The 144179-nt window shown below is 38.7% G+C and overlaps 4 protein-coding genes, 3 long non-coding RNA genes and 1 pseudogene across 7 annotated transcripts; 5 read left to right on the top strand and 3 right to left on the bottom strand.

The window, feature by feature from the left end:
• Positions 1-2664: 2664 nt before the first annotated feature.
• Positions 2665-3747, top strand: LOC113305624 (translation initiation factor IF-2-like). The gene is made up of 4 exons (XM_026554816.1): positions 2665-2728; positions 2827-2869; positions 2975-3258; positions 3371-3747. The coding sequence occupies exons 1-4, from the start codon at positions 2665-2667 to the stop codon at positions 3745-3747; spliced, it is 768 nt and encodes a 255-aa protein (XP_026410601.1).
• A 2264-nt stretch (positions 3748-6011) lies between these two features.
• On the top strand, positions 6012-9826 carry LOC113278682 (alcohol dehydrogenase class-3). The gene is made up of 9 exons (XM_026527452.1): positions 6012-6190; positions 6292-6428; positions 7397-7443; positions 7534-7859; positions 8436-8518; positions 8618-8693; positions 8924-9081; positions 9180-9341; positions 9443-9826. The coding sequence occupies exons 1-9, from the start codon at positions 6157-6159 to the stop codon at positions 9557-9559; spliced, it is 1140 nt and encodes a 379-aa protein (XP_026383237.1). The 5' UTR covers positions 6012-6156; the 3' UTR covers positions 9560-9826.
• Positions 9827-49044: 39218 nt separating this feature from the next.
• On the top strand, positions 49045-55208 carry LOC113278668 (annotated as a pseudogene).
• LOC113303282 (pentatricopeptide repeat-containing protein At5g08510-like) lies at positions 54969-57161 on the bottom strand. The gene is made up of 4 exons (XM_026552596.1): positions 57084-57161; positions 56655-56705; positions 55502-55978; positions 54969-55376 (listed from the first exon to the last, which is right to left on the bottom strand). The coding sequence occupies exons 1-4, from the start codon at positions 57159-57161 to the stop codon at positions 54969-54971; spliced, it is 1014 nt and encodes a 337-aa protein (XP_026408381.1).
• Positions 57162-57216: 55 nt separating this feature from the next.
• Positions 57217-59168, bottom strand: LOC113278675. Its single transcript, XR_003325615.1, has 4 exons — positions 58779-59168; positions 58413-58505; positions 58059-58261; positions 57217-57775 (listed from the first exon to the last, which is right to left on the bottom strand). It is a non-coding gene; the product is annotated as an uncharacterized LOC113278675 (long non-coding RNA).
• A 39838-nt stretch (positions 59169-99006) lies between these two features.
• On the bottom strand, positions 99007-102142 carry LOC113278662. The gene is made up of 3 exons (XR_003325614.1): positions 100456-102142; positions 99670-99756; positions 99007-99165 (listed from the first exon to the last, which is right to left on the bottom strand). It is a non-coding gene; the product is annotated as an uncharacterized LOC113278662 (long non-coding RNA).
• Positions 102143-103837: 1695 nt separating this feature from the next.
• Positions 103838-104794, top strand: LOC113302474. The gene has a single exon (XM_026551679.1). It carries the CDS (start codon positions 103838-103840, stop codon positions 104792-104794), a length of 957 nt encoding a protein of 318 aa, XP_026407464.1.
• Positions 104795-141610: 36816 nt separating this feature from the next.
• LOC113325309 lies at positions 141611-143028 on the top strand. Its single transcript, XR_003347997.1, has 2 exons — positions 141611-141796; positions 142729-143028. It is a non-coding gene; the product is annotated as an uncharacterized LOC113325309 (long non-coding RNA).
• Positions 143029-144179: the final 1151 nt, after the last annotated feature.

The raw sequence follows: 144179 nt of genomic DNA, 5'->3' as shown, positions 1-144179 counted from the left end.
TAGTGCATACATGTAAGATTAAGTACTTGTGGAGACAATTTATTCACAGAACCATTGACTTTTATTGGATACAATTTTTTTCTCTTGTTGTTGGTAAGTAGTGTATTGCTAGCTATAAATCTAGTTTATAAAAATAATCAAACCATTGCAAGATTACGATGTACATGATTAACAACCGGGAATAATCTAAAGTTTAACGTTCGTCGCCTAATCTGGCTATTAGTTTTAACACCTGACATGTTAATCAGCAGTAGTATCAAATCTGTTAAGTGTTCTCGATTTCCAAGATGTTGGTGAAATTTCTAAGAACTTAAATAACTAAGTTGACAAATTTTAAGTCATTTCATTAGCAAACAAGTTGAAAAACAGTCTTTCAGAGAAGCATAAAGAACCTAAACGAGTTGATATATAAGAATGGTTCCTGAAAAAGACTCAACGAACTCACCATTAATGAAAAGCTTAGTGAACTTGATTTTTGGATTTCCATGCATCTTTCACCATTTGTCATCGTATCCATCTCTCTGTTTCTCTTAAAGTAATTGAGTTCATTGTATATATAACCAATTTTGATAAGAGAAAGAAGTTATAAATATAACTGTTATGGTATATATATATATATATGCAGCTGAAAGATCATTTGACATGGGTGAAATGTCCAAACCTATATTCCTAACAAATATATTTAACTTGATAGTCACTAAATCATTCATGTATAAATTAAGACATATGATTAATGTATCGTAATTCAATATTTCGATTATCTAGTTGAATTCAATGGTTACAAGGTGGTAGGAAATTTTATGTACCTATGTTGAAAGGAAGTCCAAATAAGACACTGGAGTTTCCATTGTTTTCTTTTTATACTTTTGGTGTCTATAAAAATTCTCCAATCTCTTTTTTCTCGTCATATTAAATTTACACAGAATATTGCTATTTGAGTTCCACTTGAAAAATAAATTAATTAGATATAAAAATCAACAAAACACACCACTGAAAAAAATAATCAAGGATCTCAATCACATACAGTCGAACCTCGATAAACGAATGTTCGATAAATGAATAACCTTGCTAAATGAATAATTTTTTCTGGTCCCGACTTGGGCCAAGGGGATAAATGAATAACCTCGCTTAATACATTAATGAATAAAAAAAATTGAATCCTTAAAGGCTCTGTAGAAATATAAACGAATAATCACTGAATTTCATATAATAAAAATATATATGAGAATAAACCAATATACATAATTAATAAGTTTTACATAAAAATATATGTAGAAATAAACTAAAATGTGAAGTTAATTCTTCATTTATGGTTGATTGTTTTTTTCTTCCACCAAAACCAAAATGCACTGCATCCTTAATTTTATGTAATGCTTGCATAATTTCTGGAATATGTTGCTCATGTTGTAGCAAGTAATTTTTTAAGGTGATCATCGCTTGAAAGGCATCTTTGAATTACATATTTGGTACGATGCTACTATATCATTTGGTTCAGGATCATTCACGTCATATATTACTGACTCAATAATTTCTTCGTCTGTTGGAGATTCAATAATTGCATTATTTTCGTTAGGATAGTTTAAAAGATGTTCGACGTCCATCACATTTCTATAACGTAAATTAAAAATGACACCAATTAATCCTTGGTTACCTTTCTTCTACGACCATTGAATTATTAGTAAGAATTTTGACCAATACTCTCCAGGTAAATTAGTACATCGATCTTCTCTTATACATTTTAACTTCTTAATTAGAATAATACCGTCTAAATAAATAAATATACATTTATCGATAAATAAATAACCCCGCCAAATGAAATTTTTTGTTGGTCCCGATGGCATTCATTTATCGAGGTTTAACTGTATAAGAATTACATTCCCTAATAATCGAATTACGCTTAAAAAAAATTAATAATAATAATAATAAGGGTTTGGGTTATTTGGTTTTTGGTACTTATATTTTGACCAACATTAGTGTTTGGTCTAACTTTTGTCCAAGTTAGTGCTTGGTACTTGGAAATGACGTTGACGCGCGCTGACTAAACAATTTGATGACGTGGTTCTTTTTCCGTGAATTAAATAGTTAATTACCAAAAATTAAATAACTTTACCAACAATGACAAACCATGTCCTTAACAGAGTTTCCCATCTAACACGTGTACGTGCAATAGCAGTCTCTACTCGATGAATGTCTAAGATTGAATCTACCTGATCGATATAAACGAAAAAGATGTTTGCCCTAATTTCATTAGTGAGTTTTTTTACCAGCCACCATCAGAGTTAAGAGCGAAGAAAATGTTAGGAGAGATTCAGATCGTGGTTGAATCTAGGTTAATCAAGTATTATTGTTAGGTTTTATTACTCTCTTTTAGTTATTGAAGACATATTTGGAAGATTTTGGTGAAAAGAACTTCTTGTGTACCTGTGCAATCGATTACAGTGGTAAGTGTTATGATTTGTGTACGATTTTGTATGTTTTATGCATTAGATTCATTATTTTTGATATGATTCGATCCTATTAGAGTAATTTAAGTGTCAAGTTTTGTCTGATTTCTTTCCATTTTCGATTTCATAAAGTTAGGGTTTTTTTTAATTTGGGGATTTTTGGAATTGGGTGCTTTTTAAGACTTTAAAGGGGAAATAGAACGTGGGGTTTGTTTGTTTAATGGTTACTTTGTCGGATTTTTTGTTGGTTTCCACACAGAGAAGTGGTTCTTTGCCAAAGCAAGGTAATTGTGTTTACAAATGTTGTTTAACTTATGATTTTGTATGTTCAACATTACTTTAGGTATCTAATGTGTGTGGAAAGAGTAAGCTATTTCAACAGAAATCAATGCTTCATTTTTCAAAAGAAATGCTGACTGGAAAGAGTAAGTTGTTTCATGTTTGTCTTTAATTATTTTTTTTTATGAAATTTTATGTTTAACAACTTTATCTATAATCAATATTGTTGTTGTTTTCTTCTTGTTTTGCAGGTATGTTGATGAATATCATCATGTGGACAAGTACAAAACCACATATGCTGGAATGGTTGGTCCAGTGGAAAATATATGTAAATGGAAGTCATTAGATGAAATTCAACATAAAGTAAAACCTCCACCATATGAGAGGCAGAAAGGCAGACCAAGAACTGAAAGGAGAAGAGATGCAGATGAAGCTAGAGCTGGAAATAGACAGAGAAAGCAGTGTAAATTATGTTTGGAATTTGGGAACAACAAGAGGGGTTGTCCTAGAAAGGCTGACTTTGAAGCTGCCCAAGGTGGTGAACTTTTATATTTTTTTGTGTTTATCTTTGTCTTTATCTTTTTGGAAATCTTTATCTTTATCTTTGTCTTGTTTTGACTAACTTTAATGATATTCTTTGTTTGCAGGTGGTGAACCACAAGTGATGAGGAATCCAACTACGGATTTTGTAGAGTATCTAAATGAACAACAGAATAGTGGAAGAGGAGGTGGGAGTGGAGGTGGCAGGACAGGTGGGAGAGGAGGTGGCATAAGAGGTGGAAGGACAGATGGCAGAGGAGGTGGAAGGACAGTTGGCAGAGGAGGTGGAAGAGGAGGTGGAATGACAGGTGGTAGAGGAGGTGGCAGGACAGTTGGTAGAGGAGCTGAATACTTGATCTTTGGGGATGTAACTGAACCAACTGCACCAGCACCAGCACCAACTGCACCATCAACAACTGCACCATCTGCACTAGCACCAGCACCAACTGCACCATCAACAACTGCACCAGCTGCACCAGTTTAAGTCCCTCCTGGAAGATCTTTCGGAAGAGGTGGTTGGACTCCAGGTACTAGAGGTGGGGGTATAGGTGGAAGGAGGGGTTCGCCGTTTGGTGTTCATAAAAAGAGAGGGCGCATATTTGGTATAGGTTTTCTATGTGAGGATGCAGTTCCAAGGACCCGAAGGGCTCAGGTAATCCCTGCAAATTGACACCATACTTCTATTTTTCAAGTGTTAGGTTAGTTAATCCCTTCAAGTGTTAATCCCTGCAAACTTTCTGGTATTTTCTTATTAGACTGCACCATCTGCTACTGTGCCACAAAAACCCATTCCTGATGCTTTGCAAGAACCAATTCATTTTGATGTGCAACATCCATATGTGTAGCTGCAATGCCTACTGGAGGTTTAGATGGTTGTTTTATGACAGGAAATTTTGGTGGTAGTAGTGCTAGAGGTTGTGGTGTTAGAACCATAGGTGGTGGTGCTGGAACCAGAGGTGGTGGTGCACAACAGAAAAGGAGAAGACTAACTCATGTGCCCGTGCTGCCTGAGCCACCACTACCTGAACCAGAACCTGAGTCAGAGCATGAGGCTGAACCTGTATTGCCTTCACCACCAAGAAGGAGTAGAAGGATCCAAAGGGTTATAGGTAATGCCCTCAATGGAATCACAATTGATTTTACTGAAGAATGATCATTTATGCTTTAAGTCCACATTTTCACTATTTTGAACAACATATGCAGTTGCTTGCTTTATGAACTACTACTATATGACGGTATCTAGGTTTTCATCTTTATGAACAATTAGACCTAAGTTTCTGAACTTGTTTGGAACCTCAACTATTATTGCTTAATGAACATACTGTTAACAGTTTCAAAGTTTTTATCTTTATAAACTATGTGTGTATGAATGGATTTTTGTTGTATAAGTTAGTGTTGCTTGTTAGTTTAGGAACAATATAGAACAAATTACTTAGAAAAGGTGCTTTTATAGGTAATGACCAAACGGTCATATTTTTTGAAAAAATAAAAATCAGGCCGTTAGACCTAGGGAATCTGGACCATCCAATAAAACTGTAGTCATGTGACTTTTTAAGAAAATCACGTGTTGACGGCGCTGTTAACGACGTTAAGTAATTATTATTATTATTTTAAAAATAAAAATATATACTAAACAGAAGTCAAGATTTTAGTTAGTCCGCGCGGGTCAACGTCATTTCCAAGTACCAAGCACTAACTTGGACAAAAATTAGACCAAACACTAATGTTGGTCAAAATGTAAGTGCCAAAAACCAAATAACCCTAATAATAATAACAATAGAAAAATCAAAGTTTTATAAAAATCAAAAAACCTAAAACAAAACAAAATCAAATTGAAATAATTCAAAAAACAATTGAATCATCAAGACACAAAAACAATAAATGTATTGATTAAATAAATTGAAAGTAGTGACAGGAGGTCGAATAGATTTTTGATTATTCAGAAAAGTCAACATGCGAAACCGATAAAACTCGAACACAAAATGAAATTGAATAAAAGATTAATGGATAAATAGTAATCAAAGTAGTTCAAATACTAACCTGAAGCTAATTGATCAAACGAATCTTGATTCTCACATGAAGAAGCTCCAAATCTCCTCCTTTTTATCTGGTATGTACATAAACCTCACCGCTGATCGATTTCGATAGTTTCAGAGACAAACTACAACAAGAACAAAAGATTGAAACAAAAATCTTTGTATTTGAAATGAGTAACAAACTTGATTCTCGTTGCAAAGCTCTGCTGATTGAGAACAACGAAGTGAAGAAATGGCTTGTTAATAAATGAATATACGATTTTTATTCGAGGATCATTTTGAGCATGAGAAACAGAGTTTTAAGCTGAATTGTTGATTAAAAAAAAAACTAACTCGTTTTTCATTGTGTAAATTTGGACCTCTTAGTACTAGACTTGGCAGGACCGTACTGGAGTGTCTAAAGCCCAACAATAATGCACTATAATATTAATTCCTATTCACCATTTTATATGCCTAGGGGTGTGCAACGGACGGACGGATGCGGATTAGGAGTCACCCACATCCAATCCATCAAAATTGCGGATTTGGAAAATCCAACTGTGTCCGGCCCAATCACCCACGTATTTGACATCCGCGGATCAACGGGTGATACAGACGGGATGCGCCGATTAAGTGCGAATTTAGTAAAAATAAATAAATAGAAAAAAAACCTAATTCTACAGAATAGGAAAACGGTTCAGAAACGAAGGACTAGGTGGAGCCTAACATCCATCAGTCTTTTGTTGTTTGTTTGTTTCTAATACCGACTCCAACCAGCAGTCTCTCTCTTGTTTTAGTCTCACATTTTCCACTTCTCTATCTCTACAAACCTTTAGGTGTGATTAAGGATCCGAGAGTTGAATCATCATTCTGTATTCATGGCTACTCAAGGTCAAGTCATCACCTGCAAAGGTAATCTCTGTTTCTCTCTCTCATTGGGTATATATAAATACGCGATTTGGGGGTTTTGATTATGATTATATGTTGCGTTTGGTTGTATTGGAAATGTGAAGCTGCGGTGGCCTGGGAACCCAACAAGCCATTAGTGATTGAAGATGTTCAGGTAGCTCCACCACAAGCTGGTGAAGTTCGAATCAAGATATTATATACTGCTCTTTGTCACACTGATGCTTATACATGGAGTGGCAAGGTATAACTTCCTATTCAATTTCAATATGGCGCAATGCGTTTAAGCTTATTATTTTAATTTCTTGAAATTTTGTTGGATTTCATAGGATTTAAAGCAACTTAATTTTATTATTATGATGAGAATCAGTCAACCCCTTTCTTATAAAATCTAACCGGAAGATTCAAACAGATCCAGATGGTTTTTTGTAATATAATCTAAGTTGGGTTTTATAATTACCAAAAATTGCATCCTTGACTTAATTGAGCCACCTTAGGAGGAAATTTTCATATGATGTATCTGTGCTATCGTTTCTTTAAGTGTAATTGGATTTGAGGTTTGGTAGGTAGGGAAGTGGTTTGCACTAGTCTTCGCTGAAATTCGCAGTTTCTTAAAATGCTTTATGAGCATACTGTGGTTTGGTAAGTTACTAATGGTTTATTTTATTTTGAAGCATACTGTGGGTTTATGGTGTGTCGCCTTCGGCTTTTAACCTAATGATTTCATATGATTGTTCTGCATAACAACCACAAGGGCCAACATAGAAGCCCTTGATTTTGTATTTTGCCCATATGCTTGATTAAGTTCTTGCCGCATTTACGAGCTACGACGTATGTCTTGGTGGCGTGTGGTTATACAGTTTGTGTTTTCTTTTTTCTTTCTTATCATTAATAGTTCACCACTCAAAGCAAAATCAGAATATGGCAAGAATCACAGTGCAATGGTATTATCTGTTGGCACAAATGAGTGCCGCGGGCATATTACGAGATGAGTGTTTCCAGGATCTATGCATAAATTTAGAATTATTTGGAATATCACTGGTTTTCAAACATGAGTAGTTCCTTATAGCTAGCTGGTGAACTTCAACCATGTGAAGAATGATAGTTCTATATTAGTAAGGATTATCATAAAATACCATACACTGTAAATGAAGTTTGTAAACATTTTGTCTTTGTCACTATGTGTATTGACTCCAATAAATATGCACGCAGGATCCTGAGGGACTCTTCCCTTGCATTCTTGGTCATGAGGCCGCTGGGTACGTGTCTTATATATGATATCTACAATCTTATACTGAGACTAAAATTACTTACCGGAACTTGTGTGTGTAAAAAATTTACATGGACAGGGTTGTTGAGAGTGTTGGTGAAGGAGTTACTGAAGTTCAACCTGGGGACCATGTTATCCCTTGTTACCAAGCAGAATGCAAGGAATGCAAGTTCTGTAAATCAGGAAAGACAAATCTCTGTGGCAAAGTCCGGTCTGCTACTGGAGTTGGCGTTATGATGAGTGATCGCCAGAGTCGTTTCTCAGTGAATGGAAAACCCATCTATCATTTTATGGGAACCTCAACATTTAGTCAGTACACTGTTGTACATGATGTCAGTGTTGCAAAGATTGACCCAAGTGCACCTTTAGATAAAGTATGTCTGCTAGGTTGTGGTGTTCCCACTGGTGAGTCTTATGAGCCTGATATACATGCGCAAATTATAGAAAGTCATGTATCTGTATGTAGCTTTGTCAGCTGTTAGTTGAATGCCACTTTCTGTACATGGTAGGTCTATATTGAAACTGTCGTGATGCTAATGCTTGTAGTTCTAAATATGAATCCTTTACATCCTTTTAAGTTTTAATTGATATTTTCTACTACCATATATTATGCTTGAGCTTAAACAGCAAGTGGCTCTCTTCAATGTTGGATAGTGGATGAAGGTGATCATGAGAAAATTGTCAACTACGTTATAATCTTCATATTTTGTTTCACTGAATAAGCATATTTTTGATTTCTGTTTGCTTCAGTAATTACTAGACTCATCAATCTTTAGTCCTAACACACGATTGGTTTTCTCTTTTTACCTTGTGGTTATAGGTTCCATAATCCAGTTTATAGAATTATAATGTTGTCACCTTGAAACATCTAAAACCCAATATGTATTTGTATTTCTGAGTTTAATCTACTACTTCCCTCAGTTCTTAGTAGTCTACCTTGATTATTTTTTTTTTCCATTTCTAAGTCAATTTTTATTTCAGGTCTTGGGGCAGTTTGGAATACAGCTAAAGTTGAGGCAGGTTCAAATGTTGCTGTCTTTGGTCTTGGGACAGTTGGCCTAGCTGTACTTGCTGAACTTAAACACCTAATAGTTTGGAATGGTAGATAGCGTAAGGGGAGAGCTCACTGACGTGTATCTACTTTCTTGTTTATTACTCAATAGGTTGCAGAGGGCGCAAAAGCAGCTGGTGCATCACGTATAATTGGCGTTGACATTGACAGCAAAAAGTTTGAAACAGGTACAGTACTGGATACACTATTGTTAGTGTAGCTATTATACTTGCCGATTATCAACTTTTTTTGAAGTTTATATTTGCTTTTCATCATTGTTATGTCCGCCAATTTTGTGGTTGTCTTATCTTTATACCAAAAATGCAATGTTCCAATGTATTATCACGAAGTGAGTTTATCTCTAGAAATAGCGAATGAATTGTGTATGAGGTGTGTTTTTCAACTGTGAGGTTTGCAGCAAAGAATTTTGGGGTTTCAGAATTTGTGAACCCAAAGGACCATGATAAACCTATTCAGCAAGTCCTTGTTGACATGACGGATGGTGGAGTTGACTACAGTTTCGAGTGCATAGGTAACGTGTCCGTGATGAGAGCTGCTCTGGAGTGTTGTCATAAGGTATAGGTCCAGCTCTGAGTTCTCAGTGGCCCCATCACACCAACTTAGTGCAGGCAACTATACGAGACTGACACTTTCTGTTTGGCTTAAACTTTTAGGGTTGGGGGACATCAGTTATCGTGGGTGTTGCGGCATCAGGTCAAGAGATATCTACTCGCCCTTTTCAGTTAGTCACTGGACGTGTTTGGAAGGGAACTGCCTTTGGTGGATTCAAGAGTCGTTCTCAAGTACCATGGCTTGTTGAAAAGTACATGAAGAAGGTACTAAATTCCAAAATTTCAAAAGTAATGATGTACATCCTGCTTTGGTGCTAAAAAAATAGGATTTTAATATGATTAAAGTTGATTATAATTTGTTACAGGAAATCAAGGTTGATGAGTACATAACTCACAGTCTGACCCTTGGTGAGATCAATAAGGCCTTCGACCTGATGCATGAAGGAGGTTGTCTTCGATGTGTACTTGAAGTGCACCCTTGAGGTGATTCAGATGTTTCTGATCCCTAATCATGCCTTATATGTAAAAGCAAAACTCTAGTGTCAGTCTCTTCTGTCTGTTTCTCATTTCAAGCTTAAAGTCTAATGTCTAAGGTTATCAACTTACTCTACAAACAACCAACTGTGTTTTCTTTCATGTCGACCTTTTTGTGTTGGGCTTGGATCCTATTTCGTCTTGAGACTATACAGTGTACCTGGGAACGATTTTTTGGGGACCAGCCTTTTTTATGAGGGGACCATGTTTTATAAGGCCATCCACCCTATACTTATAAGGGATGTCCTAAAGTGTAGACATTACTAATCATCTCCCTAACCCTAATTTTTTGAGATTATAACTAAACTAATAACTACCAAAATATAAAAAAACTTAATTTAATCTATTAACAAAAACCAAAATCAGACTACCCTACTGCCGCCCAAAGAAAAAAAATAAAATCTTCTTCTTCCTCCTTTTAACATCGTCTTTATCGATTAATCGTCGATTCATAAAATTTTCATCGTCGGTTAATCAGTCGAGTATAAGAATGGTTCGTCGAAAGAAAACCAGTCGACTCCCAGGAACAGGTCCCCCATTAGGACATCTAGCAAATCAGCCAAGTGATTTTGAGATTCGTAAAGAAGTGGAACCGGAAAATGAAGTCATAATCGGCTACAATAGACGCCCGAAGAACCCTGAAACTGCCATGGCAAAGATCCGCAGGTATTTTTATGTAACCCATTACTTTTAATTTGATTTTGATTCGTTTAATTGTATAGAAATCATCAAAATAGGGTTCAAATGAAAGTTACAGTGTGTTGTTCGGTTAGAACGAGTTTCAAAAAAAACCTTGTTGTCTAACCGAACTTCCTGATATGAAGAACACGAAGAACAGTTCGGTTTCATGAAATTTAGATATAGATTACCGAACTCGTAGTTCGGTTGTTTGGCAAAAAATGTTAAAACTGTTTGCAACCGAACTTCACCTTTATTACTCAAAATATGTTTGTTGAAATTTTGTAACCGAACTCTGCTTGTTTCCGTGCTATGTTGAGTTACGATACAACCGAACTTTGTCCATTATGTTCGGTTAGTTCGCATAATTTTTTAAATCTATGTAGTTACCGAACTCTACCCATATTAAAAAAAAAATAAAAAAAAATCCAATGTAACCGAACTGTGTTATTTTCGCCCCTTTGTTGAGTTCTCGTGTAACCAAACTTGTCCATCTCTCTTCAGTTGATTCACAAACAATTTTTAAAACTACAAAGAAACCGAACTTTACCCATATTACAAAAAAAATCCAGTGTAACCGAACTATGTTATTTTTCCCTGTATGTTGAGTTATGATTTAACCGAACTTTGCCCACTCTGTTCGGTTGGTTCGCAAAAATTCTTGACAAACCGAACTCCTAACTAATTGCATAAATGTGGAGTTCGGTTTGTTCGTAAATTTACTTTACTAACTGAACTTTTCTCTGGAAACCATATGTTAGCTAATATCTTTTATTTACTTGATTAGTGGCAAAGGAAAAAAAATCCAACCAATGATTAGTGGAAGATATGAGAACTCCCACGCCTCGAGGCAGATTACACTTAGGTGCCGATAAGCGTGGAACCCAAAATACTAAGTCTGGAGGTGGTTCTTTACCGGTTGTTTTTATCAATCATGTCAATATAGATAATGTTGACAATGTAATCAATCATGTTAATGAAGAGATTATGGAAGAGATGGCTAATCAAGAACATAATCAAGGTGGAGGAGAGGAACCAACTGAAGAAGAAGGAGGAAATGAGGTTGATAATGATGACGGTGAAGATGATAGGGAAGATGGAGATAAGGATGGAGACAATGAAGATGACGAATCAGAGGAGGAGTCGGATGAAGAGGAACAAGTAGAAATTGTTCAAAAAAAAACTAAAAAGGCGCCTAAAAAGCCTTGTGCTAGATATGCATACATTCCTAAAGACAATTTGTATTTGACGCCAAAGAACCCAACTTATGGTACTCCAAGAGATTGAGGGGAGGTATTGCTTGGCTACAAAAACTCATGGGCTGCTAAGATCTTTGCGACAAAGGTATTGAATTTTAACCATCAATATTTTTCAGTCATTTTATTATATTTTGACATATATTTTTCTATATATATTAGTATATAAGATATGACTAACATATCTTCCTCTTGTGACTAACATCCGGATCTCCACTATTCTCACAAACCATTTCCAAACGAGTTTTTCTTTCTTTTCGATTCAAAACTAATATGCCCATGGATTTCTTGGAATGCTCTCTAGACCAATTATTCTCATCAATAGGTTCTTTAAATACTAAATCATAGTGATGGGATGTATCTTCGAACAAAATACCAACCGGAGAAGGTTGATCATCCATTAGTATAGGTGGGCATTCAGTCTACAAGAAATGAAACAACGGCAATGGCAATCACAAACAAGTTCGGTAACAAGAAAAATTTATCACGATAACCGAACTCAAGGTTCGATTTTCAAATCAAGTTGACATGTAACCGAAAAAATAACAAGTACAAAGTTCGGCTACCTTCCATTTTTAACTAGGTAACCGAATACACACTGTAAATTTTGATTTTTTTTTCCTAAGTTCGGTTAGTTATGATGTTGGGTTCAAGTTTGCAAACCAACCGAACTTTGTACACTTAATTCAAATCTTATTTTACGTTAAGTTCGGTTAGTTATTGGTTGCGAAGCAATCAAACTTTGTAAACTACGTTAAATCTAATTTTACGTAAAGTTCGGTTAGTTATTGGTTGCAAACCAACCGAACTTTGAGACCCTAAAGTTCGGTGACATTGCGTTTAGTGTAGCACAGAACAGGATTAAAAAGGGATGAAAAAACTTAATAGGAAATTGATTCAAAGATCAAGATTTTAAGTTTTGAAGATCGATAATCAAATTGATAATAATAATATTGATAATAAGATGTCCTCTTGTAAACAAGAGATCTATCATTTATATAGGCTTACAAGAAACGATTAAAGGAAAGAGTTCTACGTATACTATAAAAGGAAATACTTGTAAAACAAATAAACTAAAAAAAACATAATGGATCAACTGTTATAGTTTACACGTACGTAAGGGATCAACTGTTACAGTTGATATAGCATAAAAGATCAACAACCATTTTTGATACAACAGAAATGAATCAATAATCATTGTTGATACATCAGGAAGATGTACTACATCAGTCCACTCTTCTTGAAAGAAACTCGTCATCGAATTATTGAGTAGAAAGAACTTCATTCTATCCATGAAAAGTATAAATTTCTTACAAATTGAATATATTAGAGATGTTCCAATTTGAAGGAAGATCAATAACATATGCATTATCACTGATTTTCTTCAAAATCTTGAACGGTCCATATTTCTTCATCTTAGTCTTGTTGTAAGTACGAGTAGAAAACCTTTTTTTTCTGAGATGAATTAAAACCAATTCTCCTTCATCAAAAGTCTTAAGTCTTCTATGTTGATTTGCATCCTCTTTGTACTTGTGATTAGACTCTTCAATCTTGGACTTAACTTCTTGATGAATGAGTGAAGCTTTTTCAACAAAGTTATCTTCCTTAACATTTGATTTACATAGCCTGGGAAGTACCACTAAATCCAAAATATGATATGGGACTTTAGAATAAACAATCTCAAAAGGTGTCTTACCTATGGATCGATTGACTTAAGTGTTATAAGAAAATTCCATGTTGGGGAGAAAATTGTCCCATTGCATCTCTTTTCCGCCAATGACTTTTGCTCTAATCATATTTCCTAGAGATCGATTGACAACTTCAGTTTGTCCATCTGTTTGAGGATGAGTAGTTGTACTATACTGAAGTTTAGTTCCCAGACGCATCCATAAAGACTTCCAAAAGTAACTCAAAAATTTAGTGTCTCGATCAGAAGTAATTATCTTGGGAACTCCATGCAGACGTACTACTTCTTTGAAGAATAAATAAGCAACATTAGAGGCATTTGTGGTTTTCTTGCATGCTATGAAGTGAGCCATTTTTGAGTAACGATCAACAACCACCATAATAGAATCATTCTTTCTGGAAGTAAATGGTAAACCAAGCACAAAATCCATGTTGATATCCACCCAAGGTGCATCTGGAATTGATAGTGGAGTATACAATCTTGTGTTTTGAATATTCCCTTTAGAGTGCTGATAAACCATGCCTTTTTGTACGTACTTCTGAATGTCTCATTTAATCGAAGGCCAAAAATAACGTTCCTCAATCAAAGCAATGGTTTTATCACGTCCAAAATGTCCTCCTAGACCAATTCCATGTAATTCTTGGATCAAATGAAGACGTAAAGAACACTGTGGTATACATAAACGATTTCTCTTAAAAAGAAAACCATCTTGAATAAGATAATCATCAACGCTGCTTGTTGAAGAACCACTTTATTCCCATAGATTCTTAAATTCTTTATCTTCACCATACAGATTCAAGAAATCAAAAGATAAACTCTCATGTTTGAGAGTGACAAGAAGATGAGCTCTTCTACTTAAAGCATCAGCCACCTGATTCAATTTTCCACTCTGGTGTTTAATTGAAAATGTGTACTGATTGATTGTAGATAACCACCTATCATGCATTCGAATGACTTTTGTAAAAGTTTTCAAAAACTTAAGAGCTTGATTATCAGTATTGACAACAAACTTACTGTGAATAAGATAAGGATGCCAATTCTTAAGAGCTTGAACAAGAGAAATTAATTCCAACTCATAAGTTGACCACTTCTTCCTTGTATCTGAACTCTTTTCACTATAATAAGCAATTGGATATCCTTCTTGAGATAACACGGCACCAATGCCAACAATAAAAGCATCACAATGAATCTCAAAAGTATTATCAAAGTTTGGCATAGCTAGAATAGGTGCAATGCACAATTTTTACTTAAGAATATTAAAGCTCTTATCTGCTGCTTCATTCCATTCAAAAGTATCACACTTTAAACAGTATGTCAAACCAGCTGCAATTGTACTAAAGTTTCTCAGAAATCTTCTGTAGAATGAAGCTAACCCATGAAAACTTCTTACTTCACGAATAGAAGTTGGAGTAGGCCATTCCACAATTTCCTTAACTTTAGAATCATCCACAGAAGTACCAATATCATAAACAACATAGCCTAAGAAAGTGACTTTGTTTGTAAAGAAGGTGCACTTCTTTAAGTTCACATCCAAAACATTGTCTTGAATTGCTTTAAAAACTTGAGATAAATGTGTAAGATGTTCTTCTTTACTGTTGCTAAAGATTAAGATGTCATCAAAATAAATAATGACAAATTTTCCAAGAAAAGGTTGCAAAACTTGATTCATGAGACGCATAAAAGTGCTAGGAGCATTAGATAAACCAAAAGGCATTACCAACCATTCATATAAACCTTTTTTTTTTGAATTTTTTCTTCTATTCATCACCTTCACGGGTTCGTATTTGATGATACCCACTATGCAAATCAAGCTTTGTAAACACTTTAGCACCAGGAAGCATATCAATCATGTCATCAATTCTTGGTATGGGAAACCAATGTGGTATAGTAACTGTTTAAATATCTACAGTCTATACACATACGATATCCACCATCCTTCTTGTGTACTCAAAAGGTTGGACTAGCTAGCACAAGGACTTTTGCTAAGTCTTATCAAACCTTTTTGTAATAAATCATCAACCTGACCTTGTAAAATCTCATGTTCTTTAGGACTTAACCTATAATGAGGTTGATTAGGAATAGAAGTTTCGGGTATAAAGTCTATCTGATGTTGTAGATCTCTTAATGGAGGCAAAACATTGGGTAACTCATTAGGAAATAAGTCACTAAAAGAAGACAATAAAGGTTGTACCTTGTATGGAATTTCCACCATTGGTTTATCAGCTTCATGAGAACTCAAAGAATGAGTTGGTTGTAAATAATGAACAATGGTAGCAACTAATGCAGCTGTCTTCTTATTTGTTGGTTCCTTGACTGAAGTAGAAGATTGTAAAGGCCATAGAACTTTAGTAAATCCTTCATGAACAAAGGTATAAGTATTCTCATAGAAGTTATGAACAGCACGAACATCATACTGCCATGGTCTTCCCAACAATAAACTTGCTGCAGTCATGTTAATAACATGCACAAAGCATAATCTGAATACCCAAGGAAAGAAAATTTAACCAAACATTGATGATTAATTTGCTGAGTGGAAGAGTTGTTTATCCAACTAACTGAATACGGTTTTGGATGAAGAGTAACAGGTAAACCAAGTTTCTCAACCCACTTTGCAGAAATATAGTTTTCTGTACTTCCACTGTCAATGATCATGGTGCAAAGATTCTCTTTAATGAAACAATGAGATATGAAAATATTATGTCTCTGAGTAGGACATGGTTCAGTGATTAAAATGGGGAGAATTACTCCAATAAAATATGCATCATAAGTCTCATGTTCTTGCAAATAATTAAACTCATCATCTCCTAATTTTTCATCTGCTTGTATGTATTCTTGAACTTCATTAATGTAAGCATGAAACTTTCGACAATCACTAGAAGTATGGCCAGGTTGGTTGCACTTGTTACATTTATCTCCTCTAAAATTTGAATACGGGTTAGAAGGTTTAGATAATGAAGGAAATTCTTGTGGAGATTGATTACCTCTAGTATTACGAACCAAATTTCATTGTGGATTATCCTGAGGTGACTTAGCAGATGATATATGCATTGTAGGAGCAGGTTCTGAAATAACAAAAGTAGTTTGTTGTTGTTGATATGGTTGGTTTGCACTTCTATCGTGTGGATCAACAAAGATAGTTGATCCCTGTGAAGATGGATCAACAACGACTATTGAACCTTTTTCACCCTGGTAACCATAAGAGTTATATGTTATGGCATATTTGTAAAAATGTTGATAACGAGCCTGTCTTGGAGTTGTTTGGCGAGAAGTACTGAGCACACGTCTTTCAACCTTAAGAGCCTGTTGTATTGCTTCAACCATTGTAAAGGCCGATTGTGCCATATCTTGTTGAATTAAATTGTTCAACCCATCTATAAAGCGTGCAACCAATTTTTCTTCAGTTTCTTTCAATTGGTTACGAGAAACTAAACCATATAACTCAGTTACATATTCTTCAACCAATTTTGCTCCTTGTCGATAGTTTTGAAGCTTGATAAACAGTTGTTGCTTATAATATTTTGGTAAAAACTTGTCCCGTAATAATTCTCTCATTCTTTTCCAAGTATGTATAGGAGGTTTATCATATTTATCCCGATCTTCACATAGTGTTTCCCACCAAGCTGCAGCTCTACCTTTCAATTTATAGGCGACCAGTTTTTCTTTAGAAGAGCCAAGGACTTCCATGAATTTGAAAAAAGATTCGACTTCATAAAACCAATCCAGTAAACCTTCAATCTGCAAACCACCATGAAAACTAGGTTTCAACTTTTAACTTGTATTCTGGTATATTTCCATAAGAATTCATAGGAGAGTTTAATCTTTTTTCATCCGTCCACTTTTGAACTTCTTGTTCTTAGACTTTATCTTCGTCATCAAGGTTGATAGTCACATGAACTTGTTTTTTTTAGTGTTAAGAAAACCTTCCACCGGCTCTGTATGTTGGATGGTATGCGAAACGTGGCCAGGAATAGAGGTGCTTTGAACAAAAGAAGTCTCCTTAAATTTCTTTGTTTCTACAGCCTTATTTTCATCTACTGTTTCTCCAGCCTTCTTTTCATCTTTAGTTTCCCCATCCTTCTTTTCTCTTTCGTGTGTATCATCAGTTAAATCAGGCATGCCGTTTTCTTTTAATCCAGTGTGTACCAATAATTTGTTTCAAGCTTGTTTGTTACGTCAGTTTTATTGGTATCAAACTTGGTTCCCAGAGAGGTAATGGAGGTTTGAATAGAGGTAACAGAGGTCTGAAGAGAGGTAACAGAGGTTTGAAGAGAGGTAACAGCGGTTTGAATAGTTGTTAAAATTGCTACGATTTCATCTAGATTAGGATTTTTATCTGCCATTGAAAAGCAATTTAGGGTTCTAAGTGTTGTTAAGGAAGCTGTGAAGGATCTGTTTCTAGATAGAAATCTAAAAACTCTGTCTCTGATACCAACTAGTGTATCACAGAATAGGATTGAAAGGGATAATTAAGTTTCTTCATAAACTTAATAAAAAATTGATTCGATGATCAAGATTCTAAGGTTTATATATTGATAATAAAATTGATAATAATAATATTGATAATAAGATGTCCTCTTGTAAACAAGAAACCTAGCCTTTATATAGGCTTACAAGAAACGATTAAATGAAAGAGTTCTACGTAAACTACAAAAGGAAAGACTTGTAAAACAAATAAACTAAAAAAAACGTAATGGATCAACTGTTATAGTTGACATGTACGTAAGGTATCAACTGTTACAGTTGATACCACATAAATGGATCAACATTCATTGTTGATACAACAGAAAGATGTACTACATTAGCGCCCCCACCAAACTTTACTATTAAATCCTATGAATAAAGTTCGGTAACATGTTTGTTAACCTAACGACTAAAAACTTCCATTAAATATCGAGTTTGGTAACCTGCGTGTTTGGAAAAAGTAACCGAACTACTCTTTCAAATGAGTTAGGTTACCTGTTATTCACATAAGGTAACCGAACAAGCAAAAATCTACCATCAAAATTTACATTTTTTGAAAATTTGGATCAATTCAACCAACATTATCTAAGTTTGAAGCATACCTGGGTACTCAAATACTCTTCCTCCGATTGTGGTTGGTAAAATCCATCGTTTTCCTCTTGAGATTGAGTTTGGGGGGAAATACAATCACTATCTAAGAAATAACTCATATTTGGATCATTATGAAGATTAAAAAATATTCTAGGAGAGGAAGGAGATGAAGATTCAAATGAGTTATCATAAATTGAATCATCACTTGAATACTCAAGATTAGTGAACTAAAAAAAAATTATTTTCAATGTATTTCTTCTTCATCTTCTCTAACTTTACTCTCTCAATAATTTTACTTCTTCTTAAAAAAAAAAATCTGATTTTTTAATCTCACTAATTATCTTTAACTTAATCATTTCACTAATCATTACACTAAATTTTATTAACTAAAACTAATCATTACCCAAAATTAATCAAGAGGGTAACTTAGGTATTAATAAAAATATCTAGATAAAGGTGACTTATAATTACTTCTAATGTCTTACTGTTGATGGTGTTTTTTTAGCTCAGGGTTAAAACCGTAAAACCTTATACCTGGCATGACGTCACTATCGCCACTGACACATTTATTGAAACATTTAACACGCATACGTAAAATTTACCGGGGTACCTATTTTAATACTAAATTAGGGTTTCGATGTACCAAACCCTAATTCTAACAACACCGTGCCAATGGAAAACCATGCCAGCCACGTCTCCGCGCCAAGGCATGCCAATCATGTTAGCCGCACCACTGTGCCAATGGAAAACCATGCCAGCCACGTCTTCGCGCCAAGGCGTGCCAATAATTCCAGCCGCACCACCATGCCAATGGTAAGCCATGCCATCCACGTCTCCGCGCCAAGGCATGCCAATCATGCCAGCATCACCACCGTGCCTAGAGCTGGCAAACAAGTTGAAACCCGCGGGTTAACCCGTGCCCGGACCGGCTGGTTTCTAAACAAGCCGGGTTAGGGTTGGAGAAATGGTGACCCGTCAAAAAACGGGTTAACCCGGACCGGACCGTACAATCACGGGTTAACCCGTTAACCCGTACTTCGTTTTTGCCGGGTGTCACTATACGTGTCTCGCTCATCTGCCATGCAGCCATGGTATAAAAACAAAAAACCCTACTTCGTCTTTTCTTCTCTTTTTTTCTCCGTCCGCAGCACTTCCCAGCGGCAAAGTTCACAGACAAAGTTAAAAGTTCTTTCGTCTTCTCCGTCTGCTACTACTTCGATCTTGAAGGATTTGAGTCATTTGGCTCTTGAGTATTCTCTGTGTAAGCAAGCAGGACTGTGGGTGTGGGAGAAAGTCTGAAAGTGAAAGAGGGAAACCCCTTCTCTCATACCCTATTTCTCTTCGTATCTTCAAAACCCTATTTTTGATTTCAATTCTCATCACTCATCAGGTAATGTTATGGTTTTCGTAAGTTAATTTCTTTTTGTTTTGTTTTCAATTTTTTGGATGTTAGGGTTTGAATTTAATTTTTTTTTTTTTGAATGTAGAAGTCCTTCAGGTGCAAATTAATCTTCAGGTAATTTGAATTTCTCCATCACTTTGATTCTATTTGAATTGTTAGAGGTTAATTTCTTGATAGATTGTCCAGTAACTCCTGTCTTCAATTTCTCTGTTAAGGTTTCAATTGAAGTTCCCTTCTTTTTAGTATTGTGTGGAAGACCTCCAGCCTCCAGGTGCAGTAATTTCTCAAAGATCTTCAGGTATAACATCTTGATTAAAGATTGGTTTGAATTTAATATTTTCTATGGTTTTATTAGGGATTTGCTTATGTATGTGAATATGTGATTGTGCATTTGTTTTATTAGGAATCTTGGATGGATGTTTTTATTAGCTCAAAGCCTCAAAGGCTCAAACTATGTGGTTTTAATTAGGGATTTGCTTATGTATGTGAATATGTGATTGTGCATATTTTATTTTAATTAGAGCATGGATACAGTGTGTTACAGACACAATTACAGTTGGTTCTTTCTTTACATTTTCATTCATCTCAATTCTCCATTCTCCAATGATTGTATTTGTATATTTGTAATTTTGTATGCTATGTTTGGAAAGACCTAGTGAGTAGTGAGTAGTGACTACTGACTACTGACTAGTGCTAGTGTGCTACCTCCTACCTTTAAAGAACAAAGTGGGGGTTTATTATGTGAACTTCCTTGCTTGATGTTTCTTTGTTGAGTATCCAACATTCCAAGTCCATGACTGGGTTTTGGTTGTTAAAGATGGATATCATCTTATTCAAGATAATAATGTGTATGGTATTATGCTCTCCATTTGTGTGTAAAACTGTGAATTGTGATAAACTGATAATGTTACTATGAGTCTGTGACTGTCAATTGTGCTATTGTTTTTAGGTTACTCTCTCTGATGTGTCCAGTATGTCAAGTGTACAAGAACAAGAGTTACAAGACCATTATAATGATGTTATGAGTAGTGATGGTGAGGATGATGATGTTGAGATGCTAGATTCTGTGAATGAGGATCCAACTGTTGGTTGTGCACCTTCCTGTCCTGCACCAGTTTCACGTGGAAAGAAAAATAAACTTAGATCCCAAGTTTGGGAATTTTTTAAACTTGTTAAATATAAAGATGGAACAAAGAATGGAGTGTGCAAGGCTTGTAATGAAGGATATAAATATGAAAGCCAAAAAGGTGGAACCTCAGCCATGAAAAGGCATACGTTCCCTAACCGTCAGTCTATGGACGTATGGCAGATGATATTATCTACAAACAATGGCCAGTTGTCTACCCGCGTACGCAAAGTTGATCAGATGAAATTACGAGATCTGTTTTCAGCATTACTCATTGCAAGAAATGTTCCATTTGCTTTGGTGGAGTGGAAAGAATTTAGGGATATATATACTTATTTAAATGAGGATGCTAAACCAATATCAAGGAATACTGGGAAAGCCGATGTAGTAAAGAAACATAAAGCACAAAAAGAAGTTATTCGCAACAGACTGAAACTTGCTCCAGGTATGATTCAAAGTTTCAAATCCTAATGACCCATATGTTTTGTTTATACTTTTATGTATGAGTAATTGATTAATATGATGTGCTAATGTGTATGACTCACCCTTACAGGTAGGATATGTCTAACATCAGACATGTGGACTTCTGTAACAACTACTGGATATATAAGCTTAACTGCACACTATCTTGATCAAGATTGGGTGTTGCAAAAGAAGCTTCTGAATTTTTGTCCTCTTCCACCACCTCATACAGGTAAAGCACTTACTGTTATTTCTTTATCTTATTATTAAATATAAATTCATGATAACTTTTCTCCTTTCTACTACCTCAAAACAGGTAAACACCTTTCTGCTAAGTTATTTGCTATGATAGAAAATTGGGGAATTGAAAACAAGGTATCCAACATCACCTTGGATAATGCTGCAAATAACGGAGCTTGTGCTGGAATTATGAAGAGTATGCTTGTTGCAAAGAAGATCTTGTTGAACGATGGAAAATTCTTTCATGTGCGTTGTTGTGCTCATATCTTATCTCTTATTGTAAAAGAAGGACTTAAGAAGATTGATCCATCCATGCTTAAGATAAGAGCGTCAGTGAAGTCCCTTAAAAAGTCCCAAGTAAGAAAACAAAAGTTCTTGGACATTGTTAATACTTTAGGAATGTCTGGAATGAAAAGGGGTATTCGTCAAGACGTAAAGGCAAGGTGGGATTCCACTTCTATTCTGTTATAACTTATAAAGTTAGGTAATTGTATTAATGTTTATTATATACTCACTGAATGTTTGTTTTACGCAGGTGGAATTCAACTTATCTTATGTTAGATAGTTGTATCCTGTATAAGCCAGTTTTCTCTCATTTGAAGTTGGTAGATTCAGACTATGAAGACTGTCCAACTGATGAAGAATGCGAACAAATTGAAGTAGTCACAAAGTTTCTCAAGGTGTTTCATGATCTCACAAAGATATTTTCTGGTAGTAAGTATCCTACTTCCAATCTGTATTTTGAAAGAATTTGTCAAGTTCAGGTGTTACTAAAGAAAGAAAGTAGAAATGATATTGAATTCATTAGGAACATGGTAAAAGAGATGCAAGCAAAATTTGATAGTTATTGGAAGGAGTTGAGTCCTATATTGTCTATGGAAGTTGTGTTAGATCCTAGTGATAGACGCATTTATGTGTCTAATATATCTCAATTGTATATAGTGTTAGTGCTCGATTCTATACTTATTTGGTTATTTTATTTATTTGTAGGTGTTTTTGGAGAAATAAGCTTTTACGACGAAATTGGCTAAAAAATGGTTTTTGCGCTCGTGGGAGAAAACTACTATACGGACTCTCACATTGGATAAGGGGCAACCTAATTAATAAGGGGTGACCCATTTCCAGGCATCTGTTAAAGGGAGACCGGGACTGGTTAGGGGGACATCCTTCTCAAATTCAAATGTTGAATTTTGGCGGGAAAAAGAAGTGTTACGTCTGGCACTTTTTGTGTTCGATTTCAAGCGAGTTTTAAGGAGATTAATGCCCGGATTTTCACTGGACTTGACTTCCTAGACTATAACAAGATCAGTACAACAAATTAGACCCAGCCAATTGGGCTGGAAAAGTCGGAAGAATCAACCAAAGTTCAACAGGACACGAACTCTCTGTTTAGGGTTCAAATATTTTTGAGAGATTTGTGGAAGACTTCTACGCGTGGAAAAGGAATATATATCCTCTGGAATTACTATACGCTAAATTGGAGATATTTTAGGAAGGTTTGGACTGCTGAATATTGCGTAAGAGAGTTTGGCAGAGAAATAAACACGGAACTTGCTGAGGAGATAAAAGAAAATATTGGGGAATATTTAATCGACTTATTGTGTATATAAAGGCTGTTTAAAGTCTTAGGAAGGGTTATCAAGAAGTTTGGGGAAGTTTAGAGACCACAGAGACGCAGCAGAGAGGCTGGAAGACGAAGAACAGGAAGCTGCAGGAAAGCTTCCTGCTGCTGCTCGAGGAGGAAGAAGAGACGAAGAACGGACCCTCCAGGACCGTCGTTCTTCAACAGTGCTAGCAGCAGCAGACTTGCGTCGTTATTCAACAGCAGAATACCAGCGTCGCTAATCAACAGCAGCGCTGAGGTATCGTTCTTTTCTGGACGCTTAAAGTGGGTCGTAGTTTCAGTGTATTATATTTTTCACTCTTTTTATCATATTTTGAGCATCAAGTTTGTATTTTGAGAACATGATTATTATGAGTATCTAAACCCCAATACTGGGATGATGGAGGAAACCATTCTTTATACATGAGTAATTTTATTTAATTCTTTAATGACTATTTGCACTATTATGAATGGTATTATGATTTTTATTGATTATTTGTGATTTTGTCTGATGATGTATGCTTAATCCATGAGATTCTTGATGCATCATGCTTATGATTTACATATAATACTTACAAAATCTATTTTTGGCAAAGTAAGAGTCGATATTTGTTATCAATATAAGCTTTAATTGTCTAGAATTAATAATTGAATCGCATGAGTATAAGAATTGGTGAAATCCTGAGTCCCAGTATCTCTTGATCCTGTGGCAATTTTTTATATATTTTTGTTTTTAAATCTATTCAAGTCCGAGCATCGAATCCGTATTTACCGCAATCTTAATATTACAACAAATGGCGCCGCTGCCGGGGACTTGTATATAGATTTGTTTTTAGGTTTATTATTTTATTTTATTTTTTTACTATTATTTGTTCCTTTTTACGTTTATTTTTGTGTCTTTGATTTACAGGTTCGAAGTGGAATACTAAGGACTTGGGAACAAAAAGCTTAAAGCTAAAAGCTAAAAGATAAAAGAGAAGAGAAAAAAGACATAATTTTTTTTTAGGATTTAATTTTTATTATTATTATTTTTTTTTTTGTATATAGCTTTTATATATTTTTTTAGAATTTGTAAATAGGCTTTATTTTTCATAATTTTTGTAATTTTGGACTTTTTATTTGGACTTTATTCTGGACTTTGGACATTATTTTTTTAAACCCTACGGAAGGGTATCCTTAAATACAAACTGTTTGCAGGGAAGGACGACGATTACGATATCGTCTCGGCCCCTCGGGTTCGTACATGACATAGGAGTCGTGGCCCGAGTCGACTTCAACGGTTCATCCCCCGTCTGGTACGGGAGGTAAGTCCATCGAAACACTCGCGAATCTCCTGTAAGCGAGTTACTGTATTCCTTAAGGTGATTCATTGATTGAGGACGAATTTGGACTGTTTTAATTTCCTAGTAAAGGGCAAGGCCTGGCCAAATCAAGATAAGGACTCGGATTTCATCACCGTTTCCTTCTTCCCCGCCTTAGGAAAACGAAACCAAACGCGAACCTAAGCCTAAAATTTTGAATAGAACGAGACCAATAGGGTAACGAGCTTAATAGGAAACTCGTTCGAAAAATATTGGTTGCTCTTTAAGCACATTTCAAAGTTCATGATGGTTTCTGTGAGTTGAATGCGTGACTGCGCCGCCTTGTGATAGCGGTGAGGCCTTGGGTATCAAAGCTCCACTGAGCTTCCCTCGCCTCGATTCAACTTACATTAGCTCGGATTGATTCCAGAGGGGTGTGCTCAAATTGTAACGAATTCCTTTTCGAAGGAATAGAAGCTGGTCTAGATAAAACAAGTGGAGCCATCATGCTTTTGTTTGCTAGATTCTATAGGTTTGATTTGGTCGAGTCGGACTTGTTTGTGATTGCGTAGAATTCCCCTGCAATTAAGAATGTCGAACTGGTATGATAGAAGCCAATACAATGAATATCGACCTGAATTTGAATATGGACATCATCAGTATTATGACCATAGTGAGAATAGTGACTGGGGACGCCAACCTTTTCAAGGTTATGGTTCATACCATGGTGAGCCCAATTACTATCCGCACGCGCATCAGTCATACGAGCAAGAAGATTATAATACTAGTTCTTCGTCTTTAGAGGATACAATCAAACTTTTGAAAAGTAGTCCTTATTATGATCCTTCAGTTCCTATTCCTTCTCTAGAAGAGACTCTCAGGAATTTAGCTAAGTCATCACGTCAGTTAGCTGAATCGACGTATAAATTAGATGAGGTGAATAATGTAGTTATGGACGAAAGAACTGCAACAACAACTGAATCTGTAGAAGATATCCTCAATAGATTAACTCAAAACTTAGATCCTACACTAAGGGAACTTTCTTTGGAAGAGACCCTTGAGAGGATAGCTGAGTCGACACGTAGACTTGAGTTAGAGACGAATGAAAGTATTGCTCGAAATAACTTGAATTGCCAATATAGTGTATCCAATAATACCCTTGAGAATGAAGATACTTTTTCACATAATCAAGATAACGAGGTTATAATTGGTAACACTACTTATTTAGATAAGGTTCAATCATCTTCGTACTATTATGATGATGAGGATAGTAGTGATGAAGAATCTGAAATATGTAGGCATAGTAATCAGGAATCTAGTAATCCAATTGAGCTTTATAGTGATTATATTATTTCTACTTCAAATCCAAATAATTTTTATGATTATTCACCTATTCAAAAGGACGAGGATTTGATTAGGGATACCACCGTTTTAGACGATGTAGTTTTTCCTTTTGATTACGAAGCCGATAGTGGTTTAGAGGAACGGGTTCATTTCGAAAATACTGTTTTAGAGTCTAGCGACTTAGAAACAATAGTCTTGGAAGAAGAAGATAGACCCGTAGAGATGAGTAAAGATGCACTACCTGATAATAACTTAGAAGAATCTCTTGAATATTTTAAGGACTCTGAAGATACGGAAATTCAAGAAATAATTAGAGGTCTATCTAGAGAAACTGAAAACTCTAAGTTTGGGGGTGATTATCACTTCCCTAGTGCCTTACCTTTAACTCTCAGAAAGTCCCCACACTTAGGACTTGACATCAATGCCTCAACCATTTTACAAGATTACTTTCATACTCGTTTTCCTGAACCTAGTGATGTCCATAAGGAAGTTCAGTTGTTAGAAACCCATCCTCTGGTTGATGAGGTTAGACCAGGCTATGATACTAAGATCGACTTTGTTTTCCCACCAAATATTTTTCAAACAATTGTGGGAACGTATAAATTTCAAATGTGTCAATTATTAAGTTCTGAGACTAAACCTAATTACTTTAGGATATTAGAATCGACACATTTTCTTAAGAATGACCACTACTCTCACTGTGGTCAATTATGTAAGTCAAACCTGATTGACTTAGAGGATCCTCAATTATTTAGGTTATTATTTTGTGCTTCTAAGTTCTTATTTAAGTACTTACAGACTCTAGGACCTAATAATTCGGATCTCAATTTTGAGGAGTTGCAGCCTAAAGAAATATATTTAGACCCTTTTATAGAACCTGAACCTGAACCACAATTAGATATAGATATCTTAATCAGGAAACTAGGTAAGGGCATGCTAGTCTTGTACATTTTCTTGGTTCACTGCAGTTTCCTTTTGTCAGCTCTTTTTGGTTTTAAAGACCCACAGTTATTCCGGCTACTGTTATACGGTTCGAGTTGACTAAACTTTTCTTAGTCTGGCTGAAGACTTTAAACTTAGCACTTCTTGGGAGGTAACCCAATCTCATGCAACCAGGTAATATCCTTCCGTACTCTTTCTTCAAATGGTAACAGTTTCTCCTTGTTCATGCTTTTAATTTCATCTTTAGAACATTGAGGACAATGTTAGGTTTAAGTTTGGGGGTATGGGAGAAACTTTTAGTTCAGTATGAATAAATAAACTCCAGAGCCTAGAAATTTATGCTATTAGGATGCACTAACAATCTAAGTGGATGGAAGCATTTTGATTGTAGGAGTTTGAGGAACCAATCTGATTAGATGGAAACATCTAAAGAGTCTATTCATAAAAGCACAGAGCTCAGGTGTTAGAAATAACATGATAGTTTCACCATATCTCGTTGAGTCCTTTTCACTTCTATTTTTATTTTATTTTGTTTTTAAACTATGTTTCTCTAAGTGATAGGTGGGGCCCACGATTCAAGTTGTTACCAATGCTAGGGTGAATTAGAGTGATTGAGATACCATGAAAAAAAAAAAGTTGAAAAAGAAAAAGAGATGAAAAAAAAAAATGGTAGTTACCAAAAAAAAAAAAAAATTGAGACCAGACCATTTGACCAAAAGGAATAAATTCAATAAAGTCGACCACTGGTACCCTTGTATATGCCAGTTGTGTTGACCTAGAGTTAGGTTATCGACCACTGGTACCCTTGTATATGCCAGTGTGTTGATATTAGTCAGACTAGTATCTCAATCCATTAGGATAGGTTCATTTTGGCGGAGGCCTTCAGACAGATATGGGAAACGCCGTTCACTTAGTAAACATCAAAACCATCATGTTTTCTATATCCATCTTCTTGATCTATCCATGTGATTAGTTTGACTCCGAATATGATGTCCATAGTGCAACTATCTGAGTAGAGCTCTGTCACTTTATATGAATTTTAGTATGCTTGAGTGCAAACTCGTGTACAGCAATTGGAATTTCGCATCAGGGTACTTCTTCCTGTAGTCAGTAAGTATGCCAACCAAGGAGATTCTTTAGTGCCTTCCAAGGTTCTGCGTAGATAGCTAAGGTCTGGAGTACAGGTTTTGTGGGTATATCTCTGGTAAGCCCTCCCGAGACTATAACTCGGCCACTAGGGCCACCTAGGGGTTTAAAGGCTTATTGCATACGCTAAATGCAATCGACGATGCCTGCGACAGTGAGTTAGGATTTTATTTTTTAGTTTTGATTTGCTCGGGACTAGCAAATAATACCTAGATCGAAAATGAATTTTGTGAAATTTACTTACTCCAAGTTGTATCCTGAGGTGAGAGAATTAGAACGTGAAGTTAATAAAGTGCGTAGTAATATGACAGCACTTTTTAATGAGTATTATACCTTGTCAAGTTCAAGAGCTTCCAATAGTTGTGCAACTCAGAATTTGGGTATTCAAAATGGTGGGAATTCTGCTGCCGAAGAAGGGAGTGATTTTTTTCAGGTAATTTTAAAGCTTACTTAACTGAACCATGTTGTCTTTTGAATTATTGCTTTTCATCTTAAAATATGTTGTCTTTTGAATTACTGTCAACTGTGGATGTAGTATGTGATGGTGTTAGCTTGTTTCTAAGACTTTTAAGACTCATATATTCATAGTTCACTCACTTCTAGGTTGTTTCATGCAGGAATATGTTGCAACACAGGAACGTGGTGGTGATGTATTTACTGACTTGTCAGAGTTAGATGAATATCTTGGCGAGTCGTATAGGGGTTGTCTAAATTCACCACTCGACATCCTAAACTATTGGAAGAACCATGAACAACGATTTCTGGTACTTTCAAGAATGGCAGGGGATATTTTTTCAATTCATATTTCAACTGTCGCTTCAGAATCTGCATTTAGCATTGGAGGAAGGGTAATTGATCGATTCCGCAGTTCCTTATTACCTGAAAATGTTGAGGCGTTGATAACAACTCGTGATTGGGAATATGGAATTGGTAAGCAAATCAGTAATTTTTTTTTTTAGTTGAATGTCTAAATCTTATATATAAGTTATAAGTTATAACATTGGTTGTTTTTATCCATGTAGGAAAAGAAGATATGGATGAGAAAAATGGGATTATTGAAGAAGATGTATTAGGATTTGAACCTGATGCAATGGAGGATGGGGCAGTGGAGGATGTGGAGGAAGTAAGTTCTTATGCGTCTAATTAGTATGCGTACTTCTTCAATATAAAACGGGGTAATTATGCGAATTCCATGTTTTTGACTCGAATCTTTTCTTTTTTTGGTTTATTTTTTCTTGAAATTACAGATTCATATTGAATAGTTGGAGCAACTCAAAGATAGACATGGAATATGAGAATGTTTTTTGGACAGACAGTTATTTATCACTTACCAGTGTCTCCAAATATTGCATAGAAAAGAGATTGGAGATGTTTTTTGGACAGTTAACACTTTTTTTGATTAACCACACAATATATATTTTGTGCAGGAAGTGGTTGTTAAAATCTTTATTGTCGCACTTGGTGATACAAATTACAAACAATGGTATTGCTACAGTCTCGGAGGATTTTTTTATTTGTTGAAAATATCATCATGACATGAACTGATGAAGTACTGTAACTAAAGTATTTAAACTACTAATGACTAGTATTTGTAATTTGTGTTCTTTTAATCCTTTAAATGCAAAATTAGTTTAGTTTTGCAATTTTGAGTTTTTGAATGTGGCCTGAATGTGGACGGAAGGCCCGGAAATAGCCCAGAAATCGATTTCTGGCGAGTTGACTCAACATAAACCAGCTAACCCGTGAGCTCCCGTGAACCCGCAAGCTTTACCCGGGATGGGCGCGGGTTGGAGAAATGACCACCCGTGAAGAATTTCAACCCGCAAGCTTAGGCTTGTATTAACCCGTAACCCGCGGGTTGGTCACAAGCCAGATCCGGCCCGCCCGTTTGCCAGCTCTAACCGTGCCAATGGCAAACCATGCCAGCCACATCTTCACGCCAAGGCATGCCAACCATGCCAGCCACACCACCGTGCCAATGGAAAACCATGTCAGCCACATCTCCGCGCCAAGACATGCCAACCATGCCAGCTGCATCACTGTGACAATGGCAAGCCGTGCCAACCACATATTCGCGCCAATGCATGCTTACCATGCCAGCCGCACCATTGTGCCAATGGAAAACCATGCCAGCCACGCCTCCGCGCCAAGGCATGCCAACCATGCCATCTGCACCACTTTGCCAATCGAAAACCATGCCAGCCACGTCTACCGCGCCAAGGCATGCCATCCACGCTAGCCGCACCATGCGCTAATGGCATGCCAAACCCTTGGCCCCACCATGCCAAGACAACCGCGCCTTTCCTTGGCCACAACCATGCTAGCCGCACCATGCTCCAATGGCATGCCAAACCCTTGGCCCGCCATGCCAAGCCAACCGCGCCTTTACTTGGGCCCAACCATGTTAGCCGCACCATGCATCAATGGCATGCCAAACCCTTGGCCCCGCCGTGCCAAGCCAACTGCGCCTTGACTTGGCCCCATCCATGCTAGTCACACCATGCGCCAATGGCATTCCAAACCCTTGGCCCCACCATGCCAAGCCAACTGCACCTTTCCTTGGCCCCACCATGCCAAGTCGCCCACACCAAACCCTTGGCCCCACTATGACAAGCCATCCGCGCCATTGGCCTTGGCCCCACCATGCCGGCCTTCCCTATGCGGCTACCAAAACGGAGGCGTGCGATGATCAAATTCCACCCTTCCGTCCTAGATGCAAATCCTAGTCGTCCAAGGTCTCCAATCAACGCATGGTAACCTTTGTCCAAATCCCCTAGTTTTGGCCACGCCAAGGCGTGCCATGTCACATGTGCCAATGGCATGCCAACCACCTTGCTGCGCCATACCATGCGGCCTTCCCTATGCGACTACCAAAATGAAGGCCTGCGACGATCAACGACAACCCTTCCATCCTAGATGCAAATCATATCCGCCTAAGGTCGCCAAACAACGCATGGTAACCTTTGGACCAAAATCCTAGTTTTGGCCACGCCAAACCGCGCTTAGGCATGCCATGCCACATGTGCCAATGGCATGCCAACCACCTTGCCGCGTCATACCATTCCGTCCTTCCCTATTTGGCTACCAAAACGAAGGCGTGCGCCGATCAACGACCACCTTTCCATCCTAGATGCAAATCCTAGACGTCCAAGGTCGCCAAACAACACATGGTAACCTTTGGCCCATAACCCTAGTATTGGCCACACCAAATCACGCCAAGACATGTCATGCTACATGTGCCAATGGCATGCCAACCACCTTGCCATGTCATAACCTGGCGGCCTTCCCTATGCGGCTACCAAAACTAAAGCGTGCGACGATTAACGACCACCCTTCCATCTTAGATGCAAATCCTAGTCGTCCAAGGTCTCCAAACAACGCATGGTAACCTTTGGCCAAATCCCCTAGTTTTGGCCACGCCAAGGCGTGCCATGCCACATGTGCCAATGGCATGCCAACCACCTTGCCGTGCCATACCATACGACCTTCCCTATGTGCCTACCAAAATGAAGGCCTGCGACGATCAACGACCACCCTTCCATCCTAGATGAAAATCCTAGCCGTCCAAGGTCGCCAAACAACGCATGGTAACCTTTGGCCCTAGTTTGGTCGCGTCTAAACAAAGCCAAAACCCTAACTTGCTTGTCAAGAGTAAAATCAGCAAAGACCACCATCAAGATCTGAGGGATATTTTCGGTGCCATGAGAAAGCACAGCATGAAAGTAAACCCGGCAAAATGTACATTCAGTGTCACATCGGGAAAATTTCTAGGATATCTGGTAACGAAGAGATGCATCGAAGTTGCTCCCACTAAGATCCAATCCATCGTGGATATGCCATCACCAAAGAATTTGAAGGAAGTCCAGAAACTAAACGGGTCACTAGCGGCACTTGAAGATTCATCGCCAGATCATCGGATAAGTGCAAGCACTTCTTCAATATCCTCAAAAAAGTAAGCAAATTTGCGTGGACTGCTGAATGCGAAGAAGCCTTACAGAAGATCAAGGAGTACCTAGCCATTATCCCCATCCTCCAGAAGCCTGATCCCGATGAAGTATTGGCCCTTTACATAGCCGCAACCGAAGACGCATTCAGCGCAATATTGGTCAAAACCAACACGGGGGTCGACCAACCCATCTACTACGTCAATAAGACTCTTAATTCCGCATAAAGAAATTATACGAAGATATAGCAACTCATACTAGTTCTAGCGTAGGCTACATAGAAGTTGAGAACCTACTTCCTGACCCATTATGTTTGTGTCCCATGTAAAGCACCGCTGGAAGCCGTTCTCAAAAACGCGGAAAAAATGTGAAGAATGTCAAAATGGAACACTCATCTTGATCAATTCAACATTATTCACGAGATCCAAACTGCACAGAAGTCCCAAGTCCTGGCAGATTTTCTAGCAGATCTCCCCTTGGACAACGATGAAGAAGTGGAGGACGTCCCAGAACCGGTAGACGATCTAAAAGACCCGATCGACATACTCGATCTATCAAGCCAACGACGATGGTAAGTCTTCGTGGATGGATCAAGGAACGGAGAAGGAGAAGGCATGGGAATCGTAATCACTACCCCAATCGAAGACAGAATTGTGCATGCGCTAAGATTAGAGTTCAAGGAGCATACAAAAAACATCGTGGAATACGAAGTTGTGGTACACGCTCTTCGGTTAATAATAGAAATGGGAATAACTGACGTGCACCTAACAAGTGATTCTCAGCTTGTCATTCGGAAAATAGAACTAGAATACAATGTTTACGATGACACCCTTTCCGTATACATGGTAATGGTTCAGACCTTGGCCTCTCAGATACCAAGCATCAAGTTCTGGCACCTGTGCAGAAAAGATCTCAGGCACGCCGACGCTCTGAAATACATATCATCTATGCTCAAATATGAAAGCATCGAATCTATCAAGATAACGAGAGTATACGAACCTTCAATTGATCCACAACTATCCTTCGCTACCAATCGTAAAGACGATGTAGGGGAGGATATAGAGGATGATGTGGGGGAAGATATCAACAATGATTTCGACGAAGAAGAAATCTTGTCAAGAGCAAATCAAGATGAGTACTTCACCAACGAAGAAGACTGGAAAATTGAAATCCACCAATTCCTTGAACAAGGAACACTGCCTGCAGACATGAAACAAGCTCTAAAGATACAGTAGAAGGCCGAGAGACATGACCTTCTGGGAGAAATCCTTTACAAGAAATCCTTCCTAGGACCACTATTACGGTGTCTGTCCAGAAAATAGGGCCATCGTATCCTAAATGACATCCATTACGTCGACGCAGGGAACCACAGCGGGATGAGGTCATTATCCGACAAAGTTAAGATGCAAGGATATTATTGGCCAACGATGATACGAGACGCATCCAGGATTTTGCATATATGTGAATAATGTAAGTGTTTTGCTAAGAGGATCCATGCCCCAGCAACGAAGCTAAATTCCTTAGATAGTCTGTGCCCTTTCTCGAAGTGGGGAATAGATATTGTTGGGCCCCTGATCGAAGGGTCAGGGAAAAGTCTATTTTTGATTGTTGCCACAAATTACTTCAGAAAGTGGGTAGAAGCTAAAGCCATAGACAGAATCATAGATGTATACGTATTCACATTCATTTTTCAAAACATCATCTGCAGGTTTGGGATTCACGCAGAAATCGTTTCTGATAACGGTAAACATCTACAAGGAAAGAACATAGACATGCTTTTTGATACCTTTAAGATCAGGAAGAATAAATAAACTCCCATCTACCCCCAAAGAAACGGGCAGGCTGAAGCAACGAACAGAACCCTGGCCCTCATCCTTAAGAAATCATTGGATGAACACAAGAGCAGGTGGTGCGAAAAACTGCATAATGTGTTATGGGCATATCGAACCACACGTAGATCCGCCATCGTAGAATATCCATTCCTCCTCACCTACGGAGCTGAAGCATTCATTCCTACGGAAATCATCATGCTGACCACAAAAACCGAAGCTTGAAAGAAGAACCTCACGACGGATATGATGCTGGAGAGGCTCGACGATCTGGAGGAACGAAGGGAGACAGCACTACAACGAACGGAGAACTATCAACGAAGGCTAGCTAGAGAATATAACAAGAAATTTAATCTTAGAAACTTTATAGAATGACAATATGTGCTAAGAACCATACCACAATATCAGTGGGAGAAAAAGTGGGGCAAGCTAGCGCCAACATGGGGAGGGTCATTCATAATACACGACATTGCAGAAAATGGGTCCTACTATTTGCGCAATCTAAAAGGAGAAGTCCTCAAACACCCGTGTAATGCTAAATGGCTCAATCCATATTATCCGTAAAAGCAATGCAGCTCTGCATCTGCGTAAAGAATACCAGAAGAAGAAGGCACCGTACCCGCTCGACATGTTTCTATCTCTGGACGAGGATTCGCAGGCCCCACTCTATCAATCAAACAAACATTTTGCAGAATTTATATTGGGGAAAGTTTTCATATACAATCTCCCCGGACTCCCCTATCAGCGACTATAAGTGTAAGACCATGGGGAAGGCATTTAGCAGAAAGAGATACCCAAACATTCAACAAAGTAGTGGTTCAGCGGAATGGGTGCATGTAAATATTTCAATAACGTACCACATATCCGGGGCGCTACATTAAACCCCACTGTTCAGTAATCCTCCGGCCAAGATTATATGGCGGGGTGACAGGTCCAAATTCAATGACGAAGGTGCATACCTTCAGCATTGTTATCAAACACTTTCTATTCATTTGCTTAGTTCATTTCTCAAGCACCGGGTTAATTTTTTTTCTAATAACAAAACTGAACTGATATTGCAGGAAAAAATCAAACTTGTACATATCCAAACAAACGATGATCTATTCCATAAAAGTTGATTACAAGTTCATGGAATTAAACAAGAAAAGCAAGATACAGCAAAAAACAGCCTGAAACCAAGTAATCAACAAAGATCAACTTTCTATAACATAAATAGCAATCTACTGTCCCTTTAAGGAGCCAACATGACCAGCGAGATTTTTCGGATGAGACGAAGGAACACTCCCCCCCCCCCCCCCGAGGAAGGATCAGAAGAATATGGCATAGGTTCGGGTACAGGACGACGAGGATACTTCTTGGTGATACCATAGTCCTTCAGAAGACCAAGCCCAATCTTAGTCAACGTCTTCTTGATCTCCTCAGCAAGCTGGCAACGAGCCTTATGTGCGATGACCGAAGCTTTGAGTTCAGACTTTGACAACGAAGACTACAACTGTGTTACCTCTTTGGCGGCTTCCTTGGCTGCTTCGTCTCGATATCCAGCCAATTCTTCATAATACTTAGTCTGACCTTACTGGTGCACTAAGTCAGATTGAGCCTTTTCAAGTTTTTCAGTTGCAAGTTGAAGTTGTACCTCGAGCTCTGAAAGGGGAAATACAAATAAGTTAGGAGGTCAGAGCACGGAAAATACTTAAGACCGAACAAACATATACCTTCGACATTAGCCGAAGCTATTTCATATTCATTTACTATGGAGTCCCAGGCATCGTCAAGGAAATCATACTCGTCAGAAATTTTCATATAGTCCAATCGCATATTGTGAGAGAAAATTGACACTCATCCAACTCTACCTGCTCAATGGAGTCTAAATGCCGAAGGTGGTTGACCTCATCGTTCAGCTTCTCTATCCCCTTGTTAAGTATGTACATAGTAATTTCAAGATTCTTTTCAGAATACACTAAACGAGCGACATCCGCCCGAGATCCAGTTAAAGCACTACTCAAGGCATGAGCCTCAGCCCTTGTCTCATCCCTCTCTCTTAGTGTATCCTCTCGAACGAATCGCGGTACATAGTCTCTAGCATAGGAACCATGATATGAACGAGCCTGACACATCTCCTCTTCCAAATCCACTACCTAAGTTTTTAAACGAGAAATACTCTCGTGAACTTCGTCCAGAATTTTTTGAGTCCTCCCTAAGGTCTCATTAAATCGCTAGAGGTCGGCCTTATATTGATCTTGCATACTGATGGAAAGCTGCCGTGTTTGGCGATAATGAGCCATGAATTTATTATGTACCTCTGATCGAGCATTCCACTTATCAGCTTCTCTTTTTATTTTATCCACTAATTCTTTAATCCGATAATCTTGACAAGTCTTTTCATTTCGAATACATGCCAACTCTCAAGGATATACCACTGACGATATGGCTGGGAGACTCAGACAGAACAATAAGGAGATAAGATAGACACGAAGGAAGAAACAAGATAAGGACGAACCTTTAGAAGACGAAGCATCCTTATGGGCCTTCTCCAACTCACCACGGACAAAAGCAAGTTCCGCACGAATGCTTTCTTCGTTAGCACCAAGATGCTCTTTCTCCTTTAAACGATCCTTGATCTCCAATATTTCTTTATCCTTGGCAACAATAAGAGCCTTAGCAGAAGTCAACTCCTCCTCCATATGACGCAACTTACCCTTCAACTTAAAGGCATTCGACTTGAATTATTGATACATAGTATGATTGCAGTACTCACTCCTCACCAGCTGCGAAAGAGATGATCACATAAGAATAAATAAAAAATGAATCCGAACATGACCCCTAAATCTGCGGTCACTTACCTCAAGCATGCGTTGCTGAGGATAACCATATTGATACTCGTCGTCCAGGGTCATCATATGAGTAATGGACGAAGGAGGATTCACTATGAGACTAGAAGAAGCGGCTCCTAAATTTTTCTCCCAAGCTTCAGCAACCTCGTCAGAAGAGGCCAGCTGTATTTTACGACGAGTAAAGGAGTCGGAATCTTTCTCACCAGGAATTACAGGGGCAAGGTTGGGCACAGACATCAAGCCCCTCTTCATCATCCATTCGCAAGTGGAATCCTCTCCATCACGCGCCACCACATCCTCAAAACTATCAGAGGATACACTAGCGGGAGCTTTATCACCGGTGACAACACCAGGATTAACGAGGTTCTCCCTAGCCTCGACCCCTTGAGAAGCATGAACATCGGCATCATCACCTTCATAACTTTCATTTTCACCAACTACCTTTCCTTCAGCTTCTCTTTCACAGTCTCCCCCCACAAGAACATCTCAGTGGTCGTCGGGAGACAACAAATAGAAATCCTCAGCCATCCCCATAGTCGCGGCCATATCAACGGGACCCCCATCGGAGCATATTTTGCCAAAGGAAAACTCTGGAACAGCTCCAACAGGAATAGATGATTGAATCTCGTCAACAGTAACATCTCTGTCATTTTGAACATTTCCCTCACCACCAGGGAAAATTTCCTCTTCATCAGCACCACCACCAATATTTCCATGATCTTCGTGATTTTGTGGAGATGTACCCGTACGCTCCTCGCTATCAGAAATATCCCCCTCTTCCTCATTATATTCATCATTCACTGGACTAGTAACTTCGTCAGGGACGTCAGCCTCCTCGACAGCAGGGGTAGAAGATTGAATCGGTCCTATCTTTTTTTTCTTCGTTATCTAAAATACAAAGTGGGGAGTCATAACGGAGGTCACCATCGTGACTCATACATTTAAAAAAAGAATAATTCTATTCATACTTTGATTAGAACAAACTAAGAAGATAAGGGGCAAGTATTTATAGCTATATAAAAAATTATACCTTGACATTAGCAGCATATTTTCGAGGAAAAGGAGCGTCGAAAATTTTTTATTCGTCCACGTTAGCGGCATCGAAGGAATAATCAAAGTTCATACAATCAAAGTTTAACTGCCAGGGGAAGAAGTTACCATAACGAGACGGAGGGCTACCACGAGGCTGACTACCAGCGACAGGGCGTCATCCATGAGGACCAGGTACCCAACCATAAGCCCAAGTACCAACAACCTCAATCACGTTGGCGTTCCATTCATAATCATGATCGCGCTTGATACGTTCACGAGCAGGAAAAAATTTCCGCTGAGAATACCCTTCGGTACCATGAACGAACCGGAGCTTCGAGTCACTCACTTCACTGAAGAGACGAACCTCATCCTGAGTGGAAGGGATGGTACGAAGACCCACACTCCACGGCTTACGATTCCTGCTATTAACATAATCACCGAATGAGGCATTGAAGTGTTCAGGAGTGTACCAATCTCTCTCTGCGGGATTAGGGGTATAGCAAGTCATCATCGTCTCCCTCTTACTCCAAAGGTAGCACTCCTTAAGTGACCAAATGTAATTCGCAGTAAACTGTACCACTGAACGGCAGTGAGTATGTGGAGTGGAGCCTTCGCGATAATCCAAAACATCGTAATAGAAGGAATCACCTGATTTATACAAAGGGAGCATGAGACCATCTTCGAAGGCCCCCACGTTTGTCAACAGATCAAATTCATCGTATTTATAATTCTTGATCAAGTCATAAGTAAGATCATCATCGGGGGCATAAAATTTAACATCAAAAGCTTCAAGCTCATGCTTTTCTTTAAAGGACTCAAGATCAATATGCTTAAAAACAACCTTTTTCTTACTAACCATGACACTTCATATGGCCAGGGAAGCATCAGAATCATCAGTTTTATCCAACGATAATCTCTTCGGGGGACTCATATCCGAAGCCTTCCTTTTTGATGATGGATTCCTTGAATCGGCTTTGGGCATTACCCCTTTGACACATTTCCTTTTCACTGGAGCAGCAGAAGGTAGAACCACAGATTTCTGAGAAGGATTAACGATGGGGGCAATGGAACGAAGAAGATGAATATGTAACGGTTCAGCATGATGAGTAGGGTGTGACACACTCGTCGGATCAGCATACTGAGAAGCAGGACGGTTAACCGCATGCCGAGAACCTTTCGGCGGATCCCCCTTCTGCGAAGACAAGACCCGCGGGTCAGACATTGACGATGTTATCTAAGCACGAGGATCCTGCTGAGAAGACTTTGGAGGACCTCCCTTTGGCGGATACTGATTGGGAACTTTGGATGGAGGATATCTGTAAGGACTCGATGGAGGAGTCTGGTAGGGAACTTGATGACGATCACCCATATCTGCAATGGCGACGAAGATGACAAAGTTCAGAAAGCATAATCTGACCAAGAAAGTTCAGAAGGCATGAAATATCTAGAATAAGAACTACCCCAATACCCTAGTTTAATCGTGGCCATTAAAAAATAGTGACAATCAACATAAAAGGCACAGGTTTTGTGATCAAGAACAGGGTCAAGCATATATACTTTCGTGTTCTTTGTTCTTCATCACAAAACCTAGAAACAGTAATAGACAGAAGATTAATCAAAAGAGAACAGAAGCCATAATAATACCATACCAGAATCAGAAGTATTAACAAGGAGACGAATATGAACTAAAAACATCTGGCAAAGCGACGAAGATGGTGTTCTGCAAGAAAATCTGACCAAATCTTAGCAGTACCAGCAAAAGTAAAGAACTAAAGAACAAAAGAAGATGAAGAAGCTTAGAACTAAAGAGCTAGAGAACAAAAGAAGATGAGGAAGTTCAGATAATGTGAACTGACAAAAGGATGAAAGAGAATAAAATTCATTTCAATGACTCCATCTCTCTTATTTATAGGAAGAATGACAAAAACCGTCCCATGATTCAAGAAGAATTTATTGCAAGTAGTGGGGGACGTGCCCAAAAATCCATGAGGAGTTATTATGGAGAGATGGAGGAACTGTGAAGGCAGTTTTCCTCTAACCTAGACTAAAGATCTACGTCAGAAGAAAAGGGGCAAATTGTATACACATAATTCGTCATTTGACACGTATCAGGAAAGTTACACATGGAGGACGCAAAAGCATCGAGGCATGATGCCACGTCCCTACACCTAAGAAGTATTCACTACCTACACATGTCCAACATCAAGAAGATCTAATGGTCAAGAATCCGGGGGGATCGAAGCATCCAGCCACTGAGAAGTATTGAAGAGCACCCCGAGGCTTACTTTATCCATATCGAGGAGAGGTCGAAGATCAATGGTGGAGATTGAAGCACTGATACAGATGTGACAGGAGCCCAAAACATCTGTCTGACGCGTGCAGGTAGCCCAACTACCCGCATTAAATACCCAAGACATGTAGAGTATGTGTCAACTATTCCATGGAGAAGAAGAGAGGCGACCCTTCGGTAATGTATGTGACGGTTGAGAGGCCTCGTCAATAACGTACGTGTCAACTATTCTATGGAGAAGAAGAAAAGTGACCCATCGGTGACGTATATGACCGACGAGATGCATCGTCGACTACGAAGATACCATCGAGATCGGCACAGAATACAAGAAGATAAGACTGTCATTGTCTCTCACTGTTGACCCCATGTATCCACTCTATAAATACCTCTCTTCACTAAGAGAGAGGGTACGACAAGACTTAGGTAAAAAATATGAGTTCTTAGGAGAGAGATAAATAAGAAGTATAGGTGTGAATTCTGTTTTCCCCTTGAGCTTCGTGATGAAAACGAAGCCATCTTCTTCCTTTGTAACGCCACCACACATAGTGAAACTCAACTCCCCGTGGACGTAGGAATTAACGCCGAACCACGTAAATCCGTGCCTCATTTACGATTCAGTGTTATATCTTATGTTTTGTTATTATATTTTGATCCCAAATATAGTTTACTTTTCTCGTTAATATCCAGACGAGGACGAGCCTGAAGGCTCAGAGTCTGTTAAGTCATCGAATTTATAGTATTGTATAGATTCCTTTGCTATTGATGAATTTATTTAATCATGCGAATATTGTTTGTGGACATGTCAATGGAATCGTAATTAATGTGTTCACAATCTATCATGTTCTTTGTTCTTCATCACAAAACCTAGAAACAGTAATAGACAGAAGATTAATCAGAAGAGAATCCAGAAGAATACCATACCAGAATCAGAAGTATCAACAAGGAGAAGAATACGAACTAAAAAATCCGGAAAAGGGACGACGATGGTGTACTGCAAGAAAATATGAACAAATCTTAGCAGTACCAGCAAAAGTAAAGAACTAAGGAACAAAAGAAGATGAAGAAGTTTAGAACTAAAGAGTTAGAGAACAAAAGAAGATGAGGAAGTTCAGAGAATGTGAACTGACAAAAGGATGAAAGAGAATAAAATTCATTTCAATGACTCCGCCTCTCTTATTTATAGCAAGAATGATAAAAACCGTCCCATGATTCAAGAAGAATCTATTGCAAGTAGTGGGGGACGTGCCCAAAAATCCATGAGGAGTTATTATGGAGAGATGGAGGAACTGTGAAGGAAGTTTTCTTTTAACCTAGACTAAAGACCCGCGTCAGAAGAAAAGGGGCAAATTCTATACACATATTTCGTCATTCGACACGTGTCAGGAAAGTTACACGTGGAGGACGCACAGGATGGAGCATCGGGGCACCATGCCACGTCCCTACACCCAAGAAGTATTCACTACCTACACATTTCCTACATCAAGAAGATCTAATGGTCAACCAGCCAGGGGCACCGAAGCAGCCATCCACTGAGAAGTACTGAAGAGCACCCCGAGGCTTACTTTATCCCATCTCGAGGAGAGGCCGAAGATCAAGGGTGGATATTGAAGCACTGACACAGATGTGACAGGAGCCCCAGATATCTGTCTGACGGGTGCAGGCATCCCAACTACCCGCATTAAACACCCTAGACATGTAGAGTACGTGTCCACCATTCCATGGAGAAGAAGAGAGGCGACCCTTAAGTAATGTATATGATCATTGAGAGGCATCGTCAATAACGTACGTGTCAACTATTTTATGGAGAAGAAGAAAGGCGACCCATCGGTGACGTATATGACCGACGAGATTCATCGTCGGCAACGAAGATACCAGCGGGATTGGCACAAAATACAAGAAGAGAAGACTGTCATTGTCTCTCACTGTGGACCCCATGTATCCACTCTATAAATACCTCTCTTCACTAAGAGAGAGGGGACGACAAGCCTTAGGTGAAAAATAGGAGATCTTAGGAGAGAGAGAAATAAGATGTATAAGTATGAATTCTGTTTTCTCCTTGAGCTTCATGATGAAAACGAAGCCATCTTCTTCCTTTGTAACACCCCCACACATAGTGAAACTCAAACCCCCATGGATGTAGGCATTAACGCCGAACCATGTAAATCCGTGCCTCATTTACGATTCAGTGTTTTATCTTATGTTTTGTTATTATATTTTGATCCCAAATATAGTTTACTTTTCTCGTTATTATCCATACGAGGACGAGCCCGAAGGCTCAGAGTTTGTTAAGTCATCGAATTTATAGTATTGTATAGATTCCTTTGCTATTGATGAATTTATTTAATCATGCTAATATTGTTTGTGGACATGTCAATGGCATCGTAATTAATGTGTTCACAATCATATTTGTGAAAAAATCAATTCTGGATGGACCTTCTAACGATTTATTGGAAATTCAGGTAACATGATAAGTTTTTGGGATAAAAATCTGCATCGGTGAATATACCATCTTTATTGCCAAAACAAAAAAGATGGACTATTTTTTTTCTTTTTTTTTATGTAGATTCTTGTAAATGTATATAGTTCCAGTCATCCTTTTTCTACAAATGTATATTGTTCTAATCTGCCTCATGAGGCCGGTTCCTATGGCGTATGCCAAAAGATTTCATTTTTCGTTATCATGGGAAAATTGTTCAACCTATATTTTCAATCGAGCGACAATACCTATATCACCAATGATAAAGACTGTATTACTAGTTTTATAATCAATATCGCTCGATGGAAAGTCTAGCACCGGCGGTTATTTCTCAGTTTCCTATAATAGGTGATTTTTACACCAAATTTTTTTTTCAAAATTTTTCTCTGTTTATCTTTTTGTCTCTAAAATTTTCTCAAAAATTTTCAAATGGCAAAGTTTCAACCAAACTTGAGTTTCAGGAGTATTAGTTGAAATTGTTGCTAGCAAGATATGTGATAGTTATAAAATAATATATAAAACGCAGTCTCCAAGTTTATGATGTTAACCAAGTCAAACATGCACCTAAGAAAAAGAAAATAAGAGTCCAAGGCAAGGAAAATTTTAAAGTTAGCCAAAGTACCAATACAAAAGCAAAGGAAACTTCGTTCATGAGCGTATTGATTGGAAGTTGCGTGAAATTAACAAGGAAAACAAAATAAAGAAGATTGTCCAAGATTTTTATTATCAAAGTCTTTATTATAAATTACTATTATCTAGTTTATATCATGTTAGATGGTGCATTTGTTAATGATTGATTCGAAGTTTTTATCTTGTAAAAAGCGCACTTGTTAATGAATTTGAAAATTTCACCTGCAAAAATTAAAGAAGTATTGTTGAAAAATAAGCTTATATTCTTAATTCAGTTTTATATTTTAATTAGAATTACATTTAATTATAACATACATTAGACCAATCGTTGATGGGTAAAAATGATTTACTGGTTAAAGTGTAAAGTGGTGGAGTAGGTAGACGCATGATCGAAAAAATCGTCTAAAACCTTTAACAAATGCACTGCATGGGAATGCTTTGAGTTCGAGAAATCAATCTGTAATACTTTGGCCTGAAGCGATAAAATGCCATACCAGATTCATTTCGATCACAATGAAGGATAAGGTTTGATTTGTAGGTAGGAAAGATGAGAATGTTTGAGATAAATGATAATCGATTGATTGTGAATGATGTATTAAACTGCTTTGAACATGATTTATCGGTGTTATTAGACCAAAAGAAAGCTTCAATGTGTAAATAATGGACTGTCATAAATTGTATTAGGTAGTTAGCATATTAATCTCACAGGTCGAGGAACTATTTGAAGTACAGGTGGTTAGCACATTAATCTCCAGAAAGTGGTGACGGCTGAAGAGGAGTGGAAGAGTAGGGAAATGGAAAATCGTGGTTGAGCTAATTTCACATTACAAGAGACACTTGGTTGATTTTCTATCCACTACTTCATTTACTCCTTCAACTGAAAACACCACCTACTCATATTTCTCATCGTGGATGTATTTCTGCATCGCACGTGTTGTTGGCCACCAGACCAAAAACCTAGTGAATATCCCCATGTGACATGATTTATGTCTCATATACGAAGGCTACTTTACAGACGAGTATTTGTTTGGTCAATAGTAGCTATACCGAGACTCTTAGCTTGATGAGTCGAGCATAATTTTGAATGATAAATGTGACATGCTCTGTAACTCATTATAATGAATTAAGCATAATATTCTACCGAGACAACAATTATGCTGAGACATTGAGTCTGGAAATAACTGGTGATTGTGACATATCATTGCGTAAGCTGATGCAGCAATGATACTCGAATGATTTGGATTAATGATCATAGGCCTAATGAAATTGCTGGATCGATCATGGACGAATGTATATTTTGATATATCAAGCGTTTGATATTAATAATGTTGAGTAACTATAAAATATTTTTCCTCGATCCACCATGTCATGAGTAGTCTGAATGACAAAGAAAAGATTAAATTATTCAGATATTGGTTGATGGACCAACAAAATATTGGATGATCGACCAATGTAATATTGGATGACCGAGCAATGAAATATTACTTCTCAGAGCAATTGAACATTGATTGTTGAATTAATAAAATATTGGTTCGCTGAGCAATTAAAATATTGGTAGCAAGACCAAACATTAAATATTTAATTAAAATATTGATAGATGGATCAATATATATATATATAAAGTATTGATGCTTAAACCTAATTAGAACTATGCTTTGCCGAGCATCAAGAAACCCTAGTTTCGCATGGATCACGGAGATGGATCGACCAATGGGTAGAGATGACCACTAGTATGAGAACAGGTGGAACAGGCTAGGCAGTATATGGATGATTATATAACTGGGTGCAAATAGGACGAACCAAATGGATGATTATTATGAATGAAGTGGGACCGATGGTGGTGGCAAAGGGGGACCGACCAGGACCATACATGGTAGTGCACCGTCCAACATGTCGATTGTCGATCATTCCTGAGAATTTTGGTATTTTTGGTAGTTGTTCGAGCATTATTTATGCTTTTATGAGGAAGTAGGATTTTACTCTAAAGACCAATATTTAAAAATATTAAAATATTAATATATTATATAGTATAAAAGTCTAGTGATTGTGGGACCACTTGCTTTGTAAATCATATGGTGAATGAAGCAATATCTGATAAGATATGGAGGTTGATTTAATGATTAAGTCATGGATTAAGGAAATAATAAAATAACCAAGAAATTTAAAGGTAAAAAACATGGGACCGTCCACGGCACCGGCTGCATGGACAGACCCGGCGTTCCCAGTCTCGCGCATCTCTTTATTATTACTATTTTATTTATTTTCTCTCTCCTTTATCATCCTTTGATGAATCTTCCATATATATCCTCATTCTTCCATGCTTTTGGGTGCTCATTTGAGCATCATCGCTAAATACGCCCATGCCATTTTCTCGGGGCTTACTCGGTGGTGGCAGTATGTCCGAAATGCGAATATTCATTACTAATCCATGGAATTCATACGAGAAAACCTGTGAATTGAAGTATATTATGTCGAAAATACAATATTTTCTAGGAATTCAATTAATGAATATGACATTAGACTTAATTAAGTAGTAGCACTATACTAGCAGGCAATCTGTCTAGGAGCATTATAAATTGATTCGAGAATCGATGAATGAGGTGGTAGAAGCATCATACTCGTTCTGATTATTTATTCTGTATATTCAGGGATTACCTAGAGGGGAATAATATGACCAACACAAGTGACATCCTGAAGACATTGTTGCTCTGAACTAACTAAGTGTTGTCCAATCATTCTCAATTATATGCAAAAGTGGATACTGAGTTGTACAATATATCGATAATGAAGTATGCAGAATATTGAAAGCTCATCAGAGAGACCCAAATATCGTCGTTGCATATTTATGCTCTGGATAGGTTACATGATCTGTCAGATATCATGATGACAGGAGATTTTATATCTAAATTACAAAATATGAATTTTTACTTCATATATGCGTCTGAATCCGGGTCAGAGATATACAAGGCTATGATTAATAATGTTGTCCCTTGTTAAAAATCCACCATCAACACTAATAAATTAAGATTTTTTTTTCGACTTACATAAGGACTTAAGTTGACAATTAAGAGTTTAAACCATAAGAAATGGTATTAAACTTCTTTGTTGGGGTAAGATTTACCAAGACCAAGATTATCGAAATAACCAGATCTAGGTATACTAACTATCGGACTCGGATACTGAAGAATACCACCAAATGATGGCTTTCCAATCTTATACGACGATTTAATCAATTGTCTATCAAATATAAACAAGATCTAGTTGGATCTCAGCCGATCAAGTTTGTCCACGAAGTTAAATTACAAAGATACGAAACCAATAAGAAATCTTCTTATCTTCAATTCTTCAATGTCTTCTTTTGTACCTGCACAAACAAACTTGATTCTATCTTATGATCGATCATGCACAAAATAGAGTCTTCTAATAATGGATGATCACAAGTCAACCTCAGAACTAAAGAAAAATCTGATCTACCGCTAATCTTGATTTAGTTTGAGTGGCCTTATGTCAGAAGAGAAGGCTCTCAAAAATAATCAAACTAGGTGCAATCAAGATTCAACAACCATTGGTTAATCAAATTAATAATCGAAAACTAAAATAGAAATGCAATCCTAGTTTCCCACCAACGTCCGGTACTATCTAGACGTTTCTTGATCCCAAAAAAGTATATAAATTAGCAGATGTAAGAGATTTCACCTTATTAAGTTACTCTCCTCTCCAAGATAGTATTACAAGTAATAATATTTTTCGGCTACATCAATGACAACAAAAAATTAAGTGTCTGCCTTAGGATAAATTTTTAACAAGAACAAAGTTCACCATTTATAAACCAAGGTAGTTTGGACACCAAGGAATTTCCAAAACCGACATTCAAAACATGTAAATAATGCGCTTATCAATCACCCCTAATTTTGATTCTGAAGCAGATGTAACTGAAGAAGTAGGGGCCGGTAATTTAAGGAGTGGAAACATCCTCGTCTTATGTATTTTTTTCCTGTATTAAAAAAAAAAGATAAACAACTTTGAAATCATCCCTTCACTTTTTTTTTCTAATGGATTTGTATCAGTGAGAAAGCAACCATTTATCCCCAAAAGATTCTCCATTCGTCTTTTCTAGGACTCATTTTGGAAGAAGTAGTTTTAGAGTTGTAATCAAGATGATCGGCCTATAATCGTTCTATGGTTACCAAGGTTTGAAAAACACTAGTTTTTTTTCCAGAAAAGCGCTCGTTAAATCGGTCACACTCATATACCGTGCCCGTGAGGGTCCCGATACCCATCTATGCGATGTGAAATGGAAACTAAGATTAATTTTTTATGTTCTTTTCTTTTACATAACATTTTAACGTGCGTTTTTAAGAATTGTTTTCATGTTTTCACACATATAACCGTGTAAGTAACTTCATTACAATTTTTTTTCAAACACACTTCAGTTCCTCTCTCGTCCAGATGGTGTGTTGGTTTTGGCTTAGTATCTTTATTGCAATCCTTTGGAATAATAGATACCCAGCGTCATAAGATAACCACCGGCTTAATACATGCCGATGGTAATGAAAATTGACCTTGCATCATTCACATATTTCCCTCCTAGAAAAAAATGTATAATTGTTACTAAAAATTCAAATTACCTAATTAAATATTTGGAGATAGTATTGTTTACTCTATATCTATAACACACATTTTGCTTGTTCTCGCGGGCTACTAACCAATTTTAATTCGACTTCACTAAAAAAATATTTGGGGCTCAGAAATTTCATAATTGACGAGATTGACTGATGGGTTGAAGATGCAATAGGGATTGAGAAAATACGTTGCGCCACAATATAGCAAGTGCATGAAACAAATAACTCATTGTGGGTTTGTCTGAATCTAAGAAACATACCATTTTCTATAAAGGGCTAGATATTATGCACATATTTTGACACGTGCTCCAAAACATCTCATTAGAAATAGTCGCATCTTTAATTTGGCCAGGTTTTCCCTCTACCAATTTCAAATTTATTTGTCAACAAACATGGTCTCGATGGCGTTACGTTCATTAATGATATTTTTGATTAGAATATAATTTGTTCCAAATTTTATTAAGCTAGGGTGTAATAGATTGCGTCAAGAAGCGAATCAATATGCATGTCATGGCCATTAATTAAAGATCATTTTCTGAATGTGTGCAGTTAAAAAACAAAAGCACAAAAAAAAAACAATACTTTTAGACATGTTATAACGTTTTTAAGTACATTAAAACCGTTAAATAGGAATTTCAAATTATTTTATTTATTTATTTTTTATTTAATTGTTGAAATGTATTTTTTTTCCCTAAATAACAACGCATTATGCTTCAAAAAAAACATATTTCTCGACCCGAAAAATGTCTATACCCGTCAAATCGCGTTATAACGATCATGTCATGCCGGTTTTCCCAACAAAAAAAAACATATTTCCCCTTAGCTAAACGGATTTGTAGCTTTTCATCAATTGTCCGTCAAAATTATGTCTTAGTGCACTCTCCTAACGTTTGCTCTTACCAACCCCGCCATCGGTAATCAATCACAATCAGACTATTATGAACCCCCAATTTGACATCATGCACGTACCTAGCACAATGAAATTGAACAATATCACAAAACAAATCGTGACAAGCATTTAGCACTATATATGGAACATTTTTTTTTTTGGCTAAGAAACAAACGTTTCATTCAATGTTTTCACAATATTTTCATCCCTGTCATAAGAGTTCATAAAAAGTGGAAGAGAATACCCCGAATCTTTAAGATACAACAGTCTGCCACAAGCCGATGAGCCACTGACGGACCTACAGCTGGGCTAAAGGGGGCTTTAGTCCGGGTAGTCCTCCCAGTCCACAAGCCAAAAAAAAAAAAAAGTTCTACTCCATCAAGGCTTCTAGCCCGGGCTTACAAGGAAATTTAGCCTTCCAGAATCCGTCCTAGCGATGAGCCAATATATGGAACATATTATAGTAGATTATGCTCTAGTTTACTCAACCAAAACATCATGGAAAGCAGAATTAGGTAATGTGATGATCTGGTACGGCTGGTCAACTTACCAAGGTTATTCCCTGTAAATAAAACTAAAAAGTCGAGGGTAAGAGCGTATTTCTCTTTGTTTTTAAGTTTTTGAAATAAATTTCTGTTTTCTTTTCCAGAGAGAGAAGAGAGGAAATAACAGAGAAAGTGAGAGTTAGAGAGACTTTTTACAAGAAAGAGGAAAAAAAACAAATCAAAAACAGACAGAATCCATTGAAAAATTCTGTTCTCATCTCAGTCTATAAGTAGAAATATCCCATTCAAGAAGAATTCCTCCTTCGCTTTGTCTTCAAGCCATCTCTTCTTTTTCTACATTCTTCTCATCAAGGGTATTTGACGAGTCTCTCTTATTCTATTTAATCTTAACTTCTCAAATTGTGGAAATCTCTACACAGGCTTTCTGTTGAACTTATGGGTTTGCGTCAATTTGTAGGTATGATACTCTCTTTTACTTGTTCAATTATGGTCTTTTACTTGTTCAATTATGTATCTATTACTTGTTCAATTATGTATCTATTACTTAATTTGAAATGTATTGTAAGTAAATTGAAAAGAAAAAGTGAACATCTTTAATTTAATCCTAAATATGGGTTGTATCTGATTCATGTCCTTTCGGCAATTGGTTCCTTTAGAAAACTGTTAGTTTGCAACAAAGAATAGTTTTTTATTTTGTTATTAACGGGGATTTTGGTTAAATATTATTGGGTTAATTTTCCATAGAAGGACAATTTGCTAAATTTTCACAAAGTTATACTGGTCCGTGCTAATGTGAGTGTAAATTCGATGTAGGAATCTGAATGGGTGTGAGATAATAACTTTAGAAGCCGGGGATATATTTTTGTAACAAGTAATTGAACTCAGATACATAAAATGGAGGAAAAACCGTTTCCTGCATGGTCTTGGTCAGTTGAGCAATGCCTAAAAGAATACAATGTGAAATTGGAGAAGGGTTTGGATTCATCTGAGGTTGAGATGCGTAGACAGATTCATGGTTGGAATGAGCTCCAAAAAGAGAAGGGAAAACCTCTGTGGAAACTAGTTTTAGAACAATTTGACGACATGCTTGTCAAAATTCTTCTACTTGCGGCTTTTATATCGTTCGTTCTTGCTTATGTGCAAGGGAATGAAACGGGGGAAACAGGTTTTGAGGCTTACGTCGAACCGTTTGTGATTCTGATGATCCTTGTGTTAAATGCCGTAGTTGGGGTTTGGCAGGAAACCAATGCTGAAAAGGCACTTGATGCTCTTAAAGAGATGCAAAGTGAATCTGCGAAAGTTCTTAGAGATGGATATTATGTGCCGGATTTACCTGCTAGGGAACTTGTCCCTGGAGATATAGTGGAATTAAGGGTTGGAGATAAAGTCCCTGCTGACATGAGAGTTGCATCTTTAAAAACATCGACGTTAAGGGTTGAACAAAGCTCGCTAACAGGAGAGGCCATGCCTGTGATCAAAACCACGAGCCCCGTTTTCATAGATGACTGTGAACTGCAGGCTAAAGAATGTATGGTTTTTGCAGGCACAACAGTGGTGAATGGAAGTTGTTTATGTGTTGTTGTAAGCAGTGGGATGAAAACTGAAATTGGAAATATCCAAACTCAGATTCATGAAGCTTCACTGGAGGAGAGTGATACTCCTTTGAAGAAGAAACTTGATGAGTTTGGCGGGAGGTTAACAACTGCCATTGGGATTATTTGTTTGACAGTGTGGATCATCAATTACAAATATTTCTTGACATGGGAGGTCGTTGATGGATGGCCTAAAAATTTTCGGTTCTCTTTTGAGAAATGCACTTACTATTTCAAGATAGCTGTTGCTCTCGCAGTAGCTGCAATCCCTGAAGGTCTTCCTGCTGTAATAACGACTTGCTTGGCTTTGGGTACCAGGAAAATGGCACGAAAAAATGCAATTGTTCGGAAACTTCCAAGTGTAGAAACCTTGGGGTGCACAACAGTTATTTGTTCGGATAAAACTGGAACGCTTACGACTAACCAGATGTCGGTTACCGACTTTTTCACTTTAGGCGGGAAAACAACAATGTCTCGACTTTTTCATGTTAAAGGAACTACGTACAATCCGAAGGATGGAGGAATCGTGGATTGGACTTGTTACAACATGGATGCAAATTTGCAAGCCATGGCAGAGATATGTGCAGTTTGCAATGACGCTGGAGTTCTTTGCAAAGGCCACCTTTTTCAGGCTACAGGTTTGCCTACTGAAGCAGCTCTCAAGGTATTGGTGGAGAAAATGGGGGTTCCAGATATTAAGGCAAGGAATAGGATACGAGATTTACAGCTTGCTGCAGACTATTCAATTGATCGAAGCACCATCAAACTAGGTGAGCGCTGAGAGGAAACCTGAAATATTATATTTGGTCATTTTCATTATATAAACTTCAAATTTCCTGACTGTCTAGTTATGGCGGGACCATTATAGGTTGCTGTGATTGGTGGGCAAAAAGATCAAAAAGGGTTGCTACTTTGGAGTTTGATCGAGTTCGTAAATCGATGAGTGTTATTGCTCGAGAGCCAACTGGTCAAAATCGTCTTCTTGTCAAGGTGCTTCTTTGCTCGCTCTGAATTAAAATTGTTGGAGAGCTGCATTTTGAAATTGCATAATTTTCTTCATTTTGTCCCCACTAGAAAATCTTGCTGCTCTTATAGGTGTTTGCGTGTCAAAGTGTTGATATGCAAATATCTCGTATTCTCGATTTTGATTGGTTATCAGACTAGGATCTTGTTTACCCTTTTCTAGTGAGTCTTTTAAGTATCATCCAAGCTATTTGAGCTGTTTCAGACACATGTTGTTAAAATTTCTAGCTTATCTTATCCAACATGAAAATGATTATTGGCTGATCTCCCGGAGGGTGTTATACATCAAATGTCCAGTTATTATCGATAGATCCTTTAATCCAAAATAAACATCATTTGGAACGCGCATGCACATTCTCAAGTGTTTTAATGAGGGAAGATTCTATGCTGAACTTTCTAGGTTTGTGGTAAAACAAAATTTTGAAAATGAAGATTTTGGAGAATTCCTCGTTTTCATGAAAAGGCATTATCCATTTTGTGATTTGTTTGTCTTAAACTTATCGATATAAAATATGAGATATTATGAAACCTGCACCACCGCTCATTGACATTGGTCTTGTATTGCGTTTCTTTGGTTTTCAGGGTGCTGTTGAGAGTGTCTTGGAGCGAAGTTCATATGTTCAGCTTGCTGATGGATCAGTCGTTCCAATGGATGATCCTTGTAGGGAATTAATATTGACGAGACTGATGGAATTAAGCTCAAAAGGTTTGCGTTGCTTGGGTATGGCATATAAGGATGACCTAGGAGAATTTTCAGACTACTACTTAGAGAGTCATCCAGCTCACAAGAAGCTGCTCGATCCAGCGAACTATTCTGCTATAGAGAGCAACCTTGTTTTCGTTGGGGTTGTCGGGCTTAGGGTGAGTGTTCATTTTATGTTATTTATTAACAGACTTTGTTTCCATTTTGTTTACACCACTTGATGATACCCACTATTAAGCTTCTACATCTTATGGTTAGTTTGGATCCCTCTTTAGACCTTAGTTAGAGGATGCTGACAAAGGACTTTTAAAATGGTTAATATAATATCCCAATGACTAAATTAACCTCTCATTGATAGGCCACCTGCTTCACTAGCAAAGAGCTAATTGAAAATTGTACGACAGTAGCTTTGTAATAGGGAAATTTGTAATTATCTTGCTGTAAAGCTGACCCGAGCTTGGTATATTACTGGTCACTAATTAGTTGACTGCAGTTGGAAAGTGTCGGTAAATTTCTGTGACAAAGAGCATAGTATTTTGGCTGGTCAATCATGTTCCAGTACAGTAATATGTCTAATTGTAAAATGTGGAAAGATTACAAAAATGGTGAGCGTCCTAGTTTATTTGGTTTTCTGACTAAGGGAAAGACATGTCATACTGTAAGCATTGAAGTCATCGTTATTCCCATAAAGTTCACCTTTACGTTTAAATATTACAGGATCCACCTCGTGAAGAAGTTCATAAAGCTATTGAAGATTGTAGAGAAGCCGGGATCAAAGTGATGGTCATCACTGGAGATAATAAGTCCACAGCTGAGGCTATCTGTCGAGAAATTCGTTTGTTCTCTGAGAGTGAGAACCTCAAAGCAAAGAGTGTTACTGGTAAAGAGTTCATGGCTTTTTCCTCCACCCAGCAAATTGAGATTTTGTCAAAACCTGGTGGGATGCTTTTCTCTCGGGCTGAGCCAAAACACAAGCAAGATATTGTCAGAATGCTGAAAGAAATGGGTGAAATCGTTGCAATGACGGGAGATGGTGTGAATGATGCGCCTGCACTGAAGCTGGCTGACATAGGATTGCAATGGGTATCAGGAACTGAGGTATGGTGGCTATAATTACGGTCGATCACCTTTATGACCATCTTAGAAATTTATCCTTACACCTGTTGTTGACTATGCCTTATTGACATATAGGTTTTGGGTTTGCGCATTTTCATAATTACAGGGCCTAAATCCTCTTTATGGTTATAATAAATGCAACTCATATTTGTCAACAAACGCTGTTATGATGTTAATTAATTAAAAAATCGTGGTTTCACTATTTCAGGTTGCCAAAGAAGCATCAGATATGGTTTTGGCAGATGATAATTTCAGTACTATTGTTCTGCTGTTGCCGAGGGTCGATCGATTTACAATAACATGAAAGCTTTCATCAGGTACGTCCCTGAGCTTCTGTTTACTTTTTTCTGTTCATTCAGGTTAGACATATTCTGGATGTCCTTACCAAAAGCTCTCCTTTTTTGGTTTACAGGTACATGATATCATCTAATGTAGGTGAAGTAATATCAATCTTCTTAACGGCAGCACTTGGCATACCAGAAGTCTTGATACCAGTGCAACTTCTTTGGGTCAATTTAGTTACTGACGGTCCGCCTGCAACAGCTCTTGGTTTTAACCCAGCTGATGTTGATATCATGCGGAAACCACCTCGTAAGAGCAATGATGCTCTGATCAACTCTTGGGTTTTCTTTCGGTACATGGTGAGAATTCAACTCTACTACCATCAAAATTGTTTTGACCATGTATTATTCTTACCCCGTGATCCCACTTGCACCCATCAACATGATTCCAAGGACTCTTTGTTTCCAAAGATGATTCCTCATGAAAAAGTCTAAACAGCTGTATAACTTTTAATTCTTCTCAAAACTTGGTTGAATTTTTCTGATGAGCCTCGAGTTAGCTGTTATTTGCAAGTTACTTTAGATGGGGTCGTGAATTCTAGACAGACTGATTTATATGGTGTTGATGATCTAGGTGTTGTTAGTAATATCTCTAAAGGTTATTATGACTTGGATCATCTCCAAGTTATCGTCATCACTGATAAGGTTTAAAAGGATCCTCATACGTAAATTGGAGACTAGTTACTAAATTGCTTTTTGAATTTTTCAGGTGATCGGATCATATGTGGGTTTTGCAACTGTTGGTGTTTTCGTCTTGTGGTACACTCGAGCTTCTTTTTTGGGCATTGATCTTGCTGTTGATGGGCACACTCTGGTCACCCTATCTCAACTACGAACATGGGGAGAATGCCCTACATGGAGAAATTTCTCGGCGGCTCCATTCACAGTCGCTGGAGGTCGTATTGTCACTTTCTCAGACCCATGTGATTACTTCTCCACCGGTAAAGTCAAGGCAATGACTCTATCTCTCTCTGTTCTGGTTGCAATTGAGATGTTCAATTCCTTGAATGCCCTGTCTGAAGATAATAGTTTAGTAAGAATGCCTCCATGGAGAAACCCTTTTCTTCTCCTGGCCATGTCAGTCTCATTTGGGCTTCATTTTCTCATCCTATACATACCGTTTTTAGCTGACGTTTTCGGAATCGTTCCACTGACACTAAACGAGTGGATTTTGGTAATCTTGGTCTCAGCACCAGTGATTCTGATAGACGAGGTTCTTAAATTTGCTGGAAGGAGGAGAAGACGGGTATCTAAGAAGTACAAGAAAGCATAAGACAGCTTAGGTAAAGTTGTTCTATGAGGTTGTTTTAAACAATACGAAGAGAAGAAAATTCCCGTCAATTATTCGATTTATATAATCATATATGTGTAGATTTCTTGTTTTTACATGAAAAGTAGAAAGTTCATAACAGTGCTCATGTTTTTGGCCTTCTAATTGAGTAAATGAAGGCCATTTAATTTCACTACACTTCCACTGTAAGTATTCGGTATTGCAACTTTTTATGAGATCATAAGCTTCCTTTAGTTTTCCAGCTCGACCTAAGAGATCAACGATGCAACTGTAATGTTCTAGCTTAGGCGTGATGGAAAAATCTTTTTTCATTGATTTAAAGAACTGATAAGCTTCTTCAACTAGACCATCATGAGTGCATGCAAGAAGAACCCCTACAAATGTTACATCATCTGGGGCCGTCCCTCCTCGCTAATTTATAGGCAATCCAAAATTAAGACCAGAATATTAATACAGCAATCACAAACTATTCTGGTTTAATGAAACTGATTAAATTGCAGAGCAAAATTCAATCAAACATTAATATAAATACATACCACCATTTCATGAAAAAGTTCCAGCCCTTCCATCGATCTCCCATGGACAGCCATGCACATGATCTTTGAATTCCAAGTACACAAGTCTCTCTTACTGCCGATCTCATCAAAAATTCGTCTCGCTGCATCGATCTTCCCACACTTCGCATACATCTCCAACAAAGCATTACTGACATATATATTCCTTAAGAACCTCTTCCCCCTAGCGTAAGTTTCGATTCTTTCTCCAATCTCTGAAGCCCCAAGATTAGCACAAGCTGGAAGAACACTAGCAAGTGTGACCTCATTGGGCGGAACCCCATTCTCCCCTTCCATTCTCAAACACATTTCAAGTGCATTATCATACAGTCCATTTTGCGAATACCCTGAAATAATTGCAGTCCAAGAAACCACATTCCTTGACGGCATGGACTCGAACAATTCTCTGGCTCCAACTAAATCCCCATTTCTTTTATACCCCGATATTATCGAATTCCAAGCCTAGTTAGTAAGTTCGCGAATGATTCGCAAATCATTCGCGAATTTTACCGTCTTATTCGCGTACGTTTGCAACTCCGAACCCAAATCGCGTATTATGTGGCATTCCCGAATTATTCGCGAATCGTTCACGAATTTTACGTATCCCGAATGATACGGCCGCTTAATTCGCCATAAATTCTTTAGCTTTTACTTTTCAAAGACTCCACTTTTTGAACTTTACTGCCTCCCGAGCATACACGACCGAATATTAGACGTGTTGTAATTTTTATGAAACAAAAACGACTGAAGAGATTTGAAGGTGAAGGTGAGAGATCTCAAACTCACTAACCAAGCATCTAAACCACCATACGACGTTCTCTTGGATAACTAATGTTGTATATATTATTCATATCATCATATTAAGTTTATTTTTTCTTTAAATAACTCACACATGCATAAAAATTGGTCTATGACCTTATAAATACAAATTATTTGTTATATATAGATACCGAATTTTCAGAGCCGAACTCACATTTATAAATCGAATTATACACGTACGTATGCCGTTCCGAATTACTGACGAATCACGTCCCGTTGACCGAATTTTGGACCGAATCTGGATTTTACAAAACCGTATAATACTCGTACGTTTGCCGTTCCGTGCGTTTGCCGAATCCCGAATTGCTAACTAGGCACAAGACAACTCTGATATTTCCTTGGTATAAAAATGCCCTCTAACAAAACACTATATAACACGCCTTGATTCTAGTATAACACAACATATCATGCATCATCCTTGCATGGACTGTATGGGTCTAACATGTTTTACAAAGACTAAACTACCATGAGTAAAAAATGGAGACATACAAGTGGTCCATTTCTATCTGAGTAAGAAATAGAGACCTATAATTCTGCTTCACATCCACCGACATCAGTATTGGCTCCTATAATGAATAAAATGATTGGAGTATGAAAGTATTTGGGGGTCATATCTTATGATGAAGATGATGAAGATGAAGATCACAAAAATTAAGATCAAGTGACATCAGGATAGGTGAAGATCACCGGAGAAACACAGATTATACGAAGTTACTTAGAAGCGAGAAGAGTGGTGAACAATCACCCGGGTTGTTTTTAGCACAGTTAGTTCTTCAACTTCATAAGTAAACCTTCGGCAACTTACTTCTTCACTATCATACATTTAACACATAACTAGTACAAGAACTACATAACTATAAATCAGTAAGCTTGTGTCATACCAAGAAAATTAGTAATACTGCAAAGAAATAATGACAGCTGATGTAGCATCACATGTGCATACCATACGAAAAATGGATATAATAACATCCACTTTCAATATTTCTTAGTGCTTAAAAGATTTAGCACAATTTTAGACACCCTGAAATGGATCATCATGACTTCAGAGATGTATATGATACTGCTAGAATTGCATTGCGGAAGTATAACTTAAATAACACCCAGAGAATTCGCAGCATATTGCCTACACTCATACAGACAAAGCGCCTATTATCCCCAATTCTTGGGACAAGGTGCAGATTTCGCCGATGGTTATGGTTTAAGGGAACAAACAACACATACCTATACTGATACAAGTGACCAAGCCAATGGCCACTGAGCTTCTCTCCAACGTACATACTTATGTTTCTGGTCATTATTGTCAGCCGCAACATTGGAGAAACTGGCATCATCTTCCTTCACAAATACAGGACAACGTTGGAGTTTGCCATCCCGCATTAAAGCTTCTTCTCTGGGGTGTGGTACAATGTGAACGTTTTTCCACCACAACTTGAGAGCCTATAAAGCAATATCAAAGAGTAAGTGAATTTGTCCCAATGTAGATCACGAACTTTCAGATTTTCTCTGAACTAATAATAGACTGGACATTTTGCCACATTTATTTGAAGGCTCTCAACTAGTTTCTTTTCATTATCTGATGCCATTCTCATAAACAATCCAAGAATATGTTAACAGTTAGGCTGCTTTCAGGTTGGGAATGAGCTTAGTTTGTATGTTAACACTCTCATTCCTAACAGTAGAGCTAATTACTGTATACTCGGATGTAAATTCCAAAAATTACTTGCCAGTTATCAACAATGCAACTTCGTGAGGCATCAGCCAAAACAACAATGCTGGGTCTGATGCCCCAGAAGACTCTTTTAACATTCAAACTTCAAAGTAGCTGTGAAGTAGTCTCCCAGGTTGGGGCGCCGAAGAGAAACTGACACTAAAAGATAATTTGCCAGGTGCAGTTGCTTTTATGGTCCAATTCCAAAGCATATCCTGCGAAATTCCAACCAAATTGGAATCATTAACCAGTCTTGAACATACAATACGAATTAGTATGAATTTTGTTAAGATCCACACATATATTTCTTGTTGTCACATCAAAGAAAAAAAAGTTCGAATTAACTAGGAGTTCAGTTAACTATACCATAAATGGAGTCACATGCAACGGCTTTGCAATAAGATCTGAGCAAGGATTGAAAACAAATGATACCCTTTCACCCCATGGTGTGTTTCTTACCTGCATGGAAAGGACAATCAAATCAGTATTAAAAGAAGACTTTGATGACCACACATAACGTAATATATACCTTACATAACAAATTATACCAAAACATAACCAAGATATTCTAAAATTATATATAGAACTTCTGCCAATTTTAGAAAAATTGTAAACCCAACATCAGAATCATTAAGAACACCCATACAAATATGTTGAACAATAAAAGAATTTGTATTCATAACTAACAATATCTCTACCACGCATATAATTAGAACTACTCCACCAGCATACCTGAGGAAAATATGGATTTCATAACTTCATTAACAAAAAATTGAATCGAATAAAGTAAATCTTCAAAGAATAACTCCAGATTCTCAAACCCTAAAAGACCACCAGCTGTAGCAGTAATCATTCATACGATGATTATTTATTCAGATTTAGTTAGAGATTTTGATAAAACCCTAAAATGGATTGAATATGTTCCCAACAGATTTGAGATTTACAGATCGACAAGTGAGTTAAGGGACTTCAGAAGAAGAATCAAGAGAAGGTTGGGTTTATTAAGTGACTTCAGAAGAAGAATCGAGAGAAGGGTGGGTTTATTATTTTTGGTTGAAACAACTTACCGATTTCTCCATTTCCATGGAGCTGTTCATTAGGTTAGAGACGGAAGACCGAGAAAAAAAAAGAAAAGGTAAGATTGGAAATAATAGAGAGAAAAAGGTATTTATATGCTCAATAAATAATAAAAAAATACTCTCTCCGTTTTTTTTTTAATAAACCAGTTTCTATAAATAAAAATTCCAAAAAATAAGTCAGTTTCCTAATTGGGAAAGTCAAATGTTATTTTAATTTTTGGGACCACTTTTCTCTTAATTTCTTTTGATGACAAGTGTCATGTGAACCACTTCACTTTACTTCTTTTACTAACAAGTGTCATGGGGACCATTTCATTTCACTTCTTTTATTGACAAGTGTCATGAGGACCACTTTCAATGATTAGTTCTCTTAATTTCCTTAAATTTCGCTAAAAACAAAACTGGCCTATTAAAAAAGAACGGAGGGAGTATTAAAAATAAATCAATTTTCATGGGTCGCTGGATTGGTAGCAAACTCGAGGAGATATAGTAGTTATTCAGAGACGGTTATCATAAGCTCAGAATTTTTTCGTGTTTTTACCATATTAGAGACCGTTATGTTTGGTCAATGTCCAACTATATGGATCAAAAAAAAACCTATTCCACTAGTGAAGGGGATTTTGGAAAGTCTATATAAAGAAGGATAAGGTACAATGAAAAGACAACTCTCTCTTACTATTCTTAGTAAAGTGAATTCTGTTGGCTAGTTAGGAGGGGTAAAACCTCAAACATAAATTCACCCCTCAACATTTGGCGACCACACCCGGAGGCTCGTTCCTATCTAACCATGAAACACTCAGGAGGTGCTAACTCAAGCGCGACAAAGAGTCCATCGAACATTCGGCCACTTCACACAGAAGGAGAAAGAATACGGATAGTATCAGATCCATCATGCAAGCGAAAAATCCAGACGACGCGCGCGAGAAGGATAAGCAACAAGAAATCGAGGAAACACCACTAGTTCAACCTTCCCTCAAAGAGATGCAGAAGGAGTTGGAAGGTCACGTACGCAGAGAGAGAGAGTTGAGAAAACTGATGAATGTGGCGAACGCCGAGAAGAATGCTAAAGAGGCGGCGGAACTTACAGAAGAAAAGGAAGAACATGTGGCCATGATGCAAGAAGCGGTGGCTAAGTACTTGTAAATGAACTATAAAGTTGTTAAACAAGATAATTACGATTTCATGGATATCCCTTACTCCTCGGAAATCACAGAGTATCAATACCCGGAGGATTATACTTCATCAAAGTTCAAAGTCTACAACGCAAAAGGAAATGCGAGGGAACACCTTAGTCGATTTCTGTCTACCATGAACGATCGTGAAACCAACGGGAAACTATGTATGAGGGAGTTTCCAAAGTCGATAAATGATACAGCGTTTACCTGGTACGATAACCTAAAGTCAGGAAGCATTATCTCATGGTCAACTATGTCCACTCTCTTTCTCAGAAAGTTCTATTCAGCAAAAAGAAAGGTTGTGACTAATCTAAGCAAATGCAACCAACGCCCTGGCGAGGAAATAGGAAAATATATTACCAGGTTCCGACTACTCACTCTATATTGCCATGAGGACGTTAAGGAGGAAGCACTAGTAGAAATCTGTTTGTGGGGAACGATTTCGTCCTTTAAGGAAAGCCTGGTCAATTTCATCTTCCCAACGTTCTTTGAGCTAGAAGAAGCGGCGACAAGAATCACTGATTGTGTTGAAGAACACAACTCAGATTATATCTGGCGCAATCACCGTATCAACTGTGCCAAGAAACACACGTGCCAATAATAACTGAGAAGGCTGGAGCACCCAATCGCTTCCTCCACCCCTCCCTTGCAGAAATGAAGAGATCTTAGGTCGGTTGGGGCAGTGGATAGCAAATCAAGAAACTCAACTGTCGCCAACAAAGATAGATCCCTGCATCATTGACAAAAATGAGACTAGGTACTGCCACTTCCACCTAAGGATACAACACCCTACCATCGACTGCTACAATATGCGAAGACTTTTCCAGAAGAAGATAGAGATATGTGAGATTGAGATGGGCAGCCCGGAAAATGGCAAGGCGGCTCAACAGCAAGTCATGATGCTCTCCCATGATCCAAGCGGGGATGTTTGGATGCCTTGGAAAGATAACGAGGAGGTATGTGATGCCGAGGCGGAGAACCCATCATTCGTGAATACAGAGGGCGTAGCTAGTCAGTTTTCCAAAACAGTGTTGGCTCAACAATTCTTTGACTCCCCTAATGTGTGTGAAAAACAGATCAAAGAAGCATCCAAGGCTATAGCGGCTATTGCAGCAAGACGACCCTGTGGTCTCCTCCCTAAAGAGGCGATCGTGTTCACAGACGGAGATATTTGCTACCCAGGGGAACACCTTAGACCCTTATACTTGAAAGCGTACATTAACAAGCAACCGCTAATGAGAGCTTTTACAGATGGAGGCGCGTCCCAAAACCTAATCTCTATGCATACACTAGACATTCTAGGTGTACCAAGGTTCTCAATCAGAATGTGAGTAACAATAGTAAAAGTATCCGGGGGGCATATGCTCAGAAACCTATTGGAATCGTTAACCTGGTCATGAAGATCGGACCCATTCGAGCGCCCATGCCATTTTATGTGCTAGAAGACGACACTACATTCCATGTATTCCTAGGGAGAGGATGGCTACTCCACCACAATGTGGTGGCGTCAATATACCACCAATGTGTCAAGACTAACATAGGAGGTAAGCAATACCGGATTCCAGGCACCAGCAATCCTTTTGACCCAGAGGAGGCTTACATGGTGGATGCGATTTTCTACGATGAACCAAAGGAAGCAGACGAAGTGCCTGAAGTGCAACTCGTCCCGCTACCTAAATAGGGAGAAGAATAAGAAGAACCGAAGCCATCCAAGTCTGTGTTTAGCACATCCAGGATGGTATTCCCACTGAAAGAAATAGGAAGCAAGAGGAGCATCCCAGATTCCAGCGCTTCTCTAACCCGGATGGGGAATACGTGTATCGATTATAGCAATTAATTGAGGGAGTGTCCGCAGACGAACAAGACTGCGCAGAAGTATTAAGCAACGAAACGGAGACTCCCTCTGAAAGCGCATATCAAAGCTTGGTCGATTTACCCTATAACACGATTAATGACGAGGAGTTGCGAGATCATCTCACAGACGCGACCACTAGAACCACAGAAGAACGAACGCCCGGAGACCTCACTATGGATGAAATAGAAGAAATTGACATAGGGGCGGAAGAAGACAATATCCCAATCATGATAAGTAAGAGCTTGGACAAAGAAGAGAGGGAAGCGCTAATTTCTCTACTAAGAGACTACAAGGATGTCTTCTCTTTCGACTATGATGAGATTCCAGGAATCGATAGCGATCTCATAGCTCACACCCTCAGAGTGTCGCCTGAATTCAAGCCATTAAAGCAAAGGAGTAGGGAATTCCACAGGGCCACAACCCTTGCAATAAAGTAATTGGTGAAACGACTATCGAAGGACTAATTCATCAAACCCATCCAACATTCCGACCTGGTTAGCCAATATTGTTCCTTTGACGAAGAAAAATGGAAAAATCAGTTGTTGTGTTGACTATAGGTACCTAAACCGATCATTCCCAAAAGACGATTTCCCCTTGCCTAATATAGATATGACGCTAGACGCGACAGGAGACAAGTGGATATTCTCCATGATGGACGACTTCAATGGTTATAACCAGATAAAAATGGACCCGTCGGACGCGAAGAAGACGGCGTTCCTGACTCCATATGGTAATTTCTACTGCGTAGTAATGTCGTTTGGTCTGAAAAATGCGGGGGCTACGTACCAACGCGCTATGACCTCCATATTCCATGATTTACTACATAAAACAGTAGAAGTTTACGTTTATGACATCGTGCTTAAGACACAAGCGACCATGTCTCCCACCTAAAGACGGCCTTCGAGAGGTGCAGAAAGTTCAAGCTTAAAATGAATCCCCTCAAGTGCGCCTTCGGCGTGGAATCGAGAAAATTATTAGGCTTTGTGGTAACCAATGAAGGAATCCAGGTAGACCTGACTAAAGTGGAGGCAATTATGACCATGTCTCCCCCAGCAAACGCGAAGGAATTACAAGCTTTCTTTGGGAGGATATCATACATACGACGCTTCGTACCGGGCTTAGCGCAACTAATGAATGCGTTCCTTCCCTTACTAAAGAAGGGGGTGTCCTTTGTACGGGTTGAGATACTGTGCGCCGCATTTGAAAAACTGAAGAGATGCCTTATCATCCTAAGGTTCTCAAGCCGCCGGTTAAAGGAGCTCCCCTCTATCTTTATACGGCGTTTACCAATTCAGTGATAGGTGAAGTCCTTGCGCAAGACATGGGAAGGGAGGAGCTATCGCATATTTATTACGTCAGTAGAGTCTTAAGAGATGTGAGTTGAGATACCCGCGCGTGGAGCAGGCATGCTTATCCTTTATCTACGCAACACAGAAGTTGCGACACTATCTCTTAGCACATGAGACCATAATGGTATCCGCGGCAAACCCCATTGCTTATTTGGCATCCAAACCAATCCTGAACGGAAGGACTGCTCGATGGATGTTACAGTTATCCGAATTCGAACTTAAATATCAACGACCAAACGCAATAAGAGGACAAGCGATCGCCGACTTTATGGTTATGTTCCCAGGAGAAGGGGACGATGAGGTGCATGGATACTTACCCAGAGAGGTCGAAGTCGTGGATGCAAGAAAACCTTGGACCATGTTCTTTGATGGGTCATCATACGGCACCGTCAGGGGGAGACGGAGTAGTGTTTAAAGCTCCACAAAGCGAGCTACTCTCGTACTCGTTTAAACTGGATTTATCGTGCAGTAATAACGTCGTTGAGTATGAAGCATTAATCCTATGACTCCGAATGGAAAAGGAACTTAGCCTAGGAGGCGTGGAAGTCAAAGGCGATTTAAAGCTTGTGATAAACCAAGTGAATGATGATTTTTACGTCAAAGAACCACACCTAGCACCTTACCGAGCAGAGGTTCAAAGATTGATAAACCAAACAGGGTCAACACTCGACCATACTGGCAGAGGAGGGAATAAACACGCGGAGGTTTGTACAGCCGAGGAAGTAGGTTGGAGACATCCTTACATATATTTCATCCAACATGGAAAGTCGCCCGGTGAAAGGAAAGCGGCTATGAAAATCCAAAAGAAATCTGCACGTTTATTCGTACATGATGGTATCTTTTATTGCAGAAGCTACACGGGGCTAAATTACGATGCCTGTCAGATCAAGAAGCAGCAGAGGTAATGACACGGTCACATGATGCCGAGCATCAAGGAATGCGGAAGCTGTTCCTATATCTTTATGAAGGTGGATTTTACTGGCGAACCATGAAAAGTGATACCGCAGAACATGTCTGAAAATTCTTAAGTTGCCAAACGCACAGAAATCCGATCCAAGCGCCCCACACGCAGCTACACATCATATTGACACCATGGCCGTTTCATAGCTGGGGGCTTGACCTTATAGGCCCAATCAACCCGACGTCGTCAAAGCGCCACAAATACATAATAACGACCACCGAGTACGCATCAAATGGGTAGAATCAATACCTCTTAAATATCACGTTGGAGCAACTGTAGTCGCATTCATCAAAGAACATATCATTTATAGGTTCGGCGCGCCCATGATAATTAGAGTAGATAATGCCAAGTCTTTTGTAAATACGGATATACTCGATCTGCTCCGCCAATACAACATAAGGCTTCATACATCGACTCCTTACTACCTAAAAGTAAATTATCAATCTGAGGCGACAAACACGACGCTCATCCGAATCCTCAGCAGGACAGTGCATGATCACCATAATGAGTAGCACCAAGAGTTACCATTAGCACTCTGGGTATACAGAATCTCGAAGCGTAGCTCCACGGCCTATTCACTAGTCTACGGATAGGACGATACACAACTGGAAGAGATAGCGATTCCATCGGCACGAGTAGAGATGGTCAGCCACAACAAGTCAGACGAGATAAGTCGTTTCTCCCACCTGGATACAATAGAAGAACGAAGACAATGAGCGGAAGGATTCGCAGAAGCTTACAGGAAGCGTGCAGCCAATTACTATAACCAGAGCGTGAATGAGAGAGACTTCAAGGTGGATGACTTTGTATTAAAAATTTCCCCCCACGTACAAAGAAATGCCAGCGCCGGTAAGTTTACCGCAAACTGGGAAGGCCCGTTCAAAATAAGAAAAGTAGCAGAAAGCGGATACTATGAGCTTAGGCGCATGGATGGAACCAAGGTCAAGACGCCCATCAATGGTAAATGGTTGAAAAAGTTTCACGCCTGAACCCCTCGATGTATAAACATCTGCTTCAAGCAATAAAAGTAAGTTATCAAAAGCGGTGTGAATCTACAATAGGTCTCAAGTCAGCCAAAGGAGCCTGATCGACTGACAAATTTAAAAAAGGTCTCAGGTTAGCCAAGGGCACCTGATTGACTGAAAAATTTACAAAAGGTCTCAGGTTAGCCAAAGGCGCCTGATTAACTGAAAAATTTACAAAAGGTCTCAGGTCAGCCAAGGGCGCCTGATTGACTGACAAATCTACAAAAGGTCTCAGGTTAGCCAAAGGCGCCTGATCAACTGACAAATCTACAAAATGTCTCAGGTTAGACAATGGCGCCTGATCGACTGACAAATCTACAAAAGGTCTCAGGTTAGCCAAAGGCGCTGATGGTTTATCAAAAGTGATTGTAGTTGAAGTGGTAAAACGGATTCGTATCAGACTTGTGAAGAAACCAATTTTTATAGATTTAAATTAAACAGGCAACTAAATAAAATAATTCAAAGTTTTGGAGAAAAATACCAAGACTAGGATTCCACCATTGACCAAATAAATAGTAAACTCTAAATAATATTCATGCAATTTTGTCTTTAAAAATAATTCTAATATTTGCCTCAAATATATTCTTGAAGTAATAGTTGTAATCAAAGAGTATAAAACATCAAAAGTATTTAAAACCCAGCATGCTTCATCAAATTAATTCACAACTATTCAATAAGAACTAATATTTCAATTCAATCCCATGCAAATAATCAAATAATAATATTGCAAATAAATAGTAAAATTAGAATTATACCAATTAATGTGGAACAATGGCTTCCTCCGTCGCCTTGGCTAATGGGTTTAGCTCCTCATCCCAAAAACATAATCATAAGATGTATCCATGGCTTAATAATGTGTTTTTATTGATGAAAATGGTGTAAAAAGAAGTTTGCAACGCTGTATAAATGTTACAACGTCACTGTTACAAAGTTGAAAAGGCTGAAAATAAACGATACAAGCCTCTGCTGTTGTAAGACAACGACAGTTGGGTGTTGAAATTAAGACTGCTGAAGAACGACGGACTCTGCGAGTCTGTTCTTCATGTTCTTCAGGTTCTTCAATGGCAGCAGCAGCACCAATTCTCTGTAACTTCTTTGTTTCGGCTCTCCTGGACTCCAAACTTTTCCCTAAACTTTTCTAACCTTTTTTATGACTTGAAACCACTCTTATATATCCCACATACCCCAAATATCTCGTATAAATTCAAGATTTCTTCTCCGTGCAGTTAAGAGAATATCTCTCTTCAATCCTCCCTGTACGCGTCTTCTGACCTCTTCTGAGTTATCTAAACTCTCCAAACTCCAACTAATACTTGAACAGGACCAGGTACATCCATATCCTGGCGTCAAAGTCCTCCAGAAATCTCTCAAAAATCTTCTAAACTTGAAACAGAACACGTCTCTCTGTTAAGACTTTGAAACCCTCTCTCGGCCATTCCAGCCCAATTGGTTGGGTCCAATCGATTGTAACAGACCTGTTGAGTCTTGTAGAGTCCATACGTACCAAATACAGCCATTGAATCTCCTAAAATCACGTAGAAATTCGATCTCCAAATCTGCTCCTCGCTGCATGCATTTTCCCGCCAAAAATGCATTTTTGAAAACGTGAAGAAATGTGACCTTCCCCTATCCAGTCCCGGTCTCCCTTTAGCAGATGCCTGGAAATGGGTCACCCCTTAGTAATTAGGTTACCCCTTATCCAAAGTGAGAGTCCGTATAGTAATTTTCTCCCACGAGCGCAAAAACCACTTTTTTAGCCAATTTCGCCGCAAAAGCTTATTTCTCCAGAAATACCTACAGGGACATAAAAAGCCATAATAAGTACAAAAATGGGTACTAACACAATATACAATTGGGCTATATTAGACACATAAATGCGTCTATCAAATACCCCCAAACTTATTATTTGCTAGTCCGGAGCAAATCAAAACTACAAAATAAAATCCTAACTCACTGTCGCAGGCATCGTCGATTGCATTTAGCGTATGCAATAAGCCTTTAAACCCCTAGGTGGCCCTAGTGGCCGAGTTATAGTCTCGGGAGGGCTTACCAGAGATATACCCACAAAACCTGTACTCCAGACCTTAGCTATCTACGCAGAACCCTGGAAGGCACTAAAGAATCTCCTTGGTTGGCATACTTATTGACTACAGGAAGAAGTACCCTGATGCGAAATTCCAATTGTTGTACACGAGTTTGCACTCAAGCATACTAAAATTCATATAAAGTGACAGAGCTCTACTCAGATAGTTGCACTATGGACATCATATTCGGAGTCAAAACTAATCACATGGATAGATCAAGAAGATGGATATAGAAAAACATGTATGGTTTTGATGTTTACTAAGTGAACGGCGTTTCCCATATCTGTCTGAAGGCCTCCGCCAAAATGAACCTATCCTAATGGATTGAGATACTAGTCTGACTAATATCAACACACTGGCATATACAAGGGTACCAGTGGTCGATAACCTAACTCTAGGTCAACACAACTGGCATATACAAGGGTACTAGTGGTCGACTTTATTGAATTTATTCCTTTTGGTCAAATGGTCTGGTCTCAATTTCTTTTTTTTTTTTTTTTTTTCTTTTTTTTTTTTTTTTTTTTTTTTTACTTTTGGTAACTACCATTTTTTTTCATCTTTTTTTTTCATTCTTTTTCTTTTTCAACTTTTTTTTTCATGGTATCTCAATCACTCTAATTCACCCTAGCATTGGTAACAACTTGAATCGTGGGCCCCACCTATCACTTAGAGAAACATAGTTTAAAAACAAAATAAAATAAAAATAGAAGTGAAAAGGACTCAACGAGATATGGTGAAACTATCATGTTATTTCTAACACCTGAGCTCTGTGCTTTTATGAATAGACTCTTTAGATGTTTCCATCTAATCAGATTGGTTCCTCAAACTCCTACAACAAAATGCTTCCATCCACTTAGATTAGTTAGTGCAATCCTAATAGCATAAATTTCTAGGCTCTGGAGTTTATTTATTGCAAAAAGGTGACAAAAAGTGTTTCTTCCCCACCCCCAAACTTAAATCTACATTGTCCTCAATGTTCTAAAGATGAAATTAAAAGCATGAACAAGGAGAAACTATTACCACTGGAGGGAAAAAAATAAGGAAGGATATTACCGTATCACATGAACGCGGGAGCCTCCCAGTAAATGCTAAATTTATAGTCATTAGCTAGACATCAAATACCTCAAAAATTTTCACCTTCCAAAGTCGTATACCAATAGTCGAAACAATTGTGGGTCCATAAGACCAAATAGAACTGCCACTAATAGGAGACAAATGGTCAAGATCAGAAAAATGAGAAGATAGAGCACAACCTGATCTAAAGTTTCTCGCAAGACAACTGGATTTATCTGAGTGCCCAATTGGGCTTCATATGAGTGTCTCGGCAAACAGATTCATCCGAAAAACGGGTCCTCTAACATATGGATTTTTCCTGGACTATCAGGCGGATCAGGTTGTGGAGTCTGAATAGACTCAAGCGATACCTCAGATGCACTAGGCTTGAGTCCCAAGTTAGGGACTTCTATGGGGATAATTGACAATCTACCCCCAAATTTAGGGTAATCACTATTCTCCGTAAGACCTTTAACTATGGCTTGAATTTCCGGATCCGGAGAGTATTTAAAATACTCTAGAGCTTCTTCTAGTTCACTACCCCCAAACTTAGAGTTTTGGGTGCTCTAGATAACTAGTCACAATATTCCTAATTTCTAGACCATCCGGTTCTGAAAAAGGTCAATTGCTTTCTCTGAGTTATAATCAGGTGGTTCATCCTCTAAATTCTTTTGAGGTATACTAGCTATAGGACTTATATGTTTCATATCCTCTATGGTCATCCCTAGAGTTTCCTTATTGTGTTGAAGCACGGTTACTGGCCTAATCTCATGATCACTATCCAAATTGGAAGTTATAGGCAAAATCTCAGATGGGCCTACAAATGCATAATTGGGGTCCAACTTAGGAGGATCTTTAGGCTCTTCGAAATAAGGGCTTAAGGTAGATTCGGTAGCTAGTAATGGTTCAAACCTAGATTTCCATCTATCGGTATCTAACATAGGAATAGAATCCAACAGAGCATTTACTTGTTCAATGTTGTATCATCGTCAAAATCCATGCTAAAACGGGCTAGACAACTCTCTAATGGATCTTCCGATTCGGTGTTTGGTACAGACTTCGGAACTAAGGTTCCTATCATGTTGACCTCTTCAATGCACGTGTCATCTAGCTCAGAATGTAGCTTATTGACATTAAAAATATTCAACTCAATAGTCATATTACCAAAAGATAGATTCATAATACCATTTCGACAGTTTATGATCGCATTAGACGTGGCTAAAAACGGGCGACCTAAAATCACTGGTATTTGGTTCTCTGGGTCAGGGACAGGTTGGGTATCTAGGATAATAAAATCCACTGGATAAATAAACTTGTCAACCTCTATGAGAACATCCTCGATCACACCACGAGGAACTTTAACGGACCTATCAGCTAACTGAAGTGTTATCTGGGTAGGTTTCATCTCACCAAGTCCTAGCTTAAGGTACACATGGTATGGATAAGTTCACACTGGCTCCTAAGTCAAGCAACGCTTTCTCAACACGGTACTTACCTATTGTACAAGCAATGGTAGGGGACCCTGGGTCTTTATACTTAGGAGTAGTGGTATTCTGAATAATAGAACTCACATGACTAGCTATGAAGGCTTTCTTCTGGACACTGAGCTTACGCTTTCGCGTACACAAGTCCTTAAGGAACTTGGCATAAGAGGGAATCTGCCTAATTGCATCTAATAATGGAAGGTTGATATTAACCTGCTTAAAAACCTCCAATATATCATTAAAGTTGGACTCCCTCTTAGTCGGAACTAGCAGCTGGGGAAACGGGGCTCTGGGAACAAAGTGAGGCTCAACAGGACCCTCATTGGTCTCTTTGGAGACTCTATCAGTCTCCTCATTTTCTGGCTCAAGGGTGAACTACAGCATGTTCACTATCAGGCATGGCGACCTTGTTTCAACTTTCTTTCCACTCTAGGGTTGTGACAGCATTCACATGATTGTACGATTTCTCTCCTCTAGGGTTAGGATCAGTATGACTAGGGAACCTTCCATCTTCTCTCTCACTTATAAACTTAGCTATTTGTCCTACTTGAAGTTCTAACTTGGCAAGACTCTGGGAAGTATTCTTCAATTCTGCCTAGTTTCTTGTTGAAAGCTCATGTGGTTCTTTGATAGCATGTCATGGTTACTTACTAACATAGTGATAGCTTCCTCTAAGGTAGAGATCTTTTTCTCGGAAGTGTTCTGAAACTGGGTTTGACCTGAAGAGTTCTTAAAACCAAAACCTGGGGGAGGCTGAGAATTGCTAGACTGGCCTTGACTCTGGCCCTTAGACCAAGAGAAATTAGGATGGTTTCTCCAACCAGGGTTGTAGGTTTCTGAGTATGGGTCAAACTTCTGACGGTTCTCAAACCTAGCATTGTTATAGACAGCATGGGCTTGCTCTTCACTAACCTGACCTTCCCAAAATGAATTATCGGGCTCTATTCCACAACTAGAGACTTGAGAGGCTCTATTAGGTTCAACAAGGGACCTATTTTTAACTGACCCATTTCTAAAGCTTCTAACCTTCTGGATAAAGCAGCAAACTTAGCATCTGACGCAAAACTCGTATCTACCATATTGGTGCTACTTCTATTGACCAAGAGTCTTTTAGGGGGTTCAACACAAGATTCCCACTGTTGGGATTTTTCAGCGATAGCTCCTAAGAAGGTAAAAGCATCATCAGCATTTTTACTAGTGAACTCACCAGCGCACATAGACTCAACCATGGCTTTGGTCGAATAGTCTAAACCATCATAAATAATCTGTACAAGTTCATATTATCAAATCATGGTGAGGACACTGAGATAGGAGATCATTGAATCGCTCTAAAAACCTATAAAGACTCTCCCTCTTGTTGCACACTAGCACTAATTGCGGCCTAACAGCTGCAGTTTATGGGGGCTAGGGTAGAATTTCATATAGAGGCAGCGATAAGTTCCTGCCATGTTTCTATGGATTCATACGGTAGGTTGTTAACCCAGGTATTGGATTTATCTCTCAAGGAAAAGGGAAACATTTTAAGTTTCAAGACTTCATCAGTAAGGTCTTTTATTCTAATTGTCCCACAGATTTTCTCAAAGTCCCTAATATGGAAATAAGGGTTCTCATCATCTTTTCCTAAGAATATAGGGATCATCTGAAGAATACTAGGTTTTATCTCAAAATTAGCCGTAGTGGCTGGCAATTTAATGCATGAAGCTCGGTTGGTCCTAGTTAGGAACATGTAATCTTTCAAAGTTGCCATCGCTGGCACAACTTGATTACTAGGGGTACTTTTGTCACTCAGAGATAAATTCTCAAAACTGAAGTTTCCAAAAACAGGGCTCTCCAAAGAAGAGTCTTCGATCTCCCTGCTTAAATCAGAAGAACTACTAGGTTTTTCGCTAATCAATCGACCTAGAGTATCTCTTTTCCAAGCGCTATTAACAAAATCGAGCATACACTAAAAAGAATTCAAAAAGAAATAAAAATCCTAACAGGAAGGTTCTAGCAATCACACAACAGGCTGACTCGACTTTACCACAGCAAACCTAAAGATTTCTAGCAAACAACAAGCATGATGGCTCCACTTAGATTGTTTCTAGACCAGCTTCTAATCCTTCGAAAGAGAATTCGTTACAATTTAAGCAAACCCCTCTGGAATAAATCCGAGTTTAAGCAAGTTGAATTGAGGCGAGGGAAGCTCAGTGGAGCTTTGATACCCAAAACCTCACCGATCCAATGCGGCGCAGTCACGTATTCAACTCGCAGAAACCGTCAAAAACTTCGAGGTATGCTTAAAAGAGTAACCAATATTTTTCGAATGATTGTACTGTTAAGCTCGATACCCTATCGGTCTCTTTCTAGTCCAAATTTTAGGCTTAGGTTCGCTTTAGGTTTCGTTTTCCTAAGGCGGGCAAGAAGGGAGCGGTGATGAAATCCGAACCCTTATCTTGTTTAGGCCAGGCCTTGCCCTTTACTAGGAATATAAAAACAGTCCGGTTCGTCCTCAAACAATTATCACCTTAAGGAATACAGTAACCCGCTTGCAGGAGATTCGCGAGTGTTTCGATTGGACTTACCTCCCGTACCAGACGGGCGATGAACCGTTGTCGTCGACTCGGGCCACGACTCCTATGTCGTGTGCGAACCCGAGGGGCCGAGACGATATTGTAATCGTCGTCCTTCCCTGCAAACAGTTTATATTTAAGGGTACCTTTCCGTAGGGTTTAAAAATAAAAATAAAAATGTCCCAAAATTAATTCCAAAGTCCATAAAAAAAAATACAAAAGAAAAGAAAGTCTAATAAAAAAAAAATTACAAAAATAAAAATGTCACTCTTTTTTTTTTCTCTCGTTTACAAAATAAAGAAAATCTTCTTCTTTCGCTCCTTTAGCTTTGCTTTTCGCTCCCAAACTTTAAGTAAATCACCACAAGCTTTGGCAAAATTGTCTTTCGCTCTAATTTTCAAAAATCTGCAAGGAAACAAAAAAAACCCAAAAAACGTAAAGAAGAACAAAAATAATAAAAATAAAAATAAAATTTAAAAAAAATGCTAACTAAACACAGGTCCGCGAAGGCGGCGCCAAAAATTTGATGGTTTATCAAAAGTGATTGTAGTTGAAGTGGTAAAACGGATTCGTATCAGACTTGTGAAGAAAATAATTTTTATAGATTTAAATTAAACAGGCAACTAAATAAAATAATTCAAAGTTTTGGAGAAAAATACCAAGACTAGGATTCCACCATTGACCAAATAAATAGTAAACTCTAAATAATATTCATGCAATTTTATCTTTAAAAATAATTCTAATATTTGCCTCAAATATATTCTTGAAGTAATAGTTGTAATCAAAGAGTATAAAACATCAAAAGTATTTAAAACCCAGCATGCTTCATCAAATTAATTCACAACTATTCAATAAGAACTAATATTTCAATTCAATCCCATGCAAATAATCAAATAATAATATTGCAAATAAATAGTAAAATTAGAATTATACCAATTAATGTGGAACAATGGCTTCCTCCGTCGCCTTGGCTAATGGGTTTAGCTCCTCATCCCAAAAACATAATCATAAGATGTATCCATGGCTTAATAATGTGTTTTTATTGATGAAAATGGTGTAAAAAGAAGTTTGCAACGCTGTATAAATGTTACAGCGTCACTGTTACAAAGTTGAAAAGGCTGCTGTTGTAAGACAACGACAGTTGGGTGTTGAAATTAAGACTGCTGAAGAACGACGGACTCTGCGAGTCTGTTCTTCGTGTTCTTCAGGTTCTTCAATGGCAGCAGCAGCAGCACCAATTCTCTGTAACTTCTTTGTTTCGGCTCTCCTGGACTCCAAACTTTTTCCTAAACTTTTCTAACCTTTTTTATGACTCGAAACCACTCTTATATATCCCACAGACCCCAAATATCTCGTATAAATTCAAGATTTCTTCTCCGTGCAGTTAAGAGAATATCTCTCTTCAATCCTCCCTGTACGCGTCTTCTGACCTCTTCTGAGTTATCTAAACTCTCCAAACTCCAACTAATACTTGAACAGGACCAGGTACATCCATATCCTGGCGTCAAAGTCCTCCAGAAATCTCTCAAAAATCTTCTAAACTTGAAACGGAACACGTCTCTCTGTTGAGACTTTGAAACCCTCTCTCGGCCATTCCAGCCCAATTGGTTGGGTCCAATCGATTGTAACAGACCTTTTGAGTCTTGTAGAGTCCATACGTACCAAATACAGCCATTGAATCTCCTAAAATCACGTAGAAATTCGATCTCCAAATCTGCTCCTCGCTGCATGCATTTTCCCGCCAAAAATGCATTTTTGAAAACGTGAAGAAATGTGACCTTCCCCTATCCAGTCCCGGTCTCCCTTTAGCAGATGCCTGGAAATGGGTCACCCCTTAGTAATTAGGTTACCCCTTATCCAAAGTGAGAGTCTGTATAGTAATTTTCTCCCACGAGCGCAAAAACCACTTTTTTAGCCAATTTCGCCGCAAAAGCTTATTTCTCCAGAAATACCTACAGGGACATAAAAAGCCATAATAAGTACAAAAATGGGTACTAACACAATATACAATTGGGCTATATTAGACACATAAATGCGTCTATCAGGCGCCTGATCGACTGGAAAATTTACAAAAAGGTCTCAGGACAGCCAAGGGCGTCTGATTGAGTGACAAATCTACAAAAGGTCAGGTCAGCCAAAGGCACCTGATTGACTGATAAATGTATAGAAGGTCTCAGGTCAGCCAAGGGAGCCTGATTGACTGACAAATCTACAAAAGGTCTCAGGTCAGCCAAAGACACCTGATTGACTAGAAAACCTACAAAAGGTATCAGGTCAAAGGCACCTGGTTGACTGATGAATCTACAAAATCAGGGAAACTCCGAAAACACCTAGTGATTGATGGATAAGCGCGTTTCATTAACGCCCACCACACCCGATACCCTCTAAATAAAAATAGGGGGAGTAGGCACGTTTCACTAACGACCGCCCCACCCAACACCTTCAATAAAGACATAGGGGAGTAGGTGCGTTTCACTAACTCCTACCCTACCCAACACCCTTTCAATAAAAAGAAGGGGGATTAGGCGTGTTTCACTAACGCCCACCCCACCTAACACCCTTTCAATAAGAAGAAGGAGGAGTATACGCGTTTCACTAACGCCCACCCCACCCAACAACCTTCCAATAGAAAGGAGGGGGAATAAGCGCGTTCACAAACGCCCACCCCACCCAACAACCTTCCAATACAAAGGAGGGGGAATAGGCGTGTTCACTACGACCACCACACCCAACACCCTTTCAATAAAAAGAGGGGGAAGTAGGCGCGTTTCACTAATGACCGCTCCACCCAAAACCCTCTCAATAAATAAAAGAGAGGGAAGAGTAGGCCGTTCCACTAGGGCGCTAACCCTTTTTTATCAGTGGTAACACCCTCATAAAAGAGGGAGGGAGTACGCATAACCTTCTGAGAGAAACATGAGAGGGAGGTAGTAAACGAATTCAAAAAAAAAAGGGGGAAGAGAACAATACTTCAACTTAAAAGCAAAAACTATTCATTCTGATTCAGAACAAACACAAAAGGAAACATAGGAACTAAATGCAAAAACAAAAGACAAACCTGCAAAGGGATACGCAACCTAATCAGCCATTTACGCCCGACAACGAGAAATATTCGCATCCAAAGCTTCCACTATCAAACGTCCATCATCACACTGGGAAGTAGCCAAACAAAGATCTTGATCATATTCATGCATTAAATGATTGATGTTTTGAATAACTTCACCCTCAGCTCCAGCTCCACGAGCAAGCGAAAGAGTATCTTTATGTTCATCGTATTCTTTACGAGCTCTATCCTGATGAATCAACCGAAGAGTCCACAACAAACCCTTTTCCTCTTTCATAACCAATGAAGACGCTAACGCATCCTCAAGGTAGGGGTAAGGTACGAGCGTAGACGCATCCGTAAGGTCGGAGTATGCCCGAGAAGCGGTAAGGTTAGCTGATCAGAAACTCAGAGATAAAAATCGTAAATGGCGCGATCTATGGTAGTTGTCAGCATTACAGAATCTGTGAATAATTGATTGGCTGCATCATAAGCGGTGGTAGCCTCGTTCAGTGCCCGCCGAACCTCTAATGGCATAAGACCTGATGAGTCAGCTTGTCGGGCAGTCTGATACGCTTCGTGCTGTAACCTAAAGTTCTCACGCTTGGCATCTCTATCCAGCTTCCTCTGCTTTCGATGTTCCTCGATTTCAGACTTCACAAGCAGAAGTCGCTTCAGTTCACAGCGTCTGAATCTCGCCGAAACCAACATGGGAACATGCGCCAAGAATAACACATATCCGTGAAGAGAGTTGGCCATGCAGAGAATATATTGATCAATAGGATGAGAAGGAAATTAAAAAGAAACTAGTAAGCATACTTAAATGGCGGGGGTATAACAACCACAACCAATATTTCTCTTAGCAATCTGTATGGACTAACTCCAATATACTTTCTAGAGAATCAACTAGACAATCAGACTCAATCTAAATAAAACTATATCAAGGGAGTTAATATCTCAATATCTCGATTTGATCTATACTCAAGCAAATAGAAATCTGCGAGTCTTTATCAGATAACTTGGATGGTACCAATGACCAATATCCAAGTGCCAATCAATTTAAATCAACAACTAAAAGGTCAGATATTCTAATTAACTAAACAATACACAACCTGTGATATTTCAATTATATGATAAAATATAATGCGAAATAGAAATAACACAGACACCAGAATTTTGTTAACGAGGAAACCCCAAATGCAGAAAAACCCTGGGACCTAGTCCAGATTGAACACACACTGTGTTAAGCCGCTACATACACTAGCCTACTACAAACTAACTTCGGTCTGGACTGTAGTTGAACCCCAATCAATCTCACACTGATCCAAGGTACAATTATGCTCCTACGTATCTGATCCCAGCATTGGATTCCCTTAGCTGATCTCACCTACAACTAAGAGTTGCTACAACCCAAATTCGAATACTTGATAAACAAATCTGTATCACACAAAAAAGTCTATAGGATTGAATAAATCTGTCTCCCACAGAAATACCCATGAGTTTTTCTTCTATCTTTTGATAAATCAAGGTGAACATGAACCAATAGATAACCCGGACTTATATTCCCGAAGAACAACCTAGAATTATTAATCACCTCACAATAATCTTAATCGAAGCGACGAAAGAAGATATTGTGGAATCACAAACGATGATACAAAGATGTTTGTGATTAATTTTATATCTTTCCTATAGGAGATATCAATCTCAAGACAATCTTTGCGATTGTACTCGTACGATAGAATATGCAAGATCAGATCACACAACTATGAGAAAGTAGTATCGGTCTGGTTTCACAATCCTAATGAATTCTTTAAGTCGTTAACCTGGTTTGAGAAAAGAAAACCAGGGGTTAAAGGAGAATCGACTCTAGCTTATAACTAGTATCACATGCAAGGTGTGGGGATTAGGTTTCCCAGTTGCTAGAGTTCTCCCTTATATAGTCTTTCAAGTCAGAGTTTGCAATCAATGTTAGCTTAGTAACAAAGCATTCAATATTCACGGTTAGATGAAAACCTGATTAGATTCAAGCTAATATCTTTCAACCGTTGGATCTAAAACTTAGCTTGTTACACAAAAATGAAATGCACGTTTACAGGTTTGTGTAACCGAACCCAAATATGTACGTTTGTTGGTTCAATAATAGTTAACCAAATGGTTAGCCATATGAGCACTTTCATATCAACCATCTTCTTCTTCACCATAACTAGTTCAAATGACTGAAATGAACTAGTTAGAGAGTTGTTCAATTGCAAGAAATCTTATGTATTATAAAAGACACTGTTAAAACAAAAACGATTTGATTCACTTGAATCGATTCATGAACTTTATAACCACGGTTTGCAAATAGCATTCCTTAGTAAAAATGAATAAGTTCAAAAACAATCGTTTTTAGATATAACCTACTCAAGTTCGCGGACTTAATTACCCGTAAGGAGTTCACAAACTACAGCGGATTTTCTTGAGTCGAGAACTTCCGCCAGTTCGCGGACTTAGCTCACGCCACTATTTCGGTTCTCTTGATCAAAAAAGTTCACAAACTTCGGTTCAAGGAATAAGGACTTATACATATATGTGTTTCCACAAAAATGGTTATATCCATCAATGGTTATATAATCTAAACTCTCGTTTCAATCATTGAAACATTCTTAGAGGACGTTATATAGTTGTTATTCACAAACTATTTTTCGTCAAAGCAATTTTCAAAGTGATTGAAACATAACATGACTTTCGTCACTAGATAAAGATGAATTTGGCCAAAGCGAAAGCTTACCAACACATATTTCGAGAAATAGATATGCAAGATAAACTCGGTCGAAATAGCAAATGTGTATAATCATAGTCTATATAGCAAAATGACTTTTGTCTCAAGATACGGGATAGAGTAGATAGACTTTTGAGTGATGGATAAGTTCAAGTCTCCACATACCTTTTTGTCGATGAATTTCCACTAGTTTCTTGAGTCGTTATTCGTATTGTATGATGATTCACCATGGAGTTCTTGAGCTCAACTACACTTTCTATCCTAGTCTGAAACTTAGCTTTAGTAGACTAGAAATTCAAGACTTATAGTTTTGATCACTAACATTGACAAACATGCTTGAGATAACAACTCATGCGAGTTTGACCGAGCAATTCTCTAACAATCTCTCCCTTTGTTAATTTTAGTGACAAAACTATTACTACATATGGAATACAAAAAAGATAAATACGTTTTTGAAGCTCCTATTCCACATGTCTAATCTTCAAAATTACTCGAAATCTTCGTCACTTCAAATTAGTCTAATTATCCCAAAGTTTGTAAGTTTAGCATCGTTGTTGAAAATACGTAGTTATAACAATGAGAAAATAGAATTCTCGATCATTGTTATACAATGTCATAGTATCATTACACAGTATCAAAGTACAAATATATCACAACTTTGACAACAGTACTATGGTGATATGTATCACTCCCGCTTAGTCAATACTCCATCTCACATGGAAACCACTCCCTCTTATATAATGATCCCAAAACCATATGTATTTGTAGTGTGAAATACATATTAATTCTCCCCTTTTTTGTCAATAAAATTGGCAAAGGTACAAGAACAGGATCCTAATGAAATTTCCGGAAGAGATATTTCATGACTAAAAGAAAGAATATATCAACTTTTTCTTTAGATGCAATCATAAAGCCGAAGCTAAATGCATTCATCAAGGAGTTTAAAGATACAAGATAACCCCTATAATATTCCACAGCCACACTCCCCACAACGATAAGTGCAAGTTCAAAAGAACTATCCCCCATTAAATATCATTCCCTAAAGAACAACAAGAGCGACCTTAATTTCAAAATAAAATAAGGATTTCTTTGGACATAACAAATCACATACGATACGAATTTCAATCCAAAAGATACTCAATTAAAGTAACCAAAAGAGAATCTATGATTAATTTAATCAGAAATGCTCAACATATGTAAACTTATGGAGACTCAAAAATATTCAATTAAATTAATCACAAGAGAACTCATAATCAATCTACTCGGAATACACAACCAAATTAAGTATAAAAGTAATCAATTTAATTGTAATGCTCGACATAAGAGAATCTATGGAGCAATTACTAAGTTAATCATAAGAAAATAATCAACTCGGTTAATAGTGCTTAACATAAGAATACTTACGGAGCCACACAGTAATACATAATAGATTATGGATCAGGGAAGATCAATACTGCGGAATACACAAGGATTCATTCTATTTTCCATCACTATTTGCATAACGACATACAATAAACATAATCCATGTAAACAAACGATTTTAACCTATCTTCCATAAAAAGTTTACATAGTAGGCTTAACTTTTGTATTTGTCAAAAGTCCATTCATTCTTTTATCAATACGTGAATATCGACTTACGAAAGACTTTACTTTTGACAAGGTATGGGATAAACACAGTTCACGGACGCAAACACACATATCCCATAATAAATTGCAATATATGAAACCATAAAGATTAATACCGCAAAAATCATCTTCCAAACAATTTTTTAGAATTCAACCAAATAAACCTAAAAATATGAAGATGAAAACGTTGGACATAGCTATGTGTAATCACAATAATGGTTATTCCAAACTCTAGTTATTCTTCTAAACAAAATAAGAAAATAGAAGATGTACTAGGCAAACTATCTCTAAGACAACATGATTTGAAAAACAATAAACCCGATTAGCAACAATAGATTGAACAAGGACAAGCTCATCAGTTGTTTTCTTCAGTTCCTTTTTCAGAAAATCAAGATTCCTTGTTGCAATTCCGAGTTGTTCACGAACGACCTCAAAATATCGAAGAAGATTTCCTACCAGCTGTGACGACATCTGGACTGGTAGTTTGTTTCCATGATCAATAACATGATAGCATGTTATGAAAACAGGATTCTTGTGAAACTCGATAGTCTTATTCTTCTTGACTTCATCACCTTTGTTGTCTCCATCCATTGTGTGCATATAAAAATTCAGTAGAATTTTTAGACCTTATGGAACAATGTATCTATCTATGACATATATATAAATATAAAGAGGTTCCATGAAAACTCTAGGAAGATTGACATCCTTGTGGGTCCGGTGTACTGCACATGTTGTCACAACTCGTTCGTGACCAAGGAGAATGGAGGAGCAAACTGAGCAAGAGATGAAAAAAATAGCGGAGTAGCAACACTTGGAAGAAGGATGACCAAACATGGAATCTTTCTCAAAGGAGGATGATCAGAATTTCCTTATAAAATATTTAAGATCAACAAAAATAAATCATACAACTTTGACAACTTTCTCAAGATGAACTTCTTGAGAACCATGAGCATCCTTCTTTATCTAAAAGAGGGATGCTTCATTGATTAGTCATGGTGTATTAAGATGAGAATTTTGCTCATCAATGTTGGCTTCTTCTTTCTCTCCTTCAAGGGGATTTATAGAAAAATCACTTGACATAGTTGAAGAAGTTTTATCAAGAGAGGAACTAGGAGTACTTGAATCAACCGCTGTCCATGTTTTTTTGACGCTCTTTTTGAGTCTGTTTATGCTGATCTTAAGTTCAGAGACTCGATTATTGGTATGTATGAAATCTGGAACAGGAGTCTTGAATTTGCAGCCTTCTTCAGGGAGAGACACGGAACTCAACCTTTTTTTATTTCTCCTATGCCTTTTTCTCTTTTCAGAGTTATTTGAGAGGTCGATTTCCCTTCTACCGTTCTTCCTTCTTTCATTGTTGGTACTCTTTGTTTCAAAGGGAATACAATTAAGGGGAGACTTATCATAGTATTTCCCTTGATTTTCGAGAATTTCTTTTACTCTTATAATATGAGAGACAGGTTTAATAACTTCTTTAGACACCCATACAAGAATTTTGTGAATTTTTTAATTCCTTAGACGAAAACGACATTTTCGCTCAGTATGTCCTTTATTTCCGCAGTAATAGCAGTTAAAGGATTTATTCTTCTCTGTTTTCTTGTGAGTAGATTTAGAAGGAACATAATCCTTGTCTTTAGGCACATTACAGGCTGTGAACGTTTTTTCACATGAAGAATCAATAACTTTAACAAAATTGATCTTACTAGACTTTGGAGCATCTATTCAATATATCCCAAACCACGTGTATCACGATGATTTTTACTTGCTCCTAGCATAGTGGTTAATTTGCTTGAACTAGTACTGAAATCTTTCAAGTCAGCTTCCAACATCTTGATTTTATCAAGAGCAGCAGCTAAATCAGCATCAAGGAGTTTTTCTCGAGCGAGACAAGCACTTTCTTTGTCATCAAAACTAATTTGTGGTGAGTTAAACCTTGCTTCAGATTCTGCAAGTTTCTCTTCCAACAAAAAGTACTTTTGATAAAGATTATCACATTCAAGTGACTTCATACGTAGGTTTTCCTCAGAATCCTTAAGGATCGATTTGTTAGAACGATTCGAAAAAAACACATGCGTAACATCTTCTCAATTTCTTGTTTTCTCGAAAGAGAGGAGTCATAAGAGGTGAGACATGAGAAGTTGTAATGTTCTTCATACTCAACGAATCCAAAAACTTAACATACTCTGAGACTTCCTCATCAACATCTCTATCAATATATGAATCATCATTATTAGAAAGTTCATCCAACTGTTCTTCTAGGAGAGTTTCCCAATCAACAGTTTTTACATCAAGAGAATGTTTAGATATTGACTTAGATGTGACAGTTCTCTCAGGTGAATCCAAGATTTTAGAATCATCTGGTAATTTCTGAACTGGTACGTTATTAGAGATAGACTCGTCCATAAAGTCAGATCGCTACAAACACATACTTCTAAGGTCTTTAAACGTGTTTGCCTGCTCTGATACCAATTGAAAAAGCGGGGGTATAACAACCACACCCAATATTTCGCTTAGCAATCTGTATGGACTAACTCCAATATACTTTCTAGAGAATCAACTAGACAGTCAGACTCAATCTAGATAAAAGTATATCAAAGGAGTTCATATCTAAATCTCTCGATTTGATCTATGCTCAAGCAAATATAAATCTGCGAGTCTTTATCAAATACTAGAGAGATAACTTGGATGGAACCAAAGACCAATATCCAAGTGTCAATCAATTTAAATAACCAACCAAAAGTTTGGATATTCTAATTGATTGAACAACACACAACCTGTGATATTTCAATTATATAACAAAATATAATGCGGAATAGAAATAACACAGACACCAGAATTTTGTTAACGAAGAAACCGCAAATGCAGAAAAACCCTGAAACCTAGTGCAGATTGAACATACACTGTATTAAGCCGCTACAGACACTAGCCTACTACAAACTAACTTCGGTCTGGACTGTAGTTGAACCCAATCAATCTCACATTGATCCCAACATGATGCTGCGCACTTGATTCCCTTAGCTGATCTCACCCACAACTAAGAGTTGCTACGACCCAAAGTCGAAGACTTGATAAAAAAATCTGTATCACACAGAAAGGTCTATAGGATTGAATAAATATGCCTCCCACAGAAATACCCAAGATTTTTTGTTCCGTATTTTGATAAATCAAGGTGAACAGGAACCAATTGATAACCCAGACTTATATTCCCGAAGAAAAGCCTAGAATTATCAATCACCTCATAGTAATCTTAATCAACGCGGCGAAAGAAGATATTGTGGAATCACAAACGATGAGACGGATATTTTTGTGATTACTTTTATCTTTCCTATCAGAGATATCAATCCCAAGACAATCTTTGTGATTGTACTCGTACGATAGAATATGCAAGATCAGATCACACAACTAAGATAAAGTAGTATCGGTCTGGCTTCACAATCCCAATGAAGTCTTTAAGTCGTTAACTGATGAGTGCTAAAAAGTGCATATTTTTATATATTTTTCTTGGTATTTTTGACTCATCTTTTGTGCGTTAATTCTACATTTTATCCCATATTCTGTATTTTCATTGTTTTCAAGAATAAATATTTTTATTAATTAATTTTTCATTTTTAGGTAATAAATAAAGTTAGATGAATTGCGGAGCGGAAAAGAGCAGAAAAGTAGTGAAAAGCCGGGAGGAATTACGCAAGGAAGCCGCGAAGAATGTTGTGCACAAGACCAAAAGGTTAGAACTGGGCTTGAAGAGGAAGAATTGTTCTTAAAGAAGATATGGGCTTGGCACATCCAAGGCCCAAAACCCTCACCCAGATCCATTTCCTATATCCATACCCGTTCCCTTTCCAGCCGTCAGATTGGACACATCTGAATCCAATGGTCGCAACATCGCCAGTACATCAAAGTCTGAAGCTCCTGTCTAACACTACAACACCTAACTCCATCTTGCGCCGTCAATTTCGTTGTATTATACAATCCAACGGTCGCTACAAGCTCTTCAGTATAGCCGTTAGATCGATCTATCATTTATACATCCCACGGCTCAGCGTCGCAGATCATCAAACTTTGCTATCTCAGCCTCACACCATAGTACCTAATACCTATACCCATCAACCAAACACACCCCAACCTTCTTCTCCATCGACTTCACCTCCCCCATCCCTCTACAGAGAAACAACCACCACCTTCTCCATCACCACCACCAACTCTGCCGTACATCCACGAGAAATCCAACCACCACCACACCCCTCTTCCAAATCCCATCACCAACTATCTCGCCCCTTCTCTTGAGCCATCTACTTCACTAATTTCACACGTTTCTCTGAAACCCTAAGCATGTGAAAATAGTGAATTAGGTCGAGCTAGAGAAGGTAAAGGATCAGGAGAGGCAGACACAGAGTGGGTAGAAGCGTAGGAGTGAAATTCGAGAAGTATGGGTAAGTTTCTACAAACCCTAATTTCAACTGTATTTGGGAATTTTTGGGAATTGGGTGTATGAACCCTAATTATGTAAATTGGGTATAAATAGGACTTGTGGGTGTTGTTGTAGAGATATGCCTGGACTAGCCAGTGCTTCACCCAAGAGGACTGGAATAGCCAGTGCCTCGGGTTAGTTTTTATTTTAAATGATGTTGTAAATTTGAATTGTTTTTATCCTATCCATGCTTTGATCTTGTTGTGCTTGAATTGTCTAGGATTGAATATCCTTATAGGTTGTTAAAACACTAAGCAAGCTTCTCTGCGGGTAGTTGTAGTGTGAGATCCCCAACTATCACAAGGTTTAGAATTCATCTTAGTTCCTTTAGCCTCCTTTCTAGACCAACCCTTAGATGAACAGCCGGCTTTGAACCGCAACTGTCATCTAGTTATTCAGAAAGCCTAGAAGCTGACTGATAACTAACAAGGGACAAGAACGTAGCTGGAGGACCTGCCTTTGTTTCTTTATCACTGCCCTTGGCTCACATCCTTGGTTTGTTTATCTTTGTTTCAATGTTTCTTATTCACTGCCAGTGATTTTTCTTGTTAACTGTCACTTGCTTCATCACTTCAACTATACACCCTAGTCTTTGTGGTTCGACCCTGCCTTGCACACTCACTACAACAGACCCTATGCACTTGCAGGTATCATTTCTGTGACTCTTTTAGAGAGCCACCAAGTTTTTGGCGCCGTTGCCGGGGACTTGGCTGCTGTGTGGTTGAAGTTGTTACTGCCCTGTAACTTAGTTTTTCAGCATCTTAGTGTAACTTAAGTGTTTTGTATTGCATCAGCATGTTGCATCTTAGTGTAACTTGCATCAGCATCTTGCATACTGCATCTTGGTTTGCATATCATTGTTGTTATCCCTCATTGTTTCTTTGCTCCACCCATTTGCTTCAAAGAGACTGATCATCTCTTCTTTGAGCCAGCAGGTGACTTGTGGTGCTGCTGAACTTGTGGTGATGCTGTTGTTGTGGAGCTGCTGCTGCTATTGCTGCTGGTGCTCCTGTGCTTGCTGTACTCCTGCTCTCCTGCTGAGCTTCTGTGCTTGTGCTGATGTGGTGCTCCTGCTTGTGCCAGGCCAAGACTGCTGCTGAGCTGCTGTGGCTGCTGTTGCAGCCTGTTGCTGCTGAACTACCCCTCTTGCTACCTTGCTGCACTGCATACTTTGCACTGCCTTCACTGCATTCTGTTTAGTGTTTCATCTAGCATAATTTCTTGCACTTGCCTGCTGTTAGCTTGCTTCATTCTATCTTGCATCTTTCATACCTTCACTGCCTCATTACTTTTCTAGCATCTTAGCTGCATCTTGTCCTGCATCACTGCATATTTTCATCTTTTTCCTCAGTCATAAGTCAGCTTCACTGCATATTTTCAATTTTCTGCACTTCTGTAATTGCAACTTAGCACCCTGTGTTAGATGCAGTTGTCTGTCTGTAGTTAGCTGCATATTTCTTTTGTTTATCTGCTACTACATCATCTTAACTGCTACTGCATATTGGTCATTGGGTCATTGTCATCTTGGTTTTGTACCAACTGAACTCTGAAATTTGCTGATGTGAATGCCTGAGTTGTGTGCTGAGTTAGCAGTGTCATCTTGAATGCCTGAAATTTGTTGTTGTGAGAACTAATTCTCTCATCTGAAATTACCAGGTAGTTGTGAAGTTGAGAAACAAGCCTGCAATACTGCTGCTGCCAAGGCTGGAAGGAAGAGGAGCTGTGGGCTAAGGCAAAACCATTTAAGTCCGCAATACAGCTGCATCTTAGTTGTTGCTTCATCTTGCCTGCTTCCCAGTCTAGGCCTTGCCACAACTGTTCTGTAATGTGATAACTGAACCTCATGTTCTTCTTAGTGTGCTAACTGACTTGCAAGGTGGTGGGTATCACTTAGGTTTACAGTTTTTCATCCAGCATCTGTGGCTTTAAGTTTCCATCACTGCATCGTTGTCCTGTTCATCTTGGGTTGTTGTTGTGCTTCTTTGCCTCACCCATTTGCTTCAAAGAGACTGATCTTATCTTCTAAGCTACCAGGTACCTGATGTGAAGCTTGAATTGGTGTTGATGTGCTGCTGCTGCTGGCCTGTTGCTGCCTGCTAAGCTGAGCCTCTGTTGCACTTGCTGCGGGTGCCGAGCATCTGCTGCTACTTTCTTATGCTGCTGCTACTTTCTCCTTCTATGCTGCTGCTGGAGAGAACCAAGCCCAACTGGGCTGTGCAACTAAGATCCCAACTGGGCTCCCCTTTTCAAAGTGTAAGCCTAAACTAAAAGTAGAAATTCTGAAAGTGTAATTATTCTGGGCTTGTAACAAATTATGTTTCTGAAAATTTTGATAACCCATTTCTAAAACTCACTTCTGGGCCTGTTTCTACTCTGGGCTTGACCCAAACAAAAAATTGAAAAACATTTTCAAGCCCTGATGGGCCTAAGCTCTTGGCTATTCTGTTAGCCCAACACCAAAATGAAACTGAACTTCTGGGCTCCTGAACCCAAACTGTGGGCTTATCCCAATTGTTTTTGGGCTTGTTTAACTTTGTAGTGGGCTTATTTGAACTGTTTGTGGGCTTGTTTAAATTTTCTTTGGGCTTATTGAAATCAAACTCTGGGCCAAGTTTAACTTAATTCTGGGCCTCATCCCACAAAAAAAAAAACCAAATGTTTCTAAACCAAAAATGTGGGCTGTCTCCCGACAAAACCAAATTTTTCACAAAAAGTCCAATCTCATTAAAAACCAAATTTTCTTGTATAGAACCTAGTAGATAGTTTCTTAGTTAAATCTTTTGTTTCTTTTGTACATATTTTGCTAATCCAATATGATCTCGACTGACATATGTTGGATTCTTGCCTTGAATAACGGAGTTCTAATCTTGCTTTCGCCGAAATCGGGTATTCTCTTTCCTTTTTCTCTACTCAGCATGATCCTCTTCATATGTTGTATTATAATTCTTTACATTTTTTGAAACATTGAGGACAATGTTTAGTTTAGGTTTGGGGGTATAGAGTAGATACCACGATAACATGTTATAATTGAAAACAGAACTCCCTCTTTTTGAAAAAATTTAAAAATTCCAAAAAAATGAAAAAAAATGAAAAATCATAAAAAATGGAGCTCATTTACCTTGAAATGTTGACTCTTGTGCATGTATGTAAACATAAGGATTCTTAGTCTAGATATTTAGGCACCCTGATTCTAGCACAATTCACATGTGATAAGAAACTTGCACACGCACAATCTACCAATACATGTATAGCCTTGATCTTTAAGGTGTTTGATAGGAATTTAGATTGCCAATCACTTTAGAATACTGAATGAGACTTTACTAGCTTGTTCTTTGGTTGGCTGGGATAGAAGTTGGAGGATACGTTAAGAAAAGCAACCATAGAATTTGACCGGATGCATTCGATAAGGGCCACCTCTTGTTAAGAGTCATGTAATTATGTTTTTCTTTTTTGTTCATGTATCAAAAGTGTCACTATGTTGTAAAGATCAAAGTTATTTCTTCAAAAAAAAAAAAATCAAAAAAAATCAAAAAAATCAAAAAAAAAAAAAAAAAATCAATCAATCAAGTATTTATTTATTCCATGTTTTGTCATGTTAAAGACAATATTCTCTCTTGTTCCAAAAATAAAAGAGAGTAATCAATGTAAATAAGAGTCATGTAAAGAGTCATCTTTTTGTTGTAAATAGTCTTGTAATAAACAAGGAGGGTGCAGCCATCGATGTATAACGCGGGTAAACTGAAATATCACCAACTCATTGGGTGAACATTCACAATTCTCGTAAAGCCGGACAGCTAGCTTGGCTTAGAATTCGGTTCTTAGCCTAAAAACTATCTCTTGGTGATTAGTAGTCATAACTTCAGGTCATTCTAGAAACATGTGTAGATACACTTTACACTCTTATCACGTGTCTTTAGTTGTTATCAGTGCTAGGATTGTGCCTTTGATAGCTAGATTGACATCTCATTTTCTGTGAGCTTAAACTGTCTTGCACATGTCACATTTGATGGAATATGAGCTTATATTTTGTCCTAGAACTTTGTAGGTACGTTCTAAGCAAACCTTCACGAGACTTCACTCGTCCACTAGGGACACTTGGTGGTTTAAAAGGCTTAGTGCATATGCTAAATGCATTCGAGAGACTAGCGACAGTGGTATAGGTAGGATTTCCTTGGTTTGTTTTACTGAGGACAAGTAAAATTCAGGTTTGGGGGGGTATTTGATGAGTGCTAAAAAGTGCATATTTTTATATATTTTTCTTGGTATTTAACTCATCTTTTGTGCGTTAATTCTACATTTTATCCCATATTCTGTATTTTCATTGTTTTCAAGAATAAATATTTTTATTAATTAATTTTGCATTTTTAGGTAATAAATAAAGTTAGATGAATTGCGGAGCGGAAAAGAGCAGAAAAGTAGTGAAAAGCCGGGAGGAATTACGCAAGGAAGCCGCGAAGAATGTTGTGCACAAGACCAAAAGGTTAGAACTGGGCTTGAAGAGGAAGAATTGTTCTTAAAGAAGATATGGGCTTGGCATATCCAAGGCCCAAAACCCTCACCCAGATCCATTTCCTATATCCATACCCGTTTCCCTTTCTAGCCGTCAGATTGGACACATCTGAATCCAATGGTCGCAACATCGCCAGTACATCAAAGTCTGAAGCTCCTGTCTAACACTACAACACCTAACTCCATCTTGCGCCGTTAATTTCGTTGTATTATACAATCCAACGGTCGCTACAAGCTCTTCACGTATAGCTGTTAGATCGATCTATCATTTATACATCCCACGGCTCAGCGTCGCAAATCATCAAACTTTGCTATCTCAGCCTCACACCATAGTACCTAATACCTATACCCATCAACCAAACACACCCCAACCTTCTTCTCCATCGACTTCACCTCCCCCATCCCTCTACAGAGAAACAACCACCACCTTCTCCATCACAACCACCAACTCTGCCGTACATCCACGAGAAATCCAACCACCACCACACCCCTCTTCCAAATCTCATCACCAACTATCTCGCCCCTTCTCTTGAGCCATCTACTTCACTAATTTCACACGTTTCTCTGAAACCCTAAGCATGTGAAAATAGTGAATTAGGTCGAGCTAGAGAAGGTAAAGGATCAGGAGAGGCAGACACAGAGTGGGTAGAAGCGTAGGAGTGAAATTCGAGAAGTATGGGTAAGTTTCTACAAACCCTAATTTCAACAGTATTTGGGAATTTTTGGGAATTGGGTGTTTGAACCCTAATTATGTAAATTGGGTATAAATAGGACTTGTGGGTGTTGTTGTAGAGATATGCCTGGACTAGCCAGTGCTTCACCCAAGAGGACTGGAATAGCCAGTGCCTCGGGTTAGTTTTTATTTTAAATGATGTTGTAAATTTGAATTGTTTTTATCCTATCCATGCTTTGATCTTGTTGTGCTTGAATTGTCTAGGATTGAATATCCTTATAGGTTGTTAAAACACTAAGCAAGCTTCTCTGCGGGTAGTTGTAGTGTGAGAGCCCCAATTATCACAAGGTTTAGAATTCATCTTAGTGCCTTTAGCCTCCTTTCTAGACCAACCCTTAGATGAACAGCCGGCTTTGAACCGCAACTGTCATCTAGTTATTCAGAAAGCCTAGAAGCTGACTGATAACTAACAAGGGACAAGAACGTAGCTGGAGGACCTGCCTTTGTTTCTTTATCACTGCCCTTGGCTCACATCCTTGGTTTGTTTATCTTTGTTTCAATGTTTCTTATTCACTGCCACTGATTTTTCTTGTTAACTGTCACTTGCTTCATCACTTCAACTATACACCCTAGTCTCTGTGGTTCGACCCTGCCTTGCACACTCACTACAACAGACCCTGTGCACTTGCAGGTATCATTTCTGTGACTCTTTTAGAGAGCCACCAAGTTTTTGGCGCCGTTGCCGGGGACTTGGATGCTGTGTGGTTGAAGTTGTTACTGCCCTGTAACTTAGTTTTTCAGCATCTTAGTGCAACTTAAGTGTTTTGTATTGGATCAGCATGTTGCATCTTAGTGTAACTTGCATCAGCATCTTGCATACTGCATCTTGGTTTGCATATCATTGTTGTTATCCCTCATTGTTTCTTTGCTCCACCCATTTGCTTCAAAGAGACTGATCATCTCTTCTTTGAGCCAGCAGGTGACTTGTGGTGCTGCTGAACTTGTGGTGATGCTGTTGTTGTGGAGCTGCTGCTGCTATTGCTGCTGGTGCTCCTGTGCTTGTTGTACTCCTGCTCTCCTGCTGAGCTTCTGTGCTTGTGCTGATGTGGTGCTCCTGCTTGTGCCAGGCCAAGACTGCTGCTGAGCTGCTGTGGCTGCTGTTGCAGCCTGTTGCTGCTGAACTACCCCTCTTGCTACCTTGCTGCACTGCATACTTTGCACTGCCTTCACTGCATTCTGTTTAGTGTTTCATCTAGCATAACTTCTTGCACTTGTCTGATGTTAGCTTTCTTCATTCTAGCTTGCATCTTTCATACCTTCAATGCCTCATTACTTTTCTAGCATCTTAGATGCATCTTGTCCTGCATCACTGCATATTTTCATCTTTTTCCTCAGTCATAAGTCAGCTTCACTGCATATTTTCAATTTTCTGCACTTCTGTAATTGCAACTTAGCACCCTGTGTTAGATGCAGTTGTCTGTCTGTAGTTAGCTGCATATTTCTTTTGTTTATCTGCTACTACATCATCTTAACTGCTACTGCATATTGGTCATTGGGTCATTGTCATCTTGGTTTTGTACCAACTGAACTCTGAAATTTGCTGATGTGAATGCCTGAGTTGTGTGTTGAGTTAGCAGTGTCATCTTGAATGCCTGAAATTTGTTGTTGTGAGAACTAATTCTCTCATCTGAAATTACCAGGTAGTTGTGAAGTTGAGAAACAAGCCTGCAATACTGCTGCTGCCAAGGCTGGAAGGAAGAGGAGCTGTGGGCTAAGGCAAAACCATTTAAGTCCGCAATACAGCTGCATCTTAGTTGTTGCTTCATCTTTCCTGCTTCCCAGTCTAGGCCTTGCCACAACTGTTCTGTAATGTGATAACTGAACCTCATGTTCTTCTTAGTGTGCTAACTGACTTGCAAGGTGGTGGGTATCACTTAGGTTTACAGTTTTTCATCCAGCATCTGTGGCTTTAAGTTTCCATCACTGCATCGTTGTCCTGTTCATCTTGGGTTGTTGTTGTGCTTCTTTGCCTCACCCATTTGCTTCAAAGAGACTGATCTTATCTTCTAAGCTACCAGGTACCTGATGTGAAGCTTGAATTGGTGTTGATGTGCTGCTGCTGCTGGCCTGTTGCTGCCTGCTATGGGGATTTTTGGGAATTGGGTGTATGAACCTTAATTATGTAAATTGGGTATAAATAAGACTTGTGGGTGTTGTTGTAGAGATATGCCTGGACTAGCCAGTGCTTCACCCAAGAGGACTGGAATAGCCAGTGCCTCGGGTTAGTTTTTATTTTAAATGATGTTGTAAATTTGAATTGTTTTTATCCTATCAATGCTTTGATCTTGTTGTGCTTGAATTGTCTAGGATTGAATATACTTATAGGTTATTAAAACACTAAGCAAGCTTCTCTGCGGGTAGTTGCAGTGTGAGAGCCCCAACTATCACAAGGTTTAGAATTCATCTTAGTGCCTTTAGCCTCCTTTCTAGACCAACCCTTAGATGAACAGCCGGCTTTGAACCGCAACTGTCATCTAGTTATTCAGAAAGCCTAGAAGCTGACTGATAACTAACAAGGGACAAGAACATAGCTGGAGGACCTGCCTTTGTTTCTTTATCACTGCCCTTGGCTCACAGCCTTGGTTTGTTTATCTTTGTTTCAATGTTTCTTATTCACTGCCACTGATTTTTCTTGTTAACTGTCACTTGCTTCATCACTTCAACTATACACCCTAGTCTCTGTGGTTCGACCCTGCCTTGCACACTCACTACAACAGACCCTGTGCACTTGCAGGTATCATTTCTGTGACTCCTTTAGAGAGCCATCATTAACCCCGTTTGAGAAAACAAAAACAGAGGTTAAAGGAGAATCAACTCTAGCTTACAACTATTATCACACGCAAGGTGTGGGGATTAGGTTTCCCAGTTGCTAGAGTTCTCTTTTATATAGTCTTTCAAATCAGGGTTTGCAATCAATGTTAGCTTAGTAACAAAGCATTTAATATTCACCGTTAGATGAAAACCTGATTAGATTCAAGCTAATATCTTTCAATCGTTGGATCGAAAACTTAGCTTATTGCACAAAAATGAAATGTACGTTTCCAGGTTTGTGTAACCGTACCCAAACATGTACATTTGTTGGTTCAACAATAGTTAAGCAAATAGTTAGCCATATGAGCACTTTCATTTCTTCTTCACCATAACTAGTTCAAATGACTCAAACGAACTAGTTAGTTGTTCAATTGCAAGGAAATATTATGTTCTACACAAGACACAATTGAAGCAAAAATGATTTGATTCACTTGAATCGATTCATGAACTTTATATCCACTGTTTTCAATTAGCATTCCTTAGTCAAAATGAATAAGTTCACAAACAATCGTTTTTAGACATAACTTACTCAAGTTCGCAGAATTAAGTTCCCGGAAGGAGTTCACAAACTCCAACAGATTTTCTCGGGTCGAGAACTTCCACCAGTTCGCGGACTTAGTTCACGCCACTATTCTGGTTCTCTTGATCAACAAAGTTCGCAAACTTCGGTTCAAGGAATAAGGACTTATACATATATATGTTTCCACAACAATGCTTATATCCATCAATGGTTATATAATCTAAACTCTCATTTCAATAATTGAAACATTCTTAGAGGACGTTATATAGTTGTTATTCACAAACTATTTTTCGTCAAAGCAATTTTCAAAGTGATTCAAACATAACATGACTTTCGTCACTAGGTAAAGATGAATTCGGCCAAAGAGAAAGCTTACCAACACATATTTCGAGAAATAGATAGGAGAGATAAACTCGGATCGAAATAGCAAATGTGTTTAATCATAGTCTATATAGCAAAGCGACTTTTGTCTCAAGATAGGAGATAGAGTAGATAAACTTTTGAGTGATAGATAAGTTCAAGTATCCACATACCTTTTTGTCGATGAAGTTTCACCAGTTCCTTGAGTAGTTCTTCGTCTTGTATGAAGATTCACCATGGAGTTCTTGATCTCAACTACACTTTCTATCCTAGTCCGAGACATAGATATAGTAGATTAAAAATCAAGACTTACAGTTTGATCACTAACATTGACAAACATGCTTAAGATAGCAACGCATGCGAGTTCGACCGAGCAATGCTCTGACACATACTAGGGGGGAGAACTGTATATAAAGGAAAAGGGCGTAATTCACCATGCAGTTACCGTTCCCCCCCTTTATTTACACGTGGAAATACGTGTCAATGCATCAACAATAAAGTACGGAAGATAGTGCTTCCAGGGTAGTCCTGGGGCACCTCCTAGAGAAAAGGTAAGATCGAAACAAGCCCCGGGGGCTCAGGAACCAAGAAACCATCATGGCAAGGTCTACAAGAAAAAGGGGTAGAGAAAGTAGCAACAAGGATGAAAAGCCTCGCACTAAGCTATAAATAACTCCAAAGAAAATCCACAAGAGGCAGTTCCAAAACAAGTGCACAAAAAAAACTAGAAAGCGTAACAACAAGTAATAAAACTACGAGTAACTAGCGAGATAAGCCGCCCCAAAATGATATATAACCTTAGTCGACTATCAGCTCACGACAACGGGCAATGTCCATATCCACGACCTTTGCCTTCAGATATCCCTCATCACACTGAAGGACATCTTGAGATATTCCAATCATCCTTGCTTATCAACCTATGGATATCTCGCATGACTTTACCCTTTCCTCCTGCACTACGAGCGAGTGCAAGAGCGCCTTCGTGCTAGTCACGTTCCCTACGTGCTTTGTCTAAGAGATCCCTCTTAAGATTCCATAGCCCACCACCTACGTTATTGATGCTAGTAAACGCGCAAGTTCATCTCTGGGATATAGAAAGTTTACGAGCACCGAGACAGGTGCTAAGGAAAAAGTGTACCCTGGAACGACAATCAGCGATAGAGTGATATATAGTTGCTATCATTGATGAAGACTCCATGAGAAGCGAACTAGCAACATACCGAGCTGAGACAGCATCATCTAAGGCGTGTTGGATGGCAGATGTCATGTGTCCGGCCCTCTGAGATGTTTAATGCACTTCATAACGTTCCGCGAACTGGGCACGCAAGGAGTCCCTGTTTTTTCTATCTATGCTCAAGAAGCGCCTCAACTTCGACCTTCACTAACAACAGGCGCTTCAATTCCGCCTTTTTGAACATTGGAACCAGTACAGGGACATGAGATGAGTGTCAAATATTGCATATTTCTACACCTTTTTATTGGCAGTCATCTTTTGCGCTTTAAAATTATACATTATCCCAAATTCTGTATTTTTATTGTTTTCAAGAATAAATACTTGTACTAATTAATTTTTTGTTTTTAGGTACTAAATAAAGCTTGGATGGATGGAGAAGCCAAAAGAAACATAAAATTGATGACAACAAAAGAGAGACAAATACTCGCGCTAGAAATCAGTGAAGAATGCCGTTTGAACCTCGTCCGCAAGTGAAGAATGTTTTTTTCACGTCTCAAAACTAGAAGTTGGCATGAGATGCCATCTTTGGAGAAGGTTTGGACCTAGAAGAAGATTTTATAAATGATAAAACCCAAGATCTCGAACCCAAACCCTTCTCCATCCTGATCCGTTGGATTTGTTATACCAGTTGAGCATCCAAAGCATGCCCTCGTGGCACATCAACAATTGCTAGTCCTGCTCAACACCCTAGATTTACATTTTCTCCATTAACCGAATAGAATCCAAACATTCCCTTGTTCGTCGTTCTCATCTTCTCTTTCATCTGCAGAACCATTACCTCTCTCAGTTCGCCTCCCCCCTTCAATCACTTCCATTACCGACCACCACTGAGCATAGCCAACCTATCATCCACCCTATGTAATCAATCAACCTTCTAATCTCTATCTATCTCCATCTTAGCTTCTCTCTTATCAAAAACAGTAACCCTAGAAGCTAGGATTGAGAGAGATATAGTTAGGGATATCTTCAATAGCTAAAGTAAACATCAAACTAAGAGTTGCACTTCTGATTTGTAGAAGTGGTTTTTCAGAAAACATCTTTTGGGTGAGTGGGTATTCACTAATTATCAAATTCTAAGTGATTGAGTGAAAATTGTGTATGAATAAGAAGGAAGTGTGATGTAAAATTCATGCCCGGATTAGTCGTGCACCAAGCTGTAGTGTAGATTTATTTTCTGTATTTTCTTCATCATGTTCTAAATACTTTTTCTAGGGCTTAGATGAAACCAATAATCTACTGCTAAGTTTGGTTCATGCATTGATATTGTTCTTGTTGTGCTATAATGTTTAGGATAAATATAATCTGAGCATTTCGTCATTTTACTTTCACAGTGTATGCCATGTTCCGTTGTAGTCAGATTACTTCTATGTTGAATGTGATGCAACTCATGCTTAATTGTTTGTTATTGATCTTTTGACTAATTGTGCTTAATTAGACAGTTAGTGCTCTAGATGAATACCTTAGTTGTGATTATAATATCTTTTTTTGGAATGGTTTAATTATCTAAGTGATAAAACTGATCTATGATTAGATGTATTGTGAGAAGACATATAATACTAGGGGTTAATTAGTCACTTTAGTTGACATTAAGTCATCCATTGAGACCCTAGATAAACAGCAGACTCGCATCTTTTCCGGTGTCCATTACAAGGGACAAGAAAATTATTGAAACTGGACTGAATTAGCTAAGATTAGGTGGTGGATTTGACTGCCCTAGGCCCCTAGTATCTTTTAATTTGCATTCTTGTTATCTATTTTTTGTTACATAACCAACATCTTGTCGTATCGACACCTAAAAAAAAACATTGTTGTTACTCTCACTTTTAATCAGTATAGTAAGACCATAAGCTTCACGTTATGCCCACCTTGTCCCTGAGGATCGACTTGTATTTGCCCTGTCTTCCATAGACGCTGTGCAATTGCAGTTTGACATAGTCGTAGGTACTGTTTATAAGCCTACCAACAAGCGCTAAGGTTAAAACGTACCCATGAAGGAAATGAATCATCTAAGTAAAATATCTTATGGAAAGAGGCAAAAACAGAAAACAAGGTGCTCGAAACGAATGATCAGGTAGACGGAATGATACCTTTATATAGAGAGGGTCACCATAAATGACATGGTAACCGCCCCTCCTCTTGTAACGCGTGGTTATCAAGAATGCATGATGATTTGACTATAGGGTCATCTAACAATTGACCCAATAGTCAGGGAACTAACGTTGATCATGAAAAATATTATCCCTTAGTCGGGCTAATATGCCCTCGAAAGGGAGGCAAACCTAACATGAGACATGGGGATTTAGGGACTAAAGCCCAAGTCCACCAAGAAAATATGTATAAGATGGAAAGGACAAGGGAGAAATTAAAAGGAAAGAATGAGTTTTATTAGAGAAGGAATGACATTAGTAGTAATTAAAGGAATTTAGGACACACGGAATGATGTCATGAAAGGAATGGGTTTTCGAAAAGTCTATATAAAGAAGGACAAGGTACAATAGAAAGACAACTTTCTCTCTCTCTTACTATTTTTGGTAAAATGAGGTCAATTGACTAGCTAGGAACGGTAGAACCTCAAGCCTAAATTCACCCCTTAACAGTGATCATTTACGAAATTACATTTTATACCCGAGCATTTACTAAGTTTTTGACATACTCTCCCCCGGAGAGGGTGGATCCTTAATATATTGACAGACCAACGATGTATAAGTTGTTGACAAATTCTAAACTCGGACTACTATATCATCGTTCAACGACTTTATCTCTTTGGTAACGGATTCATCGTCTTTCCTTTAGAACCTCTTTCTTTTTAATTAATCAACAGACTTTAAAATGTTGTCTGCCAGACTGCCACCATTCCCCGACTAAAAAGATATTTAAGTAAAATAAGCTAATGAGGCAGGCACGTAAGATGGCGTGTGTGATAATGGTAGGATCATCATTGCAAGTACCATGTAGCTTTCTAAACAAAAGCTAGAAAAGTCAATGAACCATGTTACTTTATTAATTTGGTTAATCGATATCTATTTGGTGTGCACATATATTAATTTGGTTATTGCTTAAACTGGTAGTATCTTTTATCTGTCTGGAAAATCGTTTCGATATCTATTTCTGGTTTAATCGATAAATGAATTTATAAGAGAATTGTTACTGTATTAACACAATTCGTCATTCAACACGTGTCAGGAAAGTTACACGCAGAGGACGCATAGGATGGAGCATCGGGCACGATGCCACGTCCCTACACCCAAGAGGTATTCACTATCTATATGTGTCCAACATCAAGAAGATCCAATGGTCAAGAAACCGGGGACACTAGAGCAGCTAGCCACTGAGAAATACTGAAGATCACCCCACGGCTTACTTTATCCATCTCGAGGAGAGGTCGAAGATCAACGGTGGAGATTGAAGCACTGACACAGATGTGATAGGAGCCTCAGACATCTGTCTGATGCGTGCAGGTAGCCCAACTACTCGCATTAAACACCTTAGACATGTAAAGTACGTGTCAACTATTCTATGGAGAAGAAGAGGGGCGACCCTATGGTAACGTATGTGACCGTTGAGATGCATCGTCGATAATGAAGATACCAGCGGGATCGGCACAGAGTACAAGAAGATAAGACTGTTACTGTCTCTCATTGTGGACCCCATGTAACCACTCTATAAATACCCCTCTTCACTAAGAGAGAAGGGACGACAAGCCTTAGGTAAAAAATAGGAGATCTTAGGAGAGAGAGAAATAAGAAGTATAGGTATGAATTTTGTTTTCCCCTTTGAGCTTCGTGATGAGAACGAAGCCAACTATTCCTTTGTAACACCACCATACATAGTGAAACTCAAACCCCCGTGGACGTAGGCATTAAAGCCGAACCACGTAAATACGTGCCTCCTTTACGATTCAACGTTTTATCTTCTGCTTTGTTATTATATTTCGATCCCAAATATAATTTATTTTACTCATTGTTACCCAGACGAGGACGAGCCTGAAGGCTCAGAGTCTGTTAAGTCATCGAATTTATAGTATTTTATAGATTCCTTTGCTCTTGATGAATTTATTTAATCATGAAAATATTGTTTGTGGACATGTCAATGGCATCGTAATTAATGTGTTCACAATCAGGCACTAGAAACAGGGACTCTAGTGTAGCGCCCCCTAAGCTAGCAGCTGACTAATCCAAGAGATTAACTTAATAAAGATGCACTAAGAATCTAAAACATGTACTTAAGCATTCAATTAAGAAATGCGATACAAAGCTTAACCCAAAAACTAACCCGCTCTGAAACATATAAACACAAGAAATCCTCTCAAATGATACATATACAATAGTCATTTGGTTTACAAATACAATATGAAATATAATAAACATAAAAGAAGTTAACCAACTAACGAATCAACCCTTGAGGCTTTCGCTGCGTAATTTTGATCTGTCTCTGAAACTGAAAGTGAGAATGGGTGAGCACATCATCCCTAAAAGGAGTGCCCCGCAGGAATAACATCTAACTTTCAAGTAATCATAAGCAAGAGTTGGAAAACAATATATGTTTTCCCAAATATTAAAGAGTGACCAAGTTACTGAAATAAACAAATATATGGACAAACTCCTTCTTCGAACAATGTATAATACAGTGTCAAACAATTGATATCACCCATGTTGACCCATGATAAGCAATAAAAGCTTAATTCATGTAGGTATAAATGTGAAGGAGCGTATCCTATATACCATACGTGGAAATTCTCATTTCCCATAACAATTCAAAAGGAAAAAAAAACATTACATGTCATTTCCAAATCGTGGAAAGATTAACAGAGTCAACAGAATTACCGTAATGCAATTTAAACAAAGCATGGAATGCACAACTAGACAATGCATGAATTTGATAAACATAAATCTATGTAAAAGAAAACATCAATGATTACAAGACAGTCAAATGTATTCCCACCTCTTTTTGATGACAAGCCACGCCTACCTCGAGATCCATTATCCAACTGTTCGTCCTTCGAACTCGATCGTTGTTAATATAGACTAACTGTTAATCACACAAGAAGTCTAAGAATCTAACCAAAAAGGCTCACACAAGAATCATACAAATCTCTCTAATGATTCTAGGCCCATTTAGGGTTCTACATCTTTTCATTATCCATCATCTTTTCATTATCCATCTTTAGCACATCTAAGGTTTACTAATTCAATTAGGTTGATTACATAATCCATAGTTAAGTCTTATGAATATCTATAACTTTATAGAAAAAACCAAAGGCTAATTCGGACCATAAGAGGTCCATAACATCTAACTAAGAAAACTGACCTAAAGATTGACCTAAAGATGGGAAAAAAACCAAGGCTAATTCGGACCACAAGAGGTCCATAACATCAAAGTCAACTAACATTCACTAACGGTCAGATTAACGGTCAAGAGTCAACTAACAGTCAACGACCAAATCAAGTCAAGTCAACTGAGTCAACTCGCCAAGGTTTACTGAGTCAACTCTGGATCAAACCGATCCAACTCAGATTAACAGGGTTAACTCAGGTCAATCAGACTGAGTCAGCTGAACAAACGAATCAGACTGAATAAGTTCAGTCAAATTGGCTAAAGGTTCTTCTTACACAGCTATAGTTCTAACTCTACCATCATAATCCCAAGTTCAACTTCAATCTAATAAAGCATCAATTCAACCATTAAAATAAACTTCAAATTTCAATTACAAATACAAATTAAGCCTACCTGCAATAGCAGTAGCTGCAAGCTCTCAAAGAACTACCAATTGTGATTCCACAATCACCACTCTCACATCTTTACCACTCTTCTAACTCAACACACACCAGTACCCAACTGAATCAACAGTACACCATTAATAATCCATAATACTAACAACACCTCTTGAACTGTAACCTCACTCCAGTTCTACAGCAATCAACATAACTGCAATCTTCACAGCTGCAACAACATTCATCCAACTTTCTTTCAGTCACAGTCATAGAAACTTTGTCATAGCAGCATCATTATCAACTATACTGCCACCAACAAAACAGTTCCATTTATATTCTAACATCTTCTTTACATCTACACCACCAAACCTTGACCCCCAGCACTACTCAGTTACAACTTGAAATCTTTATTACCAAATCACTAACTTATGTTTCATCATCTGGAATTTAAGACCATCATTCATTTCAACACCAACACCCTGGTACCAATAAACTGAGACTCAACCTGTAAAATTAACTGCAACTGAAACTTAACTAAAGCAACTCCGCACCAATACATTCACTTGCAGCCATTCAAACACAACCACTAATCTCAACTTATACTAATTCCCTGCAACACCAATTAACTTCAGTTGAATTTCAATTCAGCATCACTGGATAAACAATCTCATCTCCATCACATACCCCATTCATCTAACTCAATTGAGAGTTCATTAATACTTCAATTAACATCAACCTGTAGTTTCTAAAACTCCACCAGCCACTGCATTACATCATTCAGCTTGCCTCCCTCTAATTCATACAATTCACAGTTCCAATCCACACCCTTCTCAACACCAAGTTTCTCAAACAATCCCAATTTCATTGCATCTTTAATAATAACTCATAACTCAAAACAGTACCATTTACAAAACATTAATTCAATAATCTAAGCAATTTAAACTTAAATTCCAATCTTAAATGAAATTAGAATCTTATCCAAGAACCAGCATCCACCTAATTTCTTTCCCCCCCAATTCAATTCTACTGCAACCCTATCTCCACTTTGGGGAAGAAAACGAGGACCCTAAATGTTAAATTCAATCCATCTTCACTGCTAACACAACTCTACTTCAATCAATATTATAATTCACGTCAAACCCATCTCTAATCACTTCTTTAGATCTTCAATTTCATCTTCTCAATCTCATGCAAGCCTAAAACCGAACTCAAAACCCTAACTTCCGTATCCCCTATTTCATGTCATACCCATCTATAATCATTCATCTACAACTCTAATTTCATCTTCTAAGTCTTCAGAACATCAATCAAATCCACAAATCCTAATTTCAGAAACCATATTTCTTTCATCATCTCAAAACAACTTCAGAACTGTAATTAAACCTCAACCCTTCTATTTCCATCAACAACCTAATTAACCTATCCATTCCATACGAATCCAATAGTTGATTTACAAACCCTAACTTGTTTCTCTCTGATTAACTTAATTTTAGAATATACTTCAATTGCACAACCATCTTCACCACCTGCAACCAATCCTTGATATCTTCCTTCTTGTTACGATCTCAAAAACTTGAATTTGATTTACAAACTTTCATTAGCAGACGAGAACAGAGAAGGAGGAGAAGAAAAGAAAGAACAGAAGAGAAATAAAAGAGAAAAGAAGAAAGAAGAACTTGGAAGAAGAATGAATTATTCGATCTGGATTTGGTGATAAGACCCACGGGGAAAAACTAAACACACACTATCCGTGAGAAGGAAAGCCCGGGTCTGTCTAATGGTAAAAAGACAAATTTACCCTTTACTCAATTCGGATGATATCTTCTTCGTCTAGTATCCAAATGACACGTTCGAGTAGTCTATATTGCATAACTTTCCGAGACCTATCAAATGATACTAGTTTCGTATTTAAATAGTTGTTAGATTAATTTCTATTAATTAAGTTTATAATAACTAATTGAGTCATTAACGACTAAATCGTCTCTTGACTAGTCTAATAACATTGACGAGTTTGAGGGTCCTTACATCTAGTCCCGGTAAAAGATTTATCTTTCCCTTTTTTTTCTTCTTTTCGGTTCTTAGCACTATTTCCCCAATAATGGTGTTTTGAGCAATCTACATTTAAAGTTTGGAACAGTTAGCCCGCATTTTCTTTGGAAAAATGTTCCAGGACTTTGTTTTCTTTTAGAACATCATACTTCTCCGAGAAGCGATATAGATCCATGTTCTGTTTAACAAACCCTTTTCGGATCTATGTTTTTTCCCCACGGATAATATAATTTCTTCGACAAAACTTGTCGTCAAGGCGTTTGTTATCTTCCCATGTTTTCTAAAACAAAGTATTGTTAAATCTGTTAATAGAACCATGTTTACAATGGTCGGATCCATACTCTGAAAACTTTAAAAAATACCCACTATCATCTCTTCGAGTTGAATCCTCTTCGAAAATGCTTAAAAGGAACCTTTTGATTTATACCATTTTCTTTGAACAAACTTTGCTGACAAAATCAACGTGGCTCATGTTTTTTCGACCACGTCTTATTTTTGCAGAAGAAGTTAGAAATGGAGCAAACGAAGGAAGTGGGAAAAACCAAAGCCTCGTTAAAATAAACACCAAGGACCACCCTAGTGGTAACCCGTAGTAAGCAAAAGGGCGAAAAATCGAAGGTAGCCCACTAGAAGCCAGATGCCGCGGAAATCACCTCACCGTTGGACACAAATACCGTAGCAGCAGCGGCCATCAAAACGGCAGCAGTCAAAGCCGATGTAGCCAAGATGGTGGCAACAAACAAAACTCATGAGCAGCGGAAAGGTTTTACAGAGTCAACGATTTATCAACCGACCCTCGGAATGCCACCAATGAACGACCAGAACCAAGCCCAGACGACTACTCATCCTCTTCTAATAGAAAATCATCCAATGCCCATACGTATGGATCCACCCGCGGCTACACCTGACCCGCCCCCTCCTTTAATCCACACAGTGGATGAAGGTCACACCGTAGCTATTGAAGGGCGGGTACTGACTGGGACCCCAAATCAAGGATCGAACCATTCACCTCAACTGATGGCTGAACTCGAGGAATTAAAAAAAAATCAGCGGGTATACGCAGATGATATAGCACTATTGGCTCGGGAAAATCAAGAGATCAAGGATAGGATCGCCTTAAGCGCAAGGGTGGCACGCCAACATGACGAAGCAAACTCAAAGGCACCATAGACCAATCGAAACCGAAGAATCATCGTGGCCGACGCCAACAACCCGGAACCGCTAAACCGAAGCCCATCCAGAGATACAGATTATCTGATCCAGATTATACCCCCGAAGATTCAGATTACTACGATAGTGGGACCCAGAGATCAGGACGATCTACAATAAGAGACGATCAGCAGCATGCAATGGAGGATCTTCGTGCCGTAATTATGGCCGAGATCAAACAGCTGAAAGCTAGACAAGGGGGAGGAAGACTAGAAGAGGTAATGAGAGAAGCCAATACCACGCCACTGACTCATCACATGGCCAAAGCCCTTATCCCTCAAAAATGTCTCGTCCTAGCGTTTGAATGTTATGATGGATCCAGCGACCCGGCAGCTCATCTTCGTTACTATAATCGCGTTCTAGCCCGATGGGACCAAAATGATGATGTAATTTGCAGATACTTTCCTTCAAGCTTAAAGGGGTCGGCATTGTCTTGGTTTGACAACCTCCCACCCAACTCCATCGATTCCTACAGCCATCTCACTAAGAAATTCTTAAGAACATACATGTACAACAAGGCTGTCAACGCAGGGATGGACAAGCTCTTTTCGCTGGCAAAAGCTTACAAAGTTACGATCATGGAGTATACCGACAGATGTCACAAGATTTTTCAGGCTATAGGGAACGTAGATCCGGCGGTCAGCGTTAATTGTTACAAGTGGGGCCTAGATAGCATGAGCCCATTGTCTGTCGACATACATGAAAGTTTACCGACAACCGAAGGGGATCTTCGAATCATCATCGAGAAACATGCTCGTCTAGAAGAAATTCAGTGCGAAAATCTGACGGCCCAAACACAGAGATCCCATCGGACCAACTCAGCTGAACAAGCCAGAGGATCTAAAAGAGTTAACTCAGTGGAACGGTCACACGAAGAAGGAAGAGGACGAAGAGATGATCGTCGGTGGGACGATCGAAAATTTGAAGACCAAGTCTTCACCAAGATGAATACCAATTATGCTCGCATACTACGAGAATTTAAGGATCGAGAAGGCCTGAAATGGCCTTGGTCCAAAGGGAAACAGTCCCCGAGATCAGAAAAATCAAGAGACTACTGCGAGTACCATTGCTTCAATGGGCATCAAACCGAAAAATGAAAGAATCTCAAGATAATGATCCATAAGTTGATTGATGCCGGCGACCTCAAGCAATATGTACAAAAGGGAGAAACCGAAGAAAGATCCAAGCGAAGGAATCAAGTCAAATTACCCTAGGGACACTGAAGCATCAACACCATCTCATGTTCTGAAGCTACGGGACCTTCACTAACCGCCCAGATAGGGAAAAGATTAAGAAAGCAGTTTCAGGATTATTGGGAGCTATATAAAATCGATGGGGTAGAAGTGGAAGAACACGAGCAATAGATTAACACAACTATAGCCTTCGATACAGAAGATGTAGAGGAGGACATGGAAGACCATAACGACCCCTTGGTCCTAACTCTACCAGTGGCTGGGTGCAACATCAGAAAGATCCTCATCGACGGGGAAGTTCGGTCAATGTTTTATTTTATGACACTTTCAAACGAATGGAGTTGAAAGACGAGCAACTCATGTCTTTATATTACACCATCTACGGGTTCAATGGGCCCCCAACAAATCCTGTAGGGGACATTCTGCAAGTGAACGCGGGACTAATGAAGGTTGACACTCGATTCAGCGTAGTAGACATTCCTTCCCCCTACAACGCTATCATCAGCAGGAGATGGGTACACAAGCTCAAAGGGGTAGCAGAAACCTATCATTAATACCTTAGATTCTCAACACCCGAAGGGGTAATGGAAATAAAGGGAGATCAGGTTTCCGCCAGAGAGTGCCAGGCTTTGCAGAACCCACTCAATAATGAACAAGAGGAGCAGCGGAAGTCCTGAAGGAGTAAAAACAAGGCAGCTGCCAAGGAAAAAGCAATTGACCTTTATCTCGAATAAATCTCAGGGAAAGTCTTGGACAAGGAGAGTGTTGTTCTAAATACCGAAGCAGGTACCTCCGAAGATCAGGAGGCTGAAGAGCCCGCCAAATAGCAATTAAAGAATGTCCCTCTCCTATGGGAGCCCGAACCTACATTCACACCCGTAGATCCCACGAAGGAGGTCAACATAGGGACCAAAGGAAATACGAAGATGATCAAGATAGGTAATCTAATGAGCGAGGAACAAGAGATGACACTAATCAAAATGTTGATGGAGTACGAAGACATATTCGCATGGAAACTAAGAGACATGTCAGGGATCGATCCGAACATAATACGACATGAGCTTCGTATAAATCCAAGAACGACCCCATTTAGACAGAAGGTACGAAAAGTGGCACCAGAGTACCATCAAGCGATCGAGAAAGATCTCCGTAAGCTATTGGAAGCAGGGTTCATCAAGGAAGTAAAATACCCGACTTGGATTTCCCACATGGTCATCGTACCAAAGAAGAACGGAGGAGTGCAGATATGCATCGACTTCACCAACCTTAATAAAGCATTTCCAAAGGACAGTTATCCACTCCCGAGCATTGACCAACTGGTAGAAGCTATCGAAGGGTACGAAGAATTGTCATTTATGGACGGATACTCTGGCTACAATCAAGTAGCCATGGCAGAAGAGGATCAACAACATACATCGTTCTATACCCCGCATGGCCTCTATTGTTATACGAGAATGCCCTTCAGACTGAGGAACGCAGGTGCAACGTATCAAAGAATGGTTGATACCATCTTCAAACCATGGATTGGGAATACTCTAGAAGTTTATGTTGATGACATGCTTTTTAAGAGTGAACTCAGCAAAGACCACCATCAAGATCTGAGGGATATTTTCGGTGCCATGAGAAAGCACAACATGAAAGCAAACCCGGAAAAATGTACGATCGGTGTCACATCGGGAAAAATTTTAGGATATCTGGTAACCAAGAGAGGCATCGAAGTTCATCCCCTAATATCCAAGCCATCGTAGATATTCCATCACCAAAGAATTTGAAGTAATTCCAGAAACTCAACGGGTCACTAGCAGCACTGGGGAGATTCACCGCAAGATCATCGGATAAGTGCAAACACCTCTTCAATATCCTCAAAAAAGGAAGAAAATTTGTGTGGACTGCTGAATGCGAAGAAGCCTTCCAGAATATCAAGGAATACCTGGCCACTATTCCGATCCTCCATAAGCCCGATCCCGATGAAGTCTTGGCCCTTTACATAGCCGCAACCGAAGACGCAGTCAGCGCAGTATTGGTCAAAACCAACACGAAGGTCGAACAACCCATCTACTACGTCAGTAAGACTCTCAAATCCGCAGAAAGAAATTATACGAAGATAGAGCAACTCATACTAGCACTAGTATGGACTACACAGAAGTTGAGAACCTACTTCCTGACCCATTATGTTCGTGTCCCATGTAAAGCACCGTTGGAAGCCGTTCTAAAAAACGCAGGAAAAGTGGGAAGAAAAGCAAAATGGAACACTCATCTTGACCAATACAACATTATTTACGAGATTCAAACTGCACAGAAGTCCTAAATCCTAGTAGATTTTCTAGCAGATCTCCCTTTGGACAACGCCGAAGAAGTGGAGGACATCCCTGAATCGGTAGAATATCGAAAAGACCCGATCGACGTACTCGATCCATCAATCCAACGACGATGGGAAGTCTTCGTGGGCGGATCACGGAATAGAGAAGGATCAGGCATAGGCATCGTAATCACTACCCCAACCGGAGACAGAATTGTGCACGCGCTAAGAATAGAGTTCAGGGAGCATACAAACAACATTGTGGAATACGAAGCTGTGGTACACGCTCTTCGGTTAATAATAGAAATGGGAATAACTGACATGCGCCTAACAAGTGTTTCTCAGCTAGTCATTCGGAAAATAGAACTAGAATACAATGTTTACGATGACACGCTTTTCGCATACAAGGGAATGGTCCAGACCTTAGCCTCTAAGATACCAAGCATCAAGTTCCGACACCTGTGCATAAAAGATCTCAGGCACGCCGATGCCCTGGAATACATATCACCTATGCTCAAAGATGAAAGCATCGAATCCATCAAGATAACAAGAGTATATGAACCTTCGATTGCTCCATGATAGACGCATTTATGTGTCTAATATAGCTCATTTGTATATATTGTTAGTGCTTGATATCGTACTTATTTGGTTATTTTATTTATTTGTAGGTGTTTTTGGAAGAATAAGGCTTTGTGGCGAAATTGGCTAAAAATGCGGCATTTGGACCTCCGTTGATAACGTGCCGGAAGCGCCCCAGAATTGTACCGGAAGTACCCCAGGAATATTCCGGAGGAACCCCGAAAAAAGTGCGGAAAATGTCCCAGAGAAATCACTATACGGACCCTCGATTTTGGATAAGGGGTAACCTAATTACTAAGGGGTGACCTATTTCCAGGCAGCTGCTAAAGGGAGAACAGCACAGGATAAGGGCACCCACCTTCTTCACGTTTTGAATTGGAAAATTGGCGGGAAGTTCACTGACAGATTGATAATCGAATTTTGATGGAGTTTTAACGAGATTCAATCGCCGAAATCAGTTGGGCTGGACTTGGATGGACTAAACAGGCCTAGTACAATCGATTGGAACCAACCAATTGGCCTGGAATGGCGAGAGAGGGTTTCAAAGTTTCAAACAGAGAGACGTGTTCTCTGTTGGGTTTTTAGAATATTTTTGAGAGATTTCTGGAGGACTTTGACGCTGGATTAACATGTACATGGTCCTATTCAAGATTATGGAAGAGTTTGGTAGCTATTTTATAGCCAACAGCACGTGAAAAAGCTCAACAGAAGCGATTATCGTTTCAACTGCATGAGAAGAAGAAAAAGAATAATCGCATATTTAGTCGAGATTTATGGATCTGTTGGGCTATATAAGTGTTGGTTTACATCAAAGAAAATTTTGGAAAAACCTTAGGAGAGAGTTTAGAGTCGATGAGAGCCTAGGAGAAGCAATTATAGAGGAGACAGCGCTGCTGCTGCTGCTGCTATTAAAGCTTCTGAAGAACACGAAGAACAGACTCGCAGAGTCCGCCGTTCTTCAGCAGACTTATTTTCAATACCACTGTTGTTGTTTCACAGCAGTAGATAGTTATCGTTTACAGCAGTCTTAAATTACCATACTCTTTTGTAACAGTGACCCCTTTGTAACGGTGACGCTGTAACACTTTCATAGCGTTACAATTTCCTGTTTCATCTTATACATCAATAAAAACACCTATTTTAGCCATGAATTTATCTTGTGAGTGTGTTTTTGGGATGAGGAGCTAAACCCCTTAGCCAAGGCGACGGAGGAAGCCATTGGTCCTTATTTATGGTATAATTCTAACTTTATTATTTATTTGCAATATTATTACATGATTATTTGCATGGAATTTTTATTGGAAAATTGATTTTTATTGAATAATTGTGATTCATTTTGATGGAGCATGCTTAGTTTAAGACTCTTGATGTTTCATGCTTGGTGTTTACATTTATTACTTCAAAAATATACAAAAGGCATAATATTAGAATCACTATAAAAGAAAAATTGCATGAATATTAATTATTAGAATTTATCAAATAATGGATCAATGGTGGAATCCAAGTCTTGGTGTTTTTCTCTAAAGGTTTGAACTATTTTATTTATTTGCGTGTTTAAATCTAGAAAAATTGTTTTCTTCACAAGTCTGATACGAATCCGTTTTACCACTTCAACTACAATCACTTTTGATAAACCATCACTCCACAACTATCCTTAGCTACCAATCGTGAAGACGATGTAGGGGAGGATATACAGGATGATGTGGGGGAAGATATCAACAATGATTAGATGAAGAGGAAATCTTCTCAAGAGCAAATCAAGATGAGGACTTCACCAACGAAGAATACTGGAGAACTGAAATCCACCAATTCCTTGAACAAGAAGACTGTTTTTGATTGTTGCCACAGATTACTTCAGCAATTGGGTAGAAGCTAAAGCCTTGGCCAGAATCAAAGATGTAGACGTATTCACATTCATTTTTCAAAACATCATCTGCAGGTTCGGGATTCCCACAGAAATAGTTTCCGATAACGGTAAACAGCTACAAGGAAAGAACGTAGACATGTTGTTTGATACCTTCAAGATCAGGAAGAATAAATCAACTCCCATCTACCCCCAAAGCAACGGACATGCTGAAGCAACGAATAAAACCCTGGCCATCATCCTTAAGAAATCATTGGATGAACAAAAGAGCCTGTGGTGCAAACAACTGCATAATGTGCTATGGGAATGTCGAACCACACGTAGATCCGCCACAGGAGAATCTCCATTCCTCCTCACCTACGGAGCTGAAGAAGTCATTCCTACGGAGATCATCATGCCGAGCACAAAAATCGAGTCTTGGGAGAAGAACCTCACGACGGATATGATGCTGGAGAGGCTCGACGATCTGGAGCAACGAAGGGAGACATCACTACAACGAATGGATAACTATCAGCGAAGGCTAGCTAGAATATAACAAGAAAGTTAAGCTTAGGAACTTTGTAGAAGGAAAATATGTGCTAAGAACCATACTACAATATCAGCGGGAGAAAAAGTGGGGAAGCTAGCGCCGACATGGGGAGGGTCATTCATAATACATGACATTGCAGGAAATGGGTCCTACTATTTGCGCAATCTAAAAGGAGAAGTCCCCAGACACCCGTGGAATGCCAAATAGCTCAAGCCATATTATCCGTAAACAACGCAACTCTGCATCTGCGTGAAAAACACCAGAAGAAGAAGGCAACGTACCCGCTCGACATGTTTCTATCTCTGGACGAGGATTCGCAGGCCTCACTATATCCCAAACAAACATTTTATAGACTTTTTATTGGGGAAAGTTATCATATAAAATCTCTCGGACTCGCCTATTGGTGTGTAAATGGGGTTGCACACAAAACTTGCACATATACAAGGTCAAGTTTTAGTATAGAAAGTAAGAATGGGATCAGTCCACAGGGAGTGAGAGCATACAAGAAATTATCCTAAGCTATCAATGGGTGCAAAGCACTATGGCAGTGAGCAGGGCAAGGTAATAAGGCAGAACAGTTAAGAACCAAGGCTGTAAGCCAAGGGCAGGGGTGAGTTTGTGCACTAATTTCAGTGCACAACAGCTACAAAATGCAAGAAAAACAGGCAAAACATGCAAGGAGATAAACTGAACAGGAAGCAAAACAGAACTGAATTTAAGTGACTGTAAAAGGGATTGTGGCTAAGCTAAGGCTTAGTATCCACCTTGTGTCCTAATCAAACAACATATTTCTAGGTTGAGTTGAAAATCCTATGCATACATCTAGAATGGGAGGAAAACTAATTTGCTCACTAGTTTGCCCCTAGCATGGACTGTCTTTTGACAGAACAATCAATCACAGGCACTATGAGCATTAACCTCTTCCCATTGCTCAAGCAAAACAGGGCAAGGAGTTAACTATCCTAGCAACTTGTCATTTGACAGTGCATAAGGCTTCAACTGAGCTTCAGCCTAATGCAGTTTAGCTCATGCTAAACATGAGTATAACAACAGCATTCATCAAATAAGCTAAATTAAGATACAACATGAACACAGATTGCACACCATCAACTGTAGCTAAAATGGAATTTGGAAAATGAAAATTGATTGCAAATATTGTTCACTGGCTAGCCCAGAGATGCTTTCTACAACACCCATAACATCAATTTATAGTTTTTACAAAACCCTAAATTTCTACAAACCCTAATTTGAAAATCCCCAAATCAGCAGGATTAGGGTTTCGAGAAATAATAAAATTAACTCACCCTCCGATGCAAATAGACTCGACCCATGCTTCTTCTGACCTTCCTGCTCCTCTCTCATGCTTCAATTTCTATCTCTAACCTCACCTATTTCATCAACTTCTAAACTAGGGTTCTAGGGTTGAGAAGTTGATGTAATAAGTGGCTAGAGAGGTAGGGGGTGTGATGGTGGTGTCTGCGATGGTCGGGGAAGAGGTGATGGTGGCGCAGAAGGTGAGGTGGTGGCAGTTGTAGAGACAGGGTATGCTGGTGGTGGTTCTGCAACTGTCGGGGGTAGGGGAGAAAGATGGAGGTCTATGGGTTTGAGGAGAGGGAGTGTTTGTTTTGGGTATACTGATTTAGGTACTAGGATGTTAGGCGGGGACATCAAGTTTTGATGTTTCGCGACGGTGAGCCGTGGGATGTGGAGATGAAGGATTGATCTAACGGTGAGATGGAAGGAAGCGAGGAGCGACCGTTGGGTGCAGGGATGTAGCAAAACGGACGACCCAAGATGGAGATGGGCGTTGCGATGTAAAGCGGGGGCTTCGGAGTTTGATGCACAATGATGAGGCGACCGTTGGATGACAAGATGGATCCAATCTGACGGCTCTCATGGAAATGGGTATGAATAATGGAAATGGATTTGGGTAAGGGTTTTGGGCCTTGGGTATGCCAAGCCCATATCTTCTTTAAGAACAATTCTTCCTCTTCAAGCCCACTTCTCGTTGATCCGGCTCTTGCAAACATCATTCTTCGCTTCCTCCTAGCGAGAGTCTTTGCCGTTCCTTTGCTCTTTTCGCTCCGTGAGATAACCATGCTTTATTTAGTACCTAAAAAAGCAAAATTAATTAAGAAAAGTATTTATTCTTGAAAACAAAGAAAACACAGAATATGGGATAAAATGTAGAATTAATGCACAAGAGATGAGTTAAATGCCAAGAAAAATATATAGAAATATGCACTTTTTAGCACTCATCAAATACCCCCAAACTTGAATTTTACTTGTCCTCAAGTAAAACAAAACTAAGGAAATCCTACCTATACCACTATCGCTGGTCTCTCGAATGCATTTAGCGTATGCACTAAGCCTTTTAAACCACTAAGTGTCCCTAGTGGACGAGTTGAAGTCTCGTGAAGGTTTGCTTAGAACGTACCTACAAAGTTCTAGGTCAAAATATAAGCTCAGATTCCATCAAATGTGACATGTGCAAGTCAGTTTAAGCTCACAGCAAAATGAGTTGGAGGTATTTCACAATTACTCGCGTTGTACATCAACGACATACACCCTCTTTGCTTATTACAATGAAACAACAAAATGACTATTTACATGACTCTTATTTACATTGACTACTCTCTTTTATTTTTGGAACAAGAGAGAATGGAATTGATAAATACTTGATTTTTTTTTTTTTTTCTGAATATATACATCGTTTTTTTTTTTTTTTTTTTTTTTTTTTTTTTTTTGAATAAGGAAACACTTTTGATACAATACAAAAGGAAACAAAAATTACATGACACTTTGCAAGAGGTAGCCCTTTTTGATGCACCCAGTTAAATTCGATGGTTGTCTTTCTTAATGTAACCTCCACCTTCTATCCCAACCAACCAAAGAACAAGCTAGTCAAGTTTCGTTCAGTATTCTAAAGTGATTGGCAATCGTAACTTCCTATCAAACACCTTGAAGATCGAGGCCATACATGTATTGGTAGATCGTGCGCGTGCAAATTTCTTATCACTATGTGAATTGTGCTAGAATCAGGGTGCCTAAATATCTAGACTAAGACTCCTAATAATTACATATTTGCACAAGAGTCAACATTTCAAGGTAAATGAGCTCCATTTTTATGATTTTTTAATTTTTAATTTTTTTATTTTTTTTTCAATTTTTTTTTTTTTTGGAATTTTTCAATTTTTCAAAAAGATGGAGTTTTGTTTTCAATTATGGCATATTATCGTGGTATCTACTCTATACCCCCAAACCTAAACTAAACATTGTCCTCAATGTTTCAAAAGATAAAAATTATAATGCAACATATGAAGAGGAACATGCTAAGTAGAGAAAAAGGAAGAGAATACCCGATTTCGGCGAAAGCAGATTAAAACTCCGTTATCAAGGCAAAAACATATTCGGAGTCACAATGGATGAGCACAAAATTATACAAGGAAATTTAACTAACACATTATCTACAAGAAAATTTGGTTTTAATGGGATTGGACTTTTTGGGAAAAATTTGGTTTTGTCGGGAGACATTTGGTTTTGATGGGAAAAAGACAAATTTTGGTTTTTAGGGAAATTTGGAAAACTTTTTGGTTATTTAGGGAAAGAGTGGACCAGTTTAGTCCACATAGACCGGGTCCTCCAGGTTGGTTGTTTCAATGTCGGGTGGAAATGGCTCAAGGAATGGCTTTAATCTCTGCCCGTTGACTTTGAAAACGTTCTTGTTGGAAAATCCTCCATCTACAGCTCCATGAGGAAAAACTGTGCGTACTAGGTACGGACCCTTCCATCTGGAACGCAGTTTTCCTGGAAAAGATGTAATCGGGAGTCATACAGCAAGACTTTCTGACCAGGAGTGAAGGATTTGCGTAGAATACGCTTGTCATGAAATCTTCATCTTCTGCTTATATAACCTGGCACTGTCATAAGCCTCATTTCTCAATTCTTCCAACTCGTTGAGTTGAAGTTTCCTTTGAATTCCAGCTTCGTCCAGAGAAGTTCAGCTCTTTGATTGCCCAGTAGGCACGATGTTCTAATTCCACAGGTAGATGGCACGGCTTTCCATACACTAGACGATAGGGGGACATGCCAATTGGTGTCTTATAAGCTGTTCTATAGGCCCACAAAGCATCATTCAATCTTAATGACCAATCTTTCCTAGACGGGTTAACTGTCTTCTCGAGAATGTGCTTAATTTCCCTATTAGAAACTTCTACTTGTCCACTCGTCTGAGGGTGGTACGGAGTAGCAACCTTGTGAGTTATGCCATACTTGCGTACTAAAGACTCAAAGTACTTGTTACGAAAATGTGAACCGCCGTCACTGATGATAGCTCTAGGGGTACCAAAACGTGCAAATATGTTTTCCTTTAGAAATGAAAGTACCACCTTGTGGTCATTTGTTCTGGTTGCTATGGCTTCTACCCACTTAGAAACGTAATCAACTGCGACTAGGATGTACAATCTACCGTCAGAAATAGGGAATGGACCCATGAAGTCGATCCCCCAAACATCAAAAATCTCCACAATCAAAATGGGGTTCAATGGCATCATGTTTCTCCTCGAAATGCTTCCTAGCTTTTGACAGCGTTCACAAGCAACACAATAATCATGGCAATCCTTGAACAATGATGGCCAATAGAATCCACACTGCAAGATCTTTGCAGCGGTTTTCTTGGCACTGAAATGGCCTCCACATGCTTGGTCATGACAGAAAGATATCACATCTTTCTGTTCATGTTGGGGACACATCTCCTAATGATTTGGTCCGGGCAGTACTTAAACAAATATGGGTCATCCCAAAGGAAATGTTTAACTTCAGCCAAGAACTTATAGCGGTCTTGTCTCGACCAACGTGAGGGCATCCTACCTGTAGCGAGGTAGTTAACAATATCAGCAAACCAAGGAAGGTCTGAGATAGACATCAGCTCATCAATGATTCTCTAATCAGCAACATCAATAGACTCTAAAGTTAATCTAGACAAATGATCAGCAACCACATTCTCACAACCTTTCTTATCACGGATTTCGAGATCGAATTCCTGTAATAAGAGTATCCATCGAATAAGGCGAGCTTTAGCATCCTTCTTGGAAAGAAGATACTTCAAAGCCGCATGGTGTGTATATGATGATCTTAGACCTATCAGATAAGATCTAAACTTGTCTAATGCGAAAACGACGGCAAGCAATTCCTTCTCGGTAGTTGATAATTGAGTTGGGCATCATTAAGGGTTTTGCTAGCGTAGTATATCACGTATGGTAGTCTATCAACACGCTGTCCTAAAACAGCACCAACAGCATAATCAGAGGCATCACACATGAGTTCAAACGGTAGTTCCCAGTTGGGTGGTCGGACTATAGGAGCGGCGGTGAGAAGAGTTTTTAATTCCTCCCAAGCTTCACACAAGCATCATCGAAATTGAAGGTAACATCTTTGGAGAGAGACTACACAGAGGTCTGAGATTTTGCTAAAGTCTTTGATGAATCGCCGGTAAAAACCAGCATGACCTAAAATGATCGATTCCTTCACAGAGCGGGGTTTGGTAATGTCGGATGGGTCTACTTTAGCTTTATCTACTTCAATGCCTTTTTCCGAGATGATGTGTCCTAGAACTATTCCTGAATTCACCATAAAATGGCACTTTTCCCAATTTAGAACAAGGTTCCTTTTCTTACATCTGGACAGCACAAGGGTAGATGCCTTAAACATTTATCAAACGAAGAACCGAACACGGAGAAATCATCCATGAAGATCTCGAGAAAACTATCTATCATGTCAGAAAAAATGCTCATCATGCATCCTGAAAAGTAGCAGGTGCATTACACAACCCAAAGGGCATGCGTCTATAAGCAAATGTCCCAAAGGGACACGTGAACGTAGTTTTTTCCTGATCTTCTGGTGCAATGTGAATTTGGTTATAACCGGAAAAGCCATCTAGAAAACAGTAGTGACTGTGTCCAGACACACGTTCTAGCATTTGGTCTATGAAAGGGAGCGGGAAGTGATCCTTCCTAGTTACTGTGTTCAACTTCTGTAGTCGACATACTCGCCATCCTGTGGTTGTACGTGAAGGGACTAATTCATTCTTGTCGTTCTGAACTACAGTAATGCCTGACTTCTTAGGCACAACTTGAATGGGACTAACCCATTTGCTATGGTATTGGGTATATGATACCCGCATCAAGTAGTTTCAGGATTCTCCTTTGACTACATCTCTCATGTTAGGATTAAGTCTCCTTTGCATTTCCCTAGATGGTTTGGCATTCTCTTCGAGATTAATGTGGTGCATGCAAATGGGGGCTATTCCTTTGAGGTCTGAGATGGTCCATCCTAAGGCCTCTTTGTGTTCCTTAAGTACTTCTAAAAGCTTACTTTCCTGTTCCGTGTCTAAACATGATGAAATAATGACAGGTAAAGTATCAGAAGAACCTAGGAATGCGTACTTCAACGTACTAGGCAATGTTTTCAATTCAAGCTTGGGTGGCTCAACAATGGATGGAATGAGCTTGGAATCAGAGAGTAAGGGTGGTTCCACTTCATATTTCCTTTCAGTGACGTCCATTTGAGGTACAGATTCGAGCAGAGATAGGACGTCACTACAGTATGCATCATCATAGGAATCTGAGTTAAAGTTCTCCATACATGCTTGAAAGGGGTCGACGGATAGAATGTTAGTCAACGAATCTTGTATTAATCCTTCAATCATATTAACTTCATGCACATCATCATCATCAAGATTCACAGGTTGTTGACTAATATCGAACACATTCAATTCTACCGTCATGTTGCCAAAAGACAGTTTCAACACTCCATTACGACAATTAATGATGCGTTGGACGTAGCCAAGAAAGGACGTCCTAAGATGACAGGAATGTGACAGTCTGGGTTTTGTACAGGTTGAGTGTCTAAGACAATGAAGTCTACGGGAAAATAGAATTTGTCAACCTTGATCAAAACGTCTTCGACCACTCCACGAGGAATCTTGACAGATCGGTCTGCCAGTTGTAGAGTGATAGATGTTGGCTTCAACTCCCCAAGACCTAACTGCTCATAAACAGAATATGGCAAGGTTAACACTTGCACCTAGGTCTAATAACGCTTTATTGACCGTGTGTTCTCCTATAGTGCAAGAAATTGTTGGACATCCTGGATCCCTAAACTTGGGTGGAGTTTTGTTCAGAATGATGGAACTCACCTGTTCAGCTAAGAAAGCACGTTTGTGCACATTGAGCTTGCGCTTTTGAGTACACAAGTCTTTGAGGAATTTGGCATGCAGGGATTTGCTTGATTGCTTCAAGAAAAGGAATGTTGATGTTGACTCTCTTGAACAGATCTAACATCTCATTGTAATGGGTACTTTTCTGTTGATAGATCAATCTTTGAGGAAATGGGGCAACAGGAGAATGAGTTGGCAAAGGGACATTCACAGCAGTAGAATTGTCAGGCTTTCCAACTTGCTCAGATTCTTTTTTTCTGGGGTTGTGGAGACAGCGTGGAATTTGTATCAGATTCATTAGGTTCGCCCACGTTGTTCTCGATGACTTTACCACTTCGGAGGGTGGTAATGGCATGGACTTGATCGGGTGAGGTTTCAGTGCAGATGATGTGCCTGTTTGAAATCCTCTTTGGATTTTGTTGGGGTTGGCTAGGAAGTTTACCCTTTTCTCTCGCTCATGGAATCAGATTTGACCCATCTTTTGATCAAGATTTTTCTGACTTTGCACCAGACTCTGGACATCTCCTCTAGGGGGATAATCTCTTGTCGGTATTGTGTTGAGGATATGATTGTTGTTGAGAGTTTGATTGTTGTTGAGGGTTTCTAGGATATTGATAACCTTGATTGTTCTGAGATCCCTGATTGTTTTGATAGCTCTGATTGGGTTGAGATGGTCCTCCCTGAGTGGGTCCTTTGGACCATGAAAAGTTAGGGTGGTTTCTCCATCCTGGATTGTAGGTCTGTGAATAGGGGTTATGCTCTTGTTTTTGAAACATGGCATGTGCCTGTTCAAGCCTAGATTCCTGGACTGCAAGCAAATCGGGGCAATTTTGGAATTGATGGTTGGGATCGTTACAAGCGGCACATACAGACGAAGCGACATGTTCTCGGAGAGTAGTGGTGGAAGGTTTTGAATTTTTATGTAGTTCTAACTCTTCTAATCTCCTAACTATTGATGCCATGTTTTCTCTTCCCTCGAAATCTGCTTCAATCCTAAAAGCCTTAGCTTCGGATGTAGTCTTTCTGGGTTCACGGATGGATTCCCACTGTTGCGTCTTTTCAGCTACTTCAATCAAGAATTCCCAAGACGCATCAGCAGTTTTGTCTACGAATAGACCATTACACATTGACTCAACCGTTGTTCTGGTGGACACATCTAGACCTTCATACAAAATTTGCACAAGTTTCCATTTTTCAAAACCATGATGGGGACATTGGAGCAATAAATAATTGAATCTCTCCAAGTATCTAGCTAAGGTCTCACCCTCTAATTGCACAAATCTATTCAGACTTTGACGAATTGTCGCAGTCTTGTGATTCGGGAAAAACTTTTTGAAAAACTCCTTTATGAGGTCGTCCCATGTCATGATGGATTGAGGCTGTAAAGCATAAAGCCAGGCCTTTGCCTTATCTTTCAGGGAGAAAGGAAAGAGCCTTAACTTTAGGGTTTCGTCGGACATTTGAGTGAAACGCAGAGTTCCACAAATTTCCTCGAATTCTCTCACGTGGTGGTACGGGTTTTCATTCTCAACACCTCTAAAAATAGGAAGCATCTGTATTGTGCTCGATTTCAGCTCATAATGGACATTATCCTCGGGTAGCACAATACAAGAAGGTTGACTGGCTCTAGTTGGGTACATATAATCCTTGAGGGTACGGGGTTCTCCCATTGTTTCGGTTTGATCTGGGCTGTCTACCTCAGAACTCAGAATTTCGATAGGTTCTTCTTGATTAATTCTAACAAGTCTGTTTGTTTGGTCTCTATAGGTCACAATCATGTCCTTGTAGGTACCTCAACTAACATGTTGGTCAGACAGAGCAATCGGAAACAATTTGGCCCACAAGGGTTACGAAGATTTGGTTTTGAATGGGTGTTGGACTAACAAGGGATTTTGGTTAAAACTGGGCTCGGGAATTTTTTGAACTTAGCCTAGCATAAATTATCACACCCCACAAAAGAAAATAAAAACAACAATAAATAATTACAAGCCCAGAAAAGAAAAATAAAAGAAAATAAAAGAAAAAGAAAATAAAAATAAAAATAATTATTACAAGCCCAAATTAAAAATAAATTAATTATTACATACCCAAATTGAATATTTAATGGGGCCCAAGTGGGTTACTCATGGTTTAGGCTTACTTGGTTAAGGAGGGAAGCCCAGTTAGGCTTTTGTTCCCTTTTTAGTTGCACAGCCCAGTTGGGCTTTAGAATCGTCCTTAGCAGCTTCGCGCTCAAGCCCAGCAACAACAGGTGGAACAGAGCCCAGCAGCAGCAGCAACGAAGCCCAGCTCACAGAAGACCACGAGCCCAGCAACAAAAGAAGGCAGAGCCCAGCAGCACTTGGCAAGCCCAGTTCAGTTGAAGTTGGTGAAGCCCAGTTCAGAGAAGTACAAGCCCACCAGTAGAAGGCAGAGCCCAGCAGAAGCAGGTGGCTAAACCCAGTTGCTTTGGCTTGGCAGCAGCAGGCTTGGTTCACCAGCTCCAGCAACAGCAGCAGCAGCAGCAACTCAGTGGCACCTGCAAATGAACAAGAGTGCAATGATCTCAGACAACTATGCAATGATCTTGTGCAATGATTGCAGGGCAGGACAACAAAGGAACTCAGCAGATGGCAGCACCACTCCCCGGCAGCGGCGCCAAAAACTTGGTGTGGAAATGGGGTTGCACACAAAACTTGCAAGTATACAAGGTCAAGTTTTAGTATAGAAAGTAAGAATGGGATCAGTCCACAGGGAGTGGGAGCATACAAGAAATTATCCTAAGCTATCAATGGGTGCAAAGCACTATGGCAGTGAGCAGGGCAAGGTAATAAGGCAGAACAGTTAAGAACCAAGGCTGTAAGCCAAGGGCAGGGGTGAGTTTGTGCACTGATTTCAGTGCACAACAGCTACAAAATACAAGAAAAACAGGCAAAACAGGCAAGGAGATAAACTGAACAGGAAGCAAAACAGAACTGAATTTAAGTGACTGTAAAAGGGATTGTGGCTAAGCTAAGGCTTAGTATCCACCTTGTGTCCTAATCAAACAACATATTTCTAGGTTGAGTTGAAAATCCTATGCATATATCTAGAATGGGAGGAAAACTAATTTGCTCACTAGTTTGCCCCTAGCATTGACTGTCTTTTGACAGAACAATCAATCACAGTCACTATGAGCATTAACCTCTTCCCATTGCTCAAGCAAAACAGGGCAAGGAGTTAACTATCCTAGCAACTTGTCATTTGACAGTGCATAAGGCTTCAACTGAGCCTCAGCCTAATGCAGTTTAGCTCATGCTAAACATGAGTATAACAACAACATTCATCAAATAAGCTAAATTAAGATACAACATGAACACAGATTGCACACCATCAACTGTAGCTAAAATGGAATTTGGAAAATGAAAATTGATTGCAAATATTGTTCACTGGCTAGCCCAGAGATGCTTTCTACAACACCCATAACATCAATTTATAGTTTTTACAAAACCCTAAATTTCTACAAACCCTAATTTGAAAATCCCCAAATCAGCAGGATTAGGGTTTCGAGAAATAATAAAATTAACTCACCCTCCGATGCAAATAGACTCGACCCATGCTTCTTCTGACCTTCCTGCTCCTCTCTCATGCTTCAATTTCTATCTCTAACCTCACCTATTTCATCAACTTCTAAACTAGGGTTCTAGGGTTGAGAAGTTGATGTAATAAGTGGCTAGAGAGGTAGGGGGTGTGATGGTGGTGTCTGCGATGGTCGGGGAAGAGGTGATGGTGGCGCAGAAGGTGAGGTGGTGGCAGTTGTAGAGACAGGGTATGCTGGTGGTGGTTCTGCAACTGTCGGGGGTAGGGGAGAAAGATGGAGGTCGATGGGTTTGAGGAGAGGGAGTGTTTGTTTTGGGTATACTGATTTAGGTACTAGGATGTTAGGCGGGGACATCAAGTTTTGATGTTTCGCGACGGTGAGCCGTGGGATGTGGAGATGAAGGATTGATCTAACGGTGAGATGGAAGGAAGCGAGGAGCGACCGTTGGGTGCAGGGATGTAGCAAAACGGACGACCCAAGATGGAGATGGGCGTTGCGATGTAAAGCGGGGGCTTCGGAGTTTGATGCACAATGATGAGGCGACCGTTGGATGACAAGATGGATCCAATCTGACGGCTCTCATGGAAATGGGTATGGATAATGGAAATGGATTTGGGTAAGGGTTTTGGTCCTTGGGTATGCCAAGCCCATATCTTCTTTAAGAACAATTCTTCCTCTTCAAGCCCACTTCTCGTTGATCCGGCTCTTGCAAACATCATTCTTCGCTTCCTCCTAGCGAGAGTCTTTGCCGTTCCTTTGCTCTTTTCGCTCCGTGAGATAACCATGCTTTATTTAGTACCTAAAAAAGCAAAATTAATTAAGAAAAGTATTTATTCTTGAAAACAACGAAAACACAGAATATGGGATAAAATGTAGAATTAATGCACAAGAGATGAGTTAAATGCCAAGAAAAATATATAGAAATAAGCACTTTTTAGCACTCATCACCTATCAGTGTCTATAAGTGTAAGACCATGGGGAAGGTATTGATGAGTGCTAAAAAGTGCATATTTCTATATATTTTTCTTGGCATTTAACTCATCTTTTGTGCATTAATTCTACATTTTATCCCATATTCTGTATTTTCATTGTTTTCAAGAATAAATATTTTTCTTAATTAATTTTGCATTTTTAGGTAATAAATAAAGTTTGGATGAATAGCGGAGTGGAAAAGAGCAGAAAAGCGGTGAAAAGCCGGGAGGAATTACACTAGGAAGCCGCGAAGAATGTTGTGCACAAGACCAAAAGGCTAGAAGTGGGCTTGAAGAGGAAGAATTGTTCTTAAAGAAGATATGGGCTTGGCAAACCCAAGGCCCAAAACCCTCACCCAAATCCATTTCATATATCCATACCCTTTTCCCTTTCTAGCCGTCAGATTGGATCATCTCAGCATCTTACGGTCGCAGCATCGCCAGTCATCAAAGTCTGAAGCTCCTGTCTAACACTATAGCACCTAACTCCATCTTGAGCCGTCAGCTTAGTTGTACTTCAGCATCCAACGGTCGCTCCTTGCTCCCTTCCATCTCGCCGTTAGATTGATCTATAATTTCCGCATCACACGGCTCAGCTTCGCGAAACATCAAGATTTGATGAGCCTGCTCAACACCCAAACAACCAAATACCTATACCCGCAAAACAAACAGCCCCTTCCTCAAACCCCATCGACTCCATATTCTCCCTCACCCTCTGCAACACCACCATGCTCTGCCTCTGCCACCACCAACTCCGTCTGCACCTTCCATACCGCCACCACTATAAACCATCATTACCAACACGTTCACCATCCTTCTATCAACTTTTTTCATCATTTCCAAACCCTATTTTTCTCTGAAACCCTAGGATTAGGGAATGATGAAATAAGTTAGGTTAGAAAATCAATTGGGAGTAGCAGGAGACGCAGGAGAAGAAATTGAAGAGTGGGTGAAGATAATTGATTGGATTCAGAGATTAGGTGAGACCTAATTTCACTTTTCATGAAACCCTAGTTTTCTGATTTTGGGTATTTTTTGGGGGAAACTTGCATGTATAAATTGGGGAACTTGGGTGTTGATTTTGGGTATGCCTGGACTAGCCAGTGCGTCTGTAGGATAGTTTTAGGTTTTTACTTCTTTCCAATTTTAATTTTATCCAACAGTGTATGTTTATCCATTGATGTTCATCATGTTCTAATCCATCATGCTAGGGATTTGATAAAGCCTTGGTCTACTGTGTGTATTACATTGATCATATTGCTCTTGAAGGATAAACAAGTTTAGGAAAGAATTGAACTTAGTATGTCATCATCTTACTTTCACATTGTATGCCATGTATGCATTGTAGTTAGATGTATAAGATGTTGATAAACTGCAACTCCATGCTGAATTCATATGCCTTTGACTAGTTGTACCTTAGAAAGACAACTAGTACTTTGGAAAAGACCATAGTTGTGTTTAACATCTTAATAGAAGACTGCATAGCTAAGCAAAGGTGAATTCAAACCCCTAGTTCTCACCTATTCCATCCATAACATCTTCACTCATCCACCTTCACTGTCCACTTTTATTTTTCTGTTTTCCTTCAATTTTTTCTCTTGTTCCATTGCTGTCTCTACAGCCCATCAATTGTCCACTGTGGTGTTAATAACACCACACAACCTCACTGTTCACTGCCCCTAAGAACAAGTTAGCAAAATAAGCAAGAAACCAAAAATAGCAAATATATGCACACCTTGTCCCTGTGGACAAACCCTGCTTGCACACTCACTGCAACTGACCCTGTGCACTTGCAGGTATCATTTCTGTGACTCTTTTAGAGAGCCACCAAGTTTTTGGCGCCGCTGCCGGGGACTCGGTAGCGGCGAAATTGCTTTTTCTTTCTTTGCTTTTGCTCTTGCTTGTTGATTCTTCTCTTCTGAAACCAACAGGTGCACTGCTTTGCTGCTTGCTGAAACTCCTGTTGGGCTGTTACTGTTAGGCATTGTTGCTGCACTGAACTGGTGCTGTTTCTCTTACTTGCAGGTGCTGTTGGAGCTGGTGCTAGGAGAAGCTGCCTGACCCTGGTGCAGCTGCTGTTGCTGAAGTTGTTCCTGTTGCTCTGCTGCTGAACTGAACTGCTGCTAGTGCTGCTTCTGTTGCTGGAGCTGTGCTGTGTTTTTGTTGTTGCTGCTGCTATGCCTCAGCTGTTGCTGCTGTGCAAAGGCAAGATGCTGCTACCCCCTGCTGGTCCTGATCCAAAGCCCAACTGGGCTGATTCCAAGCAGCTGAAAAAGAACAAAGCCCAACTGGGCTTTGCAACTGAAATACCCAACTGGGCCTCAAAAAAGCCAAAGCTTAGGATGATCCAAAGCCCAACTGGGCTTTTGCAACCTAACTGAGCAGCTGGGCTGTGCTTAAGCAAGTAAGCCTAAACCCATTAAGAGAATCCAACCTGTGGGCTTCCATTTTTAATTGTGGGCTTGTAATATTAAAGCCAATTTTTGGGCTTTTTATTTTCTGTTGGGTTTGTAATTAATTTTTTGTGGGCTTGTTTGTTTAATTTGTGGGCTTGTATTTAATTTTTGTGAGCTTGTTTAATTTGGACTTGTATTTTGTATTCTTGGTTTTTAAACCCAGCTGAGCTTGTAACCGATCACGCCAGGTTAACTCGTTAGTGGGCCGAGTACCCAAATTCTAGGCCGAGATTTTGGACTCAGTTTCACCAAACGTTTTCAAACCAGCTGAGCCAAAGCAAACACAAAACCAACAGTGGGCTTGCTCCCATTCAAAAACCAAATTTTATTTTCTGTTAAAAAAAAAAACAAAAAAAACAAAAAAAACAAAATTTTGCTCCTAATTTCAAAAACCAAATTTTACTTGCTCCCATTTTAACAACCAAATTTTTCTTCTTTATCCCATTAAAACCAAACTTGCTCCCAAATTTTAAAAAACCAAAAAAATGTCTCCCACCAAAACCAAATTTTTCCCAAAAATCCAAACCCTTTAAAAACCAAATTTTGAGCTTTGTAAAATCTTTACTTAGCCTTTGAGCCCAATCATGTCTAGATCTTTTTCTACAGTTGGGGAATACAACAAATCCCTTAGAGAACTTGCGTGTGGACAAACTTCACGTTATGAACTTCCCATAGACCATGATGTCAATAGTTATAGGAATTATTATGGACATTTACAAAGTCCCGAGCCTCAATACATGAACCCTAATAACTATTCACACATGCATCATTCATCACAACGTGAAAATGAACATTTTGCTAGTGCCTCACTCACACAATCATCACTGATCGATCAATTAGAAGCTCGAATCACAGCTTTAGAAATGCAATCACATGAGGAATCTGTCACATCTAATTTTCTTAGGCAACCTGAAATCTATGCATGTCCCGCATGTGGTAGTTTAGACCACCCTGTTGAGAATTGTCATAGTTTGCATGATTTTAGGCAATCTAGAGAAAATCCAAGGTATGAAATGCCCATAAATTGTGAGAATGGTAGTCATTGGGACCATAATCAATCCTTTGAGGGTTGCGATCAATCTTTTATAAACCCTAATGACCATGCACACATGTACCAATCACCACAATTTGAACATGAAGAATTTTGTACTCCCATGAATTTAGACTCCACCACAGAAGCTTTCAGAGACTCAGTGAGCAAAACTTCGATAGATCTACATCACGAATTCAGGCATATTTAGATCAGATTTTGCTTCACCTACAAAAGGAGGAAATTCATGAGGAAATGTATGTTGTCCCTAATGAAGTGTCTAGTCCCATTCATGTAAATGATGTTGAATATGAACCTAATTTAGAGGAACATGAATCGACTAATGACACCACCACTTTTAATGAGGACCAATATGCATGCTACCATGATGATGATTATGATGATATGTTAGAAGAACATGAAAATATTGTGGAACCTGTTGGTTCAATAACATATGGCTTCTCGCCCTCGACCTTCATGAATGTTGTTTTTTCTAATACTCATTGTAATTCATATGATTTTGATATTGACATGGGATTCGTACAATTATTCTGTGAAGATGAGCATGACATAGGAATAGTTGAATCTTCTGTAGACACTAATGCTAATATGCATGAAAATATATTTGATGTGTCTGATTCTCTACCTAGGTCACATTGTGATATTTCTCCTGATTTGCCGATGCATGAGAATGAATCTGTTGATGATGTTGATGACTCTGATTGTGATCTTGCCAATTTGTTTGATGATTGTGAACATGTTGTGACACTTGTAGAAGACTTAGGAGATGTTGATGTGATTAATAATGATGTGCCTATCGTCCTACATAAGTCACAATCTGATGGCCTTCCACCCAACCTAGATTTGATTTGTACCCATATTGTCAAACCGACTTTTCTGAGAGTCCCTAATATAGGTTTGGAACTGTGTGCTTCCCAAGTCCTTTTGGACTATTTTGCATCTAAGTATAATATCTTTGAGGAACCACAGTTGGAAATTCCATGTTTGCCCGTCCATAGCAAAGTACACTTTGAGTTAGATCTTGTGCATGATGAACCCCCAAAGCTGCGCGATTTTGTTATCAAAATTATATCTTCTGTAAAATCCAGGTTTGGGGGTAGCTCATTTGATTTCACAGCTTCACGTGCTTTTCTTTCATGTGTGAATTTGTTGAAACCGCTACACTTTGTCTTTTGGGTTGATCCTCAACTCTTTAGATTGTTAGTGTATGGTGAATTTTTTGTATATAATCCAGTAGATACAATTTCTTAAAACCCTTTTTGTTCCTTTTGTATATATATTGCTAATCCAATATGATCTCGGCTGACATATGTTGGATTCTTGCCTTGAATAACGGAGTTCTAATATTGCTTTCGCCGAAATCGGGTATTCTCTTTCCTTTTTCTCTACTCAACATGATCCTCTTCATATGTTGTATTATAATTTTGTCCATATTTTGAAACATTGAGGACAATGTTTAGTTTAGGTTTGGGGGTATAGAGTAGATACCACGATAATATGCCATAATTGAAAACAAAACTCCATCTTTTTGAAAAAATTGAAAAATTCCAAAAAAAAATTGAAAAATCAAAATTAAAAAAAAAAAAATTAAAAAATCATAAAAATGGAGCTCATTTACCTTGAAATGTTGACTCTTGTGCAAATATGTAATTTTTAGGAGTCTTAGTCTAGATATTTAGGTACCCTGATTCTAGCACAATTCACATAGTGATAAGAAATTTGCACGCGCACGATCTACCAATACATGTATGGCCTCGATCTTCAAGGTGTTTGATAGGAAGTCACGATTGCCAATCACTTTAGAATACTGAACGAAACTTGACTAGCTTGTTCTTTGGTTGGTTGGGATAGAAGGTGGAGGTTACATTAAGAAAGACAACCATCGAATTTAACTGGGTGCATCAAAAAGGGCTACCTCTTGCAAAGTGTCATGTAATTTTTGTTTCCTTTTGTATATGTATCAAAAGTGTTTCTTGTTCAAAAAAAAAAAAAAAAAAAAAAAAAAAAAAAAAAAAAGTATTTATCAATTCCATTCTCTCTTGTTCCAAAAATAAAAGAGAGTAGTCAATGTAAAGAGTCATCTTTTGTGTTTTATTGTAATAAGCAAGGAAGGGTGTATGCCATTGATGTACAACGCGAGTAATTGTGAAATACCTCCAACTCATTCACAATTCTCGTAAAGTCCGGACAGCTAGCTAGATTTCGACCTTGGTTCTTAGCCTGAGAAACTATCTCTTGGTGATTAGTAGTCATAACATCCGATCTTTCTTTACACATGTGTAGATACACTTTACACTCTTATCACATGTCTTTATTTGTTATCAGTGCTAGGATTGTGCCTTTGATAGCTAGATTGACATCTCCATTTTGCTGTGAGCTTAAACTGACTTGCACATGTCACATTTGATGGAATCTGAGCTTATATTTTGACCTAGAACTTTGTAGGTACGTTCTAAGCAAACCTTCACGAGACTTCAACTCGTCCACTAGGGACACTTAGTGGTTTAAAAGGCTTAGTGCATACGCTAAATGCATTCGAGAGACCAGCGACAGTGGTATAGGTAGGATTTCCTTAGTTTTGTTTTACTTGAGGACAAGTAAAATTCAGGTTTGGGGGTATTTGATGAGTGCTAAAAAGTGCATATTTCTATATATTTTTCTTGGCATTTAACTCATCTTTTGTGCATTAATTCTACATTTTATCCCATATTCTGTATTTTCATTGTTTTCAAGAATAAATATTTTTCTTAATTAATTTTGCATTTTTAGGTAATAAATAAAGTTTGGATGAATAGCGGAGCGGTAAAGAGCAGAAAAGCGGTGAAAAGCCGGGAGGAATTACACAAGGAAGCCGCGAAGAATGTTGTGCACAAGACCAAAAGGCTAGAAGTGGGCTTGAAGAGGAAGAATTGTTCTTAAAGAAGATATGGGCTTGGCATACCCAAGGCCCAAAACCCTCACCCAAATCCATTTCATATATCCATACCCTTTTCCCTTTCTAGCCGTCAGATTGGATCATCTCAGCATCTTACAGTCGCAGCATCGCCAGTCATCAAAGTCTGAAGCTCCTGTCTAACACTATAGCACCTAACTCCATCTTGAGCCGTCAGCTTCGTTGTACTTCAGCATCCAACGGTCGCTCCTTGCTCCCTTCCATCTCGCCGTTAGATTGATCTATAATTTCTGCATCACACGGCTCAGCTTCGCGAAACATCAAGATTTGATGAGCCTGTTCAACACCCAAACAACCAAATACCTATACCCGCAAAACAAACAACCCCTTCCTCAAACCCCATCGACTCCATCTTCTCCCTCACCCTCTGCAACACCACCATGCTCTGCCTCTGCCACCACCAACTCCGTCTGCACCTTCCATACCGCCACCACTATAAACCATCATTACCAACCCGTTCACCATCCTTCTATCAACTTTTTTCATCATTTCCAAACCCTATTTTTCTCTGAAACCCTAGGATTAGGGGATGATGAAATAAGTTAGGTTAGAAATCAATTGGGAGTAGCAGGAGACGCAGGAGAAGAAATTGAAGAGTGGGTGAAGATAATTGATTGGATTCAGAGATTAGGTGAGACCTAATTTCACTTTTCATGAAACCCTAGTTTTCTGATTTTGGGTATTTTTTGGGGGAAACTTGCATGTATAAATTGGGGAACTTGGGTGTTGATTTTGGGTATGCCTGGACTAGCCAGTGCGTCTGTAGGATAGTTTTAGGTTTTTACTTCTTTCCAATTTTAATTTTATCCAACAGTGTATGTTTATCCATTGATGTTCATCATGTTCTAATCCATCATGCTAGGGATTTGATAAAGCCTTGGTCTACTGTGTGTATTACATTGATCATATTGCTCTTGAAGGATAAACAAGTTTAGGAAAGAATTGAACTTAGTATGTCATCATCTTACTTTCACATTGTATGCCATGTATGCATTGTAGTTAGATGTATAAGATGTTGATAAACTGCAACTCCATGCTGAATTCATATGCCTTTGACTAGTTGTACCTTAGAAAGACAACTAGTACTTTGGAAAAGACCATAGTTGTGTTTAACATCTTAATAGAAGACTGCATAGCTAAGCAAAGGTGAATTCAAACCCCTAGTTCTCACCTATTCCATCCATAACATCTTCACTCATCCACCTTCACTGTCCACTTTTATTTTTCTGTTTTCCTTCAATTTTTTCTCTTGTTCCATTGCTGTCTCTACAGCCCATCAATTGTCCACTGTGGTGTTAATAACACCACACAACCTCACTGTTCACTGCCCCTAAGAACAAGTTAGCAAAATAAGCAAGAAACCAAAAATAGCAAATATATGCCCACCTTGTCCCTGTGGACAAACCCTGCTTGCACATTCACTGCAACTGACCCTGTGCACTTGCAGGTATCATTTCTGTGACTCTTTTAGAGAGCCACCAGGTATCCAGCAGAAAGAGATACCAAATCATTCAACGAAGTAGTAGTTCAGCGGAATGGGTGCATGTAAATATTTCAATAACGCACCACATATCCGGGGACGCTATATTAACCCCCACCGCCCAGTAATCCTATGGCCAAGGGTTAGATGGAGGGGTGACAGGTCCAAAGTTAATGACGAAGGTGCATACCTTCGGCATTGCTATCAAACACTTTCTATTCATTTTCTTAGTTTATTTCTCAAGCACCGAGATATTTCATTTTCTAAAAAAAAAATTGAACTAATATTGCAGGAAAAAGTCAAACTTGTACATATACAAACAAACGATAATCTATTCCGTAAAAGTTGATTACAAGTTCAGGGAATTAAACAAGAAAAGCAAGATACAAAAAAAAAACAGCCTGAAGCCAGGTAATCAAAAAATATCAACTTTCTATAAACAAGAAAAGTAAGATATAACAATCTACTGTCCCTTGGAGGAGCCGACATGACCCACGAGATTTTTAGGTTGAGACGAAGGAACACTCCCCCCCGAAGAAGGATCGGAAGAATATGTCATAGGTTTGGGTACAGGACGACGAGGATACTTCTTGGTTATACCGTGGTCCTTCAGAAGACCCATCTCAATCTTAGTCAACGTCTTGTTGATCTCCTCAACAAGCTGGCAACGAGCCTTATGTGCGATGACCGAAGCCTTGAGCTCAGACTTCAACAACAAAGACTTCAACTGCGTTACCTCCTTGGCGGCTTCGTATCCAGATCCAACCAATTCTTCATAATACTTAGTCTGACCTTGCTGGTGCACTAACTCAGATTGAGCCTTTTCAAGTTTTTCCGTTGCAAGATAAAGTTGTACTTCGAGCTCTGAAAGGGAAAATGCAAATAAGTTATAAGGTCATATAAAGGAAAATACTTAAGACCGAACAAACATATACCTTCGATATTAGCCGAAGCTATTTCATATCCATTTACTACGGCGTCCCGGGCATATTCAAGGAAATCATACTCGTCAGAAATTTTCTTATAGTCTAATCGCATATTTTTTAGAGAAAATTGATACTCATCCAACTCTACCTGCTTCATGGAGTCTAAATGCCGAACATGGTTGACCTCATCGTTCAGTTTCTCTATCCCCTTGTTAAGTCTGTACATAGTAATTTCAATATTCTTTTCAGAATCCACTAAATGAGCGACATCCGCATGAGAAGCAGTGAAAGCACTACTCAAGGCCTGAGCCTCAGCCCTGTCCTCATACCTCGCTCGAACGAATCGCAGTACATAGTCCCAAGCATCGGAACCATGAGATGCACGAGCCTGACGTAACTCCTCTTCCAAATCCGCTACCTTAGTTTCTAAATGAGAAATACTCTCATGAGATTTGTATAGACTTTTTCGAGTCCTCCCTAAGGCCTCATTGAATCGCTGGCGGTCGTCCTTATATTGATCTTGCATGCTGATGTCCAGCTGCCACTGTTGGCAATAATGAGCCATGAATTTATTATGTTCCTTTGCTCGAGCATTCCACTTATCAACCTCTCTTTAGATTTTATCCACTAATTCTTTGATCCGAGAAGCTTGCGTTTCTAAGCCATGCCAACTCTCGAGGATCAACAACTGAAGATAGGGCTGGGAGACTCAGAAAAAACACTAAGGAGACAAGATAAACACGAAGGAATAAACAAGATAAGGACGAACCTTTAGAAGACGAAGCATCCTTATGGTCCTGCTCCAACTCACCACAGACAAAAGCAAGGTCCGCACGAAGACTTTCTTCGTTAGCACCAATCTGCTCTTTCTCCTTTAAACGATCCTTCAGCTCCAAGATTTCTTTATCCTTGGAAACAATGAGAGCCTCAACACAAGTCATCTCTTCTTCCCTATGACACAACTTACCCTCCAACTTAAAGGCCTTCTCCTTGAAATATTGATACAAAGTATGATTACAGTACTCAGTCCTCACCAGATGCGAAAGAGATGATCATATAAGAATTACTAGAAAATCAGATCATGACCCTTAAATCTGCGATCACTTACCTCAAGCATGCGTTGCTGAGGATAACCATATTGATACCCGTCGGCTATGGTCATCATCTAAGTAATGGAAGAAGGAGGATTCAATAGGAGACTAGAAGAAGTGGCTCCTAAATCTTTCTTCCAAGCCTCAGCAACCTCGTCGGAAGAGGCCAGCTGAATTTTGCGACGAGTAAAGGCATCGGAATCCTTCTCGCCAGGAATCACAGGGGTAGGGTTGGACACGAACATCAAGCCCCTCTTCATCATCCATTCGAAAGTTGCATCTTCTTCATCACGCGCCAGCACATCCTCAAAACTGTCAGAGGATATACTAGCGGAAGCTGTATCACCGGTGACAACACCAGGACTAACGATGTTCCATCTAGCCTCGACCTCTTGAGCAGCACGAGCATCAGCATCATCGCCTTCGGAACTTTCATTGTCACCAACTACCTTTTCTTCAGCTTCTTTTTCACAGTCTCCCCTCGCAAGAACATCCCAGTCATCATTGCGAGACAACAGAGAGAAATTCGCAGCTATTCCCATAGCAGCGGCCAAATCAACGGGACCCAGTGGAGCATATTTTACCAAAAGAAAAATCTAGAACAACTCCAACAGGAATAGCTGATTGAATCTCGTCAACAGAAACATCTTTGTCATTCGAGCATTTCCCTCACCACCAGGGGCAATCTCCTCTTCATCAGCACCACCACCATATTTTCACCATCTTCGTGATTTTGTGGAGACGTACCCGTACGCTCCTCGCCATCATAAATATTCCCCTCTTCCTTATTATATTCATCATTCACGGTACTGGTAACTTCGTCAGGGACGTCAGCCTCCTTGACTGCAGCAGTAGAAGATTGAATCGATCCTATCTTCTTTTTCTTCGTTATCTGACGGACAAAGTAGAGAGTCATGACGGAGTCCATCATCGTGACTCATACATTTAAAACAACAGTAATTCTCTTCATACTTTGATTAAAACAAACTAAGAAGAGAAGGGGCAAGTATATGTTTATAGTTATACAAAAAATCATACCTTGACGATTAGAAGCATCTTTTCGAAGAAGAGGAGCGTCGGAACTTTCTTCTTCGTCCACATCAGCGGAGTCGAAGGCATAATGAAAGGTCATACCATCAAATTTTAACTTCCATGGGAAGAAGTTACCATGACGAGCCGGCGGGCTACCACGAGGCTGACTACCAGCGACAGGGTGCCATCCATGAGGACCAGGTACCCAACCATAATCCCAAGGACCAACAACCTCAATCACGGTGGCGCGCCATTCGTAATCATGATCGCGCTTGAGACGTTCACGAGAAGGGAACATTTTCCGTTGAGAAGACCCTTCGGTACCAAGAACGAACCGGAGCTTCGAGTCACTCACTTCACTCAAGAGACGAACCTCACCATGAGTGGCAGGGATAGTACGAAGACCCAGACTCCAAGGCTTACGATTCTTACTATTAACATAATCATTGAAGGAGGCATTGAAGTTTTCAGGAGTGTACCAATATCTCTCTGCGGGATTAGGGGTATAGCAAGTCATCATTGTCTCCCCCTTAATCTGAAGGTAGCACTCCTTAAGCGACCGAAGGTAATTCCCATTCAACGGTACCACCAAACCAAAACATCGTAATAGAAGGAATCACCCGATTTATACAAAGGGGCACGAGACCAGCTTCGAAGGCCCCCACGGTTGTCAACAGATGAAAGTCATCGTATTTATAATTCTTGATCAAGTCATAAGTAAGATCGTCATCGGGGGCATAAAATTTAACATCAAAAGCTTCAAGCTCATGCTTTTCTTTGAAGGCCTCAAGATCAATATGCTTAAAAGTAACCTTTTTCTTACTAACCGTGACACTTCGTATAGCCAGGGCAGCATCAGAATCATCACTTTTATCCAACGATGATCTATTCGGGGGAATCATATCCGAAGCTTTCCTTTTTGATGATGGATTCCTTGAATCGGATTTGGGCACCACCCCTTTGACACCTTTCCCCTTCACCGGAGCAGTAGAGGGTAGAACCACAGATTTCTGAAAAGGCTTCACGATGAGGGAAATGCAACGAAGAGGATGAATATGTAACGGTTCAGCACGATGAGTAGGGTGTGACACACTCGTCGGATCAGTATAATGAGAAGAAGGACGGTTAACCGCATACCGAGAACCCTTCGGCGGATCCCCTTTCTGTGAAGATAAGACCCGCGGGTCAGACGTTGACGAAGTTCTCTGAGCACGAAGATCCTGCTGAGAAGACCTGGGAGGACATCCCTTCGGCGGAGACTGATTGGGAACTTTGGATGCAGGAGATCTATAAGGAATCGATGGATGAGTCTGGTAGGGAACTCGATGACGATCACCCATATCTGCAAGGGGAAACAAAGATGACAAAATTCAGAAAGCAGAATCTGACCTAGAGAGTTCAATCCCAAAACCCTAGTCTAATCGTGACCATTAAAAAAGAATGACAATCAACAGAAAAGGCACAAGTTTTGTGATCAAGAACAGGGGCAAGTATATATATTGTCGTGTTCTTTGTTCTTCATCACAAAACCTAGAAACATTAACGAAGATAAGATTAATCAAAAGAGAACGAAAGCCAGAAGAATGCCATACCAGAATCAGAAGTATCGACAAGGAGATGAATACGAACTAAAAACATCTGGCAAAGCGACGACGATGGTGTACTGCAAGAAAATCTGACCAAATCTTAGCAGTACCAGCAAAAGTAAAGAACTAAAGAACAAAAGAAGATGAAGAAGTTTAGAAGTAAAGTTCTAGAGAACAAAGAAAGATGAGGAAGTTCAGAGAATGTGAACTGACAAAAAGATGAAAGAGAATAAAATTCATTTGAATGATTCCATCTATCTTATTTATATCAAGAATGATAAAAACCGTCCCATGATTCAAGAAGAAGTTATTGCAAGTAGTGGGGAACGTGCCCAAAAATCCAGGAGGAGTTATTATGGAGAGATGGAGAAACCGTGAAGACAGTTTTCCTCTAACTTTGACTAAAGATCCAAGTCAGAAGAAAAGGGGAAATTCGTATACACAAATTTCGTCATTCGACACGTGTCAGGAAAGTTATACGTGGAGGACGCACAGGATGGAGCATCGGGGCACGATGCCACGTCCCTACACCCAAGAGGTATTCACTATCTATACGTGTCCAACATCAAGAAGATCCAATGGTCAAGAAGTCGGGTCACCGGAGCAGCTAGCCACTAAGAATTACTGAAGAGCACCCCAAGGCTTACTTTATCCCATCTCAAGGAGAGGCCGAAGATCAACAGTGGAGATTGAAGCACTGACACAGATGTGACAGGAGCCTCAAACATCTGTCTGACGCGTGCAGGCATCCCAACTACCCGCATTAAACACCCTAGACATGTAGAGTACATGTCAACCATTCTATGGAGAAGAAGAGAGGCGACCCTTCGGTAACCTATGTGATCGTTGAGATGCATCGTCGATAACGAAGATACCAGCGGGATCGACACGAAGTACATGAAGATAAGACTGTCATTGTCTCTCATTGTGGACCCCATGTAACCACTCTATAAATACCCTTCTTCACTAAGAGAGAAGGGACGGCAAGCCTTAGGTTAAAAATAAGAGATCTTAGGAGAGAGAAATAAGAAGTATAGGTATGAAATTTTTTCCCCCTTGAGCTTCGTGATGAGAACGAAGCCAACTATTCCTTTGTAACACCACCATACATAGTGAAATTCAAACCCCCGTGGACGTTGGCATTAACGCCGAACCACGTAAATCCGTGCCTCCTTTGCGATACATCGTTTTATCTTTTTCTTTGTTATTATATTTCGATCCCAAAAATATAGTTTATTTTACTCATTGTTACCCAGACGAGGACCAGCTCGAAGGCTCAGAGTCGGTTAAGTCATCGAATTTATAGTATTTTATAGATTCCTTTGCTCTTGATGAATTTATTTAATCATGCGAATATTGTTTGTGGACATGTCAATGGCATCGTAATTAATGTGTTCACAGTTACAGATAAAAGACCCATTGACTTTAGTTTCCTTGTTTGATTGGATGACCACTTTAGTAGACCAGCTTGTCAGTGCCGGAGCCAGTTTTAAGGTTGGGGGATAAACTCCTTTTCGATAACTAGAGTGGACTATTTTCTAAAGCTAAAATAGAGAGGACTGTATATAAAATATCAAAGAATCTAAAGTCTAATTAGGGATTATAGGATTTTAAGGGGGATTAGAGCCAATTCTAACCCACTCTTGGTTCCTCGCTGAGCTTATCTGATATCTAGAGGGTGTTTAGATACAATAAGCGGAGGCGTTTTTGCTGCTCCAAATGTAGAATTAAATCCCAGAAAATAGAAATAGTATTATTTTGTTTCATAAAGGTTAACTTTTTTATCTCTAAGTTATTCTAGAGTTTTATATCAAAACTGATGTCTGATTATTTTTTTTTAATTGTAGAAGTTGAAAAACAACTTCTTAAATGATATCCAAATATCCCATTAATTGTTGCTAAAAAACGGACAATCAGTCAGGTTTAACTTTAGCTGTCGAAAATCATGTATCTGAGCCAAGCTCAAAAAAATACTAAGAAAAAAGAAGTAGGAAATACCAATTGGTCATAAGAATAATATATTAGAGTTAGTTTAGTCCAGTTGATCCGGTCAACTATCTGTTTGGTCCTCTTTAAAAATATAAATTGTTGTTTGGTCCAAAAAAATATTGTTTGGTCATACGATGGACAATACCCACGCGGGATGATGTCATCGATGATGTCACAGTCCTTTAATAGTGACAAAAGGGCGAAAATTTTGATCTCGTAGTGCGGGATCAAAATTGAACTAGCGGCATCACGATCGTTGGATTCTTGAGATGTGATATCAGCAAACCGTAGAGTTAACCACGGTTAAGTACCCAATTTTTTTGAACAACTGCCATATCTTTCCAAGATATTTCATGCATCTTATTCTTCAAAAATTTCCGGAATTCTTCCTATTTTTGCCGCCAAGAAATTTTCATATCTCCTATATTGTTTTGGAAACCTAGAATTTACCATGTCTCTATATTTCTCCAGCCATTTTATTTTAGTTTTTTAATACAGTGATACATACTAGCTAGTCTGCATCTACACACTACAGCCCTACTAAGTACCCATTAGAAACAATATGTTGGCCTCTCCCTCGCTTCTAGCTAATATACAAATCAAACATATGTGTACCAATTAATTCTTTAACTAGGTAGCTAGTGATAATGATGATGATTCATTGTCAGCACAAGTGTAGAGACAAGAGGTTGGATCAAAAGAAAAAAAGGACCGAGAGTATGTTCAGTGCCGCATACGGAACTGTTGATGCAGTGAGTTGTGGTTGTTACCTGTTTCATTTCCATCAAGTTGCATGAACCCTTTAATCCAAAATGAGTTGGACTTTTGATTTATTGATTGGTGATGATACTGGGAATGTTTTACATTTATGTTTTCCTTAATTTGTAATCCTCTTTGATGCTTGTAGAAAGTTTGCATTTCTTCTCTTATCCACGCCTGATGGTGTATTGATGCAGAGCTTTGTAGCGCACCTTTGTTGCAACAAAGTTATCCCGGTTGCGATTTGGAGTTCGGAATCCAAGTTTTTAGTTCGCACTTGATTTGGCATATATTTCCCAAATGGATGTGGAAAACTATCTTAGATCATTTTTGCCTATTACCTTAATCGTATAAAAAAATATATACAAAGTAACATAAAGAACACTACAAATCATAATCAACGACAGTGGCAATGAAGATGATAGTAACAGTTGTAGTAGTGTTTTGGGACCTTCTGTTATAAATCAATCATACATACAATAGAAATGGAAAGGTAAAGATATGGACAGCGAGAACACTAGTAGCAGCTGACCCTGGTAATAATAGTAATATTTCTCTGATAAAGACCTTGATGGTGCAAAGAATAAAGGAGAATATCATATGAAAGTCCGGGTATTTGGTAAAAATAGATATACGCAGTTGACAAAAGAAATTCGAGTATTTAACAGGGGTTAACTCCAGGGGTTTGCTGATGTCACATCTCAGGAATCCAGCGATCGTGATGCCGCTAGTTCAAATTTTGATCTCGCACTGCGAGATTTTTCGTACCATTTTCTTTTTCTCTTAATAAAAATAAATAAATAAAATACTTAAAACTTAAATATCTTTTCAACCATATGTTCAAAAATGATAAATTTTATATATTCGGAAAACCCTCGACGATAGCTTTCCAACGAGTATCATTGTCGCCATGTTTCAGAGTTTTTAATTTTTACCTTATTTTTTAGCTATAAAATGAACTATATACGAGTTCATTTCTTGTAGCAGTTCATTCCAGAAATGAAGTTCATATAAAAACCTAAAAAAAAAACAGACTTCATTCCAGAAATGAAATCCATATAAAAACCTAAAATAATAGACTTCATTTCAGAAATGAAGTCCATATAGAAACAGACTTCATTCCAGAAATGAAGTCCATATAAAAACATAAAAAACAGACTTCATTTCAGAAATGAAGTCCATATAAAAACCTAAGAAAAACAGACTTCATTGCAGAAATGAAGTCCATATAAAAACATTAAAAATAGACTTCATTCCAGAAATGAAGTCCCTATAAAAACCTATAAAAACAGACTTCTTTCTCATATAAAAACAGACTTCATTTCTACTTCGTTTTGTAGCTAAAAAATAAGACAAAAACTAAAAGTTCCGAAACATAGCGACAATGATACTCGTTCGAAAGCTATCGTCGAGAGCTTTCTAAATATATAAAATATATCATTTTTGAACATATGGTTCAAAAGATATTTAAGTTTTAAGTTTTTATTTATTTATTTTTATTAAGAAATAAAAAAAAAGTTTAAGAGAGAGAAAGGGTAATTTAGATATTTTAATGTTTTTAAATAATTATGAACCAAATGGAAAAGGTGATTTTTGAAAGGACCAAAACAGACATGTGACCACCTAAAAAAGGACCAAACGATATTTTTCCCCGAAAAAAAAAAAAATTAAAAAAAATATTAGGCTTGAATCACCGTGTTGAGGAGGCTAGGCATATTGACGGGGTTGGTCGGGTTATGAACACAAGAAAATTTTTGTATTGACAACAATTAAAAGCGCAAATAAGCGATTAACTTTTATGGAAAAGGAAAAGCAACTAGCCGGCTTATAGCAGAGTACAACAAATCAAGTTAGAGAAAGAAGATAAAATCCAGGAACGAAACTTGGCATAACAACATTTTTCCTTTCAGCTCCGTAAAGACAGTGAGAGAGCTAATTAAACAAGGGGCTGAGAGCATTTTATTCTGATCATTGATGAGGACCATGAGCCTGAACTTTGCCAGCATCTCTTCAACGACCTTTTCTGCCTATACCGATCTTATTTTTCTCGACAACCGTAATCGACTTGTCTTTACCAACGTGTATATCACGGACGTGGGCGTCTGCTACATCATGACCTAACCACCACACAAATGGAAGACAATGCGATCATTTATAGATTAGCTGTGCACAGGTTTAGGACGTCTTTGGATACCACGAGTATAAGTCAGAAGCAACTGTTAGAGAAAAAATTATTTTCTCTCATTTGTTATTTTTGAAATTAAATACCCAAACTTGTTCTTTATTTTTTAACTTAATTTCTGAGACTGCAAGTGTTAAAACTCGTTTTTAACCTAGCACGAAAGTTATCCAAGTCCAGAAATGATCCTATACTACCTTTTCATGCGACAGAGACATGCGCTTCTCCGGCTTCTGCTATATTACCATCTTTGCCCACATGTACGTCTTTCGTGCCGAGGCGTTCTTGGCCATCACCTAACACCAAATGAAGAAAACTTTCACAGATTAACACAAGAAATGAAAAATGATGACCGACATTGAAGTACTAAGATTGTCACACTCGGACATGCATTTTCCATTGAATTATTCCGAAAACCTCCCAAGAAAACTTTAGATGGAAAAGACTCGCAAGCTTATTGACAACATATAGTATCCACATACCCTTTGGTAAACCTGCGACTCTTGTTGGATCGACGTCGGCTATGCTACCGGTACCCCCAACATTGATCAGCTTGCTGATGTCTACGTCTAATATATCCCCTAACGCCGACTCTGCAAAAGATAAAAATAATTAATACACAGATCGGTCGATGCCAGAACAAGAAAAACAACCACATTACATTGCATCCACAAACTAATAACATTCAAAGCAAAGACAACCATATAATAACGAATTAATGGCTAATGGAAACAAATTTATATAGGTGATCAAGCGTAGTTTACCCGCGGTATAGGATATCATAATCATGAGAACAAGAAGAAAAGTTGTAGGGGAAATGTTGCTTATGATGCTGTTGGCCATTTTCAAATTTCTAAATCTTTTATATGCGCATCAAAAAAGTTCTATTAATAGCACTAGTGTAAATACGAATAAATTTTTATTCGAATATAATATATAATGACAATTTTTTTTTGAAGCATTATATAATGACAATTGATGGGATTTTCAATTTGAACGCACAAGTTAGACACATTTTTATAACATCGATTATGGTATATCCTACGGAAGTATATTTCAATGAGGTGGCATTTTTTTAAGCTATACGATTCTCATCGTAGCCGAGCCAATAACTTAATTAAGTATCGGTCTAACTAACTAAGGAAAAATATATATTTTTTCCCTATTTTCGGTCGTACCTTCCCATATTTATCTACCACGATCTCTTTTCTTTATGTTTCTGCTTGATTCCAAATTTATTTTTTTGAGAAATTCTTTTCAAGCTTCTTCTTTGTTTCTCCGAAGTAAATTTTCTTCCCTTTCTTGTTTATGATTATTTTCCCTTTGTTCCCTGCGATTATCATAAGATATCACATCAAAATCTAGTATGGACGAGCCATCAAATACTTTCACTTGTGGTGATGATCAAGTTCAGAGTGATAAGACTGAGGCCATGAATCATTCTTTAAATGAAAAAAATGATGTGAGTAATCTGGAGAGTCCATATGAATGAACGCATTTCAATACACGTGAAGAAGCGCAGGAGTATTATATCGAATATGGACGGCGAAATGGATTTTCAGTTAGGGTTCGATCAATATACAAAACACGCGTTGGTGTAGATGAAGTGACATCGGTTTATATGGTCTATGCCCTCTAAGGGAAAAAAAAGAAAGAAGAGAACATCGAAAGGAATAGATAGAAAAGGGAGAAGTTCCAATACGATCAAATGTGAGTGCAAGGCAAAGATTCGATTTCTTTTTGAGGAAGAACGTAGTAAATAGATAGTAACAATATTTTCAGATGAACACAACCATAAATTCATATCACCAAGCAAGAGGAAGCGTATGCGCATTAACAGATGCATGCCCGACGGTGCAAAAAATTTGATAGAGGCATTTAATAGGGAAAACCTTAAAATTTCCAAAGTCCCATCCATTTTTGGTGGTGCAGAGATAGGGTTTGGTCGAAGATATTGTTGTAATCATTTACGCAATGTGAGGCATAAGAATTTGGAAGTTGGTGATGCCCAGTCAGTCATCAATTATTTACGGATGAAACAAGTTGAAAATCCGCAGTTTTTTTATGCGGTTCAAGTTGACGAACAAGGTAGAGCGGTACATTTTTTCTGGGTTGATGCTCGATCACGAATGTCATATGAGCAGTTTGGAGAAGTAGTTTTTTTTGATACTACATACCGGACAAACAAATATGAGATGTCATTTACTCCATTTACAGGGGTGGATCACCACTATCAAACCATGCAGTTTGGATGTGCACTTTTATAGGACGAGACCAAAGTTACATTTTCGTGGTTGTTTAGTATTTGGTTTGAAGCTATGGGAGGAAAACATCCATCTGCTATTATAACCGACCAAGATGATGCCATGGCTTTTGCTATAAAGAAGGTATTCCCGAACACTCTCCATCGTTTATGTCTTTGGCATATAAAAAATAAATTCGGAGAGAAATTATCTCATGTTTACCTGAAAAAGTCAAAATTTAAAAAGGATGTGAAAAAATGTCTCCGTCATACCTATAAAATCAAAGATTTTGAAGAAAAGTGGAACATCATAATAGAAAAGTTTGACTTAAGTAACAATGATTGGCTAAAAACTTTATATGAGATTCATGAGTCATGGGTTCCTGTATACCATCGTGGGACTTTTTATGATAGGATGAATATTACCGGCCGTAATGAAGGGGTGAATGCATTTCTTAACAGATTTTTCTCGTCAAAGACCAATCTTAAAGAATTTGCGATTAGGTATGATCAAGCAATAAAAAAAAATTTGACAGAGAAATTGAAGAAGATTATGTACGTGTCGGAGCATACAAAGCGAATTATTGACGAAAGGAACTTAATATTAAAGCATGTTGCTGAAATATAAACTCGGAATATCTTTGGAAAGTTTCGCAACAATTGCTTGAGTCTATACATTTTAAGTCAGAAGAAATAGATAGAGGTGATGAGTTCAACACTTATTTAGTAAAGTATAAAGTTGGTGGATTCCAAGAGTTCATTGTGTCAATACTTTGAATTTAAAGACTTACCTTGCAAACACGTACTTAAAGTTCTCGGAAAGCTCGAGGTTGAAGAAATTCCCCCACACTTTATTTTAAAAAGATGGTTGAAAGGCGCAAACTCATTCAGAGGAGTTGATGAAACCAGCTAAGTCTGATGGTGTGAAAGACCTTTTTGATAGAATCATGGATGAACAAAATAAGATGGTCAAAGAGTTCTTTAACTTACAATGCTTACAATGAGTTCGCTTAATGACCTTTTTACCTTATACTTACAATGCTTCGTAACTAATAAATTTTTTATCATTTTCGGCAGAAATCTTTCCAAATCGAGATAAATGTGGAAGTGAGAAGAGTTCAAAGTATGGACAAATAACTATGAAGGAAGTCCTAAAATCTTGTAATGACTGGTGTAAGCCTAACTGCTGCTTAGTCCAAAAGCTTAACCAATTAGTAGCAACGCACTGATGGACGACCAATTGATGTCAAATGAGAGTTTAGTTTATGTTACTATCTAGGAAATGCTTTTTCTTAATAAGTTTTCAGTTGACAATATTTTGATATTTCAGTTCAATTACATTTTGGCAATGTTATGATTATTTGACTATCATCTGAATATTCTCTCTTCCCTCTCTCCTAAAAAAAGAACTCTAGAATATCTTCCTTTTTTTTGCCCAGATTTAATTTTTTTGGGCTAGATCTGAGCAAGGATTTTTAATTTTTATGAATAAAAATAATTTAATTTGTGTTTTTAGTTTTTATTCTTGTTGTTTTTGGTGTCTATGGACACATTTCATCGCTGTTTGGGCGATCTTTTCTTTGTCGTTTGGACGATTTTCTCTTCGCTTTAATAGCGATTCTTTCAAATCTTCATGGTGTTTCTTGGCTTGTTATTCTCGATTCATCAAGAACATCGACGATTCTGCTCGGCATCGCTTTGGATTCATCTTCAACAAAAGCGATTTAGGCACCCGGATTCGTTTGGATCTACAAGATTTTGGACAAAGTACTCCATTTTGTTAGGAGCATCTCTTATTGAAGAAGATATTGGTTTTAAATGGTCGGAGTTGTTTCCGGTTCACACCATCATTCATCACTACTACATCTACAAAAATTGGATGTCTTTGCGGTTCATGGCTTCTTCTCTTCGCGATGTACTTGCAATTGATGCCATCATTTGTATCTGGGTTTTGAATATCTTGTATTTTGATGGTTTTAATAATCTTGTAAGCAATCTTGTAATCATAATTTTGATTTGAATGAATTGAAATGTGATTTTACAAAAATAAAAAGAAAAAAATTTATTCCAAATGTGATTCTACCAATTGTATGTCTTCCCGAGATAAAACATCACCTAAATAAAAAGAATAAGGGTGTCGTATAAACCGGAGGAAATCTGTCGTGAATCGAACACATAACCTTCTGGCCTGGAGCCAGACGCGCTACCATTGCACCAAAAATAGATATTGAAATTAAACACATTCAAGGGAAATTAACTAAGAATATATAGTATAATGATGACAGTATCTAGCAGCGCACTTGCCTCAAAGTCAGTATTAACGTAGTCTAGAAAATGAAGAACATACCGCAAAAGGATAACTATTTGAGCCCATAAATATTTTTCAGGAAATAATATTAGGGGTGTGCAACGGACGGACGGTTGCGGATTAGGGGTCACCCGCAACCAAACCGTCAAAGTTGCGGATTTGAAAAATCAAACCGTGACCGGCCCAATCACCCGCGGATTTTACATCAGCGGATCCGCGG

Source organism: Papaver somniferum, chromosome 1 (assembly GCF_003573695.1).
Source record: "Papaver somniferum cultivar HN1 chromosome 1, ASM357369v1, whole genome shotgun sequence".
Classification (NCBI taxonomy): domain Eukaryota; kingdom Viridiplantae; phylum Streptophyta; class Magnoliopsida; order Ranunculales; family Papaveraceae; genus Papaver; species Papaver somniferum.
This window is presented reverse-complemented; position numbering and strand designations above follow the sequence as displayed.

What these genes read in the sequence shown, in the direction of transcription:
- LOC113303282 (XM_026552596.1), bottom strand. Translation starts at nt 57,161, where the DNA reads ATGTATGATAGTGAAGAAGTAAGTTGCCGAAGGTTTACTTATGAAGTT. An exon ending in AAATATCAGAGTTGTCTTGT is followed by an intron (nt 55,979 to 56,654) that starts GCCTAGTTAGCA and finishes ACTAACTAGGCT; the next exon opens with TGGAATTCGATAATATCGGG. An exon ending in AACTTTTTCATGAAATGGTG is followed by an intron (nt 55,377 to 55,501) that starts GTATGTATTTAT and finishes CCTATAAATTAG; the next exon opens with CGAGGAGGGACGGCCCCAGA.
- LOC113302474 (XM_026551679.1), top strand. Translation starts at nt 103,838, where the DNA reads ATGGAGGATCTTCGTGCCGTAATTATGGCCGAGATCAAACAGCTGAAA.
- LOC113305624 (XM_026554816.1), top strand. Translation starts at nt 2,665, where the DNA reads ATGGTTACTTTGTCGGATTTTTTGTTGGTTTCCACACAGAGAAGTGGT. An exon ending in TGGTTCTTTGCCAAAGCAAG is followed by an intron (nt 2,729 to 2,826) that starts GTAATTGTGTTT and finishes CTATTTCAACAG; the next exon opens with AAATCAATGCTTCATTTTTC. An exon ending in TGACTTTGAAGCTGCCCAAG is followed by an intron (nt 3,259 to 3,370) that starts GTGGTGAACTTT and finishes CTTTGTTTGCAG; the next exon opens with GTGGTGAACCACAAGTGATG.
- LOC113278682 (XM_026527452.1), top strand. Translation starts at nt 6,157, where the DNA reads ATGGCTACTCAAGGTCAAGTCATCACCTGCAAAG. An exon ending in TCAAGTCATCACCTGCAAAG is followed by an intron (nt 6,191 to 6,291) that starts GTAATCTCTGTT and finishes GGAAATGTGAAG; the next exon opens with CTGCGGTGGCCTGGGAACCC. An exon ending in CTCTGGAGTGTTGTCATAAG is followed by an intron (nt 9,082 to 9,179) that starts GTATAGGTCCAG and finishes TTAAACTTTTAG; the next exon opens with GGTTGGGGGACATCAGTTAT.